Source organism: Rhinatrema bivittatum, chromosome 10 (genome assembly GCF_901001135.1).
Source record: "Rhinatrema bivittatum chromosome 10, aRhiBiv1.1, whole genome shotgun sequence".
NCBI classification, from domain to species: domain Eukaryota; kingdom Metazoa; phylum Chordata; class Amphibia; order Gymnophiona; family Rhinatrematidae; genus Rhinatrema; species Rhinatrema bivittatum.
In genome coordinates, this window is record NC_042624.1 from 110762332 (window position 1) to 110871648 (window position 109317).

Below are 109317 nucleotides of genomic sequence, written 5' to 3' on the forward strand. Positions count from 1 at the left end.
AGCAGAGTCTTTGAAGGCTTGTCCAGTCTCCATGTTTCGTGGACTGGAAGGATTAACCTTCTTACAATGGAGACACGCCCATGTCTGTTTTACCTGTTCTCTGGCTGCAGTGCCCCTCTCTGGTATTTGATAATCAATAGCAAGCTGTCTAGCTTGGATAGTGGAAATCTCATCTCGGATTCAATGTGTCTTGGCGGGCATGGGCTTGGTGGGGTATTGGCCCTTCACAGCCTGGCCCGTTCAAGAACTGAGCTGGGATCAGATCCTTCACAGCCCTGAGTTTGGGCTCAGCTATAATAACCTAGCTACTCTTGTTACGTTCACCTATCAGTACACTCTTTCTAAGAGAGAGTTTCAGAAAACACTAGTACTAGCATACACTAGTAATGTTTGGATAGGAGTATGTAAATTAATTCCTGAAAAACGTGCTCTTTCATCTCTTATCTGCTCTATGCCATAATCCTCTAATACCTCTCCTACACACACTAGTGACCTTCTCTCCTGATTCATTTCTCTGTTGGGATAAGGAAATAATGTCAAATCCTTCCAAGAATTATCTCTGGATTATCAGATGCCACCTCCCACTCCTTTACAACTTCATCAGTCTTCCCTGAGAACGGTGTGAGTCAGGTTGGCTTCCTAAGGCACCTGATGAAACTGCGTTTGAAGTTGCCGGCGTCCCCTCCTCAGGGTAATCTTTCTGCTTTACTGAGATCATATGACCACAGACATTTTGGACAGCTCCACTCCTTGTTAATCGTTCAGAGTGGAATAATGAGCGATAGATCAATCTAGGGCCGGATGATTGGCAGTCTACCTGGAAAGCCATGTGTAGAATTTCTATTTAATTTTTAGAAAAAAAAAATAAAAGGAAAGAAGTGAAAGCCAGGCTTATGCGTTTTTCAGTTTTCATTCTACTAAAGATTACTTCACCCTTATCAGAGCAAAGTTGCCTTCAATAGGGGAGGTGCAGGACAATGCTCCCTGCCACCTTACCCCCTCCCACCCCAAGTTTGGGGCCCAGTCGGTGAATTCTCACAGAATATATCATGCTTTCAGACAGACGGACAAACAGAATTGCTGCTTTAGTGCTGGCTGAAAAGCACTGAAAGGAGCCCTGATGTTGCACCTCTCTTCTTGACTTCCTCTTCTGGTTTTTTTTTCCACTCTTGGAGGGGGTGGTGGCTGCGTACACATTTGTGCAAAACGTCTGGTCCTTAATACAGGATGGAGTAGTTACAGTCACTGGCATTTAGTCTCACGTTTACTCCTGCATTATGTCTTCAGGGTTACTGGGATGGACCTGTCCCATCTCCTGTTACCCCACTGCAAGACTCGCTACAGCCTACTTGTGGAAATCCACATCTCTAGCTTGAAATCTGGAGAAGACACACATGCCCAAAGGTAATCCTGCAAAATATAACTGAATTTGGGGCTAATATTAGACTTGGTGGCAGTTGACTGCACATTAAATGTGTCCTAGCTCTGTGGTAGAGAAGTATTTCACCTGATCTTGTGTAACATTCATGTAGTGGACATGGACACTTGGGCGGAGGTAGGGTTGATGCAACCCGCAGGGAGGAGCCCTGTAGGTCCCTACTGTCAGTAGGTGGACTGGGATAAGGCAGAGGCCCAACTGGAGTTTCTCCTTTACCAGCCCTTGTTCCCCTTGGGTTGAGCCTTCGGAGGCCGGGACCGTCAGGTCTTAAGAGAGGACAGCTGTGGAGGGCAGATATTCTTTGTTGTAGCAGGGTCGGAGCAGACTGAGACCAGGCATAACGTGAGACAAGTTGGGATCAGTGGCAGATGAGGCTCAGATGTCCAACAGTCAGGCGGAGGTCAATGGCAGGCAGAGTTCAGGAATGGCTAGGAAGCAGGCTGAGGTCAATACCGGGTATCTATCCAAAGGAAATGGTGGGACAGATAGGCAAGGCAGGAACACAGGGAGCAAGATCGGTGGGCAGATGAGGAGACAGAGAATTGGAGAACTAAAGAACTGACCACAAGGCCCGAAGACAGAAGCTACTAAACTGAAGACACTGAAGCAACTCACACTACGCACTCATAGAGAGACCTGTTTCTGAGGCACTAGAGCAGTGTCAGGAGAGGCCTTTTATAGGCTTCAGCAACAGACATCATCTGCAGGGACCACAGGGCTTTTCCAACTGCGGTCCCTTTAAAGCTCAAGAAGAGGCACGTGCCTAAAGGATGCACTGTGCAGGAGCCATCAGCAGATTCTATGGTCGGCTGGGAGGAAGTCGTCGTTGGCGTCCTGCTGCATGGGTTGGCATTACATAACGACAAAGCCAGCTGGTTACAAAGACCTCTGGCCACATACATCCCTACCAGAAATATCCGCTCTATCAACACAGGCCTACTCCCCATCCCCCCCACAAAGGAAGCACACAAAGTCTCCACAAGAGAATGCGCCGCATCCGTAGCGGGTCCTCGCCTATGGAACAACCTCCCAACCGCTCTCAGAACTGACCCTTCCACACCTACCTTCCGAAAAAACCTCAAGACATGGCTCTTCAGGAAAGCTTTCACCCTAGACAAATAACACCGCCACAGTCCCCCTTCCCACCTTATACCAGACTCCACACTTTCTCTGTATATAGTTAATTTATTAATCCTTTTTTTTTTTTACATATGCTATATTTATTAAACCTTTTTATATGCCATATTAAGTTATGCCATTCAAGCACGTTATAATTGTATAAAACCGTTATTGTAACATAACCAGTTCTCAGTTAAGCTGTTATAATGTACTATGTCATTACAAGGTTCGCCTTAGACATATTGTTAGATGTAAACCGATGTGCTATACCAAATCGAATGTCTGTATAGAAAAATAAATAAATAAAAAGTAAAATAAACTATCATGTGATCAGCCAGGGTCTGGTGACAACCAATGTCTGTATCCAGTTCTGTGACACAGAGAGAGAAAAATTCTTCCCAGCTTCAGGTAAGGAGCATCAGCAGCACTTTTCCTGAGTTCGGCTGCTGTATGTCACCATAAAACAACACATTTCTGTTTGCTGTGGTATTACTGCCTCTATGTCAAGCTCTTCTTTTATTAGCGTAAACCAGACAAAACCCAAATGTATATAAGGTGGCCTGATAACGATTCCCTGTGGATGCCTAAAATCTTAAATATATATATATATATATTAAAAAAATAGCTGTTAAGAAAATATGACCAGGTTTGCCTCTGATCCTGTGAATTTTAGGTTGAAGAAGCTGCTGCCTCCTCAACACCAGGGGGCGCAATCTGCTCATTCCTGGCACCTGCCTAGGCGCTGTGTCAGTAAGTGGAGTAAAAGCGCTTGCTGTAATGCATTATAAATAAGCTCTGCTGCCCTAAAACAAAGTTACCTTCAGATATAATATGGTAATTATATGCATAACGCACGCTAGTTAAAACAAATCAGTGCTGAGAAAAGTGGAGCAAACAGGAAGTAAAGCCAAAAACGTGCGGCAGATTGGAGGCTCCCGATGACCGAATGCTCTCGCTTGGCTTCTCTTGCAGGAAATGTCTGTCAGTGCTGTGGGCTGGAGGGCTCATCTGCACCTCGGCGTTGATGGTTAGTTGTTGACTGAGAGGCGAAGGTGGATCTGGAGTACTTTGTCACTCTCGCAGTGCTGCTTCTTTTGTGCCTCCTGCTTGTTTCCCGATCCTTTTTGTTTTGAGCGAATCTGGTATTTTGTGGGTCTGTCATTGCCTGTCCGCTTTCGGTTTTAGGTTCTTGCAGGAGAGTGCGAGGAGGGGAGGTGGGCCTGGCGGGAGGACTGGAAAAGAGAAGAGTGGGGCAGAAGGACCAGACAGTAGTAGGGAGAGGGGTGGGGTTACAGGAACAGCTGGGTGGGCAAAGTGAGACACAGGAGAGGGAGGAAGAAAGGGGGGGGGGGGAGCTGGGAGTGAGAGGAGTGATTATGCAGGGAGAGGCCCACCTCAGCCAACCAAGGCAGGAGATGATCAGCAGCAGCCAGGATCCAGCAGGGGCCTGCTGGGCTCGGTAATGTCGGCTTCACTGAAGATGAGAAGGACCCCCCCCCCCCCCCCCCCATCATCCCGAGAGTCTGTGAGAAGTATCACCAGCTCCACGGGGGAAAAAGACATTGTCCTCGCAGAAGGCCCTTATCTGGAAGCGAGCAAGAGGTGCCTGGAAAAGGCTCCAGCACCGCTCCCGAGACATCTGCTAGCATGTGGAGGCAAAAGTGGCCAAGATGGAGAAAACCTGGCAAGAGACTGACAGAGGCCTTCCATCTAGTATCCAGCTGACACCACTTGTGAGAAGTGGGTGTGCAAAGCCTCACCGAGGGGGCCCATCGCAGCTGAAGTGGAAGCTGATAACTAGAAATAGATGTCGCAGGGGTGTGTGTGTGTATCTCTCTATGATGTACATGTACACACACACGCCAAATGTTGTTTTAAAGGTCTGCTTGTATTTTAAATTTTCTAAATTTATTTCTCTGTTGCATTTACCATTCCCCAGGCGAGCAGCAGCCAGGGGTTCAGGGCACACCTGCTCCGGAAGCCATGGCCGAGGGTGGAGGCGAATCGTGACATTCCTTCAGGTGAGAGGCTGGGCCGTAGGACCAGCTCATTCTGCCAGTTCTCGCTCCGTTGTGGTTGCTGCAGGACCCAGCGGAGCATGAAGTGAGACTGTGGCTGCATTACACAAATATCCACGCCAGGGGCCTCAGAGCCACCGCTGCCAGCACATCGGTGGAGCCTGCTGTCGGCAGCACCCTTGCATAGCTGGAGCGACAGGGCAGCATAGTGATGCACGAAGGGCGTTCTTTGTGTCAGGGGAAGACACCTGCAGGGTTCAAAACCACAAAGCTAGGAAATGAAGGACCAGAGTCTGAGCAACAGAGCTAACCAGGGAACTGGAGGTAAGCAGGGCTAAGAGCCATAAAAGACCAAAAAGAAGCAGGTGGCCACTCCCCAAAGAGGGTTGCTAAGAACAGGAAGTTGTTGACAGCAACCAGAAGGCTACCCAAGTTCTCTAGTGAGGTGAGCTCGCCCCCTTCATGTTTGTTGCCTGTTCTGGCTTCAGTCTTGCCCAGCTCCAGTTCCTGCTTCAAGCTCCAGCTGAGGTTTCCAGTTCCAGTCTCTGCCTCGCTTACAGCCTGCCCAAGCTCCAAGCTGAGATCCAGTCCTGACTCCCAGGCTGCAGATCAGTCCTTTTCCTGTTTTCAGCTCCAGTTCCTGTATCCTTTTTGGTGCCTGTTCTGAGCTCTGGTTCCAGCTCTATGTTCTAACTCAGATACCAAGTCTGCTCTAAGTTCTGGTTCCAGGTTTGTCTCCGTTCCAGTTCTACTTTCTGGCTCTGACTCCGGTTACTGTTCAGACTTCGTTCCTCTTTCAGCTCCATTTCCAACTCACCAGGACTCTCCCCTCAACCCCAAACTCCTACCCATGAGTATTGGCATGGCTAAGGAACCTATCAGCATGCTTCAGGGGATGAATGAAAGCTATCAAGCTATGAGGGAGCAAATGCAAACAGCACAGGTGGTGGCTGAACGGATCCAAACTGCAGCTAACAATATAACCATTGCACTCAAAAGTCAGAGATTTGCCATCGCTGTTTTGAACAGGACTCTGAACCCTGCCCTAATACTGGCATTCCCACAGGAGGCAAACTACTTCCCTTCATCAAACCATCCACTGACCTACCCCTGCCAACCAGCTCATGGTGTGGTGATCCAGGAGGAAGGGAAAAGCAATTCCCACCAGGGTGTGAGCTATACCACCTTGAATCACCAACACTAACCTGCGCCCAGTCGGTGAAGATCTCAGCTGGTGCCTGCCTGTGACTGAGCCTGGGTGGACTTCATCTGATGGCACCAGCTTGCAACTAATCCCAGGGCCAGTGCAAGAGTATTAGGCACCCTAGGTGAATCTTCAGCCTTACACCCCCTCCCCAATTAACTTTCAGGCCCTAGGAACCCCAGAGACTTTGATTATTGAGCTCAACGATCATGATCTCCTCACCACCCCTCCTCCCCGAAAGATATTCAATTGTGTTTTTACAGCATATTAAAAAAAAAAATATATATATATATATATATAGATAGGGTCCTTCATATTCAGCTTAAACCAATTTTTCACCCATAAATTCCTGGACTTTTCCAAAGGTTTAAACCAATATTCACCCTCATTTCAGGCTGATTAGGAAACTGCTTCAGAACTGCAGATTCAGTGTTGCAAGGCCTCCAGCCACTGCTGGAAGGCAGCGTGGGCCAGAGCGCCTGCTGTGTTTTCAAGTCCCATCCCCCCACCAGTGCAAGTGCTCACCCATGTTTCAAGTCCCGCCTCCTCACCCCCCCCCCCCCCCCAAGCAGCCAAAGTGTGTGCTGTCTGGTGCCATGAATGCTTTTGAAGCAGGCTCTGTTCAGCAGAAGTGCAGAGCCAGGGAGCCTCAGTAAGCTGCTGCTGCTGCTGAAGGAGGGAGGAGAGGTCTGGAGCCTCCACTAGGGATGGGAATAAGGAATGGCTGGATGGGAGATTCTGCTTAATATTTTATTGTCCTGGCTTCCGTTCAAAATAAACTCCAATATTTACCCAGAAAAGTAACGAGCCTTTTTTTTTTTCCCCCACTGATTTTTCTCCTGTTTTTCTTCTTATCATAATAAACTCTGATAAATTCTCGAGAAAAATAAAAGGACCATAAAAACTGAAAATGGTGGTCTCTCTGTAGATAAGGCTGGTATCAGTCGGCCACGTTGTTATGTCTGTCCTGTGGCCACTAGGTGGCACCCTGAACGATAGGGCACTGTGCAAAAATAATACGCTCTGTCAGCACAGCCCTATCGCACAGGTGGGCAGATACGCACAGGCAGACACGTGCACACTGGCACAGGAAGCCACAAATTCAGGCACACGACCCTCCCCCCCATGCACACTCACAGAGGCTGTTAGAGACCAGAAAACCTGAGCAACACCGGGCACTTTTTGCGAGTTTATATAATGATATAAATGTTTCAGAAATCACCTCAGTGTCTGATGAATGTATTACCTGTGATTTTTGGGGAAGACTGCAAACACAATCAGGTAATAATACATAAATGTATAAGTTTAAAAGACGTTCACACCGCATTAGCTAAAGGTAATCTCTGAAATGGTTGGCTTGGCTGAAGTAGGATGTTTCTCTTTACCACTCACTATGCAAAAAATAAATAAATAAATTCAGATTCACCTCAGTAACAGTGAGACAGATTCCCTCCATTACCAGACACTTTGCGAAGTAACACAAAACCCAGCAAAAAAAAAAAAAAGACGCTCGGAACCTAAAGAGCAAAGCTGATGTAGCCCAGCAGCACTATTGGTTTTTGTGTGACTGCAGCTGCTTCTTTGCAGGCCTGCTCTCCTGTGCTGTTTGTAAGAACGTCTGCTGACGTAAATGAACTCTGATTCAGTCCGCTGAATGTTTTAAATTATTACTGTCGTGAGAGCGGCTGGTCAGAGTGGATATGTGACTGTGTGTGTTTTTTGTTTTTTTTTAAATTAATTTTCATTAGACAGCTATTGATCATAGTGGATTTAATGTCTCATTCCATGGTTATGATCTGAAAATAATGAGGAACATTCTTTGCATTTTAAAATCTTGGCAATATATTTTTAATGTTAACAGGCAAATGAACATTGCCTTGATTTGTTTAAAATGGTGTGGATTTTTTTTACATTACATTTTTCCATTTAGTTATGCCAGACCCGTATTGTACAGTCCTGGGCTCTCATGCTGTTGAGAATCCAGGGAAGTACACTAGTAGGTCCTGGAACTGTCTGGGTGGGCGTATCAGGACTAAAAAAGCACAGACTAGTTAAGAGTTTGGACAAGTTCCTGGAGGAGATGTCCATAAACCATTATTAGCCAGGTAGACTTGGGAAAGCCACTGCTTATCCCTGGGCATTAGCAGCATGGGATTTATTTACTGCTTGGGATCCTGCCAGGTACTTGTGACCTGGATCGACCACTGTTGGAAACAGGATACTAGGCTTGATGGCCCCAGTATGGCAATTCTAATGTTCTTATGAGTTGTAAAAACATTCTTAATGGAAATCAGTGAGTAAATCCAATAACAGTACATTTAACATTATGATAACATAGTTTAATAAAAGATATATATCCAGCGACAGGAAGGGAAACCCCAGGGTTCGGCTAAGGACAGCTGCTTTCTGCAAAGGAAGAAAAACCAAAATAAAGTATTTATTATTGACAGTTGAAGTTGCCTTCCACAAAGCAACTTGAGCCCTTCTCTTCAACCCTCCCCACTCCATCTCACTGGGAAGGAGGTCTATCACCATTCTCCTACCCTACATGGGCAGAGGCCATTCACCGTCATCACCCAACAACCCTCAACAGTTGAACATACTTCCACGAGAAACAGTCATTGAGGGCTCGTCTGCATACTTCTGTGCTGCGGGCAGCGGTGGATCCTCCAGGACAGGCATCACCTCTTCTGATACAGCAAAGCGCCGTGCTATGTTGTACAACATACTGCAGGCCAAGGCTATGTCTGCTACCCTATCCAGTGAATACATTAAGGCACCCCCAGTATGGTCAATACTCTGGAACCAGCTTTTCAGCACCCCAAATGGCCTTTCTGTCATTGATATGGTTGATGTGTGTGTGAATCTCCTCTCGGATGGCGTATATGGTGCCGGAACTGGGTGAGCAGCCAAGATTTACGCCCATACTCTGCATTTCCTAAGTAGAGAAGAAAAAAAAAAGTTTTAAAATGGTGCTTTGTCATAGCACCATTCCTCTAATGAGCCTATCAGACCCCCCAGGGTGCTGCTTCCAGTAATCTCAGGCCAGAAGGAGGATATTTTCTGTAACAGTCCTAAGGATACTTTTCTAAAGGGAAAAATAAGAAAACAACAAATACTATAATAGGACAAGGAGTGATGACATACCAGGTAAATGGAGAGAAGGTCTCCCAAAACAGCCAAACACTGAAACAACAATGACTCACCCAACAGCCATCCATTGCCGAATTTTCCTTCTGCAAAATGAAAGCCAATTGCTAACTGTGACAGGATGTACGAATCATGGCTGCAACTGGGAAACTTGGTCACCATTTTGAGGATCATCAACTTCACATCTCACACCTGGATGTTAGGGAGCGAAAATGCTTCCTGTTTCGGTATGTCACCTCCTGCTCCACAAAATGAACAAGTGCCACCTTGCTGTCATTACATTAGGCATGCAAGCAATGCCGCAGATAGCCCGCTTCATCAGTTCTCATTCTGTCCTCTCCTGAAAATACGAAATATACCAAGGGAGCTTCTTTTCTATTGTTTGCAGAACCTGCCTAAAGGGACGAGAGAGTAGACTGCTCCATACATTCCATGACACCCCCCAGTGTTCTGGAAGGATCCAGAAGCCATGAAATGCAGTGCACCTGGAAGCTTAACCAGACCAGGTACAGTGCAGCCACGAGCTTTCATAGGATCTGTATCGGTCTGGAGCACCTCATGGAGGTCCAAGATCGCCTTTGAGCTCAGCAGAAATCAGTGCGTGGTGCATGAATCATCAGCTGCACAAATTCTCCATCGTGTCTTTCCTGTTAACCCCTGCCACAAAATCACCATGAGGAGAAAAAAGCCATTTTTGCAGCAAAGCAGGAACGATGGGCAACGTTTTCCACAAAATTGAGCACATGGGCAAAGCAGCAATGTCTGTGTGTCTCCTGTCAATCAAACACAGCTTTCACCTTAGACATCTAAAGTTAAATTTTAGCGCTAATGTTTACTTTAATCCCCACTATCAAGTAAAAAATCTGCATTAAAAAACCTAAGTAATTTACCACTGAAATTTTAGTGTACTTCTCGTCATATGAAGCAAGAGCTAATACCAGCAGTAAAACTAATTTGCATGGGGCCTTAGCCCACATTTTTCCATGCTCCAAATTCTTTATTGTATCTAAGGTAATTTTAGTGCAGCTAAAACTGGGCTGGTAGTCATTTAGCCTTCCTTCCATCTTTTCTAATGCGTGGAATACATCTGATCTGGGCTTCCAAGATGGTATTTTTAAACAACGTCCATGCCTGAGCTAAACTCTTAACCTTTGCAGTTGCTCCTTTCTGTTTTTCCTGTTTTCCTCATTTTATCAGTCACCTTTTTGAAAGTTAAATGCTGTTGCAGTAGATTTCTTTAGTGCCATCCCTCCAGTTATTAAGTCAAATTTTATCATGTTGTGATCACTATTGCCAAGTGGCTGGCTCCAACACTGTTTCCTCCAGCAGCAAATCCTGTGTTCTACTAAGTACTAGGTCTAAAAGAGTTTTCCATTTTATTGGTTCTTGGTTATTTATTTCATCTAGGAACTTTACCTCTCTAGAGTGTCCTGATGTGACATTCACCAGTCAATACTGAGGTAATTGAAATCCCCCATTATTACCGTGCTGCTGATTTTGCTAGCTTCTCCAGTTTCTTCTAGCATTTCATAGTCTGTTCACTCTGGCCATGTGGATGGTAATACACCTCTACTGCTATTTTATTCCCTTTTTCACCTGGAATTTCTAACCATAAAGATTCAACATTGCATTTTGTTTCTTGCAGAATTTTTATCCTGTTTGACTCAGTGCCCTCCTTCACGTATAGTGCCACTCCTCCACCAATTTTGATCCATCCTACCATTTCAATATAATATGTACATACCCCGGTATCAATCTGCTTAACACTCCAGGATAGACACTCTGTACATTCAAATGTAATTATAAGTGCCGGCTGCAGGGTAGGGTGAGCAGGGCAATCACCCAGGGCGCCTTGTAACAAAAAGGCTAATTGGTTAAGGGTGGTAATTGCCGCTCCCTGCAGTTTACCCCGTGCAATCTATCCTTCATTTCCAACCTCTAGTTGTTAGGGATCTGAATTTGTTTACTGTTTTCATTCTCACCACCTCTTCCAGAAGGGCGTTCCAGGCATCAACCACCCTCTCTCCATGAAGAAATATTTCCTGGTAGGGAAGGGGGAAGGCAAGGCAGAGGATGCTGGAGGCAAGAGGAAGGGGAGAAAATGCAGGGGATAGGGGGAAAGGATGCAGGGGCTGTAAGAGGAAGGGGAAAAGGATGCTGGGGTTAGGGAGGTTAAAAGGCAGTGGGGTGGTTACTGGAATGGGGAAGGTGTGTGTGTGCGAGGAGAGACCTCCAATCCACTCCAAAGACTCGGGGGGTGGTTAACAGTTTGCGCGAGTACGAGCCCGGGCTGTAGAAGTTCAAAAGGCCAGAATTAAATTTTGAGAAAAAAAGTTCAGAAAAAAAGGATGCAGAAAACCTTGTTTGTAAGCAGTTTGAAATGTGGATTCTCTTACCAGAGGATTTCATTTCTTGCAAATAGAGGAAAGGAAAAAAAAATCAAAAGAAACATTTATGCAAGCAAAAATTAGTTTAAAAAGCCTTGTTTGACTTTTGGCCACAAAGTGCTACATTTTTAAGAATGAGGTTCCAGAAGGTTTTCCTTTTTTTTTTTTTTTTTAAATGAATTGAGGGGTTTTTTTGGTGCTGCTTTTCCCTGAAAATTAAAGCTGGCCCCAGAAGTTTCACCTGAAATGGAAAGCCCACGGAGGGATCATAATCTTCTTCCCATTCCAGCTGGCGGGGTACGAGGCCACCCTTCCTGCCCCAGCTTTGCCGGGAACGTTGCACCGGGCGCAGTTCCCCGCAGAACCGCGATACGGATGCGCCCCGGGCCGTAACTTTTTTTTTCTAAGCAGCTGCTTCGGACGGTTTTTCGAGGCCCCCCATCCTCGTCAGCACCCAAGGCGGGCACCAAAATTGCCAGGGATCTTGGTTTTCCGAGAAAGAGACGGACGGGAAGCGGGAGCCTCGATCCTAATCTGCTTGCTTCCGACAACTGCAATCCGAAACAGAAACAGCACTTGATTCGTGTCGTTCTAACTTCATTTCGTGCACTCCTGTTTTGGGGGTTTTATTATTATTTTGGAGAGGAGAGGGGGGGGGGGGCGGCAGAAGAGAAACGCTTTCATTAGAAAAGCGCCACCGGTTTCTCAGGGACTCCGCCCGCCCTCTGCATCTCAGCCCGAGCGACCTCACCGGCTGCCGGAGGAAGGGGGGGGAGATGGCAGCGGGCCCCTCCCCTTCTCGCGTCACGGCCTGGCCAAGCCCCGCCCCCCGGAGACCGTCTGGCTTCACGCGCGGCTCAGACCCCCGGGGCTGCTCGCACGCTTTTTATTCTTCTTCTTCTTATTTCCTAGGACTGAGTGCGCGCGCCTACGGCTCCGCTAACTGCAAAAGAAGACTGAGAAGAAGGCATCGGCAAGGTAGAGCAAGGAGACTTTTCCCCAACTGTTATCGGCCGGTGGTGCCTCCTCCCTACTGATCGCCGGGGGCGGGGAGGAAGGGGGCTGAACGGTGCGGTCCGTTACTTGGGGGGGGGGGCAGGCGGGCTCAGCAGTTTGGGGAAAATCTCTCCTGTACACCTGGCCCCACCCCAGGGGCTGAGGATGGCAGCGTCCCTCTTTGTAGCGCTCCCAGCGTTCCCGGTTTCTAGCTGCCTGGCCAGAAGGAGCCCCGGTTCCCTTGCCACCTGCTCTCCCGTGTTTGTGATGTTTGCCTTCCTTGTTTTCCCGCCATCACTTCCCGCCAGCCTGCCTTCGCTCTGTAAAGTTACTTTCTTGCGCGCCTTTTGCTCCTGGATTCCGGGCTCGGTGTCAGATTGATTGCGCGTGCCTTTTGCTGAGGGAAGCAGCCCAGGCATTGATGGAGGAGGATCAGACAACTTCGGGTGATTTTTAGCTCCAGGACTGGATAAAGCAGACCAGCTGCCACCTTTAGCGGGGCGTCCCGCACCCTTGCAGTCCTATGGGACTTGTGTGCACTGCCCAGGACATCCCTTACTGAAATAAAAAGAGAGGAATCGTGCGCGGACAGCGCAAACCCAGATGATTGAATGCTCGCTGACCTCCTCCTCTCTCTTGTAGTGGTGTTGGGCAGGTGCTCCCTCTCTTCCCTCTCCCTTTTTCTCTCTCTCTCTTATGGTGGTGTTGGGCAGGCGCTCCCTCTCTTCCCTCTCCCCTTCTCTCTCTCTCTCTTGTAGTGGGGTTGGGGCAGGTGCTCCCTCACTCCCCCCCCCCTCGTAGTGGTGTTGGGCAGGTGATCTCTTTCTTCCCTATCCCCTTCTCTCTCTTGTAGTGGGGTTGGGGCAGGCACTCCCTCTCTTCCCTCTCCCCTCTCGCCTTCTCTCTCTCTCTTGTAGTGGGGTTGGGGCAGGTGCTTCCTCTCCTCTCTCTCCCTCTCTTGTAGTGGTGTTGGGGCAATGCTTCCTCTCCTCCCTCGCTCCTCTCCCTCTTGCGGTGTTGGGACAGGTGCTTCCTTCCCTTGCTGCTCTTCCCTTTGGTGGCAGTGCTGGCACCTCCTTGTTTTCTTGACCGCAGGACAGACATGGAGGAGAATAATTTCCCCCTCCTCCTTCGGTAAGCTTGGAAGGACTGGAGGCAGAGAGTGCCCCCTTCAGTCGTGCACCTCTAGCTGAGGAAGTGGATAAAGGCCGCCTGAATTCTCTTTCTGGTGGCTGCACCTGGCCCTTGTTCCTCTCTCCTGTGCTGGGCCAGCAGATGGAGAAAGCCAAGGTATCTTCTCTCTGCCACCTGCAGTTCCCACCGGATATTCATTTATAGATGGCTTGCTCCTTGAAAGTGGACTGGAGCTGGTGTCCTGGTAATGTTCTTCCTTGCCCTCCTTCGGGATTATCAATCTCTCAGTAGCTGTGTTTGAAATTTGTACCTGCAGGCTGGGAAGCGTAAGCATATTCAATTTATCCCTAAAAGGGTTTTTGTACTTTTTTAAACTTTCTTCAGGTTATTTAACACTTATGTTGTGTAGTTGTAATTTGGCAGAGTGTATTTGGTACAGGAGTCCCCATATATCTCCACGAGACACAGCCACGCTTCCCTGGAAGTGCAGCCAGTAATTCTGTAAGGCAAAAAAAACCCCCAAAACCCATTTGCTGTCCCAGACCTGTGCTCCAACAGGAAAGCATTGAGGGCAGCTTCCTCTGATCCCAGCACTGAGTGAACCTGAGGATGGGTTTGTTTTTTTTTTTTTTACTCTGGCAGTTTCCTCCTCCTCAGTCAGAACCAGGGCTGGGATGTGGTACTGGGAGTCGCCTTTTGCAGTTACCCAGGGACTCTTTCCCCCCAATTTTATAATCAGGCCCCAGGGCTCCTTTTTGGAACTGTACCGTCATGGGCCCTGCATTAAACCACTAGGTGTCACCCTTGGGCAATGATCACGGGGCTATGAGTGCTACCTCTGCAGCCATCCCCTGCTGACCTGGAGAGCGAAAGATCCGACTTGGGAATGGAACTGAGGACCCTCCACATGCACAGCACTTCCCAGCTCAGCCACTGGGCTGGCCCCAGCTTCTAATTTTTCGTTGCAAATATTCTTCCAAGACAGACATGGGCAAAACAATGGCCTTGCGAATGCCCTCTATAGCTCAAGCAATGGTTTTTCCCAGTTAGTATGTGGTTATTTTGATTTATTTATGTCTGCTGTGATCTTGCATGTGTATTTTTGATTGATTTTATGTTTATTATTTTTAATCATTATGTATTTCATTTTGTAAATCGCTTTGAGCGTTTGCATAAAACGATTTAAGAAACTTTAATAAGCAAATAAGGTTCCTCAGCACAAGCTCATTTCCTTTTCCTGAACTTTAGATCCTTGCCCTGAGTTTCTTGGCTGTGTGCACCCTACTTACTCTTCTTCTTTCTGACAGTAACTCCTGGCATTGTGTGTTCACAGCAAGCCTTCTCTGTCATTGTAGTAATTGTCATGATCACGCTCGCCCTAACTGTTAGTAGCTGCAGCGATCTCTCACTAATAAATAATTAGCACTGTTTAGTAATTTGTTTTCGGAATGGAGGGCTATATTTATACTGACTTGCTCTTCCGTTTTATTCTGCAGACGAACATGAGGTTTGTCGTGTCGGGGGCTCGCATCAGCATAAACCTTGCCTCCAGTTGCAAACACAAAGCCGGGATTTAGTTGTTCTTTCTCATCCATTCTGCCCACGCCGCCGAGGATATAGCCCGGCCGCCACCCACGGAGCATAACAGCTGGGCAGGTCGACTTTTAAGAGGAGGCCAGAGGGGCAGGCAAAGCAGAGGACTCTATTGCCAAAACGTTCACATTAAAATGCTCGGGGTGCTGTTTTCAAATTTTTGTTCTTTTAATTTATATTTTTTATATTTTTCTTTCCAAGAAGGTATAGAATTTTAAAAAAACTTTTTTTTTTTTTTTTTTTTTTTTTTTTAAACCCGGTCTCCTTAGAGGTGGCTATTTAGAAAAAAAAAGCTGAGGCCCTGAATTTAGGCTCACAAGTTAGGGAGCTAAGTTTTCAGCTGATTCACCTAGGTTTAGGGATCGAGGTGGAGGCCCTGCTATTCATTTGCCCAGACTTAGCATCCCGAGTTAGGGGCCTGGTGCTGAAAAATCAGGGCTAAGCTCCTCACTTTGTTTCTTTGCCCTGACATCGCCCTGTAGCCTCCTCCCTTTTCAGGATCCTAAACTTTAGGGGCAGCCCCAGTAAATTTTCAGAAGCCTAAATTCCAAAATTAGGCACCCAGACTCTGACATTTGACCTCTGGTGGTTAGAATTTGGCCAGTTTTCCCCAGGACATGAAAAGGCAGGCCATCAGGGTTGGTAAAAATGGGAATTTGGTGAACTCGGAATTAAAAGAGTTCTTCTCACGCCAGTTGCAGGATGCACCTGACCTGCTGGGTTGACAGGATCTTCCCAAAGACTATTCATTGAGATATTCTTTAAATAAAGAGTTAAAATGCATGGCATATATTTGCCTCCATTATAATGTGTGATACTTAATGAAAAATCTGTTCAAAAAGTTTAGAAAAAAATAGAAGGAAGAAACAGATGGGGAGTCAGTGCACTGACGTCCTTTGAGGACAGGAGAAGCATGAGTGTGACTTTTGGTTCAGTAGCGTCAGGTAGTGGTATGTTTGAGCCCTTAAATACAGCTGCTGTTCTTCAAACCAGAACTTTTGTCCTTTTATTCTCTCTTTATTTTGTGCATGCTAAATTTTGGGAGAGCTGATGCTGCTGGAATTCTCCATGTTCCCAGCAGGACGTGGAAGCCGTCTGCAGCACGGAACCCAGATTAGGATCCAAAGGTCAGAGGGGCAGCTACAGCCAGGTCAACCCAACGGAAACAGCTTGCTTTAAAATGGCTTTCTCAACTGTAATGACAGTTCAGTAACAGAACACAGAGGCAGTACACTGAGAAATGTTTAATATGTGCTGAAGATAATTAATCTGTACTGTATTGAGGAACTGAGACCTCGATGAATCAGACCCTTAATCTTGCACTGCAGATATATCTGTAATGCAGCTTAATTATGACAGAAAATGATTGGACTTTGGGGTTTCAACTACTAATGAGGTTATTAAATAATGTCAGAGACTGTGACTATCTTGCTATTCCCCCCCCCCCCCTCCATAACCTTGGGCAGTAGTAGGCGGCAGCTATTGTCCTCGAGATCAATCCCTGTCTGCATGCTGTCTGGAAAAGTAACGTTTCAGAGGTCTGGCAGCGGATGGAAATTTAGTGATGAGCTCTGAAATAGCAGGACGGGCAGAACCCAGCAGCTGCCATGGCCCTGTGTGATTGAGCAGGGATGGGCTGAGGAAGGGGGCTCCCGGAGGCCCCTGCACGAATGATCTGATGAAATCAGAATCTCTCACCAAGCAGAGCAGAGCTGGCAAGCACCCCCCTCCCCTCCCCTCCCCCGATCCACATCTTTTACAATGATAACGTCTACAGCATTTCACAGGCGCTGGGTGTGCAGGGTAGAAAGACAGTGCCTTGCAGTGCAGCCTTTTTTTTTTTTAAATTGTGGTTACCAAATGAGTTATCTGACCCAGAATAAAGGTACTTTTCCAGGGTCGCAGAGAGAAGCAAGGGCAAAGCGAGGATTTAGAACGCCTGGAGTCGTCGTCCCCCCTCCCCCCTCGTGCTCAGGCCGTCGGCACTCACCCCCCCTGCTTCTGTGGGTCGATTTTTGACATGCTTCTGAAATTACTTTCCTCTCCTTTTTTTTTTTTTTTTTTTTTTTAATTTCAGATGGCTTCGGTAACGGATTCCAGATACGGACACAGGGATGTTTCGGACCAGAATTTTGATTACATGTTCAAACTCCTGATCATTGGCAACAGCAGCGTGGGGAAGACCTCCTTTCTTTTCCGCTACGCGGACGACACTTTCACGCCGGCTTTTGTCAGCACCGTGGGCATCGACTTCAAAGTGAAGACCGTCTACAGGAACGAGAAGAGGGTCAAACTGCAGATCTGGGTATGCCTTCCTCTGCTTTTACCGGTGGCTTCTTAAGGTCCTGGCGGGCAAAAGCAAATGTACCAAACTCCAGCAGCGCGCAGCCGGGGGCGCGCGTGCAGAGGGACCTGGCAGTCTTAGAATAGTGGAGGATAAAAAATGGTGATCTGGAATCTGTATCAGGTTTTTCATCAAAAGAGGTTCAGAACGTGCTTTTAGAGTGTAACAGTGTCAGAAATGAGCGTGCAGCCACCTTACGAGTGGGATGCTCTTCTTCTCGTTGCAGCGCCCGATGTACAAGGCAGCATGTGGGAGGAGAGGAGCAGCAGTAAAGCAGATCGGCGGCGAGGACCTGTTGGGTCCTCGCTGATGTTCTCCATATAGTTTCTTGTTTCGCTGCCTCTCTGCCAGGTTTTTAAAGCAAATGTTCCCCGTCCCTGCACTTTTCAGTGGTGAGGTCACTCCTGCAAGATTCTTCCTTGTGCTTCTCGGGGACCTTGTCTCTCTCACTCTGTGCCTTTTGATAGGGAAAGGGGAAGAACGGCACCAGAGGGGTACAAATAGGTTCCCGGGACGGCAGTAAAAAAGAAGAAAAAAGAAAGCAAGTGAGCCAAGTTTGAAATCCTCATGGCTGGTGGCCTTTTCTCTGTGAGCTGTGATATATTTTACTGGGCCAACGTGAATTGTGGCATTCTCCCGCATGGCATGCCGGGAATGGTACTGATCCCAGAGAAAAGTGGGTTCTTTGCAGAATCAACACCATTGCATGAAAGTATTTTTAGGTTGGTCCAATTAAAGGTAGAGATGATAATCTTAAGATAATAGTCTTTTTTTTTTTTTTTTCCACAGTGTTTGCCATCCCTTAAAGGGAGCAGGATTTTTTTTTTTTTTAATGAAGGTTGGCACATAACTATAAGCATCCACGGAACAATTGCCGGTGTGATTGGCCCCAGAATGGTGCGTTGCACATATACATAAACATATAGGTGGTGGTGTACAGCTCTGCGAATGCTGAGCAGTGCTATAGAAGTGATGATTAGTAGTACTAAATATACAGCCCCTTCAGTGTGGTGCTGATAGGACAGCTCCAGAGGGTCAGGAGCAACCGATACAGAACCAGCACTTTAAAGCAAGGTTGGCCCCAGCTGTGATTGACAGCTGGCCGGGTACCCTACAGCTTTCAGCTGTCAGATGGCAGCATCCTCTAAAAATCAATTTGTAGCTAACATTTTAAGTTATTGTTGGGAGGTACCCAGTTGCACAGTAATATCTTTCAAATCACTTTAATTGTTTAAAGAGGTGGATGGGTAGAGGAGGGATATATCATATTCTTCAGCTGGAGGGAACTGTTAGGAGGAAGAGAGATTATAAATGGTACTTATTTTAGCCAAATAGTAATTAATTAATTTCCTAAAGATGGAGAGTTGGAAAATTCAGAAATAATACAATTAGCTTGCAAGATGCTGTAGTATATTCAGTATGGCTGGCTTCTGTCCCTCACCCATGCACCAGAAGATGGTGCATAGATCAGTACTCAAGTTTAGCCCTTAATCTCTAGACTAATGACGATGTCCAGATTAAGCCATAGACTTTACATCCTTATGGGAATCTTTCCAGCTCAACAGCTTAAACCTAGGCTGGCCTTGTAGTAACAGAATCTGGTGATTATCATCACATTGGATAGCAAATCCTCCTGTTTCTGGCTCAGGTTTCTAATAACATTTAACTGTGTTTTCTCAAACCAGTATAAAAGAAGAAAATGATGTGCCTTGTTCACAGATTGAGAAGATCTTGTTAGAGGGAAGAAAGGAGAGAGTTATATTTCCAGTGGCAAAATGTCATTAAATTTCTGAAAATTAAATTTACTTGCTTGGCTAAGGTAATATGTATTGGGCATATTTAATTGTGACTTTTTTGCTTTATAGTTTATTATCTTAGTTCTCCTTTCGTTTTGTTATTCTAATGTATCCTTTTATTTTATTTATTTTTTACAGTTCCCCTGCCCCTTTTGTGCACACTTTATCAGGGTTACGGCTTCTGGTTTTCTAGCTTTTTCTTTTCATCCACACGCATGTCATCACGTGATGCCTGCACAGGACTTTGATTAGGACCGGTACGGCTGGGCCCTGAATTATGAAGATTCATAATCGTAGCGAGGGTTAATTAAAGGGGGTGTATGATTTGTACTTGCCCGTGGTATTGACGAGATTCGCTGTGCTCTTTAATACCTGCCTACCTTGTAGTAAGATTTTCAAAAGCGGGGCTGCCTGGCTAGTAAAATTCCTACAAGATATGCACGTGCAGAGCGTCCCCGGGTACTGGCACTGGCTTTTTCTGTGGGCAGCCAATCGGGAGCAAAATGGCATACATGGTATTCGAAGATTAAATCTGCACGCGTTTTATTCTTCCCCAATCTAGACAGCCCCATTCGTGCCATCATCCTGGGAGCACCTCTTTTTTTAGTCTGGCTAAAAGCATGCGTACCATGGATCTGCACACGTTTTTAGCAGTTGTGAGAGGGAGACACATTTTAACCAGGGCATTCTACCCAGGTAAATGCAAATCCCTTTTAAATAATTGTCCTTTCCATACATACATCACCAAAGGAATGAAACATAAAAATCCCAAAGAAAAATAGATATCTTAATGCATTTAATGTGTTTTGTTTTTTTTTAAGAGGGGGGTTTGATGATCTTAGTGCTGGGAAGGAGCCACCTGTCGTGGTAAATGTGGACACCAATGACAAGGGAGGGAGGTTCGGGAAGGCAAATTTAGGTTCTTGGGTAGAAAGTTGAAATCCAGGACCTTCAGGGTGGCGTTCTCTGAAATGCTCCCAGTTCTACGTGCAGGACCCCAGAGGCAGGCAGAGCTCCGGCACCTCAGTGCATGGTTGAGTTGTCGGGGCAGAGGAGAGGGCTTTAGTTTTTGTTAGGAACTGGGCAATATTTTGGGAAAGGGGGGGGGGGGCCCTCGTCTGAAAGGATGGGCTCCACCTTAACCAGGGTGGAATCAGGATGCTGGCACTAACCTTTCAAAAGGGGGAGAGAGCCATTTCTAAACCAGAACAAGGGGGAAAGCCGACAGTCACTCAGCAGTGCATGATTCGGAAAGAGGTATCTTCAAAGGGTACTACAGAAACGGGTGTTAGGGCATCCCAGCAAAGTGATTCCAATAAAAGCCAACGTAGCCCATGTGCCTATAAGTAAAGAACAGAGTGTGTTAAAAGAATCCAAATTATCCCTGGTAACTTCTAGGAAAGTTGCATATACAAGCAAAAAAAACCCACCTTGAAATGTCTGTCTGTCTTAAAAAGTAGATGGGAGAGTTAGAATATATAGCACTACAGGAAGAGGTAGACATAATTGGCATCTCAGAGAAGGAAGATAACCAATGGGACAGTGCTATACCAGAGTACAAACTATATCGCAATGATAGGAAGGATCAACTTGGTAGGGATATAGCACTTTGTTAGGAATGGCATAGCAGGATAAAACTCCCACAGGAGAATCTTTCTGGGTGGAAATTCCATGTGTGATAGGGAAGAGTATAGTATGGGGCTTACTACTGTCCACCTGGCCAAAATGAACAGACAGATGATGAAATGCTAACAGAAATTTGGGAAGCTAACAAATTTGGCAGCCCAGTAGCAATGGGAGATTTTGATTATCCAAATAGTGACTGGGTAAATGTCACATCAGGACATGCTCGAGAGGTAAGGTTTCTCGATGAACTAAATGACTGCTTCATGGAGCAGCTGGTCCATGGACTGATGGGAGGGGGAGCTAATTAGACCTAATTTTTAGTGGAACACAGGATTTGGTGCGGGAGGAAATGGTAGAGGGACCACTCAGCAACACTGATCATAACATGATCAAATTTGACTTAATGGTTGGAGGGAGGATATTAAGTAAATCTTCTGCTCTAGCATTTAAGTTTCAAAAGGGAAACTGATACAATGAGTAAAATAGAAAAAAAAACCTAAAAGGTGCAGCTACAAAGATTAAGAGATTACATCATGTGTGGACATTGCTTGAAAATACCATTTTGGAAGACCAGACTAGATGTATTCCATGAATTAAAAAAGATGGAATGAAGGCCAGATGACTGTTTGGCATGATTAAAAGGTGAGATGAAAGAAGCTATTTTAGCCAAAAAAAACTTATTTCAAAAAACGGAAAAAGGAACAAAATGAAGAAAATAGGACAAAGCATAATCTTTGGCAAGTTAGATGTAAAACATTGATAAGGCAGGCAAAAAATAATTTAAAAGCTTGCTATAGAAGCAAAAACTTAAAATACAAACTTTTAAAAATTATATTGGAAGCAGGAAGCCTGTGAAGGAGTTGGTTGGATTGTTAGATGATCGAGGGATTATAGCAGCACTTAGGGAAGATAAAGCTACAGTGGAAAGATTAATTCTTTGCTTTGGTGTTTATTGAAAAAGATGTTGGGGAGATATTGGTGCTGTAAATGGTGTTAATAGTGATGATGTGGAAGAATTGAAACAAATCACTTTGAACCTGGATGATGAACTAAGGCAAATTAAAGAATAGCAAATTGCCTGGACCAGATAGTTTACATCCCAGAGTTCTAAAAGAACTAAAAAATTAAATCGCAGATCTATTACTAGTGGATAATGATGAGCTGGTAGATATAGTGTATTTGGATTTTCAGAAGGTATTTGACAAAGTCCCTTATGAGAGACTCCTGAGAAAATTAAAAAGTCATGGGATAGGATGCGATGTCCTATTATGGATTGCAAACTGGTTAAAAGACAGGAAACAGAGTGTAGGTCAGTTTTCTCGGTAGAAAAAGGTAAACAATGGAGTACCACAGGGATTTGTACTGGGACCAGTGCTTTTTGATATATTTGTAAATGATCTGGAAAAGGGAGTGAAGTGATCAAATTTGCAGATGACACAATATTATTCCAAGTGGATTGTAAGAAACTACAGGAGGGCATTGCAAGACTGGGCATCCTAATGCCAGATGAAATTTAAAGTACACAAGTGCAAAGTGATGCATATTGGGAAAAAGTAACCCACACTGTAGTTAGATGATAGGTTTCATCTTAGGAGTTACCACCTAGGAAAAGAATCTGGGTGTCATTGTGGATAATATTTTGAAATCCTTGGCTTAGTGTGCAGCGGTGGTCAAAAAAGCAAACAGAACGTTAGGAATTATTAGGAAAAGAATGGAAAATAAATTGGAGAATTTTATAATTCCTCTGTATTGCTCCATGGTGAGACTGCATCTAGAGTATTTTGTGCAATTTTAGTCGCCACATATCAAAAAAGATATAGTTGACCTGGAAAAGGTACAGACGAGTGACCAAAATGATAACTGGGATGGAATGGCTCTCCTTTGAAGAAAGGCTAAAGAGGTTAGGGCTGTTCAGGTTGGAGAAGAGATGGCTGAGGGGAGATATGATAGAGGTCTATAAAATCATGAGTGGAATAGGATGGGTAAATGTGAATTGGTTATTTACTCTTTCAAAAAATAAAGACATGGAGATACTCCATAAAGTTAGTACGTAGCACATTTTAAAACAAATCGGAGAAAATTCTTTTTCACTCAATGCACAATTAAGCTCTGGAATTCATTGCTGGAGGATGTGGTAAAGGCAGTTAGGGGTAGATTTTCAGACGAGCGCGAACAGCCTACTTTTGTTTGCGCTCCAGGCGCAAACAAAAGTACGCTGGATTTTAGTAGATACGCGCGTAGTCGCGCGTATCGGCTAAAATCCTGGATCGGCGCGCGCAAGGCTATCGATTTCGTATAGCCTGCGCGCGCCGAGCCGCGCAGCCTACCCCCGTTCCCTCCTAGGCCGCTCCGAAATCGGAGCGGCCTAGAAGGGAACTTTCCTTTGCCCTCCCCTCACCTTCCCCTCCCTTCCCCTACCTAACCCACCCGCCCGCCCCTGTCTAACCCCCCATCCTACCTTTGTCGGGGGATTTACGCCTCCCGGAGGGAGGCGTAAATCCCCGCGCGCCAGCGGGCCTCCTGCGCGCCGGGCCGCGACCTGGGAGCGGGTACGGAGGGCGCGGCCACGCCCCCGGGCCGTAGCCATGCCCCCGTACCCGCCCCCAAAACGCTGCCGACACGCCCCCGCAACGCCGCGCGCTCCGGCCCCACCCCCCGACACGCCTCCCGACACGCCCACTCCGAAAACCCCGGGACTTACGCGAGTCCCGGGGCTCTGCGCGCGCCGGGAGGCCTATGTAAAATAGGCTTCCCGGCGCGCAGGGCCCTGCTCGCGTAAATCCGCCCGGTTTTGGGCGGATTTACGCGAGCAGGGCTCTGAAAATCCGCCCCTTAGTGTAGATGGGTTTAAAAAAAGGTTTGACCAAGTTCCTGGAGAAGTCCATAAACTGTTATTACTCAGGTAGACTTGGAGGAAAGCTACTACGTATCCCTGCGCGTTAGTAGCATAGGATCTGTCTAGTGTTTGGGATCTTGCTAGGTATTTGTGACCTGGATTGACCACTGTTGGAAACAGGATGCTGGGCTTAATGGACTCTCGGTCTGACTCAGTATGTTCTTATGTTTGGCATGGGTCTAGTTTTATGTTTCTAGTGGTATTAGTTGGCAGGTGTTAACACCACCCTACCCCCATATTGTACAAGTTCTTATTCTCAAAAGCTCAAGAAGGAACCATCTTCGGGTTGTGACTCCTTTTATTTCATTTTAGTCAAATGGTTGAGTGGCGGCTGTAACAGACTGAGATATTTAAGCAATTTTTGGTTGTGTTACTGCTTTGAAAACCTGTGGGAGCTCTCTAGATTGTCTGTGCATCACGTCTCGGTCCTGGTGAGTCCTTTTATACTTTTTTTTTTTTTTCTATTCCTTTCTTCTTCGATTGTAGAGGACTTGGAGTTTGCTGCATGTGTTCCCTTAGTTTTATTTTTCACCTCATTTGCCCTCGAGTGGTCTTATGGGACTGGAGCAGCATATGTTATAAATAAGGACGAGGTCCTTTGGGTTTCTGAGCTCTCTTCGGCGTAATTACTTCTCCTGCATTGCTCATTCTGTGTGTGCATTGCAGGTTGTGGAACAGTTTGAAGGTTGCAGTACTAGTAAAATAGTTCATTTTGGTATAAAATAATTAAGTAGCTGCTTTGTTTCAGCTCTGAATCTTTTTTTTTTTTTTTTTCACTCCCATGCCTGAGGAAATATTTGTGTTTTTTGAAAGATCATTCTATTTGGCCACTCCCACAGTTAGGAGTATAAACATATTGAGGTGCGGCTTTGCTGATCATCATCGCTGCCCCGTGCGGCCATCAGGCTGGTCCTGAATCCTCAGAGCACGAACATAGCATGAGGAGATGAGAAGTGGGCTCAGGGTTGGACGGTTTCCCAACATTCGGGCCGATACAGTAAAAATCACGGGAGAGCGGGCGAGCGCTCACTCTCCCAGCGCACGCACAGGACACTCTCCTGTGCGCGCGATACAGTAATTTAATTTATTTAAATTAGGGCCGGCGGTAAAAAGAGGCGCTAGGGACACTAGCTCGTCCCTAGCGCCTCTTTTTGGACAGGAGCGGCGGCTGTCAGCGGGTTTGACAGCTGACACTCAATTTTGCCGGCGTCTGTTCTCGAGCCCGCTGACAGCCACGGGTTCAGAAATTGGACGCTGGCAAAATTGAGCATCCGGTTTTCGAGCCGTGTGCCTATTTCAAAATGTTTTTTTTCTTTTTTACTTTTTTTAACTTTCGGGACCTCCGACTTAATATCGCCATGATATTAAGTCGGAGAGTGCACAGAAAAGCAGTTTTTATTGAATAAAGGGTAAAGCTAGAGCGACCAATCGCGGGTTAACAGTGCACGCCACTGGAGCGCACAGTACTGTATTGGCCTGATTGTGTGTTGTGTGAGATGAGGGGGCTTGGGGCTGGGTTGTGGCTGATATCAAAAAGTACACAGATTTGTGTTCCAAGCAAGTCCAAATGTGAGAGAAATAAAACCTATGGAGCACACACACACAAAAAAAAGATCTAGGGATAAGACCAAAGGAAGAAGCAGTGCAATTAAAACAAAAAAAACAAAACTCTACCTTTGGCATATTGGGATTGGTAGCATTGATGCTCCTTTAAGTCCTAGGTCTGGCTTCAGCCTCGTATTGGAAAATATATAGAATTTTACAGCCTTCTTTCTGCTATAAGTAATCTATGTCTATAATCCAATGTGTGTGAGATTTGCAGGTCCTGTGCATTTCTTGCATTCTTGCTATATCTAGGACCATCACTCCCTTTTTTTTTTTTTTTTTTTTGTAACTTTTGTTCCTGAATCATAGTGGAGTGATCCGAGAGGAACTGGAATCACGCGTTTTTATTAAGAAATGCGTTGTGACAGCTTGTGCATTCTAGCAGGCGGCTGAGGCCTGTTAACACACCACTGTCAACAAAGCCGTAATAAAAATAACTCGGGAAGGAGGAATGTGAGTGCGGGCAGCTTCAGAGGATGGATTTTTAACAAGGAAGATTGTGGATAAAATACTTCACTCAGATAACAAAGAGAATATGCATGCCTGCCGTTTGACAAGCAAAAGGGCACATTTTTCTTTGTTTAGCAGCCTGTGATGTCATCAGAACATTTTAAAGGGGCCTTGCTATTGGCTGATGCCACATGTTGAGTTCTGTGCACTGAATGAATTTGGTGCATGTCACATGGTGCTGTTCAAGCAGTCCCAAGTGCTTGATTCTTAAACAGACAGAGCATTTTATTCAGAAACAATCGTCCAAGTATATTGTCATAAAAATCTTTTATTTTTTTTCAGAAAGTGTTTTTTCATGTGAGTTTGCTAGAATTGTTTTGTCTTTCCTAATGAATTTTTGTCAGGGGAAGTTGCTGACGGGCTTCGAACTGGTGGTAGCTGGGAAATGAAGTGCCCCACAGCCCCAGAGAGAGCGAACTGGCAAGTTGGAAGCCAGAAGGGCCAGGGGCCGTGAGGGACTGAGAAGTGGGTATTGTGGCCACTGCACCCAGTGAAGCCAGTTGCCAGAGTTAGGTTTAAAGGTGGTGAAGGGAATCAGGAAGTAGCTTTCAGCAACCAGAGTGCTACCCATGCCCTCTAGTGAGGTGAAAACTTTCCTGCAGTGGCGAGGTTCTGCTCCTTGTCGTGGTTCTGGCTCCAGGTCCAGCATCAAAACACTAGACCTCCTTTTTTTTTTTTTTTTTCCCTGAGACAAACCGACTCCTGCCTAGGAATACTGGCATGGCTAGGAAACTGAGACTTTGCTGAGAGCCTCATTCCACCACCCCTGCCAGTGCCTGCATGGAAGGTCAGTGCAGGTAGTAGAAACCCTGTGGGAGAAGGTCACCACACTGGCCATGAAAACTGGACATTAGGACAGCAAATTCTTCAGCTGCAGGCTGGGAACAAGGTGCCGAGGTGGTCTGTGGTCCCAGTTTGGGCAGATAGATCTGCGACCCTCCCCTTTCAGTATCTGAATGTTTAAGCGGCTGACGGGAACTGCTTTGGCTCTCTGTGACTGAGTGTCGATCGCGCTTCGCGGGTTATCCCCCCAGAACTACGCCAACAACAGGACGAAGATGGAGCTTAGTGATCAATCGTCTCCCGAGGAAAGCGTTAAACTGGACTTGCTCCCTTCTAGAGCATGAAAGCCCCTTGCCAGGGAAGCACTGCGGCGTTTTCTGGAACTGTTGACGACCCTCGCTGTGCCCGAAACCAGGAACAGAATAGTTAGTTGCACGCGCTTCCCAGTTTTGTCAGCTGACACAGAGTGGCATAAGCCGGCTCGGTGGCACCAGTTCTGAAGGGGCCTTGGGGATGAAATAAAAAATGAAATGCTTGACTAAGCCCCTCTCCCCCCAAAGTGAATGATGCATTTACAGACCTGTGTATTTGGACTGACAACTGCGTGACTGCAGCTCGGCAGCCATCCCCGTGAAACCCCTCCTACCCCCCCCCCCTTCCTAGAGCCAATGCAGATGGCCATGGTCACGGACTGCAGGTCAGGTGTTGGGCATCCAGCCCTGCGCTTCCACCGCTTACCACCTACAATGCTTCCTCGGTTACCACCAGGATGACTGGGTAGCATTCCTGCTAAAGAATAAAAAAAAAAAAAAAAAAAAAGGTATGTGTGTGTGTGCAAACTTAAATGAGGGCAGTTTTTTAAAGGGAGCTTAATCCTCCAAGGTAATACAAACATCGGAACAAAATGTCACACTTTTTTTTTTTTTTCTAAAGTTTTTTAAGGTGGAATCATGTATGTGTGCTATGGGTTTTCAAGTGTTCAGCTCTCAAGTATAATCATGAATCTCCTCCGTTCCCTAAAGTCCAGAAATTCTTCAAAATATGGGTGCAGTTCCTAACACTGAGCACACCTCTCTCCCACTCCAGTTTTTGCACACTGCAGGTTCCACCATCCATCCCAAATACCACCTGCTGGTAAACCCCCAGCTCTTCAGTTCCTGCAGCCCTGGGCAGTGTCCAGAAGACACTCGTGAATCGATTAGATGCTTTAAAGGTCAGCCTATAAACAGGCCAGCTGCAAAAGAGAAGAGCCAGAAGGTGTGGCAGGCCACCAAGAATCTACGATCAGGATGACCTTGCAGAAAGCTGGACCACTGATGCCTGTGATCATCATCCACCAAGTCACCAAGCCTAGAACAACCTGGCTTTTGGGAATCCATCCTGATTTCCTGCATCATTTAGAAGCCCTTCCCAGGATGTATGCAGAATCCTCCTCTCCCTATCCATAAGAACATAAGAACATAAGAAAATGCCATACTGGGTCAGACCAAGGGTCCATCAAGCCCAGCATCCTGTTTCCAACAGTGGCCAATCCAGGCCATAAGAACCTGGCAAGTACCCAAAAACTAAGTCTATTCCATGTAACCATTGTTAATGGCAGTGGCTATTCTCTAAGTGAACTTAATAGCAGGTAATGGACTTCTCCTCCAAGAACTTATCCAATCCTTTTTTAAACACAGCTATACTAACTGCACAAACCAAATTCTCTGGCAACAAATTCCAGAGTTTAATTGTGCGTTGAGTAAAAAAGAACTTTCTCCGATTAGTTTTTAAATGTGCCCCATGCTAACTTCATGGAGTGTCCCCTAGTCCTTCTACTATCCGAAAGAGTAAATAACCGATTCACATCTACCCGTTCTAGACCTCTCATGATTTTAAACACCTCTATCATATCCCCCCTCAGTCGTCTCTTCTCCAAGCTGAAAAGTCCTAACCTCTTTAGTCTTTCCTCATAGGGGAGTTGTTCCATTCCCCTTATCATTTTGGTAGCCCTTCTCTGTACCTTCTCCATCGCAATTATATCTTTTTTGAGATGCGGCGACCAGAATTGTACACAGTATTCAAGGTGCGGTCTCACCATGGAGCGATACAGAGGCATTATGACATTTTCCGTTTTATTCATCATTCCTTTTCTAATAATTCCCAACATTCTGTTTGCTTTTTTGACTGCCGCAGCACACTGAACCGACGATTTCAATGTGTTATCCACTATGACACCTAGATCTCTTTCTTGGGTTGTAGCACCTAATATGGAACCCAACATCGTGTAATTATAGCATGGGTTATTTTTCCCTATATGCATCACCTTGCACTTATCCACATTAAATTTCATCTGCCATTTGGATGCCCAATTTTCCAGTCTCACAAGGTCTTCCTGCAATTTATCACAATCTGCTTGTGATTTAACTACTCTGCACAATTTTGTGTCATCTGCAAATTTGATTATCTCACTCGTCGTATTTCTTTCCAGATCATTTATAAATATATTGAACAGTAAGGGTCCCAATACAGATCCCTGAGGCACTCCACTGTCCACTCCCTTCCACTGAGAAAATTGCCCATTTAATCCTACTCTCTGTTTCCTGTCTTTTAGCCAGTTTGCAATCCACGAAAGGACATCGCCACCTATCCCATGACTTTTTACTTTTCCTAGAAGCCTCTCATGAGGAACTTTGTCAAACGCCTTCTGAAAATCCAAGTATACTATATCTACCGGTTCACCTTTATCCACATGTTTATTAACTCCTTCAAAAAAGTGAAGCAGATTTGTGAGGCAAGACTTGCCCTGGGTAAAGCCATGCTGACTTTGTTCCATTAAACCATGTCTTTCTATATGTTCTGTGATTTTGATGTTTAGAACACTTTCCACTATTTTTCCTGGCACTGAAGTCAGGCTAACCGGTCTGTAGTTTCCCGGATCGCCCCTGGAGCCCTTTTTAAATATTGGGGTTACATTTGCTATCCTCCAGTCTTCAGGTACAATGGATGATTTTAATGATAAGTTACAAATTTTTACTAATAGGTCTGAAATTTCATTTTTTAGTTCCTTCAGAACTCTGGGGTATATACCATCCGGTCCAGGTGATTTACTACTCTTCAGTTTGTCAATCAGGCCTACCACATCTTCTAGGTTCACCGTGATTTGATTCAGTCCATCTGAATCATTACCCATGAAAACCTTCTCCATTACGGGTACCTCCCCAACATCCTCTTCAGTAAACACCGAAGCAAAGAAATCCAGCCCCAGGACTGTTGTTTGTTTTATTATTGATTTTGTGTGGTGGGTTTGTCTTTTTTTTTTGTATCTTGTAACCTGCCAGAAGCAAGTATTGGGCAAAATATCTTTGTAAATAAAGAGAGAACATCTAGTCAAGCTATTCTGGATTCCAGAGGGTGAAGAACAAGCTTTATATCTTGACTGATAGAAAGTCAATAGGCCAGAAGAACACTTTTAGGAGCCAGTGGAAAATAATGTGCTAGACAGAGTGCGAGCCTTTCCTAATTGATACCCCTAGAAGCCAGGCCCCAGGCACCCGGTCAACCCTGGAGGCGGGAGGTGATGTCTGGGGAAGGTGTTGGTGGAGTTCAAACCAGTGACAGCTGGGAGATGAAGGGGCAGAATCCTAGCGACCGAGAAGGATGCAGGGCCAAGGACCATAAAGAATCAAGATGGGAGTGTGGTGGCCACTCCCTCTGAACTAGACTTCCAGTCCTGGGGAAACCAAGTTAATAGGGATTGGCGAGAACCAGCAAATTGTTCCCAGCAACCAGAAGGCTACCGAAACCCTCTGGTGAGGTGAGCTCTCTCGCGCTCCTACAGCAGCAAAACTCTGCTCCTTCTTGTGGTTCCAACTCCAGGCTCCAGATGTTTGCTCCAGCACCAGCTCCAGCACCAACACACCAGACCTCCTTTCCCTGCAACCAATGTTCCCTCAAAATTTTGAAGGACACTTTTTTTTTTTTGTATAAGCTGTTTAAATTAGTGCACGGTGAGCCAGTAGAGTGCTATGAATATTGGGATTTCTTCTGCGCACTGTGGTTTGCTGTGTGTGTGCAGTGCTCACGACCTGTGTGCGCAGCTTAGAGGGAACAGTGCCTGTGACGACCCAGTTTCTGGCCACGAGTACCGGTGGGGCTAGGGAACCAGAGAATCTCCCACGAATGACTGCATATCTCTCTCTCTCTCTCTCTCACCAGCTGCCGTCTTCTGTGCCTCCCTTCCTTCCATGGTCCTTAATGCTAGCGCCTTCTGACATTACCATGAGAATTTCTCCATTGACCGAGCCGAAAATCACCACATCTCATCTGCTCATGAGTCACCAGGCTGCTGAGAGGCACAGATGAAGCAAATTTCTCATCTTGTTTGGACAGTGTGTGTGTGTGTGTCTTGTATTTACAGAGGGTGCGCGTGTCTCTTCTCGGTTGGGTTGAACTCTTTCATAACAAGTGGTGCATTCCGGGCCCTCTGTTGTCCCGGAGATGTTAATTATCCATGAAAAGGACTAGCTTCCTATTTTGGGCACCAGGTGTGCCTTTTATTGAAGCGATAATCCAACACACAGCTGTGTAGTGAAAGGTTAACAAGCATCTTCAGCTCCTGGGCAGACAAATGGAAGATGCTTAGCGGAAAGCAGTGACTGAAGGCAGCCTCCTGCTGTCGGTGGATACATGAAACAGCGCTGTTAATAGTTTCTCGGTGTTGCTGGTTAGTGGTTTTCTCACGTCTTCAGAGAATTTTAGTTTTATAGAGATGATGAAAGTTTAAAGGGCTGGTAACACTGAAAACTAAAGAGGTGTCTGCTTCATATATGAAATTGTTGCATTTCACGCAGGTGGCTGGAGCAGATCTAGGATACCCCAGCTGGGTGGATGCCAATCCGTAGCAGAATCTCAGGAGCAAAATACTTTCCAATGGCTTTCCCAAGTCTACATGGCTAATTTTATTTATTTATTAGCTTTTTTATACCGGTGTTCGTAAAGGTACATCACGCCGGTTCACATTATAACAAAAGAAGTGAAATTACATAATAACAGGGAAAAGGGATGGGGCAACATAGTGAAGCACAGAAGGAACAGTTCAAAAGCAACAACAAAACGTATCAAGAATATAACGAGGTGTACGTAACACAACTTCAGCAAAACGACTGAAGGGGCACATATGGAAAGTAGTGACTAAGGTGGAAGATGCTGTATCAGACTAAATGACATTTCAAGAGATTATCTCTGTAATGAGGAAAAAAGTATTCCAGGCAGAGGGGCTGTTTTGAGCATTTCGAAAATTAGGGCTGTAGAGAGAAGCAAAGAGTACCAGGGACTGAGCAGGATCGAGCAGGGAAAAGGGATCGGGAGGGCAGGGGTTCCTAAGGGTGGAGAAGTGGGCATCATAGAGGCATAAAAGAGAGACTAGTCAGGAAAGGTTTGCCGAAAGAGCCATGTCTTAAGTTTCTTTTTTTCCTAATAGTGGTTTATGAGCTTCTCCTCCAGGAACGTGTCTGGAACCTTTTTTAAACCCTGCTATGCTAACTGCCTTCACCCCATTCTCTGGCCACAAATTCCACACTTAAATTGTGGGCGGAGTGGAAAAAGTACTTTCTCTGTTTTGTTTTAAATGTGCTGCCTACTAGCTTCATGGTAAAAGGTGTCCTCTATTCCTAGCACCATTGCAAAGGGTAAATAACCATTCCAAGTTTTACTTGTTTCGCCCCACTCATGATTTAATAGACTTTTGACATAGCTTCTCTCAGCAGTCTTCTCCAGCCTGGAGTGCCCCTAAACCTGTGTAGCCTTCCCTCATAGGGCAGCTGTTCCATCCCCTCTATCATTTTGGTTGCCCTGCTTTCCTAGTTCCAATATATCTTTTTTTTTTTCAGTGGGATGTCCAGAACCGCACACGATGTTCGAGATGTGATTGCACAATGGATACGTGCCAGGTGATTGTAGCCTGGATTGGTCACTGTTGTTGGAAACAGGAGGCTGGGCTTGATGGCCCCTCGCTCTGACCGAGTAAGGCGACCTCTTATGTTCTTACAGAGGCATTATGATATTCTCATTTTTCTTCTCTAGTATATCTAACATTCTGTTTGCCTTATTGATCACCGCTGCGCACGGTGACGAGATGTCCACAAGATACCTTTCCTGGCTGACAACACCTGATAGGGAACCCAGCATCGTGTGCCATAGTTTGGATTACTCTTCCCTATATGCATCACTTTGCCCGTGTCCGTACTAAATTTCATTTGCCATTTAGATGCCCAGGTTCCTCTGTCACGCACGGTTCTCTTGCAGTGCCTCACAATCAGCTTGTGATTTGATAACCTCACTTATCACTCCCTCTCATTCCCTTTTCCAGATCACTTGTACATGTATTAAAAAGCAGTGGTCCTAGTACAGATCCCTGCGGCACTCCACTCTTAACCTTTCTGCAATGAGAAAAATGACTATTCAGTCCTACTCTGTTTCCTGTCTTTTAGCCAGTTACCGGTCCGCAACTGGACATTGCCTCCTATCCCATGACTCTTTAATTTCCTGGTCAGCCTCTTAAAAATCCACATGCACTATATGGGGTAGATTTTATATATTTGTGCGAGCGCGTACTTTTGTTTGCGTACCAGGCGCGAACAAAAGTACGCTGGATTTTATAAGATACGCGCGTATCTTATAAAATCCGGGGTCGGCGAGCAAGGGGGTGCACATTTGTGCAACTTGCGCGCGCCGCCTGTTCCCTCCAAGGCCACTCCGAAATCGGAGCGGCCTCAGGGGAACTTTCTTTCCACCCCCCCCCCCCCTACCTTTGTTGCCAGATTTACGCCTGCCGAAAGCAGGCGTAAATCTGCGCGCCATCACCCGACCAGGGGCTGGTCTGGGGGCCTCGGCCACGCCCCCGGGCAGGTGCCCCGGGACTTACGCGTGTCCCTGGGCTCTGCGTGCGCCGGCGGCCTATGCAAAATAGGTGCGCCGGCGCGCGTAAATCTGGCCAGATTTACGTGCGCAGGGCTTTTAAAATCCAGCCCTCAGTTCACCCTTGCCCACGTGGCCATTAACCCCTTAAAACAAATCTAACACATTTGTAAGACCAAGAAGAAAGGCATACGTAAGAACATCTATAACTCTTGATGCTACACGGCCCCCTTTTTTTTATTGTGGGAATAGTCGGTCTAATAAATGTACAACACTGAATGACTGCTTTCCCTACTTCACAGAACTTAGAACGCTAGAGATCTTTGACCATCATAATAGGCATCATTGTGTTATGCTTCTTCGCAATTTTGCACTCTGCATTATTTATAATCATAGGTCAATATTATCACCTCAAATTCTTTTTTTATATTTTTCTATACTTCATCACCTGTGATATTAAAATATGTCCATGATCTATGAAAACTTCAACTTATCTTAGATTCCAATTCTGATGATGATACAATCTTCATGTTCACTCCGAACTCTCTGTAAGGTATTGTAATTTGTTGCAGTTTTTAAATTTATAGCCTTCTCCTTGCCCACATGTTGTGATCTCCTTGCCCAGACACAGTGCTGTGTTTCGGACTAGATAATGTCCTTTCTCAAGGGCTTGTTTTTATATATCCAACATGGTTTCTCTCGGCGTTTTCGGCACGTGCCGAAAACTATTACATTTTCCCGGTTCACTATGATTTGCTTCAGTTTCTCTGATTCATCACCTTCAAAGAATGTCTGACCTAGATCTCTCCCCTATACCATCCTTAGTAAAGACCGAAGCAAAGAGTTCATTTAGTTTCTATGCTATGATCTTGTCTTTTCTGACTGCCCTTTTAACTCTTATTCATCTAGCAATCCAAATGACTCTGACACAGGTTTTGAATATGCTTGAAAAAGTTTATTTTGGTTTTTAGACCTCTCTGGCAGGCTTTTTTGCAAATTCTCTTTTGGCCTGCCTTATTAATGCTTTATATCTAACTTGCCAGTACTTATGCTCGTTCCTATTTTCTTCATTTAGCTCCATTTTCCAGCTTTTGAAAGATGTCCTTTTGCCTTTAATAGCCTTTTGCACCTCTCCATTTAACCATGTTGGCAGTTGTTTGGTCTGCTTTCTACCTTTTCTAATGCTAGAGTATATCTTGTCTAGGCTTCCAAGATGATGTTTTAAAACTCTGAGGACCTGTTGAGTGATTTATTTTATTTATTTAGTTATTTTATATACTGTCATTCCAAGTGAAGATCACCACGGTTTACAAAAGTAACAATCGTCCTTTAAGTCACTACATATTATGGTGTAACACGGATTGATATAACACATATTTTTGTAATATACATTTTGGTATATGATATATACATTGGGGGAACTCAAGTGGGTCATATGAATCTAGGGTGATGTTCTTATAAGTCCCAACTGAGGATGGGGGCAATAGGTTAGTAGGATGGGGATTCTGTTTAGTAATTTCCATGGTTGTAGGGGAGTTGTCATGAGCTACTTTGTTCTCTTGTAACTTGATATTGGTTTTTTTCGTTCTTGTTATTAACTCTGCATTCAGATAGAATTTATTTAGATATAAGATCTTTTGGCATAACATTCTGATAGAATTTCAGTTAGATTATAAGCATTTTTAAAAGCCAAGTTTTTAGTTCATGTTTGAATATTTTTCTTTCTGGAATCAGTCGTATTGTATCTGGTGGTCAGTTGCACAGTTTAGGGCCTGCTATGGAGACACGCGATCTCTTATCTGCATCAGGTGTGTGCTCCAGATCGTAAGTACAGTTAATAGTCCTTTGTTTCATTTCTTCCCTCCTGCCAGTAGAGGTCCTCGGTGGACCTTGTGGAATGTCTGCCTAGTCCTTCCAGCAATGTGGCCTGCTGTTTTGCTACTCTGGTAGGTCCTTCCGGCTCTGTTTGCTCATCCTGCTGGCAGCCATGCTGTTCCTGTGCTGCCTCAGATATAATCTACCCTCGCATTATGCACATTGCCACAGCTTAGTTTCAGATCTGGTCCCAGATGCAGCCCTGTTTTGGTCTCGTGTTTGGTAGTCTTAGTTCCAAGCCTGCCTTTGGTTTTGCCTGGCCCTAATCTGAGGCCATACATTGCCCCTTCTTTCAGGCCATATATTCTGTTTTGCCTTGTCCTGTTCTGTTCCTTTTGAATCCTAGATTCTCTTGGATTAGTGGGTGCTTTCTTGTTTGGTCTTGCAGCTTAGCCCTGCTCCTATGGGTGCATTCTGTTAGTGTGAATACCCTGTCTCTAATTCCTGCCAGCCACCAGCACCTGAGGGCTCAACTGAAGGGAAAGGTGGCAGGTATAGACAGAAGACTCCTGCTCCACCTGCATCCAGTCCCACGTCTTTCCCTGGGGTTACAACATGGGCAGTACACCCTGATATAAACAGCATCCATGCCTTATAACTGCTTCCTTTAGTTTTTTTCTTCTAATTTCTTCATTTTATTATAGCCTCCTTAATGTCCTCCCTTCAGTGATTGTTAAATTTGATCACCTTATGAACACTATTACTAAGAGGCCCCGTCATGGTTACCTCTTGCACCAGAACCTGCATCGGACAGAGAATTAGATGCAGAGTATTCCCCCGCCCCTCCTCGCTTCAGTGCCACGGCTAGCTGCTCCATGAAGCAGGCATCTATGGCATCTAGAGCTTTACCTCCCTAGCATGTCCCAACAAGACATTTACCCAGTCAGTATTGGGGGAAATTGTAATCTCCCGTTATTATTATGTTGCTTAATTGGCTAGCTTTGGTAGTTCCTGTTAGCATTTCACTCTCTCTTCATCCTGGCCAGGCGGAAGGCAGTGCACCCCCACAGCTGTACTTTTCCCCATCACACAGGGAATTTCCATCTGTAGAGATCCCATAGTGCATTTTGTTTCCTGCAGGATTTTCATCCTGTTTGATTCTATGCCATCCTTAACATATAGTGCCACCCCTCCAACAATTTGACCCGGCCCGTTATTTCGATGTAATTTGTTTCCTGGTATCGCAGTGTCCCATGGGTTATCCCCTTCCTTCCACCAGCTCTCTGAGATGCCTGATAGGTCCACATTTTTCATTCCGTGCCATGCATTCTAACTCTCTCTTGTAAATATCATCGGAGGCGCGCTTGCCCAGCCTCCGAGAGCCTCTCCCCCAGTTAGCACCGTTGGCACAGCAATTCGTCAACGAAACACCAGCATTCAAAATTCCACTGCAAGGGGAAAAAAAATGTGCTGTTGCCTTTCAGCACGTCCTGGCAGAACTGAAGTCGGGGCTTTCCCACGGAGTAATCAGTCCTTCCTTCTTCCTAAGCAGCACTTCGAGGAGAGAGCTCCCGTCATCAGTTGCTTTACATTTCTAATTGTCACGCTGCTGTTTATGGAACGCTGTATACCGCAGGGATTTATGCATGTGGAATGGAGGTGTCGGCTCAGGAATGAATTTAGCCGTTTGCAGGAGTTAAATAGCCCTTGCCACATATTCCCCGGTCTGTCATCTGTGGCAGGCGCAGTCCCTCTAGATCCAGATGGGTATCGCTGGACCCCCCACAGCTTGCATGAGCGATACTAGGACTCGCAAAGGCTGCCGGAGCCAGCTAGCAGCTGGAGGAGTCCAAGAACTACCAAAACATCTTGATACAAATTCTGCAGTGCTTTTTTTCTTTTCTTTTTAAATTTCTCTCTCACAATTTGGCTCTGAGTAGAGAGGGATTTAAAACTCGGTTACTAATTCTTGTTGATGGTCTCCAACAAATTATGGGCTCGATGCATGACACAAGCACAGCACTGTATCAGTGCTAGAGAAAACTGGATCTTTTTTTTTTTTTTTGTGCTGGACCAACATAAGAGGTGCCATGCTGAGTCAGACCAATGATCCAGTGAGCCCAGTATCCTGTCTCCAACAGTGGGCAATCCAGGTCACAAATTACTCAGCAGATCCCACAGAATCGATCCATTTCTTGTTGCTCACTTCCAAGGATTAGCAGTGGTTTTCCCAAATCTACCTGGCTAATACCTGTGCATGGACTTTTCCTCCAGGACCTCGTCCAAATCCCTTTTAAACCCAGCTACTGTATGCCAGATGCCTTGACCACATCCTCCGGCACCAAATTCCACAGCTTGATTGGGCGTTGAGTTAAACAATACTTTCTCCGATTTGTTGTAAATGTATTGCCTGTTAGTTTCATGGAGTGCCCCCTCAGTCTTTAGGGGATGCTTAGTTACCCTTCTAAATAGTACTATTTACCTGTTCCACCCCATTCACAATTTTAGAAACCTCTGCCATATCCTCTCTGTCACCTCTTCTCCAAGCCCTAACCTGTTTATCCTTTCTTCATCCCTTTATCATTTTGGCTGCCCTTCTCTGTACCTTTTCTAGTTCCACTATGTATTTTGCATGCAATACTCGAGGTGCGATTGGACCATGAATTGATACGGAGATATTATGATATTCTATGTCTTATTCTCCATCCCTAACATTCTATGTGCTTTTTAGGTTGCAGCTGAGCTAAGGATTTCAATGTAATGTTCAAAAGGACTCCAAGGTCGTCGTCGTCCTCCTCAGTGGTGACTCCTAATATGGAACCCAACATTATGTATCTGTACAGGTAGATTAGGGAAAGCAATCGCTATGCTTGGAAGTGAGTAACAACAATATATCTACTTTATGGGGTCTTGCTAGGTACTTGTGACCTGGATTGGCCACTGTTGGAGACAGGATGCTGGGCTGGAGGCTTGGCCTGACCCAGCACGTCAGTGCTTATGTTCTTATGTAGTTAGTATTGTTTTCTTAGGTGCATCATTTTGCACTTGTCCACATTACATTTCATCAGCCATTTAAGTGCCCACGCGCCCAGTCTTGCAAGGTTCTTCTGCACTTGCTCACAATCTGCTCATGTTTTAACAACTTAGAATAATTTTGTCTCATTGGCAGATTAGTTCACTTCACTCATTGCTTCCATTTTCAGATAATTTATGTATATGTAAAACAGCACAGGTTCCAGATTTACTTTGCTACCTGCCTAGAATTGTGGCTAGAATGGGCTATACGTTTTAAAATGAATAAAATTAAATCCATTTTGACACTTCCCCATTAGGTCATGCTTATCCATATGGCCAGTAATTTTGTTTTTAAGAATAACTTCTACTGGAACAGATATCAGGCCCACTGGTCTATAGTTTTATATCATCCTGGAGCCTTTTGTAAAAATTGGCTTTATATTGGCCATGCTCCAGTCTTCATGTATTGTAGTTTTTAATGATTAGTTTCAGGTTTGCAGTTTCATGTTTGAGTTCTGAAAGAACTCTATGGTGAATACCGTCTGGTCCTTGTGATTTGTTATTCTTTAGTTTGTCGATTTGCTGTTACATCTACCTTTTTCACAATGATTTGTTGTAGTTTATATAGGTAATCACCATCAATAAAAACATTTCTAGTGTGGGTATCTCCCTGACATCCTCCTTAGTAAAAACAGAAAGAGGTTCCGTTGTGCCACAAGGAGTCTACATGGTCTTAAACTCATGTGCTACCACTTTGTTCTTTTTGTTGGTGCGGCACAAGTTGTATCATGGCCTACAAAGATTCTGCATTTTTCCCATAGACACATGATGAGAGAAGCACCTCAGGGCATGTGACCCTACTGTATTCAGAACACCCGATATTTGTGAATGATACCACTGCCCAAGGCTTATGGGTACGGTAGTATTCCTGTACTGACTAAATTGTTACAGAGAGCCTCTAAAAATGTGGTTGGATTATGTTTGATGTATATAATTTTTGTTTTTATATATGCTTATACTCTGAAGTAGATATTCAAACACTAGATAGGACTTATCTGGCTATCTAGTGGCAGCTGAATATCCAGTAATGTTCAGAGGCTGCTCCATAGTCAGATAAGTCACTTATTTAGCTATCAGAACAGTTGGATAAGCTGTGGGTGGATCAGGGCAGTGCTACCTAGACAGATAAGTTATCTGGCTAAGTAACGATATTCAACCTTTAGTGGATAACGTATTCAGGTCTAAACTTAGGCAGATAAAGTCATATCCATTTAAGTAGCCATGCTGCTGAATTTCCCATCTAGGTCTAGCAGGCTAACTTAGAAAAATGGATAGTTTTCAATATCTATCCCAGTATGTTTAGATCTGGAATATTTTTGTTTTGCGTTGGGTTTTGTATTTTATGGCTGTGTTTTGTTGTTGTCTCTTTTAAATTGTATATCACGTTGTGCAGTCTGGGCTGAAAAGGCGATTACATCATTTAAAAAATATATTTAATTTAGAAAAAAAGTGTTGAAGGACAAATCAGTACAGTGTTGCAGAAAATATTTTTCTCCTGGGCACTGTAAAATTGGCATAGAAGTACATTGGGCATTTTGGGACCACATTGTCATCCAGTATTTGGTTTCATTAATCTTGTGAAATGTTCCCTGCCTCTCTGGACATGGCGGACATATTCAGATGTATCAAAGGAAAAGCAGTGGGAAGCTACAAGGATGACATTGTGGCTAAATGATTTTTTGCTTTTGGGGTGAGAGTATGTAATATACAGTCCATTGTTCCGGTTGTTATACAAGCCTGATTGTTATTAGACACTGTGTGTGTGTGGGAAGGGGTGAGGGGTTTGGACTCTGGGAGGAGCAGTAAGAAGCAGAGGTCATTTTGGGAACAAGAGGGCGAGTTATCATTTTTGCTGCCTCCCGTTGAGGTTCATGGGCCTGACTGACATATTACAAACTTTGAAGGCTATGACGTGGAGCATGGAAGAGGAGGGGAAAATCTAGGCTAGGGTGCGTCAGCAGTGGCGGAGCACCACTTGGGTCTGATCGAACATGGCAACCGTTCATTGCACTGGCCGGGTGCTTCCGTTAGAAATGGGTCAGGATTCAGGGGGAAGGAAGAGAAGAAGGTGGCAGCAGGAGGATTATGGAGGACTGTTGGAGTACAGCGGCGCCTTTTGGAGGGGAGAGCAAGGAGGCGAGGCGAAGTGATGATCAGGTAATTAAGCTTCTCGAAGAATTATTAAACACAAAGTTATACGGTTAGTGTCTAATCTAATTAATAGGGTGATCTGTTAATTGCACACGTCGCCAAGCGTGACATTCGACTTGTGGCCTCCAACAAGTAACATCTTTGAGAAAGGCAGAGATGTGTTCTTTTGCTGTGAAAGTTTCATTTTAATTAATTTTAAAAATAATGATAGTGAGTTTTAGGCTAGGTAATGCTCTCTTATGGGCCATGCCTTCAGACTCTTATCTGTTTGTAATGTTTGCTGGAATAATCAAGGCTTAATTTAAAGAGACCTTTATTTTGCATTTTATTATCATTATTACTAGTAGTAGTATTTACATTTTATTATTTTGCTTAGTGACCAAAGCTGCTCTAATTGAAGTACAACAATATCAAACAATAATTAGACCTATAAATGTAGATACAAAACCATCCCCTAAAAGCCCAACGATGTAATATCCCCTCTGAAATCAGCTCCTCCCCTCCGGAAATAAAGCTTTGGAAGTCTCCATCTACCGTCGCCTTCTCCCACCCCCCCCCCCCCCAATAATTAACGCAGCAGATCTATAACCCCACCCATCTTCAAAAGACTGCCAGCTCTCCGTATCCCCCTAGAGCAAGATCCCTGGACCTGCTGTAAGCTACCATGTGAACGACCCACTGGCTCCCTAAATGGGCTGCTCTTCACCGGCCTTCTAGAGCAGAATAAGTTTGACACCCCCCCCCCCCCCCCTCGCACCTCCGTAGCCCATGCGTTGCCAGACTTTGTTGCCTTGTAGCCACCGGTCTGGCTTCCAAGCTCCTTCAGAGGTGGTTACACTAATCATAAGGCCTGAGAGGGAGAGGCCTGGCTTGCTTTTTCCGATAGCTTTCCTGCACGCGCTTCTCTCGTAGCCGTAAATGTCAGTCGGGGAGCGTTGACATGGATCCTGGAGCTGATGGGTAGAAAGTACACATTTCCAAGACGGGGGGGGGGGGGGGGGGGGGGTGAGTTGTCCTCTCCCCGCCGCCAAGGCCGATAAGAATCCCGGCTGCGGTGTTCTGTATCATTTGTAGGCTATGCAGATATTTTGTTTTTGGAAGACCCAGTAGGAAGGGCATTGGAGTCATCTACTCTTGTAGATACGAAAGTGTGCGTTTCCTTGGCGGGATCTGATTTATCAAGAAACACTCTATAAGCCATCGAGTACCTCGGAGCTATGCAAAGCAAGCTCTGATTGTGGCCCGAATCTGAGGTGCTGAGGCGCCAGTATTCAGATATACAAGGTGCTCGGCTTTGAGAGGCTCCTGTATCCCGAGCTGAGCCGCCTCGGTTCTCAAGGTTCCTAAATTTAGGTGTCTCAAAAGTGTAGGAAGTTAAGCACCTGGTGCTTTGCACTAGAACTCCCCTAACTTGGGCAGCAAATTTTAGGCACAGCTGGAACAACCCTAAATCCAGCCACCTGTCATCCCCCTTCCTCCCTCTTTCCCGCAGGATGCAAAACGAAATCGTGGGGGCGCGACATCCACTCAGATCACCGTTTCCACTTGGGAAAAGTTAAAAAAAAAAAAAAAAAAAAAGAAAAGAAATCCTAATGGGACAGATGGCCCTGCCTAGCCGCCGTGAGAATTTCCGTAACTAAGCTGAGAGGACGCAGCGTCTGCAGTTGCTGTCGGAGGAACGTAGCTCCAGGCTGGGAGGGCTTGTAAGTCCCTGTCCTTCCAGCTTGGTTAGGAAAATGTTCGGGGTGGCCAGGCAGGCTTCTGGGGCTGGGAGTAGGGATTGGAGGGGGACCCTTGGACACGCTACAGGTTTTTTTTTTTGTTTTGTTTCTATTTTTGGGTCAGTGGGAGGGGGGAATTGGCGTCTGCCCTGCAGTTTTACAGGGCCGGATTTCTATTGCCGGCACCTATAGGCAGTGCAGCTGGGGGAGGAGGCGGGCACTTACCTACGGTGGCGCCTTCCTGATCCCACAGTGTGGCGGCAGCAGCGACCTAGGAGAAGAAATTCAGCGCGGCGACTGCGGCCGCTGCACCCTCGAGGCCCTGCCCCCTGCTCCCACACTGGCTTCCTGTTACCTAGCGCTTAGGTGTGTTGTTGTTTTTTTTTTTAATGTGAGCTTTAAGCTTTACTTGTCATCTGTTAATTTGCCTGGATTCTGTGCTCGCTTGTTCCCTAGCATCTGCTCCCTCCTGTAGCGCAATAGTTTCCAGTTCGATTGTGCCCGATCTTGAAACACGAACGGCCTCTGTTTTCAAAGAGTTTAGCTCAAGTGCGTCGTTGGTCATCCAGGCCTTAATTGCAGTAATGCATTCTGAAAGATTGCGTAAACCAGCTGCTCGATCTTCCCTGAATCTCATCAGCATGAAACAAAGAGCCGACGCCAAACTTAGGGATCCGGCTCCCCAGCAGGTGGTGAAGAGCGCTGGGGAGAGGCGAGGTCCTCCGCGGTGGACACCTCCCTGAGACGGCTGCCTTGGTTTCTGGGGGATGCATCTGTTGCCGGTTCTGAAAATGAGAGGGGCGGATCCACCAATACCCGTTTCTTACCGTTCGACTCTGCAGAACGTCCTAATCTGCTGCGTTGCATGCAGGACCTGGGCCACGGAGCACGGACGGGAGGCGTCCCTGTCCGCATCGAGATCCAGCGGGCAGCAGTCGGGGGAAGGTTTGCTCCCGCGGCATGCGGCGAGTAGCCAGCCGGCTGTCTCAAGGAAAAGTTTTTCTTTTTTTTTTTTTTTTTAAAGGCTTATCTTGCCCGTGTCCTTTCACGCATCTGCGGTGGACTCTCTCCCCGTCAGGCAGCTGCCAGCAGTGCGGAGTTCAGATAATCTGTAATCAGACTAACACGAGAATTATCCAGAGATATTGTAGTAGATGAACTTCTGAGATCACACTGGTCCCTTCTCTTGAAGTAATTACTTTTGGGCTCCGTCTCATTATTCTAACCAGACAGTATTCAGATGATGTTCCCTTGGCTTGATGGAAGTCATTGATGGATAGTAATTAAATGCTGCAATCAGAAATTCAGTTTCAGCCCCCAGAATATATAATCTTCTATCTTCTGAACTTTATTTGCAGTATGTTTGGTGATAAGATGTGCAAACTAGAACAAATGCATTTTCTGTAATATATTTGTATAAACATATTTGTCAAGATAAGGAGTGATCAGCCATGCAAACTTAAAAAAAAAAAATACCTCTGAGAAAGCTGTGATAGGTCTGAGACTGAATCCTGGCCTAAAACAGTTTGCTTGAGTTACCCCAAGTATCTGCCTGGTTCAGGATCCCAGTAGACATATTTAGTACCTAAAAATGACCTCAAGGCCCATCTGATCCCTTATTACAATACCCGCAGACTTTGCTTGATCTCTAGCTTTGCTCTTGCTTGTTGGGACATGCAAACTGTGCGCCTGAAAACGAAAGTGAGAGGCAGTAGACCCTGTTCTGTAGAGATTCTTTCCTTAGGCATGGAACGAGGGGAAAAAGTCCTTTTTAGGGGTAATTTTTAACCTGCCCAAGAGGCTTGGAGGCGTGCACGTACATTGTACTCCCCTTGCAGTTTCCCCTTCACAATTGAGGGTGGCGAGGGACAGCATCTGCTTTTGTAGCAGGTGTAAAGTATGTATGTAAACTTTTAAAATGAAATCCCTATGTGTCCTCTCCCACCCCGACCACTTTTTTATCCCCATGGGTAAAAGTACATGCGCTGTTCACAGCGGCAGGCGTGTGTGCATGTGTCAGAGACCCTCTTAACATGGATAAACCCCTGTTCCCTCTACATAGCCAGATCAGTCCAGACTCCTGGGTTTTGCCTTCCTGCCAGCAGATGGCGACAGAGGAAGTTTGACTGACACTGTACATAACCCAGAGTGCCACCTGCAGTCCCTCAGTATTTCTATGTCTCCAGCAGATGGTAGATGGTGTTAAAACCTGCAGTCTGGAGTATATATTAAAATTGTGTGAGGCTCAGTTTGAACCATTAAAGAGGGCTACGTTTAAGAACTTGACTCTTAAAATATTTTTTTTTTGCTAGCTGTTTGTTCAGTTAGGAGAATTTCGGAGCTCCAGGCACTGTCGGGTCAAGATCAACTTCCTACAGATGTCGGATTCTGGGGTATCTTTATGCATGGGGCCTTCTTTTCTGCCTGTGGTAGTCCCTGTGTTCCATGTTAGTCAGATTTCAGCTTTTCCGGATTTGGATTCCTGTACGCCTCTCGCAGGGGAGCTTAGGTTTTTAGATGGGAGACATTCATTACTGACGTATTTAAAGGTCACTTATGAATTCCTTAGATCGGATCACCTCTTTGTACTGTGGAGTGGCCCTCAGAAGGGAAGTAAGTCATCTAAGGCTACAATTGTGCAGTGACTGAAAGAAGCGATCAAGTCGACTTATGTTTCTAAAGGGTGCACACTGCTGGGGGGTTTAGGGGCGCACTTTATGGCGTTCTCCGGCGATTTCCTGCGCTGAGTCACAGCAGGTGTCTCTGCATGAGATTTTCTGGGTGGCTACTGGGAAGTTTTACTAGGCATTCTAGCTTGGATGTCGGGGCTCCGGCTTCTAATTGCTTTTTGGAACGTGTTCTACGAGTGGAACTCTGCAGGTCCCACCCAAGTTAAAGGGAGCTTAGGTACATCCCAGGAGTCTGGACTGATCTGGGTACGTACAGGGAAAAGAAAAGTCCTGTAGTAACTGCCGCTCTGTGTCGGTTAAGCTTTTTTATTTATTCCCATCCTCTAGCCTTTTAGGGATAGAGAACATGTATAGAGAACTCGATGTCCTACAGCATTTATGCTTTAGGATGTGTTTTAAAAAAAAAAGAAGAGCAGCCTGCAAGAAATTTATAGGAATATGAGAGACCTTTTCCTGTCACAGAATATCCTTTTCCAAACTCCGTCTGGGCCCTCGCCAGTGGTGTGAGGTCCTGGCTCTCAAAGGATTTAGTGAATCCTCCCACAAGCCACCATATTCCATCACTCAGAGAGAGAGGTAACGCAGACGGGTGCACCCCACGCACCCGTGCCTAGTCCTGCCCGGCCGCCTAACACTGGAAGAGTGCGCCTGGCAGGCCTCACCCCACAAGCTGCCAAAGCCGCATCCCTGGCCCTCCACCCAAAGGCCAGGGCAGCAGGAGGAGGAGCGGTGCGCCTGGAGAATCCATCCTGCTAGCCTCTGGAGACTGCCAGAGGAGCGCGAACAAGAGAAGGGCAGCAGGGCAGCATGGGAGTCGCGTAAAAATGTTTGCGCTGCTGTCCCCCCTGCCTCCTCACCCTTTTCTCAGTGGCACGAACCTCCTCGCTTGGATGTAAGCGCATGCGGAAGAGGAGAAGACAGGGCAGCGTTGTGGGATACTTCACGCATATCCAACATAGCTCTCTGCTTCAACGGCAGGGGGGAATGAAGAAAAGTGGATCTATATACAGACAACAACCAACGGTGACTGAGTTGCATGGTCCGGGTGGGCAGATGGGCATGGGTGTAGCTTGCTTATTGCATTGGTTAATACCCCTAACTAATTAAGCTAGATATTTCACTTAGATGCAGTTCCAATACTGCTCTCTACATTAATGGCGGGGGTGGAAGGGAAATAGAACCAAAAGGTTACTAAGAGCCAAGAGAAACAGATAAGTATGAAAAAAAAAGTGTGAAAGCTTGCTGGGCAGACTGGATGGGCTGTTTGGTCTTCTTCTGCCGTCATTTCTATGTTTATCCACTTCCTGCTTCTGCTCCATGGAAATCTGCGAGAAGGGGTGACAGGTGGCTATGGCAGAAAGCCAGGGAAGGGTGGTGGGGGGCGAGAGAGAGGGCCAAAGACATGGCAGGTGGACAGGGTTGGGAATTTCTGGATTCCTCCCCTGCATACCACTGGCCCTCCCCAACTGCCAGGAAGGGAGGGGGGGGAGCAGACCCTTCCCAGTTTCCGGGGAAGGAGGGAAGTGATTGCATGGAGGGAGGGGGACTCATAGGGTCCTTTCCTGAGGCCAGAGCACCTCAGACTGGGCCAGTTTCTGTCTGGTCTGCCTCCTGTTCATGACTGATGCGTTTTCAGTGGGGGTGAAGAGGCCATGCCCTAAAAGCATAAGATGGCACCTGGGTTGCTGAGTGACAGCTGGCAGATGTCTTGGTACATGCTCGCATGCAAACCTGTGAAATCTGACTTTAACAGTCCCTTCCTAGTCCTTCAGAGTCACAAATCCATCCATTGTAGTAGATGTCCTGACCTAATATTCATGGCGACCAGCATTGTACACAGTACTCAAGGTGCGGTCTCACCATGGAGCGATACAGAGGCATTATGACATTTTATGTTTTCACCATTCCCTTTCTAATAATTCCTAACAATTACTGTTTGCTTTTCTGACTGCACAGCACACTGTATATTCCTTTCTAATGATTATTTTGACCATTTTTTGCTGCCATTTAGTTACTCCCACTTTTTTTTTTTGGGGGGGGGGGGAGAGGGAGGTTTCCAGTGCTGATTCTCATTGGACCCCCAGGTGGGGGGAAGCATTGCACAGATAGAAATATTAACATGAAGAAAACACAAGTGCATGAAGAACAGGTTGAGGAGGGAGATTTTGAGGAGGAGGTGTGGCCATGATGAAAGGTGCACACCTTTTATTCCCCCCCCCCCCCAAAAAAAACATTATAAAAATATAATCCAAGAAATACCTCGATAAGAGACTAGGAGATTTGGGACTAAAAGTAAACAAGGACTTGATAGTGCGAGCCAAAAAAAAGACAGGTTGATATTGTGAGAGATCTCGGCAAGCCTGAATGTGATAACTGGGGGGGGAGGAGATAGATGCTGGGGAAGGTGGGGGTCACATGGTTACTGAACCTCTATCAGGACATTCAAGCTGTCTGCAAAATACAAAAAAAAAAGTCTCAGGCTCGGAGGCAGGCCCCCCCCCCCCCCCCCGAGAGTTTTTGGAGTTGGGGAGGGGCAGATGGTGGGGAAGAAGGGAGAAAAGCAAAATTGCCTTCCTCCCCCCAGCTCTGTATTTTTGATGCATTGGTACATTTGATGTAGTTTATGATGTATATTGTATCGCTATTTATTATATTTTTGTTTTGTGACCCACACCTGGTTGAACTATGCCTAAGGGAAGGCAGTACACAAACATAACACAATATATTTGTACAGCCCTGTGTGTGACTAACCGCACAACAGAAGTGATAACTAATAGTCGTAGGAAACTGCCGAGTTTAAAATAATAAAAAAAAAAAATGTAAAAGTGGTAGCAAAGGTTTAGTGCAAAAAAAAATAAAAAATCTTACTAAGAGAATCTGCAGGAATATCTTGGAGCAGCACGTGGGCTGTGAGTTATCTGCCGCCTGTGAATGGCTTCCTCAGCGACAGGGAGTCCCACCTGTGTAATGAGTTGTGTGCGTGCTTTGCTTTCCTTCTTGCCGGAGCACTGGCTCGTAATGAGGAGAGTGCTCAGCTGGAGCCAGGAGATGAGAAAAAAAACAGCGGATTTTAGACAGGTGCATCCGGTCAGCTCCCTTCATGCCAGCCGGTCTGATGTCAGGTTGCACTAATTGGATGGGAATTGTTCCAGCTCAGCAGCGCTAATTAGCTTTTTAGTCTCCCTGAAGTACATGAAACGACCCAGGCTCCAGTTTTCTGATCCGGGACAGTTCCTGAGCCAGGTAGCCCGGTGTATTGCATGGGGGCCCCTAGGCAGGAGAGGAGCCAGCATGAGGGCAGGCCAGGAACAGGTAGGGCACCATGACTGCATGTTAAGGCATTCACCTTCTCAGCAGCTGGGGTGTAGTAATGTTTAAATTTATGCCTGGTCTTGCCACCAGAGCAGCAAGTGATTAAAAAAAAAAAGAAAAGAAAATCTCACATTTAAAAGAGAGAACAAGAGGTCCATATTCCCAGGAGTTTTTCCAGCTAAGTTCAGACATAGCCTGACAAGCACTGAGTTTTTTTTTTAATTTCCCACCCCACCGAATGGGACAGGACTCAAACGAAGCCGGGCAGCAGCAGCGATGTTCCGCATTACCCAGGTGACAGCTTCGAGAAGGTTCTGTTACCCATGCTACGGTTTTGTCAAATGTTGGATACAGATCAGGTTGGTGTGGCAGAGGTATATCTGTTCATAAATGTCTCTCATATAGTCTTCATAATTTACTCTTGGTTGTGACATTTCAAAATCCCCTTCCTGATTTTTTTTTTTTTAATCAAATGTTCCCCGAGGACAACTCTTCTTTTTTTTATAATTTCTTGATTAATCATCATTGTGTAACTTCAGATTGAGTATTAATGAATGCCGGGGTGGAGGCCATGGGGGTGACTTAGTCACTTGTCACCGTGTACGCCTTGGTCCATGCTTGATGCTTCTATCTGGATGAGCCGTGCTGGTTTTCTGAAGGGGGTAATCATTTTAGATTTTTGCTTCCGAATGATGGCGCTTGAATGAGAGTCCCCTTCGCATGGCTGTAGGAGGCAATTGGTGGATGATGCAAAAGGAAATGTGTATGAGGGTTGTGGGGGAAGCAGGTAGAAGGCGTTCCAATAAAAGTCAAACTTTTATTACAATAAATACAGAGGGGGTCAATATTTAAAGCCATTATCCTGCTGAATGGCAACTTTTTGACTATAGGGGCGTTCTGGGGCAGGCCTTAGTTATCTGGCTGACATGACCGACTTTCAGTTGTATCTGGCCAGGGTAGTTGGGTAACTTCAGGCCTGCTGCGGAGTAGGTCTAAAGTTATACGGGCAGATAACTTATGGACTTAACCAGCTGTATTCAAAAGACTAAAGCCAGTTACTGGGCAATGCTTGGATTAAAACAGAACCAAAAAAAAAACTGATTTTCACTCTGTTACACACTGACTACTGGTGTGACAGCACCAGAAAATTAAAGTTTAATTGGACTTTTATCAGTGGAGTGAGTCCCTATCTCATTTTCCGGTTTTGAGTTGTTAGGGAGCAGGTGGAGAAGAGTCAGAAGGGGGTCATAGAGGGGATTCTCCTAGTGTGAGATCCTTATCCAGCTCAGGATGTTTCTCACCCTCCTTGCCTCTGGGCATAGATCCACTACACCAAATTCTTTTGAACCCTACTGAGAGCGTGGCACTTGGCTGGTTCAGGTGCCTTTCGTTTTGTTTCGTTTCGTTTCATGTGCCCCGTCCGGGCGGGGTTCCATCTGTTGATGGTAAGCAGGGGAGAGGCATGCATTTCTAACCTGGGGAAATGTTCAGCACAGCAGTACCCTGCTTACTCTTAGATTTCAGAAACGTAACTGTTAATGTCGTCTCAGTAATGTTTATAAAAATCAGAAAGGTACAGGAGAGTAACCATACATTTTTTGACGGGCATGCTTTGGGGTGACGCTCCCTGGGTGATGTTTGGATGTGCCAGGTGACTCGGAGATTACCTTACACACAGGCGCTGTGAGGGCTCTGGCTTAGACTGACAAGAAGGTGACAAACAGAATGAAGTCAATTTTATTTTTGGTAATGCAGCTGTTGGCTTTTTTTTTTTTTAAGCTCCCTTTGCCATTCCCCAGGACTTGAGCTTTTCTAAGCCTTTCCACACTGTCTGGTGCAAGATAGCGCTGCTTTGCTAATTGACGCCAGCTGCTGGTTCCCTACGGTTTCTGTGGGGAGAGAAAACTGGGGCTGAAAAAGGAGCCAGGACCAGGTTTCCTGGGAACATTGAGGCTGGGGGGGGATTTTCAGAGACCTTCGTATTTTATTTTTCTTGGTAATTTCAATGTTATAATTTAAAAAAAAAAAAAAAAAGTGGAAAAAGACTTTGACATACAGGAGAAAAATCAGTAGAAAAGTCATTTTTTTCACTGGTTGTTTTTTGGTATAACATTGAAATTCCCAGGAAAAATAAACTGAAAACGAAGGTCCCTAGCGATTTTTATAAAGTACATTTTTTGAACAAGGCTAGAACTCAGGTTTCATAATCTGTCTGGTGATGTTGCCAGGCTACATAAAGCTGGGTCTTGCGTTTGAGGTCACCGGTGACCCTTTCATGGCACTACATCGCTCTGCTCTGCAGTTAAGTTATTCATTTTATTTGACGCAAACCTTGGCTTGTCTCGCTGGCACCTTGGCCTGATCCTGACACTTGCTACGCTGCCAAACAGTGCGTGGCAGCAAAAGCACACGGAGAGAGAGAGAGAGATTAAGAATTGTTAGCCCAAAAGAAACATTAAAAGTAATACTTTATAACCTGAGCTCCCAGAGAGACGGGATAAGCGTGGACATCCCTGGGGCTGAGGGCCGCGTGCATGAACATAGCTGTGCGTTATAGCTATGCCGATAAGATTGATGAGGGTGAGGTGCTCTGTACCCTTAGAGTTCACCTCGCGAGTGACTCCCATTTATCTGTGCCTGCCCCGTGTTTTCAGAGGGCAGCCATGTCTCCCATTCATATGGTGCTGATGCGTTTTTTCTGTTTCCATGTTTAAATGTATAGCACTCGCTGTGACCTCCCGAGTTGCCACAGCTTTTTTTTTTTTTTTTTTTTCCTTCACCCCCAACTGGGGATCTCTGGTTGTAGGCTTGCAAACTTCTGGTTCCAGACCAGAGCTACCACTACCCCCGAGCCAAAGCTAGCAGGAGAAGCCTTGTCTACTTTGGGCTGCATGCTCGTATCTCCTCCGCTTGTCACTCTAGCTTGCCGCAAATATAACAAAACAGAGTATGCCTGAGGACAATGTCAACAATACATTGATTTAATACTATGCACTAGGACATAGAGGTCTACAGCTCAAGCAAAAGAGCTATGATGGTGGGTGGCCAGGACCACCGGTTACGCATGGGAGGAGAAGAGGAGTCCACCTGAGGAGCTGGCTCTGTCCCTGCTATGAACTGGTCAGAACAACTGGCAGCTTCTTCTAGGGACTGTCTCTCTCTTTCTGAGGCTAATCCTGTGTGAGATCCACCAGAGACAGCCTTCAGTGACTTTCAAAGAGTGCGTAGTTTCTTTTGGAGTTCATGCTCTTATTTGCTTTAGGTTTGTATTGTGCAGGTGAAGAAATGAGCATCCAGACCGGGTTGTGAATTTTACACCCTGTAGCAGGATTACCATGCAGGACTGGGGAAGGAGGGGGCTGAATCTTGTTTTTGTGTAGCACCTGCGGAGCTTTGGTGTTAAATGCTAATCTGAAGGGAATAAAACTGAAATAATACTTTTTGGATTTTATATTTCCGAGATCCAGACTAAAGAAAGCTGTGCATCACAGGAGTCGTCCCTGCTGGCCCGAGCTCAGATAATTCCTTTCATTGGGTCTCTTTTGGATGCATGATGGTCTCTGAAAGCAAGGGAGTGGCTTGATAGTAACTTCTATTGTTACCTATGTATTTGTATGTTATTTTAGGATTATAGTATTGGAAGCTGCAATGACCAGTCTTGTCTGGAATCCGCAGAAAATGAGTGAAATAAACATAGTAGATGGCCAATAAGGACCAATTGGCCTACCCAATTTGCGTGGTTGCCCTTGTTTACACTGCTGCAGTTAAGGATCTCTCCCAGTTGCCAGCTATGCATGCTTGACTGTCTGCAGGATAATGCTTCTTAACCAAGTGTAATGGCCGGGGAATGGCTAAGGTCACCAGGTAGGCTCTTTCTTAATTCCCACAGTTGCAAACAAAATCTTCACACTGTAATTAGCTGACTTTAAATGCAATGGGTGTTATCAGATACCCTTTGGTTAGGACTCACATTATGGATGCGGACACTATAATTGCGCACCTGAAACATGCATTCAATTGCGAGTATACCTGTGCACTCTATTGCATCAGACTGATAGAGGGCAATGGAAAGAACAGGGCTGAGAGTACTGGTTTACGTATGGAAACTTGTAAGCTCATCTACTTAAAATGGTTGGTAGATGACTTGCTGTATGTACTAAATTAATTATATACCAACCATTCTAAGTAGATGAGCTTACAAGTTTCCATACTTAAAAACCAGTACTCTCAGCCCTGTTCTTTCCATTGCCCTCTATCAGTCTGATGCAATAGAGTGCACAGGTATACTCGCAGTTGAATGCATGTTTCAGGTGCGCAATTATAGTGTCCGCATCCATAATGTAAGTCCTAACCAAAGGGTATCTGATAACACCCATTGCATTTAAATTGCATGCAAATGACGACATTAGCTATTTCCTCCCAATGCAGGAAAGTGCGCACAGAGGTGGTGGAAAGTTTTATTTGTAGTCAAAGGCTGATGAGAAGCATAAAAAATTGAGGGTAGGGTTGTTTAGAGAGATTAGTATAAGATTTAGTTGTTTTGGGGTTAGAACAAAAAAAAATGTTTATAGGGATTAGTGGAGCGGGGCATGATTAGCAGCTAAAGGATACCTTTAAAAAAAAAAAAAAAAAGGATGATTCTTTTACTTTTGATAAACAGGCGTTGCAGATTTTTGTAACTTCATATAAGCAATGCATTTTTTGTTAGGAAAGCAGAATTTAGATGCAATATACTTTCGAGCGTCAGAAATGCCCGTTTCTCCCTAGCGCGCACCCTTTGTGTGCACCGCTTCAGTTTCATTCTCATGAGAACATTGCACGGGGCGCTCAGCCCTGTATGTTTGTCCCCGGCATGTGTAAACCCTGTCGTGGTTCTGCGGGCTGCTTTCTTCCAGGTATCTACCCTTCTCTCTGCAAAGAGAAGTATTTCTTCATGCTTTCTCTGAATCCTCCCTTCACCCACTGCATCCCATGACTACTCAAATGGAAAATGTTACTTTCCTGGTCTCTTATTAAGTCTGCCAGATATCTGAATGGTTTTTGTATGCTAGCCCTTCTTTCCTCCAGCGAATACAATCGGAGTGTGAGGGCCTTTGTTAGGGAATAAACCCTTTTTCCATTAGCTGAACTTTATAGCCTGTTTTTCTCTTCTGGGGCTCCCAGTAACAAAATGGTTGCCAAACAAAGTCCAGGTCCTGCAGGTGCAGCATTGCAGCCCTGTTTGGGTTAGAAATAATGTCCTTTCCAGGAGGACAAACACCAAGGTTTAATGAGATGAGACTTTTATAAAAGCAGGAATATATCAGAATTCCATGCTAACTTGGAAATAGCTTAACAGCACTAGAGAGGTCCATATAGGGTATTAGGTGCCCTAGGCAAAACGTCTGCCTTGCACCTCCCCCGGTCCAGGCCCTGGCTCCGAACTCATTCACTAGGACAGGCCCCCCTGTCTTATACACACGTAGGTTCCTTGTCTCATTCACACACGCACCCTACACGGGCTCCCTCCCTCTCTGTCACTCGTGCGCACAATCAGAGGCACCGCCCGTGGCCCGCCAAGACTCTGCTTCTCTCGGCCATGAGCAGGGATGGGTGCTGCTCGCGGCCCAACCAAATCTCTACCCCTCTTGGCCGTGAGTGGGATGGGCTTCGCTCGTGGCTCAGCATGGCTGCTTTTTACCACCCCCGTAATAGCTGGTGCCCTAGGCGTTCGCCTATTGTGACGCGCTGGCCCTGGATGTGTGCTATACACGAGAGTATGGAAGGGGGAAGATCATTTTATCTTCCAACATCTCTAGAAAGGAAGTTTAAAAAAAAAAAAAAAAAGTCTGTGGGCAATCCACACTTTTAGTTGTACTGTCTACGTCTTGGTTTTTCCACTTGCACTTTTCGCTTGTAGCCGGAGTGGAGTGAGTAATATTAATGCACTTTAGTCATCAGGTAAATGGAAGCTGGAGAGGGAGCGCTCTCCATGGTGCTGATGTCAAACCCTGGCTTGCAGACTGTCTTTTTTAGAAAGGCACTGACAGTTTGGTGATGAGGAAATGAAAAGTACTTATGCTGATCCTGTTGGTGCATCAGTGACTGCTCTCATAAATGGCCCTGGCGGACTTTTATTTAGTGCATAAAAGGGAAATCAGTCTTCATTATGAGGCAGCTTCGCCAGCTCCCATTTGTCAGAGGAGCTTTGTCTTCAGCACATCTCATCAAGAATACAGAAAACGGTCTTGTTTAAAATGGAGAGTGTATTATGTATTTCCATTCCTTCTCCTGCTAGATGCTATTATTTCCGTCCTCTGGCCTTTAGGGATCCACAGTGTTTATCTCATACCCCTTTGAATTCTTTCACTGTTTTCGTCTTCACCACCTCCTCTAGAAGAGCATTCCAGGCATCTACCACCCTCTCCATGATGACATATTTCCTGACGGTTCTGAGTCGTTGTCCTTGAAGTTTCGTTACGTGACCCCTAATTCTACTGATTTCTTTCCACTGGAAAAGGTTTGGCGATTGTGCATTATTAAAACCTTTCAGGTATCTGAAGGTCTGTATCATCTCTCCCCTGCCCTCCTCCTCTCTTCCAGGATAAACATATTCACATCCTTCAGACTCTCCTCATAAGCTTCCCGATACAGAACCCACATCATTTTGGTCTGCTTTCTCTGGACCGCCTCCTTCCTGTCTCTGTCCTTTTTGAGATATAGTCTCCAGAACTGAATACAATATTCCAGGTGATTATCACTCCAAGGGGATTATCACCTCCTTTTTTCTTACTGGTTATTCCTCTCTCTATGCAGCCCAGCATTCTTCTGGCTTTAGCTATCGCCTTGTCCCATTGTTTCACTGTCTTCGGATCTCCAGACACTTATCACACCAAGATCCCTCTCTTGGTCTGGGCCCATTAGTCTTTCACCCCCCCCCCCCCCCCCCCCATCACGTACAGCTCTTTTTGGATGACTCTGCACTTCTTGGCATTAAATCCTGGCTGCCAAGTCTGGACCACTCTTCCAGCTATATACATTGCTTTGCATCTTCACAACTTGTGCATTTTTTCTCAGTCTGTTGTCCTAAAAAAAAAAAAATCAGTGTATTAAAGTTGGCATTTTTTCCACCAATTTACATAACATACTCTACACTTTCATTGTGAAAAAACAATTATAGAAATATTCCAAAAGTAATTAAGGAAAAAAAAAAAGCCTTGATTGCGTAAGTCTTTACACCCCTTGACGCAGTACTTGGTGAAAGCCCCTTTGCAGCAGTGACAGCCGAAACCGGTTTAGGGTAAGCTTGTACCAACTTTCCACAGTGGGACGGTGCCGTTTTTTGCCCATTCTTCTTGGCAGAAGAGCTCAAACTTTCAGGCTGGCCGGGGATCGTCTGTGGACTGCGTGTGGTCTTCAAGAGTTGCCATAGATTTTCTCTTGGATTCAGGTCTGGGCTCTGACTGGGTCATTTGAGGACATTCACTTTCTTCCTGCTGAGCCAGTCCACTGCTGCTTTTGCTTTGTGCTCAGGATCATTGTCCTGCTGAAAGGCGAATCTTCTCCCCAGTCCCACTGTGATTTTTATTTTAATTCTCTCTTTTCTGAAAAGCAGAGCGAAGGGAGAGATAATGAGGGCTGGTTTCCTGTGTCCTTCTGTCCCTTCTCCAATGGCTTGGGGTGTGCGGCACAGATACATGCGTGCCGCCACCCCCCCCCCCCCGAAAATCTGTGACTGGCAAGTGAGAAAATGACAGCTTCTTCGACCGCATGAGGAGGGATCGATGCTCTGCTAGCTCAGCTTGTGCGATTAAATCCTCGCTCCTGCTGCCCCCTTCGCTCATGAAAGCTATCGGCAGGGAGATCAGAAGCATGAATTTGAAAAGCTTACGCTGAAAGCCCGATAAGCAGCAGCTTTGCATGGAGAGCTGTTTGCTATTGACAGTACCTTTTTCAAGGCAGAGTTAATTTTGGGGGTAGGAATTAATGCAGCAGTTCTGGTTAGCCTGAAGTGAAGTTTTTTGTTTTTCCCTCTGCTAATTTATTGTTTTTAGTAAGGAGGAATGGTGCCTCGGATCTACCCAAGGCAGAAGTTAAGTTACAGAGGATTTCTTTTTGAAATAGGTTTCCCATCTGAAAGGTTCATGCCGTATTCCGGGAATTTAAATATCCGCTCTCCTTACAGCTGCATGGGAGGAATTGTTGGGTCCAGGTTATTATTTTTTTTCCTTCGTCTTGTCCCCATTTTCCACCCCTCCCCCATAGGCAGTATGGCTAAGCAGCTGTCTGGCCTGAGGCGGGTGGAGACACTTCCTGCAGTGCTGCTTCTAGGATGTAAGCGTAGCAGTGGCCGTTTTGTTTTTTATTTTCTTTCCTCTCTGCTGGTCCAGCGTGCAGCATTTCAGCAGCGTGTCCCGGCCAAAGGAGAATCCAAGCCTGGATTCCCCACACTGCCGAAAAAACAGTGCTGCTGCCTAAGCCTCTGATCCAGCTCCACAGGGTCCAATTTAAGAAAAGCTCCTAATAACCTCACCCTGCTCCTATCCGTGTATCGTACATTGGAACGCACTTGAAGCTTCAACTTAGCCAAGCCGACATTCTCATGAGGTTGATGGCCTCCAATGAGTATACAACACTATTCTATTGTCGTCGTCCCCCCCCGAGCCAGTCCTGGGGAACCCCCTAGCCAGTCTGGTTTTCAGGATACCCACAATGAACATCCATGACATCAGTCTGCATGCATTACCTCCATGGAATGCAAACCGATCTCATGCATATTCATATTGGACGTCCTGAAAGCCTGACAGGCTAGGGGGCTATTCCAGGACTGGTTTGAGAAACACCCTAAGAAAAGCATAATTCAGTATGTCTGGGGCATCCCTCCCCCCTCAATTGTGGGTCCTCTTGTACCTTGATCACTGTTGCCTCCACAGTAGCTGTACTGGTCCCCTGCTGGTGTCCTGCCAGTAGGCCCCTTCCTAATACTACCCAAAAGGAGTAAGGGGATACAGAACAAGCTGTCACCACTCTCTATTTTTTTTTCTGTTTTGGACTGTGTGGACTGTTATCTTTTGATTGGGGCAACGTAGGAGTTATCCAGAGATGACTTGAGCTTTCCAGTATCGCGGGTGTTTCTTCAGAGATTTTGCAAGGTAACCGGAATATGTCAGTTGAACTAATTCTTGGACCATTGATATGCAGACGCAACGCGAGGAATATTCTCCTTGGGTCTCCTGAAATCACCACCCTGCCTGGCTTCTGGTAAAGCAGCTGCCCCCCAGATGCGAGAGAGCAGCAGTCCGGCATCCTCACTTGCTCAGACGCAGGATGGCAGTGATGCAACAGAAATGAAATTCCCTTTTTCTGTTCCCCCTAGTGCTGATGTAAAAGGCCAGATAAATGGAAAACCTCCTGGTTACTGAGCGATGAATCGCAGACTGTTGTGCCTGGAGTTATTTATTTATTTAGCAGTTTTCTATACCGACCTTCATAGTAGATAACCATATCGGATCGGTTTACATTTTAACAAAGGGTAAAACTGAGGTAACAATTCTGGTAAATAATAGATAACAAAGGAAAAGGAATAAGTCAAAGTTACAATCAACAAGGTATGGAAAACTTGGAGGCTTAAAGACAAGCTGGAAGGAAGATAGAGGCAGGTAGAATAAATATAACATGATACGAATAATTTAACGGGTTAGAGCATATGCTTTAACCAGGAAATGCCAGTGTCCATTGTTCAGGAGGAAGTGTGTCAAGGTCCTTGTAAGAAGTGAGGCTCAAACTAGTGATTATCCGGTGGATCTGGGAGTTGAATTCTTAACGTATTTGTTATATCAAGGAAGAGCGGTATTTGATTTTCCTGTGAAGTATCCATGAAATTGCAACTGTGGTTCTCTTAAAACAATAACTTATATAAGTAAAGGTCTGGGGTTTTATTTTTTTTGTTTGTTTTTAACCCTGGCTCTCCCCCCATCTTTTCTGTTTCTCACCTCTCCTGGGTGAGGTTCCCCCCCAGCCTGCCGTAGGGGCCCCGTCAGGCTCTGACCCATCAGTACCGTTCTGGAGATGCCCAGGATTATGCCAGACTTGCTCGTGCATCCCCTAAGTAGTGAGCAAGTCGGGCTTGTAAAATTCACCTTCAAATCTTCAGACAAGAGTTGTGCATCCGTATGGGACTTCAGATGCTACCCGTAATAAATCTGGGCAGATCTTCAGTCATTATCCGGCATTTAAAACTCCGCACATGGGAGGAATAGGAAGGCAGGGACAGGGCTTACTCGCCACGTACTGCACTTCTCTCCTCACCACCCCCTCTCCTTGCAGCCCTCTTATTCTCCTCTTTACCCCCTTCTCTCCCTGCAGCTCCCTCACGTTCCTCCTCAGTTCATCTCTCTTGCCTGTGCAGTTCTCTTTTCTCATCACCACGTCCTGCAGCTGTCTTGCTCTTCTCCCTGTAGCCCTCTCACTTTCCTCCCCCTGCAATTCATTCACTCTCCTCTCTCTCCCCCCACCTCCTGCAGCCTTCCCCCCTCTTTCTCCATCCACCTCTCCTCCTCCTCCTTCAGCTGTCTCATTCTTCTTCTTTTGCCTCACTCCCTCTCCTGAAGTCCTTGCTCTTTGCTCCCCACCAGTTACTACCCTTTTTCCCTGCCCTGCTTCTCAACACTGCAGCCATCACCTCTTGTGGACCCTAAATCAGGGCTAAAGACACACTGCAGACTCCTTTTCCTGTGGGTCCCATTCGGAGGCCTGAGACCAGTCCAAAGGCTCATGCAGAGGATCAGGCTGGGGATGTGGTGGAGACAGCCCTGGAAGGGAGAGCGCCTCCGCCACTGTGCAATGACGACATCTAGTGGCCAGGCGCGGGGGTGCACATGTACCGGGTGCCAGAGGGAGCTGCCATGGTCCCTGGCCTCTGTGCAAAGGATTGGGCTACACAGAACAGGGGGGGGGGGGAGAGTGGTGAAATAGAGGAATGAAATCTCCCGGCTAGAGGCTCAGGTCCCCGCTTCCCCATAAAGGCTGGTTCTGATTGAGCTGCAGCCCCAAAGGAGCAGGGACGAAATTTAAAATCAAAACCAAAGAAACCATGAAATCCCGTTCCTTCCGCCTCGCTCTGTAAGTGGAGATAGGATTCAGAATCCATTAATAATTTCCCTTCTGAAAGGGCAGGGTGGCTTGTGAGCCAGTCAGCTGGTCAGTCTCCAGGCAGGGCAGCTAGATAAGGTCCGGCCACAGGGGCTGGCAAAGCTGAAGGATAGGAAGTCACTGCTGCCTTAATCTCTTTGCCTTCCATGGACAGAAATCAGCTGGGAACACAGTGAGGCCATGGTAACCGGGGCAGTCCCCTGTTCTGTATATTGTGAGATGAGGGGGGTGGAGGAATGTTTTTGTCCCGGTAATGACATTTTCAGAGCGGTTTCTTGCACATGGAAGGCAGCGCGCGTCCAGTCCCCCGTGACCCTGAGCGTGCTCCTCTCCTGCGAAAACAAATCTAGAATGTTATGACCGGTTCCTTTCTGTTGCTGTGGAAAATCTTTATCCCCTTCATTCTTAGCCTCTGGGGGAGTTCTTAATTAAGTCTGATTTAAAATGCATCAATTAAGAAGATGGTGAATACACGGCTTATTTCTAGTTCATCTTTCTCTTCAGAGTTTGTATAGCCTGGAATCGGTTACTTGGAGGTGTTTTGTGTGTTCCTTCTGGTTGGCTCTTGTGTTTTATTTTTATTTTTTTGTTCTTTTTAATCAGCTCTCTGCCCTGTGCTGTGCACCATCAGATCTCAGTCCTGTCCTCAAATTCCTGACACCCTCCCAGTCCTGTGCTTATAAATAAAAACACAACAGTTCATTGATCAGTAAAGCCAGATTAAGACGTGTGCCTTGTTTTTCTAGTGGGCCCCTGAGGCACGAGGAGATGAAGGTCTAGACGGACGTAATCCCTGTCTCCAGGTATGTTCCAGGTAACTCTGCACAGGGACAGATCCTGCTCCAGCCCAGGGTTGATCTGAATGTGTTCCAGAGAAATCAGCGAGCCGGTTGTGAGTTAGAGAGTGAATATTGGAGCAGGTGAGAGAGAGAGAGGCCTAGCTCCCTGGTTGAGCTACTCAGTGCTGCTGAGAGGTAAATTAAAGGCACCCAGCTGGACTCGCCATTCAGGAAGATCACTGCAGACTAGTAGTGCGACTAGCATGGAGTTCCTCCCACTGGAGAAGAGAGCGACACGACTTGAAACCCTGGTTGGAGAGAAACACTGGGTGCTGGCATGGATTCTGGATGCTGGATGCTGGCATAGTGCCTGAGGAATTCCCTATTTAATTTGGTATTTGATTCAATTGCCTAGCAAAGCATTTGAGAACTTGAGAGCATTGTTTTACCTAAGGAAAGCAACCTCTGTAAATGGTTTATGGAAAATTAAAAATGGACCAGTTTGGAACCACTCCTGCAGCACACACTATGGTTATTTGGAGTCTTCTACCAGGATTTGCACTCGTAGCCACAGGGAGGAGATGGTCTTTCAAAGAAAGTCATCACCTGAGCCCATTACCATATGAAGAGAAATGTCTTGAGTAACTGCTACATATATGAAACATTTTTACCGTGTATACAAAATGAGGAAAAACCCTTTGCTACTCTTTAGCCCCTCACCTCTGAGTCAAAGCAATGCCAGCAGCATGCGCTGTTCCAAGGACCTGGGATAGAACCTCCTTTATAGACCCCCCCCCCCCCCCCCTAGCCAGGACTTCCTGTGGCACTGGCTGATGACATCACATCCTCTTTGAATATGTAAGGAACTCTTTTGCAACCAGGCAGTGCTGCAGCATCAGGTCTCCTGGGGCCCTTGTTGTCTAGTGCATGTTGCTATCCTTGTCTCATTCTTGCCTTATTCCTTGTTATGTGTTCCTTGTCTTGTCTTAGCCTCCTCTGTGCTCTGTTCCTTGTCTGGTTCCTTGCCCGTCTGACCTTGTTCCTGGCCTTGTTTGTTCCCTTTCTTGCATGTCCTGTTGGCCTTGTTTGTCTTGGACTTACTACCTGGATCCTGACCCTGGGCTGGCCCCTGACCTTCCATTATCTGCTATCTGCCCTGACCTCTGGTGTGTGTACCCAGTCTGCTGACTGCCCCTACCTTTGGCCTGTTACTCATTCTGCTGCCTGCCATGACCCTTGCTCAGATTGGACTGTCATTCAGGATAGCCCTAGAGCCCCACCTAAATCCTGATGGCTGCCAGAACCCAAGGGCTCGACCTGCAGCGGAGGTGGCTGGTATAGGTGAAGCTCCAGTCTGACCTGCCTATGGGCCTCTCTGCCAACTGCCGACGCAGGCCTAGCGAGCGAGCTCACTAGGTGACGCCCAGCACGCTGCAGCCACAGGGGTCCACTTCCTTCGACAGTGTTGAAGGTATTACCTGGCTAAGGTTGCACAGAAGGGTGATGGCAGAAGGGAGTCTTAAACTTTGGATTTGAGGCTTCTCCAGTGTCAGAGTCCAGCCTCCACCTCCTCTATAAGACAAACTCAGAAACATAATTTGGAAATGGATTTACTTTAAAAGGCTGCAAAGATCCCTTTCTTCTTCCTTACCTGGAGATGATTATTTACTCAATAGCTCATCAGGTACTGTGTAGTACCTGCTAGTGCCCCTTTGCTGATGAAAAGTATAATGCAGTAGATCCCAACCTTGTCCTGGAGTCACAACTAACCGGTCAGCTTTTCAGGATATCTTTTTAATGAATTGGCATAAGAGCCAGTGTAGGCAGACCGGTTTGGAGATCCTAGTGTATGTAGATCTTTCTTATGCCTATTCACTGTGGCTATTCAGAAAACCAGACTAGGCAGCTGTATTTCCAGGGCTAGTTTGGGAAACACACATGTATAGAGACTGTAGCATTGCCTTGCAACATGTTTGAGTTCGATTACTGCCTTTTATTTCCTTCATTTCTTGTGACTCATAGGGTTATTATTTATTATTTTTTTTAATTGGCACGCATGGCTAACAAAACTGTTAGCTGAGTTGGTACCCGGCTGCGGAATAAAATAATTTTATGAATTATGGGGAACAAACCGTGATGCTTAAGAAATTCTCTGAGGACAAGCAGGATACAAGATTCTTCGCTCCTGGCCGACGTTAGCTGACGGAGCCCAGGTTGGAGTTTTACTTGAGCTCCACTTATATAAATGCTCCACTGGTCCTCTGTGGGTTTTCCCACGTTCATGGGGTGTGCTGTGGATCTGCCTGTTGTCTCTACAAAGGAAAACATATTTTTTTCTTCTATTTGTGTTTTTTGGGTTTTTTCGGTTGCAGGTGCCTCTTCCCTTCAGTCCCTCTCCCTGTTAGTACCTAGTTTAATGTTTTTTGTTGGTTTTCCTGTCCAACCCCCCTCCCAGGAGAGGAAAGAGAGAGCAAGCTATAGTTCAAATGAACTGCAGCAGAGGGAAAAGCAATGCTGCATGAACCACCAGCCTGGAAGTCAGAGAGAGACTGAAAAGGTTACCAGACCCCCACCTACTGTGAACGCAATTAAATGACTATTGAAGGGGTGAGTCAGAGTTTCAGGTTAGGGAATCTGCATGACACATTCGCTCCCCCCCCCCCCCCCCCCCTCCAACTACTGCTACTGACTTAACCGTGCAATAACACTTCACAAACGAATCATGCAAAAGTCATAAATTGTAGGACTTTGACTGAAAAAGCCTTAAATTGCAGAACTTTGCTTGAAAGAGGCATTTGTGTGGAATATGTACCGAAAGACAGCCTTATCGAGCAAACAGATTCTCTCCCTGAATGACAAAGGGGTCAGAACTCTTGGATACCTGGTTCTTAAAGCAGAAAGAAAAGTATTAGGCAGGATGGGTCTCAGCCTTGTGGCTGAGAAGAGCTGCTGCTTCCAGGCTGGGTAAAAAATGAATAACTGGTTGTGGAATTAGCTGAGCTGGAATCATGAAAACATGTAATCGTTGAACAATGAGCAAACCATGAATCCTGTCTGAGCTATAAACCCAAGCAAAGGAAACTCCTCCCACCAAGGAAGAAAAGCCGAAGGACATTGGCTGTCCAGAGGTGATGTCTGGTCCCCCTGGTGGACAGGGACCCCAGCGCCAGAGAGAATAGCCCTGCTTTGGGGGCTTCTGGAGCGCTTGCTCCTCTGCCTTTTTGGCCCTGACACCGGCCCTTCCAGAAGATTTGGGTGAAGGTGTTTCTAGCAATGGAGGCGATGCGGTGAACTCTGTTTGAGTGAACCCCCTGCGATGACTCTGGAAGTTGTATGGAATGCCTTAGTGACTCTTGTTAACTAAGGTTATTTTGGACACTAACAATCAAGTTCTTGTTAATTCTAATTTGGTTTCATTTTATGGAACTAAGCTGGAGGCATTGGAAATCCCGGGTTACTTTGCTATTAAAAGTTCAGCAAGTTTTGGCTCAGTCAGACCAGATATATTCTAAGAAGCTTGAGAAAATATAGAAAATTCACTGTGAAGCCTTAATTTAAAGAAATTTTAAGTTTTTCTATTGTTAAATTGATTTCTCCTGTAGATTTGTCCAGAAATTATACTTCTCACATTTTGAAAATTCCTAATGCTGCGATGCCTGTAATAACTAAGGCATATTACTTACCTCAAGCTGAAGAAGACTCAGGTGGGATTTTGCCCCAGGAAACTGCCTTAGACCTTACGAATATTCTCGAAACTTTGCATACCACAGAGATTTCGCAAAGAGGAACTTTGTTATCTTTTGCTTTTTCCTCTGACAGAAATAATGTTCTCAGATTTTTCTTTTGTAATCATTCTCTCTTGTATTATGGGCAAAAGTTATGGATATACCCTGAAGTCACTAGAGCTACCCAACTTTGCAGGAAAAAATGTCTTTCTATGTGTTCTCAGGTGAAATCTGAGGGGGGGGGGTCAATATATCTTGTGATATCCTTGCAAGTGTCTTATTAGATATCTTAATGTTAATTATATTTTCTTTGAACCGTGTCTACTCTGTTGTTCTTAGGTTCGCACGCTTAATACCCACTTCTATAGATCGGCCATATAAAGTGATACTGGAATTTGTCTTCTCATTTTGTTTCTTAATTTCATGGTGTGTTATATTCACTTCCTTTTCTCTTGTTTCCCCTCCATTTTCCTTTTATTATATGAGGATGCTTGATTTTTTTGTCTATTTTCTAATGATATTACTTAATTTCTGTTGTGTACCTCATGTTTCTGAAACAAGGTATTGTGTTTGTTTGAAATGCATAATAAAAAAAAAATTGGGCACGCACGAAGATGGCCGTTACTAAGCAGTAGCAATCCGGAGTTGCTCCTGTGGTGGTTACGTTCTAACTGAAAAATATTCCCTGAAAGCTTTTTTCCTACGATGAGTAAATGTAAAGGAGCCATTAAAAAGGATAAGCCTGAAGAACTATCTGCTACCCTCTGTCAGACCTCAGTTCAGGAGCTTGCACTTACCGCTGTATCAGCAGCTGTAACCGACTTGGCTGGAGTTGGGAACGCTAGCCAGTCGGAGGTGGAGGTTTCCCTCAGCCCTGACCACCATTCCACTCGCGTCTTCCTGACAGTGCCGCCATTTTCTTGGATTCCTCTTCAGAGGTTGGGCGGCTTAGCTGTATCCTCTGGTTCTCTTCCTCCTGTTCAGCTGGAGCAGATTCAGTTTCGGAGTTCAGCGGGAGTGATGCAGGAGTCTCGGGAAGCACTGTTGTATACAGAAGAAATGGCCATGCAATCTTCTCTGACTGTTGGATCTTCTGAAGTAAATTCCAAAGTTTCTGCTGTTGCTGTTTGGTGGACAGTAATGATGTCTATAAATAAGTTAGTTACATCTTTAGTTTTTATGACCACAGACTTGCATAATCGATTTCAATCTCATGAGCTTCGTGTAAGTTCATTGAAAAAGAAGGTATCTGAAGGAGAGTCATCCTTGGTGAAAGTCCATCACAGACCTTTCTTCTACTTCTTCATGTAGAATTGAAAATATTGAGAAGTCTTTGGTCTTTGAACTTGAGGATTCTTAATTTTCCTCAGATTCCCCTGAAGACACCTGTTGATCTATTTACTACTTATTTGAAGGAAGTTTTGTCTACTAGAAAATGCATTACCTCCTATTGAAATAGTTTTTTTTTCTTGCTTATTCCTAAGAGATCTGTGGATAAAGTTTTGTTGGATGTTCCTACTAATTTAATCAATTTCTTGGAGAATTCTAAAGATGGGAACGTCTTATTATATATCCATTGTTCAAATTAAGCACCAAGACTGATAATTTATCAACTGTATGCTTGATTCCTCATCTGTCATATTCATTTTCACATCACTTGCCTGGGAGGTAAGGGTTTACCCTCTGATCTCTGTATGTCAACCCTTTTGTGGACTGACATTTCCAGTACGTTTTCTCAAAAGGAGTGTCCCCCTCTGCTAAAGCTAAACTGATTTCTCTTTTATTCACGGTGTCAGATTTTTAAATGTGGAAGGCAGCTCATATGCCTCTGTCAGTTCCTCAAGCTTAATCTTTTTTCCCCCTATATATGTCCGGTACACTTGAGCCCCATTTCCTCCCTTCTCTTATCTATCTATCTATCTATCATAATTTTTTTACACACCTTACAGAGCAAACCATCAAGGCGAGGAGCACACAAATCATACAACATAAAATAACTTTACGTTACAAAACCCTGCCCTGCCACTTTCATCCATTGTAGTTCACACCCAGCCTCACTCACAAGTAAATAACCTTGATTTTTATCCATCCCACAAAGAAAGAGAGGGTTATGGCATCGACATCAATAATAATAGCTTATTTTTATTTAGTTTATTTGTAACCCATCAATACCAAAACCCTAGGTGGAGAACAGAAAAAAAAGCATAATCAATTTAAAAAAAAGAAAAAAAAAAGGAACAAAAAGCAAGACAGAACAAACAAAGCTGCCCTTCAATCCTTCACTAGTTCGAAACTGTCTTTTAGTTTTGCATAAGAGCGCAAGGAGTGCCATGCCGGGTCAGACCAGAGGTCCATCGAGCCCAGCATCCTGCCTCCGACAGTGGCCAATCCGAATCTCTAGGAAGTACCAGCAGATCCTCAAAAAAAAACAAAACAAGACCTGTTGTTTTTTTGAGGAGCAATGGCTTTCCCCAAGTCTGCCTGGCTAGTAACAGTTTGTGGACTGCTCTTCCAGGAACTTGTCCAAACCCCTTTTAAACTCTGGCAACAAATGCCACAGCTTAATTGTGTGCTGAGTGAAGCAACACTTTAAATCTGCTACCTGCAAGTTTCATGGTCTGCCCCCTAGTCCTGGTAGTATCTGAATGTGTAAATAACCGGTCTCTGTTTACCCATCCCTCCCCACCCGTGGTTTTATAAACTTCTCCACTCTGAAGAAAAGTTTCCTGTTTAGTCTTTTTTTTTTTTTTTCCATAACAGATTTATTCTTATCTACGTGGCCTGCAGGCAAGTTTCATATTCATCCCGTTCAGTGCGCTGCATGCTGATTGTTAAGTCCTGAAACTCGCCCAAAGTTCTCTAGCGCTTCCAACAATACTGGCAAGGAGACACACTCCTTAATAATTCAAACTATTTGAATCGAAGATTGTCTATGCTGGCTGTAAATTGTGATTTAGACGATGTTTGGAGATTATTTTACCTGAATGGTAGAAAATTGATTTGTTAATTTATAAGCCATTTTTCCAAAGAATAATGTCCAAAGTGGTGAACAGCAAATAAAATCAACATAACGACAGAGCAACAGACATTTCATAAAATATTAATCCAAAATAAACAAACCTGGAATATAATTAGCTCTTATAAATCACAATAATAAAGACTTGGCAGGACTAAAATGAATAATATCAGCAATGTCAGAAAGCTAGTGGAAAAAAGATTATGCAAAACTCTCTGGCATGATTATTCTTATCTGTCATTTATTTATTGAATTGGAGCAATGTTTTATTCAGTTTTATTTATTCTGTATATTTTTGTTTGATTTTTGATTGTAACCCGCCTTGGGCTTTGTTATGTAAATGTGGGAATATCAAGTATAAATAAATAAAATAGTTGAATAAATCATAAAATGGCCAACATAAAGTAGTTAAAAATGATACAGGACTCCTACAGTAGGCTAACCTTAAAATGGCTCCCGAGACCAGTTCAATTACGGGTCGATTTTCAAAGGGCCATGTGCGCATGCTGCGCACATTTTCTAAAGGGCCTGGTCACACGTGTAACCACCGATACGCGTACAAGTGCTGGTCCAAAAGAAAGGGGTAGCCCCGGGGGGGGGGGCAGGCCGAGATAGCACCATTAGCTGCTGTCCTGGGGAAGCACGCGCCGGCTGCCAAAGCACGAAAATTACTTCTACTCCAGAGGAGCAGTAAGTAATCAAACAAAGAAAAAGTAGATAGGAAGAGGTTAGGGGTCAGAGGGGAAAGGGGAAAGGGTAGGAGGGTTAGGGATGGGAAAGTTCCCTCCCAGTCCGCTCCTTAATTGGAGCAAACTCGCAGAGACCTGATTGCATCGCTACGCGTAGCTTATAAACTCCCCCTGCGTGCGCAATTCGTGGGCCGCCCACGTATGCACGTGGTCACTGGATTTTATAACATGCGCGCGCCAGAACGCGCATGGTATAAAATTGGTGCGTCCATGTGCGTGTGCCGGTCTTAAAATCGACCCCTTAATGAAAAGCTAGTCTTGGCGCTCGTGTCTAAGGGAAAGGCGATTCAACCCCCAGAGTTGGAGGGCAGTACCTCTTAAGAACATAAAATGCCATACTGGGTCAGACCAAGGGTCTATCAAGCCCAGCATCCTGTTTCCAACAGTGGCCAATCCAGACCATAAGAACCTGGCAAGTACCCAAAAACGAAGTCTATCCCATGTTACCATTGCTAGTAATAGCAGTGGCTATTTTCTAAGTCAACTTAATTAATAGCAGGTAATGGACTTCTCCTCCAAGAACTTATCCAATCCTTTTTTAAACACAGCTTTACTAACTGCACTAACCACATCCTCTGGCAACAAATTCCAGAGTTTAATTGTGCGTTGAATAAAAAAGAACTTTCTACGATTAGTTTTAAATGTGCCCCATGCTAACTTCATGGAGTGCCCCCTAGTCTTTCTATTATCCGAAAGAGTAAATAACCGATTCACATCTACCTGTTCTAGACCTCTCATGATTTTAAACACCTCTATCATATCCCCCCTCAGTCGTCTCTTCTCCAAGCTGAAAAGTCCTAACCTCTTTAGTCTTTTCCTCATAGGGGAGCTGTTTCATTCCCCTTATTTTGGTAGCCCTTCTCTGTACCTTCTCCATCGCAAGTATATCTTTTTTGAGATGCGGCGACCAGAATTGTACACAGTATTCAAGGTGCGGTCTCACCATGGAGCGATACAGAGGCATTATGACATTTTCCGTTTTATTCACCATTCCCTTTCTAATAATTCCCAACATTCTGTTTGCTTTTTTGACTGCCGCAGCACACTGAACCGATTTCAATGTGTTATCCACTGTGACGCCTAGATCTTTCTTGGGTTGTAGCACCTAATATGGAACCCAACATTGTGTAATTATAGCATGGGTTATTTTTCCCTATATGCATCACCTTGCACTTATCCACATTAAATTTCATCTGCCATTTGAATGCCCAATTTTCCAGTCTCACAAGGTCTTCATGCAATTTATTACAATCTGCTTGTGATTTAACTACTCTGAACAATTTTGTGTCATCTGCAAATTTGATTATCTCACTCATCGTATTTCTTTCCAGATCATTTATAAATATATTGAAAAGTAATGGTCCCAATACAGATCCCTGAGGCACTCCACTGTCCACTCCCTTCCACTGAGAAAATTGTCCATTTAATCCTACTCTCTGTTTCCTGTCTTTTAGCCAGTTTGCAATCCACGAAAGGACATTTGCCATGTATCCCATGACTTTTTACTTTTCCTAGAAGCCTCTCATGAGGAACTTTGTCAAACGCCTTCTGATAATCCAAGTATACTACATCTACCGGTTCACCTTTATCCACATGTTTATTAACTCCTTCAAAAAGGTGAAGCAGATTTGTGAGGCAAGACTTGCCCTGGGTAAAGCCATGCTGACTTTATTCCATTAAACCATGTCTTTCTATATGTTTAGAACACTTTCCACTATTTTTCCTGGCACTGAAGTCAGGCTAACCGGTCTGTAGTTTCCTGGATCGCCCCTGGAGCCCTTTTTAAATATTGGGGTTACATTTGCTATCCTCCAGTCTTCAGGTACAATGGATGATTTTAATGATAGGTTGCAAATTTTTACTAGTAGGTCTGAAATTTCATTTTTTAGTTCCTTCAGAACTCTGGGGTGTATACCATCCGGTCCAGGTGATTTACTACTCTTCAGTTTGTCAATCAGGCCTACCACATCTTCTAGGTTCACTGTGATTTGATTCAGTCCATCTGAATCATTACCCATGAAAACCTTCTCCATTACGGGTACCTCCCCAACATCCTCTTCAGTAAACACCGAAGCAAAGAAATCATTTAATCTTTCCGCGATGGCCTTATCTTCTCTAAGTGCCCCTTTAACCCCTTGATCATCTAACGGTCCAACTGACTTCCTCACAGGCTTTCTGCTTCGGATATATTTAAAAAAGTTTTTACTGTGAGTTTTTGCCTCTACAGCCAACTTCTTTTCAAATTCTCTCTTAGCCTGTCTTATCAATGTCTTATATTTAACTTGCCAATGTTTATGCTTTATCCTATTTTCTTTTGTTGGTTCCTTCTTCCAATTTTTGAATGAAGATCTTTTGGCTAAAATAGCTTCTTTCACCTCCCCTTTTAACCATGCCGGTAATCATTTTGCCTTCTTTCCACCTTTCTTAATGTGTGGAATACGTCTAGACTGTGCTTCAAGAATGGTATTTTTTAACAATGACCACGCCTCTTGGACATTTTTTACTTTTGTAGCTGCTCCTTTCAGTTTTTTTCTAACAATTTTTCTCAATTTATCAAAGTTTCCCTTTTGAAAGTTTAGCACGAGAGCCTTGGATTTGCACACTGTTCCTCTTCCAGTCATTAAATCAAATTTGATCATATTATGATCACTATTGCCAAGCGGCCCCACCACCGTTACCTCTCTCACCAAGTCCTGTGCTCCACTGAGAATTAGATCTAAAATTGCTCCCTCTCTTGTCTGTTCCTGAACCAATTGCTCCATAAAGCTATCATTTATTCCATCCATCTCATATTAGTCAGAGACAGGGTAAAAAGTAGCACTTCCTGAGATGACCTCCCTGCATTTACTTAAATAGTTATTGTCCGCCTGCATCAGCCTACACTGTGCCAGGATGAGCAATCACCCGGCTAGGATGGGTCCTGCCCTCTTAGTGCTCTGAATAGCAATATCTTTTTTTTTTGTTTGTTTTTTTTCCTCACAATTCATTCTCAAAGATTGATTTTTTTTTTTTTTTTTGAAACTTCAGGGCTTATTCAAAGGTCAGAAACACTGAGACTGAGGCTGCATGTCTTTCAGATCTTGCATCCGTATCTGTGGAAATTTAATCTGGGTGTGATGAGAGAGCTAGAAGGTGAAAGATGACTAACGTGTTAAATAGAAAAGGCATGACAGAGAGAGTCAGATTAGCACCTCACTAACTTGTTTAAAGAAAATATGAATGAGAAACCTCTGGGATGTTGGGTGTTTATTTACCAGGTAGCAGCACTAGATAAAGGGAGGTTTCAGAAACTGTTCTTTGAGAAATCCATTAAGAGACTGAGAACCACCTCTAGGAGATGTCCCTTTGCAAATCTCCAGAAAGAAATTCATTTATTTAAAAAAAGCTTCTATACCGCTACTTGATAAGTTGCAGCGGTTTACAGATACAACATACGTATAATAAAAATCTACCTATATGTATAGGCAATAATAATAAAATAGGTTAACATAAAAACATAACTGTTTACATTTAATAACATGAATATTCACAACTTCCATTAAATGAGATCTATTTTTTTTTTTTACAGTTGAAAAAGTAGTGTTTTGTTTCTCACTAAATGCACTTGTTCTACCCATGGTAACAAAAGAAGTGGGGTACTGGCCCATTTGATTAGCTACCAGGAAGCTGGGAGATCAGTAGCTGCATTAAGAAATTAAGAAGGGAAGTGGATTAGTAAAAAAAAAAAAAAAACTACCTTATTTCTGAATTTAGGGAATTTTCCCCAGCTATTTATACCTCTTGATGTCAAAAGAAAGTTTGGGTGTTTCTGTGAAGGAATGACCCTCCCTGTGTTGCTTCAGTCGCTTTACTGGAAAGTATATGTTGTTGTTATGGGACTTTCTAGCTATAAGGCCCTTGCAAGTGATTGTTTTCCAGCTGAGCATTCTAAAACCTTTAACGATATCTTAGCTCCTCATGTGAATGACTTGTCTGTTTGGCAGAAGGGTCCCTGCCTGGCAGTGTGTATGAGGCGGTTATAACATTGATTCAGAAGAACGGAAGGGACCCATAGCTATGTCAAAATTATAGACTTAGCTCTTTTGATGTTGATTTTGACAAAAATTCAGGCTAAGAGGCTTCGAAAAGTGATTGCAGTGGATTGAAGTAATTTACAAGAAATCAGTAGGAAAAGTGATTGTGAATTGATCGTATTTTGACTAGATAGGGGTACGTGTCAGGGTTGCACCCTCTCTGTGACCTGTTTGCATTAGCTATTAAACCCCTTACTATTAAGCTGAGAGGGACTGAGCAAGTGAAGAGTATTGTAGCAGGTGAGGGGAGGAAGGTCAGTACAAGCTGTTGTATACTGTTATGGTTTTGAGGTATTTCAGTGGATTCTTGGGTACTGTGGCAGATGACCACGCCCACAGGGAGGAGTCCCGTGGGGAGCCACAGTACTGGGCTAGACTCAGGACGCACAAACCCAGAATTAGATCTTTTATTGTACAGCTGATGTGTACCACCAGAGGTGGCAGTAGTGACGTAATCCAGAGGTAGCAGTCCAGGGACTCTCGGCAGAGGGGACCCGTCTCACCAAGTTGGTATAGGGAGATTCTGGTGTAGGTTTCCCAGCACGGCAATGCTGTAGATGAGACAGACTGAGAATTAGATTACTCACTAGATGGTGGCTGTAAGGTTGGCGATTTCCACCAGGCAGAAGTAGATGGTAACAGGCACCGATGCAGGGAGAGCAGGCCCTCGAGGAGCGAGTACCTGATCCCAGTAAGGCACCTGAAATAAAGCGGAGGGCCTCCGAGGAGCGGGTACCCAGGTTAGGGAATACCCTGAAGGGCAGAGAGAGAGCTTCCAGCTCAGCACGGAAGCGGCAGAGTAGCTTAGACCGGACGAGTCCAATCCTTGCTAACTCAACGAGCTAGCAAACAAGCGTAGGCTAAATATCCGGATGGCGTGATGTCACTCGAGGGGGACGCCCCCGAGGTTCCCGCTATGACGTGGATAAAGTCGTGGGTGGCGTGCGCGCGTGCACCCTAGGAGGCGCTTAGGAGAAACATGGCGTGAGGCTTTGCCATAGCCGTTCCAGGGACGTTGGAGGGCACGGCTTGCACATGCGGCGGTAGCCATCTTCCCAAGGCTAGCGGGGAGAGCAGAGAAAAAGGTGAGGCACAGGGGTCAAAGCCATCTAAGACTGGACGCAACATATACAGATGACCTCTTAGTGCTGAGAGATTTGGAAATGGGATCAGGTGCCTTCACTTTTCTGCTGGGGCAGTGAGGGATTTTATAGACATCTTTGAGGAATTTGCTGGATTCAAAGTTAATTAGAGCAAGCTGGAAGTCCTAATATTAAACAATAGAGGTGGCCTGGGAGTGCTTCCTGGATCCTGGTTTAAATGTGACTGTAGTAGTAGATAAACTAAAATATTTAGGGATTTACCTTACCCAGTCTACAAAATATGATTGAAATTAGTGTTGATGCCCTAGTAATAAAAGTGGATGTGACCCTGGAGAGGTAGAATGTACTTCCTTTCCTCCTGTTGGGTAGGATTATCTGGGATTGTGTGCCAGCAGGGTGCTGGCGCCCACAACAGGTAGGATACGGATTTTGGGGGGGTTAGGATAGGGCTAGGGGGCAGGAAGGTTAGAATAGGGGGTAGGGAAGTTCCCTCCCAGGCCGCATCTAAATTAAAGCGGACTGAGAGGGAACTGTGGAAGGCCGTGGGCTTTGGCGTTCGCAGGTTGCACAAATGTGCACCCCCTTGCGCGTGCCGACCCCCGCGTAAGCTTTTAAAATCTACCCTTTTAGGAATAAAACATACCACTGGTATAGCTTCTTCGGTAAGAAAACCCTGTTGTAGGCCTTCTAAATGACCAAATTTCTCTCTTTTCAAGGCTGAAGTGGGGTCGTTGTCGAACTTGCGATAGTATTGTGTATCATTCAGTTGGTGTAAAGCTTCCAAGTAATTCTGATATTGATTAAGCACAACTAAGCCCTTCCCCCCCCCCCCCCTTTGTCAACCGATTTTTACAACCAATTTTGTGTTCTGCAAAAGATACTTTAAAACGATACATTCTGAACGTGTTATGTTGGTAAATCGCCTATGTGGGCTTGGGATTCTAATTCTGCAAGGTCTTTCAAAACGGAACCTCTAAATGTGGCCGGACCTGGAAGTATTCATTTAGATTTAGGATGTACCACAGACGGTATCCACTGGACACTGAGAAAAAAAGTAACTAAATTGCAAAGCTTGAAAAAAAAATGAAAGAACTCAACCCATTACGGGATGGCTGAATATGGACTGCCCACGTGAGACACTGATGTGGTGTTTCCCTTGATGAAGAGTAATTGAAATAAGGTCAGGGTAAGGCCCAACATTTAGTCTTTGTGCTCACTTTGAGGAAAAGCTTATACAGAGAGAAGTTTTTACTTGCACACACAATTATTAGTGGCTCTACTATCTAGAGTAATTGTGACTTTGGATTATTTAAGACACTCGTTTTAGACTGATGATTATAACACCAGAACCTTTGATTTGATTTTAATCTGTGGCTTCTTTATATGATGGTCCTATATAATTATATAATTTTTGGGTTGCTTGTATCAGTCTGGTATATAACAAAACATTTTTTATGAAGATATCTTTTTTTCTGATAGAAAGATAATTCATATACAATCCACTGCTTTCTGCTGAAAAGTTGGGAGAGATCTATCTGAGGAACACTTCATTTTTTTATTGCTATTTCTATCTGGATCACTATGGAGAGAGCAATGGTTGACTAATCTGAATCTATTTCTGTCAGAGTCACGGCAGAGTTATCTGGCCCCGCGGTGTGGGCCATTTGGAGTTGAGAAGCCAGCTGTGGCTCAGTGAAAATTCTCACCTTGCCATTTTGCTTGCGTTTGTAAAACCTAGACAGGGCAAAATGCACCAGAGAAAACAAACACCATAGTTTTCTGAAGATGAATTCTAAACTAAATCATTGAATCAGAGGAACAAAGGTGTCCTGGTGATCTAGACTAAGAATTAACATAGGAATTGAATTTCTCGGCAGGTCATCTTCAGATGACTCCAGGAAAGATGTTCAGACAGGCACTAGGCTGTTACAGTTAAATTAGGGCTAAATTTTGGGCTCATTGGTACCTGTATGGGCTGCAGCAGCCCTAGCTACTATCCAGTATTGCTGTCTGGAAATATGGGCCACCTATTGGAAGTTTTATATACAAAAAACCTGACCTGGAATCAGTGATTAGGATGTGGGTAGAAAGGTGGTTTTCTGTTCCTTCTTGGTATGAGTGTCCCCGGGTGTACCAGTATTCCTCTTTAAATAGTAAGACTATTTTTTGATTAATTGGATGAAATTGTTTCTTGTGTTGATTTTTAAATGGCTTTAGTGGATTGCTTTTACTGTTTGGCCACTTTAAGAGTAACTTGAAAACTATTGTGCCTGAGCCAGTGTGATGCACGTTTAGTGATAGCTCAAGTTTCAAGCCATAAAAAGGTAGCTTGAGAACTCCCTAAATCGGTGGTCCATAGAAAGACCCAAACTTTGGAGGGCGCGGGTAATACATTCCTTTTAAATAAATAAGTAATACAATTCTATCCCAGTTGCTCCTTGCCTGTCGGTACCTCGACAACTCTCAGAATCTCTCCAGATATTCAGGGACCCTCCTGACCCCTCCCAACAGTAGTGAGCCTCAATCTGGGTGTAAGGGTGATTCTGAATTATATTACTTTCCCATTCTTTGGCAAAATAAGTAAAAATAAAATAAGTACCCCCCACCTGCATACATGAGTTAAAACTGACTCCCAGGTAGATTGCGCATGTAGTACACTCGAGCAGGGTGAATTTAGGAACTGGATTAAGGTCTGACAGGTGACCTACCTATACACACACACACTACTTATTCAGGACAGCCCCCGCTCGCTGCTTGCCATGATTTACTCTTCAGAATCACTGAAGATGAAAAAGATTTACCATCTCGTTCCAGGAAGGAAACCTTATGAAATGTGGAACAGAAGAACAGGTGTCAGTTCCTGGGAGCAGCCCTTCCCGTTTTCATGAGCAGGGTCCCAGATCAGCTGAACAGCCCTGGGATTTGGTGAAGTGCTTGATGGCAAGTTAAAAATAAATAAATAAATAACTAAAAAATAACAATTTTTCTGGATAGATGTGAGTGGAACGGAGACGCCTGGGATGAGGGGGAGGGGGTACATGAGTATTCGGACTGACTCCACTTAAAGCAGCTATTCAGTAAAGAGCTGTTTTCCCGTCTTCCCTCTGGAGAAAGAGGAAATGGCCTTTCAGTGCTGCCGCGCTGCACAGCTGGGAGCTGAGCAATTTTGCTTTTTTTATGTATCGGTAAAAGCAACTTTAAAAGATGTCAGCTCAGCAAGCACCAATAGTAAAAAAATATATTATTTTTGGCGTTGACATTTGCTCTGAATGAAGGAAAAATTATGCTTTCTCATTCTCCCTAAAACATTAGAAATGCCATTTTTCCATTACGTATCTTTATCTTTTGTGCCTGCCTACCCATATCTTTCTCTGCCTGGTACATTATATTATTATTTTACAAAATTACATTTGTTTCTCACATCTCCAACATGCTTGATGTAAACCACCATATAAAACCCCCACAATCAATCTATAGTCAAAAAATGTAGACATCTTTAGACCATCATTTAAAACCCATCACTAATAACCCTTCCCCATTATACCATGCTGCCCACTCTTGCCTCATTTTGTAGACAATAATAGACCTACCATAACATATTCAGTGACTCTTACCACCACCATATCAAGGTCATTAATGCAACCATAAAATACTCTTCCACTACTAAACACAACCCATGGACTCCACCAACCTACTACTCTTCTCTATCAAAGGCCAGTTGGAACAGCCAAGATTTAACTGCTATGTGGTAACATTAATACTCTCTTTGTTGGCAGACTCTTCGATAATATTGTAGCCAGTCCTGAAAATGTTCGGATTCTCATAGATTGTAGCCGAACCTCTTCATGAGAAGGAAATCACTAAAGATCCTCTTCGGAAGAACCCAAAACTCCATTTCTCAGTTAAATAATCTGCACCTAAACCTCCTTTTGTTTTAAAAGCTAACATTAAGATTTTAAACTTACGACTTTGCACCACTGACAGCCAGTGCAGCTGTCTGCTCTGCAGAAGTTGCATTTGATGAAGCATTGCTTGAGGTAGTCCCGCATAAACCAAATTGCAGTAATCTGATCTTGAGTTCACCAAGGCATGCACTATGGTTCTTAAATGTTCTTCCAAAAAAAAAAAATATATGGCCTCAGCTGGTGAACCACACAAAGGAAACCATAAGAACTGAAGAAATGCCATGCTGGATCAGACCAAGCTCCATTTAGCCAAACATCCTGTCTCTGATAATGGCCAGTCCAGGTCACCAGTACCTGGCAGATCCCATAAAGTAGATCTATTTCCAGTTACTCACTTTCAGGGATACAAATGACTTTCTTAAGTCTACCTGGCTAATGTGTTTTTTTTATGGCCTTTTTCTCCAGGAACTTGTCCAAACCTCTCTTAAATCCTTCTATGCTTGTTGACTTGACCATGTCCTCTGGCAACAGATTCCACAAGCAAATGTTGTCCCAGTGACGTAGCTACGGGTGGGCCATGGCTCATCCGCTTTGGGCTCAGGCCCACCCAGTTGGGAGTCTAGCAGGGATGGATTAAGGTGCTGAGCTGAAAAGTGACATGCAGTCAGGGCTTCGACTTTTTTTTTCTTTTCTCCAGCTGCAAGTAGTTGGTCCTGTGTTGTGCTTGCTGTTGGGATTTCCACCCCCCACCAGCGATCAGAGTCTCCGCACGGTGGCGCTGGGTTGTGACGTGCTGGCGGGGGTTCCCAAACCCCCCCCCCCAGTCAACGATTAGAGACCCTGCGCGGTGCCGATTTGTGACGCGCTGGCGGGATTCCCATCCACCAGCCAGCGATTAGAGGCACCCAGCGCGGCAGCACTCGATGCCCAGTGGCGTCCTGCCAGCGGGCTTCTTACACCTCGCCAGCCGGAAGGAGGACCAGCTTGGGGAAGAGGTTAGTCACATAGGACAGGTTTGGGGAGGGAGTGAGAATGAGAGAGTGTGTGAATGAGCCTGAAAGAGAATCGGGAGTCCGTGAGCCTGAGAGAGCTCCCAGGGATAGAGAGCAGGGGAACTTACTAAGCCTTATTAGTTTTAATTATTGGGTGTTTGGTGTGTGCTGTTTTGAAATATTTATTTTTTTATTAGAATTTAAAGGAAGAAGTAATGCTGTTCTGTTGGCAGTTGAAGGATACAAGCTAAATTTATGATAATTCTTTGTTGTAACACTGCTCATTTAAGAGGGGGGGGGGGGGGGAAAGGCCATCATTTCAAGAGAAAGCTCTTGAAAATAAGTTTTGTTCTTTCCTGTTCGTGCCCCTGCCGATATCCGAGCTGCAGCGGAGATGCTCCCAAACTTTCATTAGAGGGTCAGTGGCCATGTCACCCTCAGAAGGTCTCAACAAGCTTAAAGGTTAAAGTGCCAGCGCATTGCCCAGTTCAACTGACTTGGCAGTCTTCACTCTGAATCCTTTACACTTTGTTGTATGTGTTGGTAGCAATGGCTGTTCTCACACTGTCTTGGACTATTACATTTTACCAGTGGGGGAAATGTAAAAGAACTTTCTGTCTAAGTGACCACTTAGTTCCACTTTCTGTAGGCACTGGAAATAGGATTCCATTGGTGGCGTGGGAGTAAAACCAGGCCTGGTGTCCCTTCAGACTATATGATCACTCTACATCAGTGTCCTGTTCCAAAGGTGCACATACGGCCGATTCAGTAAAGTCCGCGGGAGAGCGGATGAACGGTACCAGGGGAGCAGTTTAGAGAATTTGTAGTAATGTGGCCACATGCCCACGGAGATGCCACTCGGTCACTGCTCAGCTTTTCAGAAAATACCAGCCTGTGCCACTAGCAGCTCCGACGGGATCTGAATTGGCGATCTAGAAAGGAAGCGCTGTGAGGCTCCATGCCCTGCCTCCCAATCCCCTCCAGAGCCCTGACAGCATTGGGTTTCCACTCTGGGTACAGGTTAGAGCTACAGCCCGGCGTGGGAAGGGAAGGGGGATGGGGGAGGCCTGGGAATGGGCCGTCACGTTAAGCTATGGCTCCCTGGCACTTCAGCCCGGGGCCTTCGGCGCGCACACACACGCTCTGTCCCGCGCTGCACAGCAAGAGAGCCATCCGTTTCTGTAACAAGGCGGTGTGTGTGTGTGTGTGTGGCAGAGCTCAGATCGCTCAGTATGCACACTCCCACCCCCTTTCCTGCCTTCTCTTGTATGAGTTAGGCTTGCAGTCCTCCTCTGGTCACGCCAATGAGGTCAGACAGATTTATGATCCCGCAGTCCCAAGATCGTTAATTTGCATCTGCCTCTACAGGACTGAACTGCTGAAGAGGGACATTAATTCAGCACCCTCTCTCCTCAATGTCACTTTCACGTTAATGCAACGATCACGGCAGCACTGACGGAGGGCGGTTAACTTATCTGAAACAAAACATCGAGACTGATTTCAAACTGACAGGCCCGATGTCTGAAACCGCGAGTCTCCAGGCCATTGTCCCGTTCGTCCCCCAAGTGCTGGTTCACGTTGGAAATACTCGGCAGCCCGAGGCACGGGAGAGGGCACGACGCTAACCTCGCTAGCAGGTTTGTCCCAAGTGCAGGGCGCGCTGGGGCAGAATCCTGCAGCTTCTGCTTAGGGGAGGGGCCTGATCCATGGGCAAGTGCATCTCCCGGTGAGCCGTTCCAGGGACCCTCTCCCCCCCGCCCCGGCACGATCATCTTCCCCCTTCCTCTCACCGGCAGGAGGAGAGAGAGCAGGACGGCCTCCCTGCGTCTGCCTCCTCCAGCCTCAACCTGATGCCTGAAGGCGCCGAGCTGGTGGATCCCATGGCACTACGGGGGGGCCCCCCCGCGGGATTCAGGCATCAGACTGAGGTCGGAGGAGGCCAGAAGCAGGTAAGAAACGCTACGCTCTTCCTGCCGGGGTGGGGCAGAGGGAAGAGGAGAGTGGGGGCTGGCGGGCATACTCGCGTGTATGGGGAAGGGGGGGGGGGGGGACGTGTAATTGTGAATAATAATCCATTCTTCTGTAGCTCTCACACAGCACTGCAAAGATGGGCATTGACTTCTGCGCCTACAGGAGACAGAAATGACTGAAGTGACATCAGCAGTTATCACTATGGCTAAATATTTGGGATCGGTTATAAGTACAGCAAGAAATAAAGTTCATTCCCTATTAGATAAAAGAAGGATTGCATTCTTCAGCTGATAAGTTCTGCAAGTATTTGTTTTAATGTTTGGGATTTGATGTTCCTTTTTCATTGTTTCTTTGCTATATAATTAATCCTTTTATTTTTGTGCTTTTCTTTTAATTAATTATACCATAGATTGTACTGAAAGCTAACAAACCTATATGTTTGTTTTTTCATTTTCAAATATTGACGAATGTTGTAACAAGTATTACAAAAGATGACGTCAATTGGTTATTGCCTTCACATTTTTCAACAGAATGAAAGTTTTGAAACTAAATCCCATTACTATTTTGGGCATTTCTGCTCTTTTTCAAGCCGCTTAAGGGATCATCTTTAATCATAGGTCTTTAAAGTCCACTCATATTTTTTTTTCTTTTTCTTATGTTTTTCCTTAGAACAATTTTTCTATGAAATATACCCTCCGGTATTAATATGAAAATTATAATCTTACAGTGCTTCCCTTTCAGGGGTAGTCGAGTCCAGTTCGCGGGGGGGTACAACCCTCCCGGTGTTGATGCAGAGCACAGTTCGACGTGTCCATGTTTCGCGTCCAAAGCTGCCTCAGGAACTTCTCTGACTGGATATTCTTCTTTACTGAATGGGATATCAGCATTTTGCTCTTTAAATACAATGTACCCAATCGCGGCTTTGTATCGTCGCGGCACGTACCCCTCTCAGTCCTCTACAACCCATCTCTCTGTCCTTCACCCATCCCAGCCCTTGTTACCTCACTCCCCCTGTCCCACAAAGGTGGATTCTGAGTGTCTCCACAGCAGACCTTCCTCTTCCCCTCCCAGATTTCTGCCTTTTTTTTTTTTCTTTTTTAACCATGTATTAAGAGACAGTGGACCTGAAGACACCTTGATGTGATGCGTAGGGATAAACTGGGACACATCAGAGAAACAGTTAAGAAACATAGAAACATAGAAATGACGGCAGAAGAAGACCAAACGGCCCATCCAGTCTGCCCAGCAAGCTTCACATTTTTTTCTCATACTTATCTGTTTCTCTTAGCTCTTTGGTTCTATTTCTCTTCCACCCCCACCATTAATGTAGAGAGCAGTGATGGAGCTGCAACCAAGTGAAATATCAAGCTTGATTAGTTAGGGGTAGTAGGGGTAGTAACCGCCGCAATAAGCAAGCTACACCCATGTTTATTTGTTTTACCCAGACTGTGTTATTCAGCCCTTATTGGTTGTTTTTCTTCTCCCCTGCCGTTGAAGCAGGGAGCTATGCTGGATATGCGTGTAGTATCAGTTTTTTCTTCTCCCCTGCCGTTGAAGCAGAGAGCTATGCTGGATATGCGTGAAGTATCAGTTTTTCTTCTCCCCTGCGGTTGAAGCAGGATATGCATTGAAAGTGAAGTATCAGGCTTATTTGGTTTGGGGTAGTAACCGCCGTAACAAGCCAGCTACTCCCCACTTTGTGAGTGCGAATCCTTTTTTCCACATTTCCTCTTGCTGTTGTAGCTTAGAGTGATGTTGGAGTCACAGTAACCATGTGTATGTTTATTGAATAAGGGTATTATCTCCAGGCAGTAGCCGTCATTCTGGCGAGCCACCCACTCTTTATTGACGGCCTCTTGATTTTATGGATCCACAGTGTTTATCCCACGCCCCTTTGAAGTCCTTCACAGTTCTGGTCTTCACCACTTCCTTTGGAAGGGCATTCCAGGCATCCACCACCCTCTCCGTGAAGAAATACTTCCTGACATTGGTTCTGAATCTTCCTCCCTGGAGCTTCAAATCATGACCCCTGGTTCTGCTGATTTTTTTCCTATGGAAAAGGTTTGTCGTTGTCATTGGATCATTAAAACCTTTCAAGTATCTGAAAGTCTGTATCATATCACCTCTGCTCCTCCTTTCCTCCAGGGTGTACATATTTAGATTCTTCAATCTCTCCTCATAAGTCATTTGATGAAGACCTTCCACCTTTTTGGTCACCCTTCTCTGGACCGCCTCCATCTTGTCTCTGTCTCTTCGGAGATACGGTCTCCAGAACTGAACACAATACTCCAGGTGAGGTCTCACCAAGGACCTGTACAAGGGGATAATCACTTCCCTTTTCTTACTCGATATTCCTCTCTCTATGCAGCCCAGCATTCTTCTGGCTTTAGCTATCGCCTTGTCACATTGTTTCGCCGACTTCAGATCATTAGACACCATCACCCCAAGGTCTCTCTCCTGCTCCGTGCACATCAGCCTTTCTCCCCCCATCGAATACAGTTCATTCGGATTTCCACTCCCCATATGCATGACTTTGCACTTCTTGGCATTGAATGTCAGCTGCCATGTCTTCGACCACTCTTCCATCTTCCTTAAATCCCGTCTCATTCTCTCCACTCCTTCCGGCGTGTCCACTCTGTTGCAGATCTTAGTGTCATCCGCAAAAAGACATACCTTACCTTCTATCCCTTCCGCAATGTCGCTCACAAAGATATTGAAAAGGACCGGTCCCAACACCGATCCCTGCGGTACACCGCTTTAAAACCGCTCTCTCTTCAGAGAGAGTTCCATTTACCATCACACATTGTCTTCTGTCCGTCAACCAGTTTGCAATCCAGGCCACCACCTCGGCACTCACTCCTAAGCTTCTCATTTTATTCACCAGTCTCCTGTGCGGGACAGTGTCAAAAGCTTTGCTGAAATCCAAGTAGATGACATCGAGTGCTCTTCCTCGATCCAATTCCTTGGTTACCCAGTCAAAAAAGTCAATCAGATTTGTCTGACAGGATCTTCCAATGGTGAATCCATGCTGCCTCTGGTCCAGCAATTCTCCCGACTGTAGATAGTTCACTATTCTCTCTTTCAACAGTGACTCCATTACTTTTCCCACCACTGAAGTGAGGCTAACCGGTCTGTAGTTACCAGCCTCTTCTCTGTTCCCACTCTTGTGAAGCGGGACCACCACCGCTCTCCTCCAATCATTCGGCACCACTCCCGTTTCTAGGGATCTATTGAATAGGTCACACAGCGGACCTGCCAGCACATCTCTGAGCTCCCTCAGTATTCTGGGATGAACTTCATCAGGCCCCATGGCTTTGTCCACCCTCAGTTTCACCAGCTCTTCCCATACATTTTCTACTGTAAATGGAGTTACATCTACTCCATTCCCCTCCAGTTTCTTGTTAACTAGTGTCGGTCCTTCTCCAGGGTCCTCTTTAGTGAACACAGAACTGAAGTATTCATTTAATATTTCTGCCATTTCTTCGTCTCTCTCCACGCATTGATCCTTTCCACCTTTCAATTTCACTATACCATTTTGAACTTTTCTCTTTTCACTGATATATCTGAAAAATGTTTTGTTACCACTCTTTACCTCTTTGGCAATCCTCTCTTCCGCTTGACTTTTGCCATCTTGATTAATTTCTTCGTCTCCCTCAGTTCTACCAGATATTCTTCTTTGTGTTCCTCCTTTTGGGATCTTTTATATTTCTTGAATGCTGTTCTTTTAGCCTTTATTTTGTCAGCCACCTCCTTTGAGAACCAGATAGGTTTCATTTTTCTTTTGCTTTTCTTTACTTTTCTAACATATAGATTAGTTGCCTTGGTGATTGCTCCTTTTAGATTGGTCCACTGTTGATCCACATCTCTCTCGTTTTCCCAGCCTTTTAGTTCTTCCTCCAGGTACTTCCCCATTTCATCAAAGTCTGTGTTTTTGAACATCAAAACTTGGGTTTTTGTGCTTCTTTTCCGTGTCCTTTTTGTGATATTAAACCATACCGTTTGATGATCACTGGTGCTGAGGTGGGCACCCACCTGGACGTCTGAGACATTATCTCCATTAGTGAGCACTAAGTCGAGTATAGCTCCTTCTCTCGTGGGTTCCATTACCATTTGTTTGAATAAAGCTACTTGCAGGGCATCTACTATTTCTCTACTATTTTTAGATTCTGCAGATGGGATTCTCCAGTCTACATCTGGCATATTAAAGTCTCCAACGATCACTACTTCTCCTTTCTTTGCTATCCTGTGGATGTCTTCAATCAGATCTCTGTCCAGCTCTTCCTTTTGGTTTGGAGGCCTGTAAACCACTCCAATAAAAATGGATGAGTTGCTTAAGCATAAATGAACATTGGAGTGCTAAATATTGTTGTGCTCATAGTTAAAGTATGTGAAACTGTTTTTTATCTAGATAAGGAAGTCTTACTACCAGGCAGCAATGATGCAATTGTATATATGTGCCTTCTTACATGTAGTTACTGCAGCCTAGAGAAAAGAAAATGCCTTGAGCTCTCATAGTTAAATAACAGAAAACTGATTTTAAATGTTACTTTGAAACGCTTATGTATAAATTGCTGTTCTTTAATATGTAGAAACTTTGTAAACCAGAAATTGAGGAACTACATTTATCTTTAGTAAAAGCAAAGACACTTAACATGTATCCCCTGTGCCCCCCTGTACTTCTGGATTGGGGTGCTGTCTAAGTTGTAACGGACAAAGAAGAAAGAACAGTGCTTGTGCCAGTAAGGTCCCTTTTACACATTATAAAAGGAAGCCAGCCAAGACGCAAAATGGAACAAATGGACAAGACCTTGAACTGATCTGATTCTCCAGCGTTGAGTCCTCATTCTCTTGGGGGAGCTGATACCCTACTCCCAGCGGGGACTACTGGAGTTGCCATACTTGTTTGAAGGGGACCAAGTGGGAGACTACAACTCACTTGATTGCTTGCAGAGCAACCACTGTAGACACATTCTTGTAAAATACTTTTCTCTCTCTTTGGGCCATTCTCATAAGTGTTCCCTTATATTCAATGTGCTTATCAGAATATTGCTTTTGTTCATATTGCGTTTATTATAATCATTGCTTTTTATTATCATCAAGGTCGATTTTAAAAGCCTGTAGTGCACAAGTTGGGCTTGCACGTGCCCACTGAATTTTAAAAGGTGCCCAGATGTGCACGTATCTCCCACTGTGCGCACATCTCAATCGATTTGAAAAAGGGGTGTGGTCTGGGCAGAGCATGGATGTTTCAGGGCATGGTTATGAGATTGGCTTGTTCTGTTTTCCTAATAAGAAGTGTATTGGTGTTTAGGGCCTGGTGTAATATTTGTAGTGCTACCATTTCATAGGTTGAGTTGTTACTGTTTGAGTTCCATAATGCAGGTGTAACTTTACGGATTAGTTGATGTACATTATTGCAGATCCTGGGAGTGTGTTAGGTGCTACATTTCTCTTTCCATTTCTCCAGGTTTGCACTGCATACAGAGTGGCTTTTTGGGGTTTCCATTCCAGTTTCTGTCTCCATATTTGTAATATGTGGTCTTTCTGTATTTGGTGAAGGTTGGTTTTAGGTGTGTGACCAAGGTGAGGTATTTTACTATCGTGTAGGCATTTGTATCAGTCTTATTTGTTGCGTTTTCTGAATAGGAGATGCATTGGTAGTGAACCAGTGTCTTTTCATAAGTAGGGCTATTGGGCCTGCTAGTAGAGGCAGTTTGTGTTGCTGTTACTGAGATGACACCAGAATATCTCTTTTTGTATGGCGAGTTGTACAGGGAATGTTCTAGTTCTGCTCTGCACCCATTGGGGTGGGGAGGGTTCCTGTGGATGCAGAGCGATGTTTACATTTAGCCCCGTGACTTTCATGTGCTCAGTGTGTCACGCATGTGAGAACCATCTTTCAGATGTGCCCTGAGAGAAAAAGGTTGAGGACCACTGCCCTAGCCTACCTAGCCACACCAGCTGTTCAGCTCTGCAGTCCCTTCCACTGCTTTCTTGAATTCAGATACTGTTATCTCCACCACCTCCACATTCACCATCCTAGAGCCTCCTTTTGTTTTGAAAGAGACCCGCTTCATGTGAACGGAAACCTTGAAAGTATTTAAATGTCTCTCTTACGTCTGCTATCCCGCCTCTCCTCTGGCGTATACGTGTTTAGATCTTTAAGTCTGTAGCCATACGCTTTAGAAAGAAGACCACTGACCCCTCTGGACCTATCACCCTTTTCACCAGGTAAATTGCTTCCCATGTCACTCTAAAAGCTTGGCTATAGAAGAAATCTGCTGGTAGGGGGGATTGAGACTTGCAAGTGCAAAGGCCACTTTACACACACACTTTTCGGTGGTTGTTGAGGTTTTCAGATGGACGAGGTGCCTCTGACCATTTCCTGAAAGAGTCTTTCTGCTAATCCTAGCTGGAACCAGCGGCAGTTAAATGCATTTTGACGGGAAACTTGCGGGCTGCTGTCCAGAAGCACCACAGGGGTCAGACTCTGCAGCCAGTGTGTTTGGAAGATGAGGCCTGTGCTCCCTAATAGCTGCTCCAGTCAAGGGTGCCAGCTGGGAGTCGGAGGGGGAAATCTGTACTCGCTGATAGATGACGCCTCCCTGGAAGGGCGCACAGCTCATATTTTCCAGCTTTATGACTATGTACGTTTCAGTGTACGTTTCAGTAAAGAAAATGTTGAGAAGCTCTAGGAGCCGAGGGCAGGAATGGTGCTCTGGTGCAGGGAGTGGAGTGGGGCTTCGGCACAGCCCTGTACGGTGAGGAAGTACCTGGCGCTGCTGGAACCACTTTGCTCAGTTCTTCTCTTTTTAACTGGCATCCTCAGGTCTTGCAAGACTCCAGATCCCTGCACATTGTAGTAAAGCAAGCCTGGAAATGGCCCCAAAGACCTAAAACTATCTGTTCACTCCGTTCTAATGCAAGAGGAGGCCACCTCTATTAAAATGCCACATGAAATCCAATGGTGGAGAGCAGGGACAAGAAACAAGCTGAAATACAAATCCAAAGAATTGCATTCTTGTAGTGCAAGAGGCCATGGCTTTGTTAGCGACATCCTCATAGATGTAGGAGAGTTGATATCATGAACTCTGCAGTTTGGTCCTGATTTTGGGGACTGGTATTTGCTTTTGTCCTGTGGGTGGAAAGTAGATTTTTAATTGCAGTGGACTGCCTGCAAGTTCTGCTGACAGAGCCCCCGTTTACCTTGTCCATTCCGGATCTCATGGTCTTTTGAGGATCTTTCAATACCAATCGGCGTAAGCAGCAGGGCAGCAAGTGGAGATTACAAAAAAAAAAAACAAACAGAGTTTAACTGCATTTGTGTAGATTTTGCCTTGTCTGCTCCAGTGGCAGACGACCTTCCAGTTCCTGAGGGCACGGATAGTGCTTGATTTCAGACAGTTAATTGCTTTGCATAATAACCTCTGGATTTAGATGAATCATTTAATCATTTTTTCTTTCACCGGGGGAGGAAGTACAAGCTCGTTAACGAAACGACTGCTTTGCTCTGAAATGGTGCTGACCTGCAGCCCGCTTTCATTGGGTCTTTCCAGAGGGCAGACCTTTCCCCAGGAACAGCTGACTTTTTTGCGTTGTTTCTCAGGTTAGAAATGTAACAAGTCAGATAATTAAAATCCTTGCATTTCCTTTCCCCCAAACCTCCTGCGATTGAATGATTTGGTATTTTGAGACAGGCGACGTGATGAGCAATTAGAAGTGGGGCATTTCTGGTGTTTTTGTTCCTGGGCTGCAGGGACTGCAACTTATCAAAACCATCTGCTCATAAACCTTCACTTCAAACAGGGGCGGTTCTATCATGAGGCAGTGTGATGCGGCAGCCTCAGGTGGCAAAGTTTTAGAGCAGAAAAAAGTACTCCTGTGGCGGATGCCTCACTCTGCATCCACACCCAGACAGGAAAAAAATCGCCAACCGCCCCAAATAATGGCGTGCCTGTGGGGATCCTGGGCCCGCGCAGGCGGAGCAGAAGTCTAACATGCCGCGTCCAGGAGTATGAATTGCCTGTGGGGATCCCAAGCCCCGCGGGCAGAAAGTCATTAGCGACAGCAGCCAAGGATTATGACGCGCCCAACGGGATCCCAGGACCGCGGGCAGGAAGACACACCCCCCCTTCCCCGAGCCGGCGGTGCAGAATTATGACGTGCCAGCGAGGATTCCAGGCCCCACGGACAGGAGGAAGGAGACACAGTGATTGAGGTGAAAGGGAAGAGGAGAGGTGTGAGCAGGGGAGGGCGGAGTGAGAAAAAATGTCTTGGGGAGGGGGGGTTAAGTGAATGATATAGAATGGAAGGGAAGCAAAGGGAGGCTTAGTGAGTGAAGGGGGAAGAGAGGGAAAGTGGGGTTAGTGAATGGGGAGGAAAGGAAGAGAAGGGGTTGAGTGAGGGAATAGAAGAGAAGGTGGAACAAGAGGGGAGCATGTGAGAGAGTATGAGCGAGCATGTGAAAGTATGAGGAAGAATGTGTGTGAGCATGTGAAAGAACTGGAGTGTGTGTTTGCATGGGTGTGAGCGAGCATGTATATTTGAATATTTGAGCATGTGATAGTGTGATTGTGCATGTGTATATGTATGCGTGTTTTAAAAATGAACATATGTTTTAGAAAGTGTGTGTCTATGAGAGAGAATGGGCAAAGTTTGTGTGTAGCTTCCCTTCCTACACTAATCCAGGACAATTTCAAGATCACTAAATCAAAAGTTCCCAGGTATAGAAAACTAGTAATTTTTTATCCTTATTAGTTTAAATGGTTATTAGATATTTGTTTTTGCTGTTTTGAAATATTTTATTGGCTTTTGGGAACTTTTTAAAAAATGTGTATATGAATTTAACTATATAATGGTATTCTATTCATCAGCTGTCTTGAAATACATATTTTTTTTATTGATATGGTTTTGATATTATGAATTTTATATTTTCTGATTTTATTGTTTTATAGGGAATGGAGATGTTTCGTTTTTTTCCACTGATGCATTACATACAGAGCCTGGATTTTTGCAGTTTCCAGTACAGTTTCTGTCTGTGCGTTTTATCTTTATACTTTATGGTCACTTTATTCTGTATTTGGCGAGGGTCTATGTATGTTCTGGTGTGCGATGGAGGTGAGGTATTCTACTAATGTGTAGTTTCTGTGTAGGGATCTATAGCAGCCTGGCTTGTTCTGTTTTTCTTCATAGTATTGGTGTTTTAGGGCCTGCTGTAATATTTGCAGTGCTGCATTTTCATGTGTAGGGTTCTTACTGTTTGAGTGCTGGCATTTAGTGTCATTTTGGTATAGGAGGTTTACTATATTGTAAATATATATTCAGTTTATTCGTGTCTTTCTGAGGGCCAAACCCAACGCACTTTAACAGTAGGCCTATGGGCCCCAAGTGTCTCTCTTGCAGGGTTTCCTCTTTGTAACCACAGCACTGCATGTAAATATAATACCCATGCTGTTGTGATATTTTTACTTTGTACTTTGAATGGCTTTTTCATATAAAATCTGTTATAAATGCATAATTTGTAATAGTGTGCATGGTGAGAGCTGGGGAGGTTGGGTGCAAGATACCCTTGTACTAGCCCTGCGCACAGACTCTTGCCATTCACTTATCTCCCACATTGCAGGATGCAGCTGCTTGGGAAGGTTCCCAGCTTCCTAGGAAAATTATCCCTGACCTCTGACCTCTGCCTGCTCACTTCCACAGCATTTCAAATCATCCAAAGGGGGAGACTCTTGCCCTCCCCCCTCCCAGGACCATGCTTTGTGTGTGTGGGGGGGGGGGAGCACCATCTTATCCCTCCCCTCAGACAGCAGATTGCCTTGAGCCACCCCCGAGCTCATCCTCTTCTAATGCAGGGCCTTTACCCAAGGTTCGCTAAGATCCAGTAACTTACTTGCAGCTCATGTGCTTTTTCATTTTTACCCTGACTGTTTTCTCCTGCTCCTTTGCACCATGAGCCTTCCTTCACAGTTACCGGAGGAAGTTTTCTCCTCTTTGATAATCCCCTCCCGTTGCGGCGACTGTCCTTGCTGGCCAGGGACCGTGCACCCCGGCTCTTTCTGGAATCCTGCAGACATGGGCCCTAGATCAGGTTACTGCTGTGTGATGACTCTGACTCCTCCCCTCCCCACCCGCCAGAGGCTTCCTGCGCGGCGTCCCTCAGCCCTGGCCAACCCAGGGAGCTGAAGACCTGAGCAGAGCCATTCAGGGTGCAGTGCACAGGCATTTTTTTTTCTTCGTTTTATTAAAATGTCCCATTTCATTTCAGATGAATGCACATCCCTGTAATAGATACATTTTCTCTGATTGCTGGGCTTGGACATTGGTTATAAATGGTGTCTGCTGGTCATTTGAAGTTACCCCTCTGTACTTTGGACAGAATTCAGATACTGTAGTGAGACTTTTAGAGATTGAGAAAATGTTATTTTTAAGACTGAGGATGAGGTTCGCTAGCGGTGTCTCTGTGTGGCTATCAGTCTTTTGTACTTTCTGTTCCAAGTTAACTTCCCCACATTCGGTAATCCTAAAGGGGGCAGCCTGCTATATCATCTCATAGCCGAATCTTTCTCCTTTTTAGGACACAGCTGGACAAGAGCGGTATAGAACAATCACTACAGCTTACTATCGAGGCGCTATGGGCTTCATCCTCATGTACGACATCACCAATGAGGAGTCCTATCACGCAGTCCAGGACTGGTAGGAGACGTTCTGTGAAATTCTTGATTTCATCTTTTCCTCAAAAAACCTGCTCTAATCTAAATGAATGCAAAGTTCCACCTCTTTCATTCCAAACCTTCATAGGGAGAATAATTTTCAAAGGAATTCCCATAGGAAAAACGTTTTTTGCACAGAAGTGGCCTTTTACCAAAATTCCCGCCTAATATACAGGTAAACTCATGCGTGTATGTTATGTCCACGTGTAAGTTTACCTAAACCGAGCGGAGGGTTTCGACTTACATGCATACTTTTGGATTTTAAAAAGTATGCACATAAGTTTTCCTGGGAAATTGTGCTTGGATGTTTTAGCAGGTGTAATTCATGGGGGCAGATTTGTGGGATAATTTTTGCTGCAGACCTGAGTGTATAAGTCTGCTTTGAAAGTTGGTGCAACTTGCATGGGTTTTTGCCAGTTTTCTTATGCGGGCTGTTACAAAATGACCCCCAAGTGATTCCTAAAGTTACATTCACCAGTAAGCATGGAACACAAACTATAATATTTCTGAAAGTTAAACTTATCGCAAAGAAAACAATTAGAATTGACAGAAAATGTCTTGATTTACCTAAAGGCAGACACTTGCGGTAGCTGGCTAGGATCCATTCTCTGGTCTAGTTAGTGGGAGAAATTACCGTATGTGGTCCAGCTTAGATTTTCTATTCTAAGAAGGATCCCATGGAAATTTCTAGAAGTGTGTTACCATCTAAAAGCAAGCAATCCCCTCTCCATCCCATGTAGAAGCTCAGAGGTAGGTGTGACTGATGGTAACCTTCAAGTAGGTATGACTGATGGTAACCTTCAACCTCCATCAAAAATGTTAAGCCAGTCTTTTCCACATTATGCATGCAGTTCCCTTACAGTTCCTTTGGACTTCTGGTTGGCAAAGGAGTTGCAAGGTATCTGATGGGTCCAAATTGATGACAGCATCAATGATACTGTACGGATCAAATTCCAGTGCCAAGTGAGGACATGTACTGCGGGATTGCAGGGGAAGAGCCCAGCCGCCACGTGTTTTCCCTGCTTTTGAAATGCAATACATTTGTCAGTGGGCACAGCTTTCTCTCATGTATCAGTGCTGCCATTCCCTCACGCAAAACTATTCATCTGCTTTCCCAGCAACAAAAACGTGAAAACGTTTGTCGTAACCACATGTTCTTGTTTTCACATCCAAAGTTTTATCTTGTTTGCATGCTTTTTTATGTGTGGGAAATCTGGAAACGTGATCACCAGCCAGAGGAAAGGGACTTCTCCATTTTTTTAAGAAGCCCATATACTGTATTTGCTGGGCAGGAAACGCAGGATCAGTGAGACTTATGCCCTTTAAACTCTCTTTACATATTAAAACAGTTTAGGGATGAATATCTTATAATAACAGAGTAAATTACAACACACAAAGATCAAAATGGCCCTTTTAGTCTACCCAGTTGAGACTCATTCTCATGGTAGACGTGCATATAAAATTCCCAAAAGCAACCCAACACCAATTCCCGCATGGTGCGATGCAAATGACAAAAAGGGGAGGATATTGGGGTGGGATTTTTGGCCAAGTGGGCTGGGCTCGCAGTTTTGCGAAGCTGTATCATGCAGCTTTAACGTGAATTTTAACTACACCTTTTTCATTAGCGTAAAGCCGTGTGATAGGGCTTTATAGTGTGTTGTGGTGATTTTGCTCATGCCCATTTTAAGCTCCTGGAGAGCCAGCCTAGCAATCAGGGCCCTCCTATTTGGGGGGGGGGGGGGGGGGGAGAGAGAGACTAGCCATAATAAGGGGCCACTTTGACATTCAAAGTGAGACGTACGAATATAACAGTGCACTCTTGGGGAAACTCACAAGAGAGCACTGTTCTGTTCGTACGTCTCACATTGAATGTCAAAGTGGCCCCTAACCCCTAAACTAATACCTAAATCTCACCTCGAGTGACTAGATGGGCCTCCCATAGAGATATAAATACCTATCTAGTGTGAGGGCATTATGGCTACTCTCTCTCCCTCTCCCTCTCTTGGGCCCTGATAGCTAGGCTGGCTCTCCAGGAGCTTAAAACTGCTAAACATGGTCCCCCCCCCCCCAGTGGTTGTATGTAGGAAATACAATAATTCTGGCACTTATCGTAAAGTGCGAAAAAGTTATCGCAATTTGCACTAAGATAGCACTTCGCATAGGTATTAGTGCAGATTGCAATAAACTGCCTATTACCATAAAACACACCCCTTTTCCTATCGCAAGCGATATTTAGTGCATTTTGATAAATCCAGGCCTAACTTACTTGCAAGTTGTGAAGAATCCTAAGAGTTGAGGCGATGTTCCCAAAGTTGATAATACCTGGTCTATGGGAGTGGGTGCCCTAGGGACTGTCTGCAGTACGCATCTAAGGGACTTTTGTTCTGTTATGGACTTTGACATGAATTTATCAGTATTCCGTTGTTATATTAAAAAAAAAAAAAAAAAAAAGAGGAAAAAAATTTTAAAAAATAAAGAATTTTCTGTTCTTTTATTCCTCTGTCCTTCTCTTTCCTCAGTTCTGAAAGCATTTGTGATAGGGGATAGGGCTCCCTGTGAAGTAAAAAGAGCAGCTGACTAAGTACAGCTTTCACTTGCCTGTTGGATAATGGGGAAAATTCAGTTAGAGTTTTAGTTTATTTTTAGTGATTAATTTTTAAAGTGGGGGGGCAGGGTGGTGGGCTGCTTATTGTGGATGCTTTCTGTGGAGAGAAGGGGGGTGGTTCAGGATACCCATTTTGGCCAATTTCTAGGTTGATGGGTGGAAGAAATGGTGGAGGGTTGGGAAGGGGGTGGGGGGTCAGTGTAGGTAGTTGGAGGGAAAAGGAAGGATGGGGGGGGAGCAGGGGGGAAACCAGAGAATTTGAGAGATGTGGATGCAATCTTGTCCCGGATATTTTTTTCCTCTCTTTTTGGATGGGGTGGACAGACGACATTCAGATGAAAAGCAGTCAAGGAATATTTAATTTGAGACCTAAGAGATGGGGGGGGGGGTGATTAAGTTTTTTTGTTCATGGAATGTGAAAGGCCTAAAACATCCGGTAAAACACAGAAAGGTTTTACAACATTTAGCGCATATGAAAATCTATATCATTTTTCTACAAGAGACAGACATTGGCCAAACTGCTCTGATTACTATAAGCTTAAAGCTCCTTGGATTACAGAGAGCTTTTCTTCATCCTATAAGAGAGAGAAAGAAAAAGAGAGGCGTAGCTATTCTTATAGGGCAGTCCGTTCAGTTTGTCCAGGAAAAAGTGGCGAGAGATCCTGAGGGGAGGTTTTTATTGGTGAGAGGAAGGATAGGGGACCAAATGGTTACTCTACTGAATGAATATGGCCCCAGTGTGTGGTTGACGTGTTTTTTCTCTCATCTTTTTAAAATACTTTTGGAAGAGGGGAAGGGGATACTGCTGTTGGGGGGAGACTTCAACCTGGTCTTGGATGTTAAATTAGATAAGGTGGGTGGGACATGTGTAGGTGTATATGAAAAAGGAGCCAGTAACTGTCTAAAAGCCAGTATGAAGGATTTGAGATTGGTAGACGTGTGGCACCAAAAATATAAAGAGAGGTGTGACTTCTCTTTTTATTCTAACCCTCATGGATCGTATTCGCATTTATATATGTGGTAGGTGGGGAAAGAAGATGTCTGGAGGGTAGTGGAGACCACAGAATCCATAATGACTTCAGATCATGCTTTAGTAATGCTGGAATTAGTGTGGAATTCTCACTTAGAATAGAGGTCAGTGTTGGAAATTGAACGAGATCTTGCTGAAGGATGAGGAAGTGTGTCAGGCAATTAGAGAGAGTGGAGCGAGTATTTGGCATTCAATAGCATTCCCGAGGTCAATATCAAAACAATTTGGGAGGCTGGGAAGGTGACTTTAAGGGGTCATGTATATTTTTGCAGCCCATAAGAGGAATGTTAAATTGTAGGCACTATTACAGCTGATAGAAAGTAAAGAGAACTTACATAAAGCTAATGGCCGAAAGGTGGAGTTACAGGAGCTGGGGATGTTGAGAACCCAGTATAAAAGCATGCTAAAAGAGAAAATAGGTTTTCGGTTGAAGCGTCTGAAGGCTCATTACTTTGATCAGAGTAACAAACTCAGTAGGGTGTTTGCACGGCAACTGAGGGGGCAGCGAGTTCAGGCCCTAATAGGGGAGGTGAAAAGTATGGGGAAGATTTGTAAGACCCCGATAGAGATAACTGAGGCGTTTCGGCTTTTTTTTTTTTTATAAAGATCTGTATACAGCACAAGAGGGTGTGGAAGTGGATAAGATTGAGGAGTTTTTGAGAAGAATGGGATTACCCAAGTTACCTTCTGTTTCAGGTCTAGAAATTATTGAGCCTATAAATGTGTTAAGTAGCGGGAAAGCATCTGGCAAAAATGGATTTGGGGTAGACTTTTTTTTTTTTATAAGACATTTGCAGGGCAGCTTGCCCCATTGTTAGAAAACGTTTTTTTCAAAATGTTCTAGATGAGGGAATGTTACCCTTGACATTTTATGAAGCAGTAATTACAGTGTTTCCTAAGGAGGATAAACCTAGAGACGAGTGTGCTTCTTATCGCCCCATTTCATTATTAAATATGGATATGAAAATATTTGCTAAGGTGTTAGCGAATAGATTAGATAAAGTTATGGGGTTATTAGTGAATAGGGATCAGATGGGTTTTATCTCCGGTAGAAGATCTAGTGATAATGTGTTGCGTACTTTAGCTATTATAGATCATGAAAGGAGAAGAGGAGGTCACTCAGCTATCCTGTTTCTTGATGCAGAGAAGGCTTTTGATAGGGTGGAGTGGAAGTTTTTGGAAGCTGTGTTAGGAGTAAATCTGAAGAGTTGGATAAAAGCTCTTTATATTCGTCTAGTAGCGGCGGTCACGGTTAACGGATTTATTTCTAATAATTTCATGATAGCGAAGGGAGCTGGGCAGGGTTGCCACCTGTCGCCTCTTCTGTTTGCATTTGTCATTGAACCCTTGGCACAGTATATAAGGCAATGGGAGGAAGTGGTGGGAGTGGTTATGGAAGGACAGGAACAGAAAATAGCATTACGTGTGGATGATGTATTGATTTACACGATAGATTTATCTCCATGTATTCCAGGGTGGTTAGTAATCTTGGAGGAGTATCATTTAGTTTTGACCTATATCTTCCTGCTCTGTATGATTCTACTGTATCCTCCGGGGGAGGGGGGGTAATGAAAATATGACTGGTATCGGGATTGTAGCATTGTCATCAGGAGCTTTGTGAAGTTAGGTTTGTGATATATTACTACCAGTAGTAGTAATTTTTTTTTCTTAATGCAGTTGACAATGGTGAATTTTGGAATGTTTTTCATGCTCTTAATGTTTGACTTCTCTGTGATGCATTGCTGTATTCACTCAATAAAATTTTATAAACAGTGTATAAAAATAATTTAAAAAAAAAACCAAAAAAAAAGACCCTCCGCCAGCCCTGACCTTGATTCAGTCTGCTAAAGAGCAGCCTGCCTAGGAAGTGATGTCATTTATTGGCGCAATAGAATCGTCCAGGTACAGAAGGGTTGAAGAGCGCCCAGCGTCCTTGGATTATTCTTATGCCACTGCAATAAAACTTTTCACAGCCTACAAAGGATGTGACTGACTCCAAGACCAATACAGTTCCTAGAAGGGCCCGCTCCTCTAGCCAGTTACAGGAGAAAAACACAATGGAGTGTTAATTTAAGAAGGTCTCATCATTACCACGCCACTGCTTTACAAGGAGCCTGGCATTCTGAATTCATAATTCTTCTGGCACTTGCTCCAATGGGCGTTTGCTTTTTAATGCAAGCTAGGCACCTCTTATTCTGGGTGAGGCCCCTGCGTCTTTGGTTTTTGGTTTTTTTTTTAAAGCTCCTTCCTTGTGTTCACTTCTTGTTGTTCTTGCTGTGTCCTTACTCTGCGGGCATCAGTGGGATATCTGCCCAAGGTTCAGGTTAGGGGCAGCATAGCGGACTTTACTCTTATTGTAGCGGTGGGGGCAGCCCCATGGGAGGAGCTTACAGCTACTGTACACATCTCCTCGGGAACTCCTGAACCCTGCTGAAGAAGAGGCGTAGTACTGTGTTTATCTGCCAGGCAAATTATACAAAAACATTTTCGTGCTTCCCACTGCTCTAATGCTTGGGTTCAGCTTTAGATCAAATTAAAATGCTTTGCAAGCAGTCTCTCTAGGTGCCTAGTAACTGTGTGGCTTTAGGGAATTAATTCCCTTTGACTGCCTCTAAAATTTGCATAATGCCTGGTGGTTTTTGTTTGGAAACTTACTCCAGCCGATGTAAATAAGCAAGTTGGATTAGTGCAGCCAAATCTAATTTTAGTAAACAGCACACACTATAAGGGCTCTGCTGCGGGTGAGTTTAGATGTTAAGGCCCATTCCAGGCAAGTCCAGACCTCCGGAGCCTTTCTGACGCGCCGGCTTTTGTGTGGCGACCTGCAAGGAATCCACCAGGCTTCCTCCTGGGCCGTTACAGCTAACGGTAATCTGCACTAGGAAGGAAGCAGAGGCCAGGAAGTAATAGGACGTTCTTCTACCAAGGCCGAAACAAAGCTTTATCTGAAAAGAATGCTTCCCATTCCCGCCCGCCTGCCTGCGCTTGGCTTCACTTTTCCCATTTTGCTGGCTGCGTGGAATAAAAGTGCAGCCTACATCCACGAATGAGACAGAGAGAGAACATTTGATGAAAATAGTGTTAGCCAGGCTCTTTATAGAGTTAATGATTGCTTGCACTTCTTTGGTTTTCCGGGAAAGTTGACCGTGGCAGGGTATTTTTTATTTTTTCCCTCTAAAAATGTTCTTTCTTGGGCCAGGCGGGGGGCTTAGGAGCAAGCGTTGTGCACTGCATGTGGAGGACCTGCTTTGATGCTGGGGCCATCTCGGGCTGGGGATGCGGTGGAGTCAGCACTTCCAGCCCATGGGAGGGGAGGGAGTTTCAGTCCCTCCCCTGGTGGCGTTGCTTCCTGTCTGAATTCAGGGCCCAGGGCCACAGGCCCTGGAAGGAACCTGCTATGTGCTTGCAGCGGAGGATTCTTACTGCAATGACCGGGGCTCAGTGAGTTGGGAGGAGGATATTTTGCGGGTAAGTTGCCATAGTCCAACACTGGTTCTGATTGCACCGAAAGCTCCAGGAGCAGGAGGAAATGCCAGGCTGAAAAAAAAAAAATGGGGCTAGCCCAGTGGCTTTGCCCAGTAGCGCACTGGCAGGCACTGTGCGCTACTGGGCAAAGCTTCCGTACCCCAGGGTGGCCAGGGCTGGAGATTTTGCGGAAACGGGTGGGGGAGTCTGATCCATCAGTCAGCAGCGATACCCTGTGGCAAGACTCAGGGGCTGAGGTAGCCAAAAGCCATAGCCCAATGGAGGAATATGTACATTAGAGATCTAATCCTATAAAAAATATGTCTTGTTCATCATGGCTGTGCAGAAAACCAGACTGGATAACTATGCCTCCAGGGAAGTACTAACTTAGCAGATTAGGACTGGGGTAGAGGAGATTAAGAAGAATATTTACTGCTTAGATGATGATTGTAGCTGTAATAGGAAAAAAATGTATTTCAGGCTCTCACAGGCACGAGGGAGTGTGTGAGAGAATGAATGTGTTGGAGAGTGTGTGAGTGTGAGAGAGAAGATAAAATTGGTGCAGCCTTCCTTCCCCAATCTACAACAATCTCAGGGTGACTGAAACAGGAGATTTTTTAATCCTTATTAGGTTTAATTATTGGGTGTGTTTGTTTTTAAACATTTTATAGGTGTTTTGAAGACATTTATAACATTTGTAAATTATTGGATGTTTTATTCAGATGTTTCGAAATATTTTATTAGTGTTTGGGAAATAGAACAAATTAATGTGAGTTTTTTAAATGATTGGATGTTCGTCAGCTGTTTTGACATATTTATTCTTTTTATTAGTATTATTTTAATATAAAAAATGTTTTATATCTTGATTTTATTGCTGGGTTCCAGCATGGGGAGGGGAGGAGGGAAAACACTGAGTGCTCCAGCCTGAAGGGGAGCTGAGAGTGCTGGGGTTGAATGGGGGAGGGGAGAATGCTGGGGTCTAGCCTGAAGGGTGAGCAGGTGACTGGCTTCCAGTTTGTAAAGATCGCTGTTAAGAAATTGAAATATCAAGGGAGAGTGAAAGCCTGCAGGGGAATGTGAAAGCACATATAATATTTTTGTGATTTTAGCTTCTTTCCTCAAGCCAGTTTTGCACTTTTTTTACATTTTTTTAATAAGTGCATGCATTGCCATTGATTCTGTCATGATTCCCATCCTCTATTTCTGAACTTGTCTAATTATAGTCTAGCCTTTTTAAACTGTTCAGTTTAGTTAAAAATTACATTTCCTGGCATTTTCACAGTCACATGGCCAGTGACCAGCGGGTATGAATACATGACATTGTAAAATTCGGTTTGGTGTGCCCACGAGGATCAGGCAAACTTGAAAGTGTGCCTTGGGATAAGAAAGGTTGAGAAACTCTGATTATAGGGGACAATAATTAGAACTGCCTGCCTTAGTGCAAACCCCACAGGGATTTTTACCTGAGGGGTTTGCACAAATCAAAGCAAAAGCCTCCATAGGCTTTTACTACCCCCGGAAAGAAAACTCACAGAGATTGTGTCTGCTTCCTCTGCAGGTAATTTTTTCTGGGGGGAAAAAAAACACGCATGGTTTTGATTGTACCGACCTATGCACATTGTTCAGATCTCCTGCCCCTCCCCCCCCGAACCACCTCTTTATTCCGTGGGCAAAAGCATGCATGGCGTTGACATCCACCCGTGGATACGTTGGGCAGTGATGAAAGCCTCAGTTTCCACAGGTAAAATGCTATTTAGCCTGTGTAAAGGGGCTTTCATCCTTGCCCTCATAATGTTATGTAATACTGCCAGATTTCTTTCTTTGTCTCAGTAGAAATTTATCTTGTAATGGATGGGTTTGGCAAGCATCACCATTTCTTTGGCCGTGTCTGTCCCATGTGCTGCGGGGATGGCTGACTTCTGGCATTTTTATGTAAATACTGTAGCTGAATAGTTGCTGTGTAACCATTTCCTCAGTTACATGCCACTTATTCCGTGTGTCGTCTTGCAGGGCCACGCAGATCAAGACTTACTCGTGGGACAATGCGCAAGTCATCCTGGTAGGAAACAAGTGTGATATGGATGAAGATAGGGTCATCCCCTCTGAGAAAGGAAAGCACCTGGCTGCTCAGTTAGGTACTTGCTGAGCTACCATTCTTCACAGCTTAAATTTATTTATTTATTTTTATTTAAAACATTTTCTATACCGACTTTCACAGACAAAGTCTGACCAAGACGGTTCACAACTTCAAATATAAAAGAATAAAGAAAATAACTAAACGAAACAACTACACTAAAACAAAAGAAATAAAATATAAATAAACAAAGTAAAGTAATAGATGGAAAAAAAAATACAATATGTCTTTATAATCCCTAATTCTTTAACATAACTATACTAATTTTTTTTTTTTTTTATGAAAAGTGGCCAGTATTGATTTGGCTGATCATAACATTCAGATGCAGAATGCTATTCTTTCCTACAGCAACAGTGCAACCTGTAGCCCTTTTGCACTCAAGTGGCATGAGGTGGGCTCTCCAGGGTTCTTTCCTTGGGAGGGAAACACTGTGGAGAACACTGTATCAGTCCTCTGTCTCTGGGGGCAAAAAGAAAAACACGGTCCACACTTACAGGTGAATTCTAAGACCTGCACATGTATGCGACTTAATAACCTATGCGTGTATACGTGCTCGGGGTATAAAATCAGCTATATGTGTGTGTGTACAGTTTTACATTGACGCACGCATCGCATAAGTGGGGGGAATTGAGCTGCATTTCTCATTACCTGACTAAAACTTAGCCAGATTACATAGGGGCATTTCTGGGAGGAGTTACATTAGCCGGCTAACTCCAATATTCAGAATTAGCCAGATAACTTTTTTGATCACACCAAAGTGCTGTCCTAAAGTTAGCCAGATAAAGTTATTCAGCTATCTTTAAGATAGCCGTGTGGTATCCCTCAGACAATAACCCTGGTTATGGCTGTGATGAGGTCCAGGTTCACTTGGATGCATATTTGGGAGACTTAAATCTATTACCTTCTAGTGTAAATATACCTGAATGTCTTCTGAGTTTGTTGCAGCAAATGTGAGAGCAAGTCTAGCACTTGGCTGCCCTAAAATAACCCCAAGACGAATAAGCAACAAAGAGTCAGCAGAATGCAACACAGTGTTGAGCTCATGCTAGGAAAAAACTGGGCAGGGTTACTCTTTTTTTTTTTGCCTTTTTCTCTGTTTTCTGTATTATTGAATTATGGTATTATTTTGCAATCTCTGTGAAATTTAATGCCCATCCTTTATCTCCGTATCAGTAGAAATCAGGGTTAATCCATGAGAACTCCCCTTGACCCTTGCCAGAGTCACTAAGACACCTACCCTTAGACTATATGAATAACTAATTATATTGACAAAGATCTCCTTCAAGATTCCACGTGGAATGCTTTCAACGTAGGAAGCTGCCAGCCTGGTGGCTCACGGACTCTGTTTCCAGGCAGGAGTCCGGGGTTTGATTCCTGAGCCTGGATTCTGCTCCTTGGATTGACCAGAGCTGTGGGGATGCTGCAGAGGAAGGAGCTCACAGCATCTCCCACCCCCTTCCCCATCCTCCAGCTGCTGGTTTAGGGAGCCCCAGTCATTGGACATTGGTGACACCTTCTGGCCCGGGACTTCTCCTTAGCTCGGTCTGTTGACAGTTTAAAAATATCACAGTTAGTATTATGTAAGTAGGTTATAAAACACCAAGATACGAGAGCTGTAATACTGACAATGCGTACATCTGTAAATTCAGTTTATTCTGTTCCGTTTTGTTATAACTTCAAAAACCAAAAAACCTTTGAAGAACATTGAAATAAAAATAATTCTTAGTTTTTCCTGCAATTCCCCTATTGAAAGCTATCACCCTGTCTAGGCATTAGAAATGTGCTGTGTCCCAGAGAGGTGTTTCTGGACAAAGCATGAATTATAGCATGCTTTGGGATCCTGCATAGAGGAAGACCCTCATTCAATTGAAATGTATTTTACAGTAGAATATAATCCTATTGTAATCACAAACATGAAATAGTCAAGTATTGTATTGTTTTCAGATTGAAATGAGTTGAATCTGATTAGCTGGAGCACATAAATTGTTAGAGAGTGCTGCTATAAGTTTGTAAAGCTCTGTCAGTGTGCAGACTCTGGCACCAGAAGACTGAAAATAGTTTTGTCGTGAGTGTCCCTCTGATCATGACGTCTGTTATCTTTCAGCAATCCTGTGATTTTTTTTCAGGGTTTTTTTTAATTCTGCAAAAAGGTATTTAATCTATACTGTAAAATTGATTAGAAGCAGGAAAGGGTCTTGGTTACTCGTTTTATCTAGCGTCCTAGTTGGATCTCACACCCCACAGATGGAGCCTACTTTTTTTTGTGTGGCGTGATCCAGTTCTTCGACTCCCTCCCCTGTTGGTTGTCTTTGAGGTTGGGAGCTGTTTCAGAGCCCCACGCCGGGACACTTTGCAGGTCTGGAAAGTTTTAAAATTCTAAGCGCTACCTTTTCCTTTGCAGGGTTTGAATTTTTTGAAGCCAGCGCCAAAGACAACATCCACGTGAAGCAGGTCTTTGAGCGTCTTGTGGACATCATCTGTGAGAAGATGTCGGAGAGCATAGATTCGGACCATTCCATGGGCACTGGCGGCAGGAGCCTGCGATTCACGGACGGCTTGTCTCCCGTCCAGCAGAACTGCTCCTGCTAGTCCCCTTCAGCTCCAGGAACTCTCCGTTAGTACCCTCCAACCTTTAATCTTTTCACTTGTGAGTCTTCAGTGGCATGCGGCTCTAAAACACAAGTCCTGTTTGATGCCCTGTGGTGGAGATGGATGTGGTAAATGTCCTTGAAATGATTTTCCAATGCTGTTTAATAATGTGTAAAAAAAAAAAAAAAAAAAATAGTTTCTGGTGTTGCACAGAATATTGAAAAGCAGATCAGATATATTTTTTGTGTTGTACATGTATTATTTCAATCTTTGCCTCATGGAGGACTTTGAAATTTGGGGAGGGAGTTCTTCAGCTGGGGGGATTACATTTAAGAAGCTGACGTCAAAAGTGAATGCAGAAGGTAAACGGGTTGCTGATAAGACCAGCCCTTCATGAACCACACGGGCGACTTGCAGTTTCATTTCTAAAGAACATATCCAATCAAGTCAAGCTTTGTTCTTAATTTAACTATTATTATAAAGCTCCCACATGAGAAATGAATAGCTTCTTTACAGTGAGTTAAGAGGTGCCTTGTATGGGGCATTTTATTACATTAAGGGGCAGGTTTTCAAAGGGTTACGCGCGTAACCCCGAAAACCTGCTCCTGCGCGTGCCTATTTTTGCATAGGCCCGGCGACGCGTGCGAGCCCCGGGACGCGCGTTATGTCCTGGGGCTTGAAAAAAGGGGTGGGGCCGGAGCCTCCAGGCCATTTGCCCGGGATTGCGGGCTGCCCATTGGCCATTGGCCGGCGCGCGCAACCTACGCCTGCCCAGAGGCAGGCACAACTTATAAGATAAAAGTAGGGGGGGGGGTTAGGTAAGGCTGGGGGGGCAGGTTAGGGAAGGTGGGGGGTGGGAGGGAACAGAGGAAGGCTGCGCGGCTCGGCGTGTGCAAGTTGCACAATTGTGCACCCCCTTGCGCGCGCTGACCCTGGATTTTATAACATGCGCGTGGCTGCGCGCGCATGTTATAAAATCGGACGTACATTTGTGCGCGCACCTCTTAAAATCTGGCCCTAAGAGTGTTACTTGGTACAAGTTTGAGCTTTTAAGAACCATTCACCCCCCTTTTCCCCTCACCATTCTTGCACAAGGTAACACTCTTGAACAACATAAGGTGCCTCCCAAAATATGGAATACGTTTTAGGGTAGATTGCCCCCGAACCCAAGCTCCCTGCAGCATTTTGGACTTGTGAAGCATTAAGTTGAGGTCCTTAAGCGACTAACCCACCTCTCTGGAAGGCGCATTTCGAGATCACTTGTGTGCACCTGTAGCGAGGGAGTCGGTTGCCCGCGTCCCAGGCTGTTTCTATTAATTGCTGCACCAGCAGTGAATTCTTTATTGCTTTTGTAAACAGGAAAACGATAAAATAGCCAAATCTGAGCCCAGGCTACGGATGTCTGCCAGAACTCGACCGTAGATGACTAAATCGTTTCCGTGGATCCTCCTCTGCTGTGGCTTCTGTTCAGCTGTGAGCTTTCGGTGGATCATCTTGGGATAGGCAGGAAGTACATTTTAAACGTGCTGTGGCTAGGTTTCCATCCCTTTCTGGTGCAAGTCGATTGCCGTTTCTCTGTCTGTGGGCAGTAGCTCCGGCTCGCCAGGCCACCTCTCTAACTGTTCCCACTGGAAAGATGATTAGGGCACAAATTGTGCAGCGGACCCATTGGCTTTGCCAAATTAATAATCCACAGGAACATTTGTCTTTTTTGTAGCAGTTCTGAGGGAATGACGCAAGCATGAATGTAATCATGTGACACAGGATTTAACCAAAGACTCCAGATGAGCCAAAGGCTTAATTTGCACGTGTTTGTGTGCATGCGTGTCCCTGTGTGTGCGCGTGTCTGTGGTGGTGCGCGTGCACACGTGTAGATTGACTGATAACCAAATGAAATACAGCTGACCAAATGATAGATATACGAACTGAGAATTAATGCAGGAAGCTAGCAGCATTATAGCATGTGGACAAAGTGAAATGGCTTTATTTTCAGTAAACATGAAATACCTGCTCAATCTCTTAACATATTGGCTCCTATTGGTTTAACGTGTTGTATGGTTTGGTATAAAGTAGCGGTTCTTGTATATTTTGGAGCTGTTAGCAGTGAAGGTCTTATTTATTGTGGGATTAGCTACTGTTCTGTTAATAGGTGAGTTTCTGGGGGAGGGAGTGGCTGGAGGAGGTCATTTCCAGAGAAGAGGATCTATTGCAGGTAGGGGTTTGATGGGCAGAACTGGCGAGAATGGGGGCATTCTTTAGACAAAGTATTAACTGGGGGGGGGTTGGAGTGGTACTGGAAAATGTAAGAGGGGATGGACTGGGGAGTGAAAAAAATTAAATGAACTTTGGGAGGAGGATGAGAGAATGCAGATGGACTGAGGTGGGGCAAGAGAGGGGAGAGAAAATCCATGCATACCCCTTGCTTAATGTACACAAATCTCAAGGTGAGCAAATTTCAAGAGCTCTCCCAGGTATGATGGTGATGGAACAGGAAAGAAATATTTTAGCAGCGTAGGTCACCTAAAATCTCAGAAGACCAATTAAGAACGTTAAATGAGCTGATTGAAGAAGAGGACATTTTAGGGGGGTGGTTAAAGAAATGAAACTTGCCAAAGCCCCCGGACTCGATGGACTAGGTCCTGAAGTCTGTAAAATCACAAAAGACACGGTGATCTCACCATTGCAGGGAACGTTTGGAAGCACGGGGCAGAAAGGCGTATTCCCACCTTAACTGTAACACAGCAGTGGGAACTATTATTCCCCCAAGTCGGACCAAGACAGTCACTGCTAAATCGAGATCTTACAATTCTTGCAAACATTTTGGTAAAGAGACTCGGGTGAGTGTTGTCCCTTTATTTAATTAACAGAGATCAGGTGGGTTTTGCCCAACAAAGACATTCAGTTTAGTTTATTAAAAATGTATATACTGCGTGCATCCTACAAATATCGAAGTGGTTTACAATAAAAATATACAAAATCATAACAGACACGTGCACAGAGAAATAAAATACAGCATAGACCAAAACTGATAAACTCTGCGTCTGTTTTCATTACTGGCAGACAGGCAGCGCGACCCCCTAATTTAAATATTGCATGGTGCCCCCCCTTTGGGGCACCATGCACGCGTTAGAGCGGGCACTGACTGTTCAGCGCCCGCTTTCTTCACGCCTTTATTACATCGGCCCCTAAAGAAGGTTAATTGGGGGCAGTGAGAAGGGAAGAGCGTCGGGCTGGTATGGAGGGAATGAGTGGGGTAGGCATGAAGGGAAGGGCGTGTGTTGAGGATTGAGAGAGAGAGTGGAAAACCCTCAAGTGGGACTTGTAGTTCTAGTAAGGTTTTGGGGGTTTGTTTTTTTTCCCTTTATCGTCTTTTCTTCTGTATTTCTATGTGGATTGTTATTTTCTTACCTGACTTTTGATTAGAAATTCTGGCCTGTTAATTAAAAGACTATAAAACAAAGAAAGTAAAATAAAATTAGAAAAATTGGAATATAAATGATGTAATATATCTATTTTAATTATGTATTTATAAATGTCTCCCACATATCCACAATTCTAAGCGGATTACACAACAATCATAAATAAGTAAAAAAAAACCCCCAAAAAAAAACCCCAAAACAAAAAAAACACACAAAATAACATATTAAAAAGTAAAAACACAAACTCAAACACCATCACAAATCAAAACATTATAAAAAGACCATTGCTGCTTCATCTGACGAAAAATCAAAAAATAAAATCAGTTGGTTTATCCCAGTACCTCAGATCATTTCATTTACCCCAGCTCCTCAAAGGCTTTCCTAAATAAATGAGCTTTTAACCACTCTGATGTTTCAGTCTTTAACTCATCTGGCGGCACATTCCACAAGCTTGGCCCTGTGACACAAAACAATCTCTCTCTTTTTTTGATAATATGTTTATTGATTTTCAACAAAATACAACCATTCCATAAACTCAACAACATGTCTCAAATTTTCCCCCAAATATCCCTTCATCCCCCATCCCTTTTCCCCCCCCCCTTTACCCTCTACTCCAATCTTTTATCACTTACATCGAGCAGACCCCTAAAAAAAAATACAAAGAATACAAATAGCCCAAATGAGCAGTCCCAAAATATCTAAACATAAGAGAGAAGTTGGAATATAGAGGATTCTTAAGATCATTCTAGTGAGGGTTCTAGGGCTTTATGAACCCATGTAGTGAGACGGATAGGAGGTTGTGAAAACAAAAAAAAAAACACAAGAGCATCCTGGAGTTTGGTGATCTTCCCAAATCTCAGGGTATGGGGCACAGAAGAAGGTAGGGTGGCGCAGCATCAATACAGGTCTGATGTCAGGGCAGGTGAAAGATATGTTAGAAGTGGATCCCAAATTTTTTGGGTTGTGCATGAGTTTCTTCGAAGAGGAAGACCGAGTGATAGTATTTTCCAAAGGGCAGAGATGGATCAGTTTTTTGAACCATTGTTCGTGGTTCCAACCCTGGGCTCCATCCATCTAAGCAAAATAACTTTCTTACCAATCAAGCCTGCTCTGCCCAGGAACAGACATTCGGTTGGACCTAAGATGTAAAGTCCTGCGCATCAGAGCCAAAACCCTGGGCTTAATGGCAATTTGCTGTGAAGCAGCAGATTGCATGTGTTGCAGGTTCTGTCCCCAAAATCTACTACAATCACATTATCAAGACTACTAAATATATAATATTCCTAAAACGTAATTAAAATGTTAATAGCAATTAAATACACTAAAAGCATTTAAATCAATGATAAAAAAAAAACCAAGTGAAACCATTCTTACTAAAAATGATAAAATGACAGGAAATTAGTGAAATGGGTCTGAGAACTCGTTGTTAAAAGGTGGTAAAACATTGTTACTAAAATTCATAAATGACACTGAAATAAGTAATATGGGAGTCTGAAACGCTGAGGGGCAGATTTTAATACCTATGCGCAGGCGTAGATTTGCGCGCACAGATCTACACCTGATTTTATAACATGCGCGCGCAGGTTATAAAATCCGGGGCCGGCGCACACAAGGGGGGTGCACACTTGTGCACCCCCCTTGTGTGCGCCCAGCCCTAGGGGAGCCCCAATGGCTTTCCCTGTTCCCTCGAGGCTGCTCCGAAATTAATTGGGAAATCGGAGCGGCCTCGGAAGGAACTTTCCTTCTGGCCCTCCCCTAACCTTTGTTTTGTAAGTTGCGCCTGCCGGCCAAGTGGCCCTTTTTGGAGGCCTCTGGCCATGCCCTGACCTGGACTGCCTACACCCTGCCCCTTTGTTTCAAGCCCCAGGACATACGTGCGCCCCGGGTCTTGCGCGTGTCGCCGGGCCTATGCAAAATAGGCTCGGCGTGCGTAACCCAGCTGGATTTACGCGCCTAGGGCTTTTAAAATCTGCCCCTTTTTGTTGAATGAAAAGATGTTAGTTGATTTCAGAAAAGGCCTTCCTGAACAGCCAGGTTTGAGTTTCTTTTTAAAAAAATTTTTGTTTTTTTGCAGGTGGGTTTCGATCGGTAGTGAGTTCCATAAAGTTGCTCTCGCTAAAGAAATTGCTCTCTCTCTCTCACTTGTGTGTGTTGTGCGGATTTTATTGATGGAATAGGTAAAAGTCCTTGATTCATGGATCGCAGATTTCGCTGTGGTATGTGTATTTTTATTGCAATATTGAGCCAGTCTGTTTTTTCACCATAAATAATTTTCTGTGGTGGTGTTTAGATTTCGTATTAAATTCTATATTTTATGGGATGCCGATGCAGTGATATTAAAACCAGTGTGACGTGGTCATGTTTTTTTGTATCTGTAAGAATTCTTGCTGCTGTATTTTTGAAGAATTTGTAATGGGCAAATTGTTGTTAATGGAAGTCCTAAAAGCAAGTTATTGCAATAATCAAGGTTAGCAAATATTAATAGTTGGAGAATAGTTCTAAAATCATTTTGATCCAGGAGGGGCTTTAATCGTTTTAAAATTGCTAATTTGTGATATCCTTCTTTAATTTGTTGCAATATGCGTTTTACAGTTTAGTTCGTTATAAACAATGATGCCCAAATCACGGACCTGTTGCATTGGTTTGCATTTTTGTTTGTTTATCCTCTAATGTCAACGGAGGTAAAAGTTCATTAGATGATTTTCTTTCCAGCACTATTATTTCTGTTTTGGACATATTTAAGATGAGTTTCATATGTGTAAGTAATTTTTTTATATATGAAAGGTACATAGCAGTTTTTTTGTAAGTGGCTTCGATGGACTCCGTAATTGGGATAAGGATTTGTATGTTGCCAACATAAATAAAGTTTGGGTGGATCCTTGGACACTGTGGCAGCTGATCATGCCCTCGGGGGGGGGGGCGGGCAGTCCCGTGAGGGACCACAGTGTCAGGCTAGACTCTGGACACACAAACTCAGATTGAATCTTTATTTAAAGAGTTTTGGAAACCACTAGAGGTGGCATTAGTGAGTAGTAGATGTTGAGCCCGGCTGGGCAAGTATCCCACAGGACGCTGGAACAGCGGAGCCTCTGCTTGGCTGTGCTGTAGTGGAAAGAGACTGAGAGTTATGATTACACAGTGAGAAACATTCAGAGTCCCAGGTAGAATAGGAGAAGCTCCGAGACAAGGAGAACAGGCCCTCGAGGAGCGAGTACCTGATCCCTTACAGCAGGGAGACTCCGTGGTATTGTACTCACACAGCGGTTCCACTGGACGAGAGGTCTGGCACTGGAACAGAGGGCAGGCCCTCGAGGAGCGAGTACCTGGTTCCAGGGAAGCAGTACTGTGGAATAGGTGGTAGTTGTACTCACAGATGGATTCTGTGTGATGCAGCACAACCCAGCCAGGGGCGAGAAAAGCCTGGGTGTAGTAAGGAAAAGCCAAGCTGTACCAGAGACAAACAGCAGAGGGGCTATTTCAGGCCATCCCTTTACAATCCCTTTACAATCCGGGAGGGTGGCTCCAGCCTTCCTCCCGACAAGTTCTAAAATACGACCATGGCCCTGCATCCCGCAGGGTCACACTAATTGGCCTGAACAGAAGTCACTTGGTGTTTTTGTGACTTTGCTGTCCCGTGTTCTGAGCGCAGAATATGGGGGG

General features: G+C 44.8%; 1 protein-coding gene and 1 long non-coding RNA gene across 10 annotated transcripts; one reads left to right on the forward strand and one right to left on the reverse strand.

Annotated features, from left to right (window-relative positions):
* Positions 1-8104: 8104 nt before the first annotated feature.
* Positions 8105-11906, reverse strand: LOC115100306. Its single transcript, XR_003859026.1, has 3 exons — positions 11558-11906; positions 8383-8717; positions 8105-8185 (listed from the first exon to the last, which is right to left on the reverse strand). It is a non-coding gene; the product is annotated as an uncharacterized LOC115100306 (long non-coding RNA).
* Positions 10909-108301, forward strand: RAB3B (RAB3B, member RAS oncogene family). Of its 9 annotated transcripts, none has more exons than XM_029618706.1 (7): positions 10909-10974; positions 12229-12294; positions 17117-17344; positions 32470-32529; positions 90280-90398; positions 99526-99650; positions 102051-102636. In XM_029618706.1, the coding sequence occupies exons 3-7, from the start codon at positions 17117-17119 to the stop codon at positions 102236-102238; spliced, it is 720 nt and encodes a 239-aa protein (XP_029474566.1). In that variant the 5' UTR covers positions 10909-10974; positions 12229-12294; the 3' UTR covers positions 102239-102636. The 9 variants fall into 9 exon arrangements, with proteins under 9 accessions (XP_029474566.1, XP_029474562.1, XP_029474561.1 ...); XM_029618702.1 differs by lacking the exon at positions 12229-12294 and adding an exon at positions 107732-108301 and having other exon boundaries at positions 10918-10974; positions 102051-102263; XM_029618701.1 differs by lacking the exon at positions 12229-12294 and adding an exon at positions 103598-107076 and having other exon boundaries at positions 10918-10974; positions 102051-102263.
* Positions 108302-109317: the final 1016 nt, after the last annotated feature.

What these genes read in the sequence shown, in the direction of transcription:
- RAB3B (XM_029618702.1), top strand. An exon ending in GCACAATGGATACGTGCCAG is followed by an intron (nt 32,530 to 90,279) that starts GTGATTGTAGCC and finishes TCTCCTTTTTAG; the next exon opens with GACACAGCTGGACAAGAGCG. An exon ending in TATCACGCAGTCCAGGACTG is followed by an intron (nt 90,399 to 99,525) that starts GTAGGAGACGTT and finishes GTCGTCTTGCAG; the next exon opens with GGCCACGCAGATCAAGACTT.